Here is a 144,179-nt window from a genome sequence, read left to right as displayed (position 1 = left end):
GTGGCGTGTTGCGGATGTCAAGGCACCTGGACTGGCGCGCTGGGGCGGCCCGAGGTGGTGGGGGAGCGTTGCGTCAATGGTCGGGTGCTCTGCCAAGCGCTCTAGAGCGCGCAAGTGGCCGGCATCTGCAGCTTTTCCGCGCGCACTCGCGCGTCCACTTGTGTCTAGTCGCTGCAGGGGGAAGTAAACAATGTTGCAAGGGCATTGGATGCCTTGGTGAGCCAGTAGAGGAGAGGAGGGGTGGAGAGAGACTGAAAATGCTGTTGTCCAGAGGGGAAAAATGGTCTCTGCCCCCCTTAATCATTGCTCCTTGGGCAGCAAAGCATGCAGGAGGTAGAGGAGGAGCATGTGAGGCCGTGGGAAAAAGTTCAGCTCATGGAGATTAGTGGAAGTGGCGAAAACATGAGTTTTGAAATTCTGTCAGAAGGTGTTTGATGGTGGTTCGGGCTATCTAAGTTGCTCAATTTGCTTTGAAACATAACAGGAGTGAGAGGCATTACAAATTAGTAGTGCCCACCAATTTTGAGGTCAAATGGAGAAAGTGGCCAATGCAACTTTTATAAACCCTAGAAATGGGCAGAAACAATTTTGGCTGGATTTTATCATGCTATCTTGTTCTCCTTGATGCACAACTTGGTTTAGTGTCATAATTTGGGAATTTTAGCATGTCCACAAAATTTGAGATCAAAATGAGACAGTTGGCAATGTAGGGTTGCTCAAATTTTGTTGTGGACAGAAAAGGTTTTGAGGCACTTTGATCAAGTTATACTATTCTCCAACTTGTGTCACTTGGCCTAGGTGAATTATTAGACCATCTGAGCATGTTTACAAATTTTGAGATCATTTGGACATGTTTGGTAGTGCAAAGTTCTTCAAACTTGGAAAAGGACAGAAATGGTTTTGAGAGGGTTTGGTGGGGCTATATTGTTCTCCATGACATGATACTTTGTAGGATCCTCAAGTAGGTCCTTTTGCACATGATAGAATTTTACTGTATTTAATGGAGAATATTTTCTTCATAAACATTTCAAAAGCTTGAAATGTACAGAAATAGTTTTTGAGGGATTTGACCAATAATTTGAACATGACCATCTGTTAACTCTTATATATGGACAATATATGTCCACTGAGCTTCCCTAAATTTTCTCAAATATTTTTGAAACATTAAAATAATTTTAACCTATTAAAGACCATTTCTGGCCTTAAAGAAAAGCCTTTAAATAAAATAGGAAAATAACTTTTAAAATTATATTTTTGTGGTTTATGGGAGCCCTATACCTGATAGGTTTCAAATATACTTTTTGAAAGATTTTTCACACCCTTAATTAAGTACTTGTAGTTCAAGTCTCAATTCAGGGGTTTTTGGAAAACCTAATTTAGAAAATTCTTTTTGGCCAAAATATTTTTGCAAGAAATTGTTTTTGTGTCCTACATACATGGTATGATCATTGGGCAAGGATTTGGATCAAGGAGAAGGAGTATAAGAGTTGGAGGATTTATTTGATTTTTAGAGCACTTGCAACCAACACAAAAAAATCAAATCACGCAAAGACCTAAACACTCAAGAGTTTTTGAAAAACCACACTTTATCATGATTTATTAGCTTAAGTGTTGTGGCATGAAAATCAGGGTGTGACAGACCTACCCCCTTAGAATAATCTCGTCCCCGAGATTCCCAAACTAGGCACGGAAAGGATCTGTTCGATGGTGAAACCGAACCCCGAAAACGCCCGTGTACGAGGAGCAGCGAGGAAATAGATGAGTTGTTGAAAAATTGGAAAGACTGCCCACTGTTGGGAAAGAAGCAAAAGGCGCCAGAGCCGGGAAAGAAGCGAAAGGCACCAGAGCCGCTGCTGAAGGTATGGAAAACGAGGTCTATTTTCTGGGACTTGCCGTACTGGAAGATCCACCGTGTGCCTCACAGCCTTGATGTCATGCATATCATGAAGAACGTGTGCGAGAGTCTGCTTGGTACCCTGCTCAACATGCCAGAGAGGACCAAAGATGGGCCGAAAGCAAGGGCAGACTTGAAATCAATGGGCATCAAGCAGGAGCTTCACGCTAATGATGATAATGATGATGATGATGATGATGAGGCGAAGCAGGACACAGAAAGTCGTCGCAAAGGCAAAAAGGCAAAGAAGACCGGAAATGACTACCCTCCCGCGTGCTTCACTCTAAGTCAGGAGGAGATCGAGCAGTTTTTCACCTGCCTCCTAGGAGTAAAACTTCCTTACGGTTACGCGGGGAAGATAAGCAGATACCTAGACCCAGCGAAGCAGAAGTTCAGCGTGATGAAGTCTCACGACTGTCACGTGCTGATGACGCAGATACTTCTAGTTGCAATCCGTGGGATCATGGACGCGCACGTCCGTGAAACGCTATTTGGCCTATGCAACTTTTTCGATGTCATCTCTCGGAAGTCGATTGGCGTGAGGCAACTCAGAAGGCTACAGGAAGAGATCGTGGTGATACTATGCGAGATTGAGATGTACTTCCCGCCCGCATTCTTCGACGTTATGGTGCATCTGCTGGTCCATATCATGGAGGATATCATCCAACTCGGGCCGACGTTCCTGCACAGCATGATGCCGTTCGAAAGGATGAATGGTGTCATTAAAGGATACGTTCGCAACATGTCACGTCCAGAGGGAAGTATAGCCAGGGGCTTTCTGACCGAAGAGTGCATCTCCTACTGCACGAATTATCTAGGCATCGAGAACCCCGTTGGTCTGCCCGTCAACAGGCACCTCGGCAGGCTTGCTGGATGGGGTCACCATGAGGGTCGCCGCGAAATGCATGTCGACTTCGAGGGTCGACTGACCGACTTTGAAAGAGCAAACCTAGTCGCGCTACAACACATAGATGTGGTCGATCCTTGGGTGGTAGAGCACAAAACCTTTATTTAGAAGACGTACAATGACCGAGGCCAACAGAGCACGGACGGAGATATACTCAAAGAGCACAACTCATGTTTCACGCATTGGTTCAAGCAGAAGCTTCTGTCGTACCCTTTACATGAGGATTCTTCCGCGGAAGAACAACTCATATTCGCCTTGTCACAGGGCGCCGAGCACAACCTGATGACCTATGAGGCGTACGATATCAACGGCTACACATTCTACACCGAGGACAAGGACATGAAGAGCGATGGTTATCAGAACTCCGGGGTAACGATGGAATCCTACACCGGTAACGACAAGGACAGATACTACGGAAGGATCGAGGAGATCTGGGAGCTGAGCTACGCTGGAGAGAAGGTCCCGATGTTCCGTGTCAGATGGGCCAAGAGCGTCCTAAAAGAAGACCGGTATTTCACCACCATGGTTATACTCGAAGCCAAATCCAAGACCTCGGGCGCAAACGTCACCGCGAAAAATGAGCCATGGGTACTGGCTTCACAAGTGGACCAATGCTTCTTCATTACCGATCCGTCAAAGCCCAGTCGTGTTGTCGTGAGGAGAGGCAAAAGGAAGATCATCGGAATGGATGGAGTAGCCAATGAGCAAGACTTCGACAAGTACGGCGACCCGAAGATTGAACATGACGACAACGATGAAGTAGCAGCATACTGAAAGCACAAGTGCTCCCTAGGTGGTTTTGATAATTGATGACAACATATCTCTTGTTGGACTAACATTTCAATCTAGCATGTTTCAGATAAGTTCAACAATGGAGTGGCATGGCATGGATGTGAAAGTGGAACCCTCAAAATGCTAAGGACAAAGGATTTGCTCAAGCTCAAAAGGTCAAGACTCTTCATTTTATATTTTAGTGATCCAAGATCACATTGAGTCTTTAGGAAAAGCCAATACTATTAAGGAGGGATGAGGTGTTGCTTAATGAGCCTCTTGCTTCATGTGCTTAGTGATATGCTCCAAAACCCTCAGCTACTTTCCCACTTCCACATTTGACCTAAACCCTAAGCCAAACTCGGTCCTACCGATTTTTCCTATCCGGCGCCACCGAGTTTCACTTATCATAAGCCACTGCCAAACCCTAATCATTTCGGTCTCACCGATGGGATCTTGGTCTCATCAAGATGGGCTTGCAAACTCTTTGTTACCCATTGCAATATTCTCGGTCCCACCGAGATCTGCAATCGGTTCCACCGAGTTTGCTTGGCCAAATCTCAGTTTCACTTATTACCCAAATTGGTCCCACCGAGTTTGAGTAATCGGTCAAACCGAGTTTTGGATTTACCCTAACCCCAGCACATCGGTCCCACCGAGTTGATCCAGTCGGTCCCACCGAAATCTCTAACGGTCACTAGGTTTACATATTCGGTCAGACCGAGTTTATTGATTGGGTCCCACCAATATTGGAAAACCGTGTAACGGTTGGATTTTGTGTGGAGGCTATATATACCCCTCCACCTTCTTCTCATTCGAAGAGAGAGTCATCAGAACACACACACCATTCCAACTCATATGGTCTCAGAGAGAACCACCTACTCATGTGTTGAGACCAAGACATTCCATTCCTACCATATGAATCTTGATCTCTAGCCTTCCCAAGTTGCTTTCCACTCAAATCCTCTTTCAACCAAATCCAAATCCTATGAGAGAGAGTTGAGTGTTGGGGAGACTATCATTTGAAGCACAAGAGCAAGGAGTTCATTACCTACACACCATTTGTTACTTCTTGGAGAGTGGTGTCTCCTAGATTGGCTAGGTGTCACTTGGGAGCCTCCGACAAGATTGTGGAGTTGAACCAAGGAGTTTTTAAGGGCAAGGAGATCGCCTACTTCGTGAAGATCTACCGCTAGTGAGGCAAGTCCTGTGTGGGCGATGGCCATGGTGGGATAGACAAGGTTGCTTCTTCGTGGACCCTTTGTGGGTAGTTGCTTCTTCGTGGACCCTTCGTGGGTGGAGCCCTGTGTGGACTCACGCAACCGTTACCCTTGGGTGGAGCCCTGTGTGGACTCGCGCAACCGTTACCCTTCGTGGGTTGAAGTCTCCATCAACGTGGATGTAGGATAGCACCACCTATCCGAACCATGGGAAAAACATCCGTGTCTCCAATTGCGTTTGAATTCTCCAAACCCTTCTCTTTACATTCTCGCAAGTTGCATGATTTACATTCCGCTGCTCATATACTCTTTGCATGCTTGCTTGATATGTATTGTGTGTGTTGAAATTGTGCCTAAACTCCACTTAAACCGAAAAAGCTTAAAAATTGCAACTTGAGCATTATGTGTCTAATCACCCCCCTCTAGACACATCTACTTCTAGATCCTACAAGTGGTATCAGAGCTTTGGTCTCCATTGCCTTGGTTTAATCACCATTGGAGGAAGATGGATGTGTCTACATTAGGGAGTCTTAGGCATAGAGTGCCTATTCTTGATGGAGAGTACTTTCATGAGTGGAAAAATGAGATGCTTGTAATCTTCAATCAATATCATTTGAACAAGTACATTGCTAGCCCTTGTGCACCTCATATTGATCCCTTGCATCCTACCCTAGATGAAGATATTGACATGATTCGCAATCTTAGAACTATTGAGCTCATCATTAGAGGATTGCCCAAAAATTTGATTGCTAGTTTGCCTACTCAAAATTGCGCCTATACTATATGGAAATTTCTTGAGGAACGGTTTCCCAATCATTCCTTGAAAACTTTGGATGAAATTCTCCATAAATCTATTGCCTTGAGTAATATGAACTCTAGTGATACTAGTTTTGGTAAATGTCTTCTTGAACTTGCCAATCTTAAGCATGCTAAAGGAGATGTTGGAATCATTAATGATATCATATTCAAAGCTATAAGAATTCATAAAAGTAACCACTTTGATCATTTATCTAATGAATTACCCTCTCTAGGAAATGACGAGTCACAAGATCATGATGAACATGAATATTATGATGAGGATGATAGTGACTTCGATCTTGATGATGCAATGAGACATTTTGGTCTTATGGCAAATCTTCGGGGATATGAATCAGGAGGAAAGGAATGGGTTCTTGATAGTGGATGTACTGATCATATGACCGGAGATGAAGAGATGTTTCGTGAGCTTGCTGAAAATGACGGCCCTCGAAAATATGTCACCTTTGGTGATAATTCAAAGGGTAAAGTGGTTGGCCTTGGTAAGGTGGCCATCTCACATGATAGTTCCATTCAAAATGTCATGCTCGTTGAATCTCTTGGCTACAACTTACTTTCAGTATCTAGACTTGCTGATTTCGGTTTGAATGTCCTATTTACTGAGGTAGATTGCCAAGTATTTCGTCGAGATAATCATAAAATGGTCTTTACGGGTATGCGTAGAGGTGATCTTTACATTGTCGATTTCTCTAAAAAGGCACAACCTAAAACTTGCTTTGTTGCTAAATCCTCAAAAGGTTGGTTGTGGCATAGACGACTAGGTCACGTTGGCATGAGAAACCTTGACAAGCTTATTAAAGGAAATCATATCCTTGGAGTTAACGATGTCATATTTGATAAGGATAGACTTTGGAGTGCTTTTCAAGCAGGTAAACAGGTTGGAGGAAGACATCCCGTGAAGAACATCATGACCACAAGGAGGCCACTCGAGCTACTTCACATGGATCTTTTTGGTCCCAATGCCTACAAGAGTCTCGGTGGAAATTCTTTTGGTCTAGTTATAGTTGATGACTTTTCAAGATTCACATGGGTGTTCTTTCTTAATGACAAGTCGCAGGTCCAGAAAATCTTCAAAAACTTCGCTAGGAAAGCCCAAAATCAGTTTGATGTGAAGATCAAGAAGGTTCGGAGTGACAACGGAACGGAATTCAAGAACGCAAATGTGGACACCTTTCTTGATGAAGAAGGGATTTCACATGAGTTCTCGGCTACGTACACAGCTCAACAAAATGGAGTTGTTGAGAGGAAGAACCGGACGCTCATCGAAATGGCAAGAACGATGCTTGATGAATACAAGACGCCAAAGAACTTTTGGGCAGAAGCGGTTGAGACAGCTTGTCACGCAACAAATCGCTTATATCTTCACAAGCTACTCGGCAAGACGGCATACGAGCTCCTCACCGGTAACAAGCCTCAAGTTGGATACTTTCGAGTATTCGGCTCAAAGTGCTACATTCTTGATAAGCATCGTCGTTCAAACTTTGCTCCTAAATCTCATGAAGGTTTTCAACTTGGTTATGGCTCAAACTCTCACACTTACCGTGTCTACAACAATTTCACCCGAAAGGTTGAAGAGACGGTAGATGTGAAGTTTGATGAATCTAATGGCTCGCATGTAGAGCTATTGCCAATTGATGTAGGAGACAAAGACTCTTCAGAAGCAATTCAAGACTTGTCCATTGGCAAAATTCGCCCAACGGAGGTGAAGGAGAGTACTTCATCCGTCCAAGTGGAAGCTTCTACTTCACGACAAGGTGAACCAAGAATCGACACGGAAGCATCCACAAGTGGGACACATCAAGATGAAGAAAACGAGGAAATAAGTCAAGACGAACATCAACAACCTCCTTCTCCACCACGACAAGAGAACGGCGACGTCAACAATGAAGAAGGCCAAGAAGAAGAACAAGATGAAGAAGATGTTCAACAAAGACCCAAGCAAAAGATCTCACGAGTTCGAGCAAGAATTGCCAAAGATCATCCCGTCGAGCAAATCCTCAATGATATACAAACCGGGAGAATCACTCGCTCAAAAACTCGTTTAGCTAACTTTTGTGAAAATTATTCATTCATCTCTAGCATTGAACCAATGAAGGTTGAAGATGCACTGGAAGATCCGGATTGGATAAACGCTATGCATGAAGAGCTACATAATTTTGAGAGAAACCAAGTTTGGACATTGGTTGAGAAGCCCGACAACAACCACAACATCATTGGTACCAAATGGGTGTTTCGCAACAAGCAAAATGAAGATGGACAAGTGGTTCGCAACAAAGCACGTCTCGTCGCCCAAGGGTACACACAAGTTGAAGGTATGGACTATGGTGAGACGTATGCTTCCGTTGCTAGACTTGAGTCCATTCGCATCTTACTTGCCTATGCTAATCACCATAATATCACCCTGTACCAAATGGACATTAAAAGTGCTTTTCTAAATGGTGAAACAGAGGAGGAAGTTTATGTCAAACAACCTCCCGGCTTTTTCAATCCTAAGAAACCAACTCATGTTTACAAACTTCACAAAGCTATTTATGGTCTTAAACAAGCTCCTAGAGCATGGTATAAATGCTTGACCCAATTCCTTACTACAAGTGGTTTTGAAATTGGTAAAATTGATTCTACTCTTTTTACTAAAAGGGTTAATGGAGAACTATTTGTATGCCAAATTTATGTTGATGATATCATATTTGGTTCAACTAACCCTCTCTTTAGTGAAAATTTTGGAAAGCTAATGTCAGAGAAGTTTGAGATGTCTATGATGAGTGAACTCAAATTCTTTCTTGGGTTGCAAATCAAGCAAACTAAGGAAGGTACATTTGTCTCTCAAACAAAGTACACCAAGGACTTATTCAAGAAGTTCAATATGCAAGAATGCAAAGGTATGTCTACACCCATGCCTACTAGTGGACATAATGATTTGACCAAAGATGGTGAACCTGTTGATCAAAAGGTTTATCGCTCTATGATTGGTTCATTGTTATACCTATGTGCTTCACGTCCCGAAATTATGCTAAGTGTGTGCATGTGTGCAAGATATTAAGCTGCTCCTAAAGATTGTCATCTTAAGGCTGTGAAAAGGATAGTGAGATATTTAATCCATACACCAAATTTTGGCATTTGGTATCCTAAGAGGTCTTCTTTTGATCTTGTTGGCTATTCTGACTCGGATTATGCCGGAGACAAGGTTGATAGAAAGTCCACTTCGGGTACTTGTCAATTTCTTGGTAGATCTCTTGTGTCTTGGTCTTCCAAGAAACAAAACTCGGTATCCTTATCCACCGCCGAAGCGGAATACATTGCCGCTGGTTCATGTTGCGCTCAATTACTTTGGATGACCCAAACTCTTAAAGATTATGGGTTTTATGTGAAACATGTTCCACTTCTTTGTGATAATGAAAGTGCTATCAAAATTGGTCATAATCCTGTACAACATTCTCGGACTAAGCATATTGAAGTTCGTCATCATTTCATTCGAGATCATGTTGCTAAGGGTGACATCAATCTTAAGCATGTTCGCACCGACAAGCAATTAGCGGATATATTCACTAAACCACTTGATGAGAAAGTGTTTTGCAGGTTGAGAGGAGAATTGAACATCATTGATGCTTCGAACTTGGAGTAGAAACTCCATTGGATACATGCAAGACATGAGCTTATGACTAATCCATGATATATCTTTTATGATAACTATCTTATGTCTTGGATATATTTGCACCTTGCATGTTGTCTAACCCATGTAGGTGCTTGGTTGAATCTAATTCCATGAGATTGCGACTCACTCATATCCTGAGCGATCTCTACATCACCAAGACTCTACACAATAGTGGTTGAAGACAAGGAAGCACAAAACCATGAAACATATCCTTCGACAAACTCCAAGAACTAACCCATGTAGGTAGATGAACTCAAACTCCAAGTGGTGCTCCCAACTCTTGATGAACTACATCAACCTTGAGCACCCACACAAGTTCAACTACATGAGCAAGAACCACATCACCACCCAAGGTATGTTATTCCATCTTAGAGAAGCTTTACTCCAAGACATGAGTCAAAGCAACTCAACAAGATGTGAATACATCAAGATGCTTAAACGAAAAATGGTAACCCCATTTTGAGCTTAAACGATGAGTATGACCTATGATCAAGTGTTCTAACTTGACTCCTAAGTCAATATACTCTAACATAGGTGACTATGTCACCGCCCAATTCTAGATGAAGTTCTCTTGTGCTCCTTTCTGAGTTATTGCATTTGTCCCTTGCATATTTGTTTCTTTCTTTTTCAATTAAAAAAAACTTCATCTAGAAACCATTTACCCTTTTCTTTTTGATTTTTGTTCTGCATATTTCTGCATCAAATTCCTCGCAAATCTTTCAGCTAATTCATTGCAAATCTTTGTGAGATCTTACTTGACTAGTGAGCTTAGGTGACAAGTGTTTTTCTCTGTGATGAACTCGGTTTCACTGAATAGCCATTTTCGATCCAACCGAATCCCTTCGGTACTACCGAAACATGCCACTCGGTGCCACCAATTTCGCAACAGGAAAAACAGTTTTCCACATATTCTATATTTCTTCTGATCCAGCTCCACTCAATGAATCTTGTCCTCTACAAGCATCATGGTTTTATTCCCTGCTTTGTACTGAATCTCAAGGACCAAACCTATTCGACGGATTCCAGGAACAACCTTCTTGGAAATTGATGTCAAAGGGGGAGAGAGAGATCACATAAAAGCTTATCATCAGGGAGAGAGAGATCACATCAAAAGCTTATCACCTAAGGGGGAGAGAATACTCAAGGATTCCATATATTAAGGGGGAGAAAGAAATCTCCAAGGGGGAGAGAATACTCAAGGATCCCAGATGCTTGATGTTCAAGAGGAAAGATGCCACATGTTCTTTTTGGGGGATGCCATATGATGGAAAATAGACCAGGGGCCATAGGTTTCACTGGAGGCTTCTCTCAAGATAGAAAATATTACGGTGGGTGAACAAATTACTGTCGAGCAATTGATAGAAAAGCGCATAATTATGATGATATCTAAGGCGATGATCATGAATATAGGATCATGTCTATATCAAGTAGACGGACTCCTGCCTGCCTAGTATTACTCCACACATCGACCGCGATCCAGAATGCATCTAGAGTGTTAAGTTCATAAGAACAGAGTAACTCTTTAAGCAAGATGACATTATGTAGAGGAATTAACTCAAGCAATATGATTAAAACCGCATCTTGTTATCCTCGATGGCAACAATACAAAACATGTCGATTCCGCTTTGTCACTAGGATCGAGCACCGCACGATTGAACCCAAAGGTAAGCACTTCTCCCATTGCAAGAAAAACGAATCTAGTTGGCCAAACCAAATCGATAGTTCGAAGAGACTTGCGAAGATATCAAATCATGCATATAAGAATTCAGAGGATATTCAAATAATATTCATAGATAAGCTGATGATAAATCCACAATTCATCGGGTCTCGGCAAACACACTGCAAAAGAGTATTTCATTGGATAGATCTCCAAGAACATCGAGGGAACATGGTATTGAGAATCAAAGAGAGAGAATAAGCCATCTAGCTACTAGCTATGGACCCGTAGGTCTGAGGTAAACTACTCACGCTTCATCGAAGAGGCAATGATATTTATGTAGAAGCCCTCCGTGATGGAATCCCCCTTCGGCAGGACACCGAAAAAGGCCCCTAGATGGGATCTCACGGGTACAGAAGGTTGCGGCAGTGGAAAAGTGTTTTCATGGCTCTCCTCGTAGGTTTGGAATATTTGAGAATATATAGGCGGAAGAAATAGGTCGGTGGAGTCACGAGGGGCACATAAGGGTGGGGGCACACCCTACCCCCTGGGCAGGCCCTCCATCCTTTTGTATGCCTCATGGCTTCCCTGACGTGCACTCCAAGTCCTCTGGATGTCTTCTGTTCCAAGAAAAATCATCGCGAAAGTTTCATTCTGTTTGGACTCCGTTTGGTATTCCTTTTCTACGAAACTCTAAAACAGGGGAAAAACAGAAACTGGCACTGGGCTCTAGGTTAATAGGTTAGTCCCAAAAATCATATAAAATAGCATATTAATGCATATAAAACATCCAAAACAGATAATATAATAGCGTGGAACAATAAAAAATAACAGATACGTTGGAGACGTCTCAAGTGTGCAAACGCAATTGGAGACACGCAGATTTTTGGCATGGTTCCGATAAGTCCTGCTATCGTACATCCAGGTTGGTGGAGACTTCAACCCATGAAGGGTAACGGTTGCACGAGTCCATGGAGGGCTCCACCCACGAAGAAGCAACCTTGTCTATCCCACCATGGACATCGCCTACGAAGGACTTGCCTCACTTGGGTAGATCTTCACGATGTAGGCGATCTCCTTTCCCTTACAAACTCCTTGGTTCAACTCCACAATCTTGTCAGAGGCTCCCAAGTGACACCTAACTAATCTAGGAGACACCACTCTCCAAAAGGTAATAGATGGTGTGATGATGATGAACTCCTTGCTCTTGTGCTTCAAATGATATATAGTCTCCGCAACACTCAACTCTCTCTCACAGATTTGGCTATGGTGGAAATATGATTTGAGTGGAAAGCAACTTGGGGAAGGCTAGAGATCAAGATCCTTGTGGTTGGATTGGAATGTCTTGGTCTCAACACATGAGTAGGTGGTTCTCTCTCAAAAAATGAGTAGTGGAAGTGTAGGCACATTCTGATGGCTCTCTCTTGAATAGAGAAGAGGGTGGAGGGGTATATATAGCCTCCACACAAAATCTAACCGTTACACACATTTGACCCAACTCGGTCAGACCGAATAGGTGAACTCGGTGAGACCGATTCAGTTCAAAATGTGAACGTTAGGATTCTCGGTGGGACCGACATGATCAACTCGGTGGGACCGATGCGCTAGGGTAAGGGCAAAACCTCATCTCGGTGTGACCGATTGCATGAACTTGGTGAGACCGATTTCGGCAATGAGCAAACAAAGAATTGTTCAGGCAAACTTGGTGGGACCGATCGCTCATTTCGGTAAGACCAAAATAATTACAACATGCAATAGAGAGTTTGCAAGGCCATCTCGATAAGGCCGAGATCCCGATCGGTGAGACCAAACTGATTAGGGTTTCTGGCAGTAGCTATTTCGAAGGAACTCGGTGGCGCCAGATGGATCAAATCAGTGGGGCCGAGTTTCACTTTAGGTTTTCGACATATTTGGAATCGATAAAGTGGTGAGGGCTTCAGAGCATATCACTAATCACTTTAAGAAAGTAGACCATTAAGCAACACCTCATCCCCTTTTAATAGTATTGGCTTTTCCTATGAACTCAATGTGATCTTGGATCACTAAAATAGAAATGCAGAGTCTTGAGCTTTTGCCAATATTTGTCCTTAGCCTCTTGAAGGGGTTCCACATCCTCTTGTCCATGCCACGCCATTGTTGAACTTTCTGAAATATACTAGATGAAAATATTAGTCCAACAAGAGAAATGTTGACATTAATTACCAAAATCACCCAGGGAGCACTTGTGCTTTCAATCTCCCCCTATCTGGTAATTGATGACAACATACATCAAAGCTTGAGATAAAGATATGAAGAGTAACAAGTAAAGTTTTGGAAGGACATGTAGCATGCATAGGCTCCCCTACATGTATGCAATGATGTAAAGATGAAAATGAGAGCATGTGAATGCATAAGCATGACAAAGCAAGCAATGAGTTACATGTATGTTGGCTATATGCATCAGAGTAGCTGATGTACATAAAATAAGTGTACCTTCATGTTCACGAGTCCTTTTGCAAACAATATGTACATTGGCAAGAGATCATCATGTACATGAGTGTGATGCATATACTTACCTTGTGGTCTTGATCTGGCTTTGGAAGAGATGAACTTGAGAAAACAAGGTTAGATAACACAAGGACACTACTAAGTAAAGCAAGTTCAGAAGAACCACAAGACTACCAAGACTAGGATGACATGTGGTGAGTGAGTACTGAGTACTCTATTTGGATATAGATAGGTCCCCAAAGATTATTGATATGCAATGAATTCCAAGATTTTCTCCCCTTAGAAATGAACTCTTTCTCCCCCTGAATCTGATACTGGATAATGGGAGAAGGCAGGGTAAGAGAAAATTAGAACAAAGGAAAATCAGAGCAAAGAAATCATAACATACACTGACATGTCTTTCCCCTCTTAAAGACTTGTGACTTATCTCCTCTATTGTTAATAAGCATCTGGAGAAGCTAAGATGTGCTTATCTGTCCCATATGATAAGCTTTGTTTTGCTCTCTCTCCCCCTTTGACATCAATTTCCAAGAAGGGATCTTCTGGGGCATGAGTCAAATAGGTTTGTTTCTTGAGTCACATTACAAAGCAGCATGTAGTTTAAGATGCGAGTAGTGGATAAGAATCATCGAGTGGAGCTGGAGAGGAAATGACATTTGTAATGGCACAAAAAATCTTAGTAGTGAAATCGGTAACAATGATCCATTTTCATCAGAGACACCGAGTGTGGAGTGTCATGGATGATGCATATTGGTCAGACCGGGTTCGTCCTTGTCGGTTGTACCGATGAACAGTCTAAAAGGTATTGTTGTAGTTCGGTCTAGCCGATAGGCATGTATCGGTGAGGCCAATTTCAATACAAAGGAAAAAATTTGTCACCTCAGCTCATTTGGCAATTAAGATCTCACAAGGATTTCCAAGGAATTAACTGAAGGATTTGCAATGAATTAGATGCAGAGAATGCAGAGAAAAAGAAATGAAATCTAGATGAAGTTTTTTGATAAGGGGAATAAGCAAGAAACATATGCAAGATCACAAAGAAACACTAGAGAACTTCATCTAGAATTGGTCGGCCACAATGTCACCTATGTTAGAGTATATTGACTGAGGAGTCAAGTGATAACACTTGATCGTAGATCATACTCATCGTTTAAGCTCAAAATGGGGTTACCATTTTTCATTTAAGCATATTTTATGTATTCACATCTTGTTGAGTTACTTTGACCCATGTCTTGGGGTAAATCTTCTCTATGATGGAATAACATACCTTAGGTGGTTGTGTTGATCTTGATCATGTAGTCGAACTTGTGGTGGATGCTCAAGGTTGATGTAGTTCATCAAGAGTTGGGAGCACCACTTGTAGTTTGAGTTCATCTTCCTACATGGGTTAGACATGCAAGGCAGAGCATTTGTGTATCAAAATGATAGTCATGATACTCGATACCAAATGAAATTTGATATATAGAAATTGTCAAAGGATATGTTGAGTGAATTCATGCTTCCTTGTCTTCAACAACCATATTGTAGAGACTTGGTCATGTAGAGATTGCTCAAGATATGAGTTTTTTGCAATCTGATAGATTTGGGCTCATCCAAGTACCTACAAGGGTTAGATAACATGCAAGGGTACAAGTATAGATCCAAGACATAAGATTATCATCATAAGAGAAATATCAAGGATTGGTCAAATAGCTCATGCCTTGCATGTATCAAAATGGAGTTTCTACTCCAAGTTTGAGGCATCAATGATATTCAATTCACCTCTCAAATGGCAAAACACTTTCTCATCAAGCGTTTTGGTGAATATATACACCAATTGCTTATCGCTACGAACATGCTTAAGATTGATGTCACCTTTAGCAACATGATCTTGAATGAAATGATGATGAACTTCAATATGCTTAGTTTGAGAATGTTGCAAGGGATTGTGAGCAATCTTAATGGCACTTTCATTATCACAAAGCAATGGAACATGTTTCACATAAATCCCATAATCCTTCAGAGTTTGGGTCATCCAAAGTAATTTTGCACAACATGAACCGGTGGCAATGTATTCCGCTTCGGCGGTAGAAAAGGATGCTGAGTTCTGTTTCTTGAAGGACCAAGACACAAGAGATCTACCAAGAAATTGAGAGGTGCCCGAAGTGGACTTTCTATCAACCTTGTCACTGGCATAGTCTGAGTCGGAGTAGCCAACAATATCAAAAGAGGACCTCTTAGTATACCAAATGCCAAAGTTTGGTGTATGAATTGAATATCTCACTATCCTTTTCACGGCCTTAAGATGAAATTCTTTAGGGGCTGCCTCATATCGTGCACACATGCACACACTTAGCATAATATCGGGACGGGAGGCACATAGATATAACAATGATCCAATCATAGAGCGGTAAACATTTTGGTCAACCGGTTTGCCATCCTTACTCAAGTCAATATGTCCACTAGTAGGCATGGGTGTTTTCATACCTTTGCTTTCTTGCATGTTGAACTTCTTGAACAAGTCATTGGTATACTTTGTTTTGGAAACAAAGGTACCCTCCTTCATTTGCTTGATTTGAAAACCAAGGAAGAATTTGAGTTCACTCATCATAGATATCTCAAACTTCTCCGACACTAGCCTTTGAAACTTTTCACTGAAATGAAGGTTAGTCGAACCAAATATGATGTCATCCACATAAATTTGGCACACAAATAATTCACAATTAACCCTTTTAGTAAAAAGGTGTAGAATCAATTTTTCCAATCTCAAAGCCGTTTTCAATAAGGAACTTGGTCAAGCATTTATACCATGCTCTAGGAGCTTGTTTAAGACCGTAAAGAGCTTTGTGAAGTTTTTAAACATGATTAGGTTTCTTGGGATTAACGAAGCCGGGAGGTTGTTTAACATAAACTTCCTCCGCAATTTCACCATATAGAAAAGCACTTTTAATGTCCATATGGTACAAAGTGATATCATGGTGATTGGCATAAGCAAGTAAGATGCATATGGACTCAGTCTAGCAATGGGGGAATATGTCTCACCATAGTCCATACCTTCGACTTGAGTGTAGCCTTGGGCGACGAGACGGGCCTTGTTGCGTACAACTTGTCCATCTTCATCTTTCTTATTCCGAAACACCCATTTTGTTCCAATGACATTTTGGTTATTGTCTAGCTTTTCTACCAATGTCCATAGTTGGTTCCTCTCGAAATTGTGTAGCTCTTCATGCATGGCGTTCACCCAATCCGGATCATCAAGAGCTTCTTGAACCTTCATAGGTTCAATACTAGAAATGAATGAATAATGTTCACAAAAGATAGACAAACGAGTTTTAGAGCGAGTGATTCTCCTAGTTTGAATATCATCAAAGATTTGTTCGACGGGATGATCTCTTGAAACTCTTGCTCTAACTCATGAGAGCTTTTGTTTGGGTCGGGGTGGAACATCCTCATGATCATCTTGTTCTTACTCTTTGCCTTCTTCATTGTTGTTGGTGTTGTTGTCTTGTGAAGGTGGGGAAGGAGGTTGATGAGGTTCATCTTGTTGTACTTCCTCATTTCCTTCATCTTGGCGTGTTCCACTTGTGGATGCCTCCAAGTCAACTTGTGGTTCACCTTGTCGTGAAGTTGAAGCTTCCACTTGAACGGAGGAGCTACTCTCCTTCACCTCCGTTGGGCGAATCTTGCCAATAGACAAGTCTCGAATTGCTTCCGAAGGGTCTTTGACTCCTACATCAATTGGCAATTGCTCTACTTGCGAGCCGTTAGATTCATCAAGCTTCACATCTACCGTCTCTTCAACCTTTCGGATGAAATTGTTGTAGACACGGTATGTGTGAGAGTTTGAGCCATAACAATGTAGGAAACCTTCATGAGATTTATGAGCAAATTTTGAACGATGATGCTTATCAGGAATGTAGCACTTTGAGCTAAATACTCAAAAGTATCCAACTTGGGGTTTGTTACCCGTGAGAAACTTGTATGTCGTCTTGCCGAAAAGCTTGTGAAGATATAAACAATTTGTTGCATGACAAGCTGTCTCAACCGCTTCTGCCCAAAAGTGTTTTGGCGTCTTGTATTCATCTAGCATCGTTCTTGCCATCTCAGTAAGTGTCCAGTTCTTCCTCTCAACACCTACATTTTGTTGAGGTGTGTACGTGAAAGCACAAGTGCTCCCTAGGTGGTTTTGATAATTGATGACAACATATCTCTTGTTGGACTAACATTTCGATCTAGCATGTTTCAGATAAGTTCAACAATGGAGTGGCATGGATGTGAAAGTGGAACCCTCAAAATGCTAAGGACAAAGGATTGGCTCAAGCTCAAAAGCTCAAGACTCTTCATTTTATATTTTAGTGATCCAAGATCACATTGAGTCTTTAGGAAAAGCCAATACTATCAAGGAGGGATGAGGTGTTGCTTAATGAGCCTCTTGCTTCATGTGCTTAGTGATATGCTCCAAAACCCTCAACTACTTTCCCATATCCACATTTGACCTAAACCCTAAGCCAAACTCGGTCCTACCGATTCTTCCTATCCGGCGCCACCGAGTTTCACTTGTCATTAGCCACTGCCAAACCCTAGCAATTCGGTCCTACCGATAGGGATCTCGGTCTCACGGAGATGGGGTTGCAAACTCTCTGTTTCCCTTTCATAACTTTTCAGTCTCACCGAAAGAGCGAATCGGTCCCACCGAGATTGCAATGTAAACTCAGTGTTTCCCCTTTGTAACTTTTCGGTCTCACCGAGTTCCACTCGGTCCCACCGAAAGAGAAAATCGGTCCCACCGAGTTTGCCTGACCAACTCTCTGTTTAGCTAATTACCAAATTCGGTCTCACCGAGTTTGTGTAATCGGTCTCACCAAGATTACGTTATGCCCAAACCCTAACCATATCGGTCCTACTGAGTTGCATGTCAGTCCCACCGAAAATCTCTAACGGTCACTAGGTTTACATTTTCGGTCCGACCGAGTTTATTGATTCGGTCCCACCGAGATTGGAAAACTGTGTGTAACGGTTGGATTTTGTGTGGAGGCTATATATACCCCTCCACCTCCTTCTCATTCGATGAGAGAGCCATCAGAACGCACACACCATTCGAACTCATATGTTCTGAGAGAGAACCACCTACTCATGTGTTGAGACCAAGACATTCCATTCCTACCATACGAATCTTGATCTCTAGCCTTCCCAAGTTTCTTTCCACTAAATCCAAATCCTATGAGAGAGAGTTGAGTGTTGGGGAGACTATCATCTGAAGCACAAGAGCAAGGAGTTCATTACCTACACACCATTTGTTACTTCTTGGAGAGTGGTGTCTCCTAGATTGGCTAGGTGTCCCTTGGGAGCCTCCGACAAGATTGTGGAGTTGAACCAAGGAGTTTGTAAGGGCAAGGAGATCGCCTACTTCGTGAAGATCTACCGCTAGTGAGGCAAGTCCTGTGTGGGCGATGGCCATGGTGGGATAGACAAGGCTGCTTCTTCGTGGACCCTTTGTGGGTGGTTGCTTCTTCGTGGACCCTTCGTGGGTGGAGCCCTGTGTGGACTCGCGCAACCATTACCCTTGGGTGGAGCCCTGTGTGGACTCGCGCAACCGTTACCCTTCGTGGGTTGAAGTCTCCATCAACATGGATGTAGGATAGCACCACCTATCCGAACCACGGGAAAAACATCCGTGTCTCCAATTGCGTTTGAATTCTCCAAACCCTTCCCTTTACATTCTTGCAAGTTGCATGCTTTACATTCCGCTGCTCATATACTCTTTGCATGCTTGCTTGATACGTATTGTGTGTGCTGAAATTGTGCCTAAACTCCACTTAAACCGAAAAAGTTTAAAAATTGCAACTTTAGCACTAAGTGTCTAATCACCCCCCTCTAGACACATCTACTTCTAGATCCTACAAGTGGTATCAGAGCTTTGGTCTCCATTGCCTTGGGTTAATCACCATTGGAGGAAGATGGATGTGTCTACATTAGGGAGTCTTAGACATAGAGTGCCTATTCTTGATGGAGAGTATTTTCATGAGTGGAAAAATGAGATGCTTGTAACCTTCAATCAATATCATTTGAACAAGTATATTGCTAGCCCTTGTGCACCTCATATTGATCCTTTGCATCCTACCCTAGATGAAGATATTGACATGATTCGCAATCTTAGAACTATTGAGCTCATCATTAGAGGATTGCCCAAAAATTTGATTGCTAGTTTGCCTACTCACAATTGTGCCTATACCATATGGAAATTTCTTGAGGAACGATTTCTCGATTATTCCTTGAAAACTTTGGATGAAATTCTCCATAAATCTATTGCCTTGAGTAAGATGAACTCTGGTGATCCTAGTTTTGGTAAATGTCTTTTTGAACTTGCCAATCTTAAGCATGCTAAAGGAGATGTTGGAATCATTAATGATATCATATTCAAAGCTATAAGAATTCATAAAAGTGACCACTTTGATAATCATTTATCTAATGAATTACCCTCTCTAGGAAATGATGAGTCACAAGATCATGATGAACATGAATATTATTATGATGATGATGATGATGATGATGATAGTGACTTCGATCTTGATGATGCAATGACACACTTTGGTCTTATGGCAAATCTTCGGGGATATGAATCAGGAGGAAAGGAATGGGTTCTTGATAGTGGATGTACTAATCATATGACCGGAGATGAAGAGATGTTTCGTGAGCTTGCTGAAAATGACGGCCCTCGAAAATATGTCACCTTTGGTGATAATTCAAAGGGTAAAGTGGTTGGCCTTGGTAAGGTGGCCATCTCACATGATAGTTCCATTCAAAATGTCATGCTCGTTGAATCTCTTGGCTACAACTTACTTTCAGTATCTAGACTTGCTGATTTCGGTTTGAATGTCCTATTTACTGAGGTAGACTGCCAAGTATTTCGTCGAGACAATCATAAAATGGTCGTTACGGGTATGCGTAGAGGTGATCTTTACATTGTCGATTTCTCTAAAAAGGCACAACCTAAAACTTGCTTTGTTGCTAAATCCTCAAAAGGTTGGTTGTGGCATAGACGACTAGGTCACGTTGGCATGAGAAACCTTGACAAGCTTATTAAAGGAAATCATATCCTTGGAGTTAACGATGTCATATTTGATAAGGATAGACTTTGCAGTGCTTGTCAAGCAGGTAAACAGGTTGGAGGAAGACATCCCGTGAGGAACATCATGACCACAAGGAGGCCACTCGAGCTACTTCACATGGATCTTTTTGGTCCCAACGCCTACAAGAGTCTCGGTGGAAATTCTTTTGGTCTAGTTATAGTTGATGACTTTTCAAGATTTACGTGGGTGTTCTTTCTTAATGACAAGTCGCAGGTCCAGAAGATCTTCAGAAACTTCGCTAGGAAGGCCCAAAATCAGTTTGATGTGAAGATCAAGAAGGTTCGGAGTGACAACGGAACAGAGTTCAAGAACGCAAATGTGGACACCTTTCTTGACGAAGAAGGGATTTCACACGAGTTCTCGGCTACGTACACACCTCAACAAAATGGAGTTGTTGAGAGGAAGAACCGGACGCTCATCGAAATGGCAAGAACGATGCTTGATGAATACAAGACGCCAAAGCACTTTTGGGCAGAAGCGGTTGAGACAGCTTGTCACGCAACAAATCGCTTGTATCTTCACAAGCTACTCGGCAAGACGGCATACGAGCTCCTCACCGGTAACAAGCCTCAAGTTGGATACTTTCGAGTATTCGGCTCAAAGTGCTACATTCTTGATAAGCATCATCGTTCAAAGTTTGCTCCTAAATCTCATGAAGGTTTTCTACTTGGTTATGGCTCAAACTCTCACACTTACCATGTCTACAACAATTTCACCCGAAAGGTTGAAGAGACGGTAGATGTGAAGTTTGATGAATCTAATGGCTCGCAAGTAGAACAATTGCCAATTGATGTAGGAGACAAAGACCCTTCAGAAGCAATTCAAGACTTGTTCATTGGCAAAATTCGTCCAACGGAGGTGAAGGAGAGTACTTCATCCGTCCAAGTGGAAGCTTCTACTTCACGACAAGGTGAACCAAGAATCGACACAGAAGCATCCACAAGTGGGACACACCAAGATGAAGAAAACGAGGAAGTACGTCAAGATGAACATCAACAACCTCCTTCTCCACCACGACAAGAGAACGACGACGTCAACAATGAAGAAGGCCAAGAAGAAGAACAAGATGAAGAAGATGTTCAACGAAGACCCAAGCAAAAGCTCTCACGAGTTCGAGCAAGAATTGCCAAAGATCATCCCGTCGAGCAAATCCTCAATGATATACAAACCGGGAGAATCACTCGCTCAAAAACTCGTTTAGCTAACTTTTGTGAAAACTATTCATTCATCTCTAGCATTGAATCTATGAAGGTTGAAGAAGCATTGGAAGATCCGGATTGGATAAACGCTATGCATGAAGAGCTACATAATTTTGAGAGAAACCAAGTTTGGACATTGGTCGAGAAGCCCGACAACAACCACAACATCATTGGTACCAAATGGGTGTTCCGCAACAAGCAAGATGAAGATGGACAAGTGGTTCGCAACAAAGCACGTCTCGTCGCCCAAGGGTACACACAAGTCGAAGGTATGGACTATGGTGAGACATATGCTCCCGTTGCTAGACTTGAGTCCATTCGCATCTTACTTGCCTATGCTAATCACCATAATATCACCTTGTATCAAATGGACATTAAAAGTGCTTTTCTAAATGGTGAAATAGAGGAGGAAGTCTATGTCAAACAACCTCCCGGCTTTATCAATCCTAAGAAACCAAATCATGTTTACAAACTTCACAAAGCTCTTTATGGTCTTAAACAAGCTCCTAGAGCATGGTATAAATGCTTGACCAAGTTCCTTACTACAAGTGGTTTTGAAATTGGTAAAATTGATTCTACTCTTTTCACTAAAAGGGTTAATGGAGAACTATTTGTATGCCAAATTTATGTTGATGATATCATATTTGGTTCAACTAACCCTCTCTTTAGTGAAAAGTTTGGAAAGCTAATGTCAGAGAAGTTTGAGATGTCTATGATGAGTGAACTCAAATTCTTTCTCGGGTTGCAAATCAAGCAAACTAAGGAAGGTACATTTGTCTCTCAAACAAAGTACACCAAGGACTTATTCAAGAAGTTCAATATGCAAGAATGCAAAGGTATGTCTACACCCATGCCTACTAGTGGACATAATGATTTGACCAAAGATGGTGAACCGGTTGATCAAAAGGTTTATCGCTCTATGATTGGTTCATTGTTATACCTATGTGCTTCACGTCCCGATATCATGCTAAGTGTGTGCATGTGTGCAAGATATCAAGCTGCTCCTAAAGATTGTCATCTTAAGGCTGTGAAAAGGATAGTGAGATACTTAATCCATACACCAAATTTTGGCATTTGGTATCCTAAGAGGTCTTCTTTCGATCTTGTTGGCTATTCCGACTCGGATTATGTCGGAGACAAGGTTGATAGAAAGTCCACTTCGGGTACTTGTCAATTTCTTGGTAGATCTCTTGTGTCTTGGTCTTCCAAGAAACAAAACTCGGTATCCTTATCCACCGCTGAAGCGGAATACATTGCCGCTGGTTCATGTTGTGCTCAATTACTTTGGATGACCCAAACTCTTAAAGATTATGGGATTTATGTGAAACATGTTCCACTGCTTTGTGACAATGGAAGTGCTATCAAAATTGGTCATAATCCTGTACAGCATTCTCGAACTAAGCATATTGAAGTTCGTCATCATTTCATTCGAGATCATGTTGCTAAGGGTGACATCAATCTTAAGCATGTTCGCACCGACAAGCAATTAGCGGATATATTCACTAAACCACTTGATGAGAAAGTGTTTTGCAGGTTGAGAGGAGAATTGAACATCATTGATGCTTCGAACTTGGAGTAGAAACTCCATTGGATACATGCAAGACATGAGCTTATGACTAATCCATGATATATCTCTTATGATAACTATCTTATGTCTCGGATATATTTGCACCTTGCATGTTGCCTAACCCATGTAGGTGCTTGGTTGAATCTAATTCCATGATATTGCGACTCACTCATATCTTGAGCAATCTCTACATCACCAAGACTCTGCACAATAGTGGTTGAAGACAAGGAAGCACAAAACTACTCAAACATATCCTTTGACAAATTCTATGTTAAACTTCATGATTGTCATTTTTGGATACACAAGTGCTCTTCCTTGCAAGAACTAACCCATGTAGGTAGATGAACTCAAACTCCAAGTGGTGCTCCCAACTCTTGATGAACTACATCGACCTTGAGCACCCACACAAGTTCAACTACATGAGCAAGAACCACATCACCACCCAAGCTATGTTATTCCATCTTAGAGAAGCTTTACTCCAAGACATGAGTCAAAGCAACTCAACAAGATGTGAATACATCAAGATGCTTAAACGAAAAATGGTAACCCCATTTTGAGCTTAAACAATGAGTATGACCTATGATCAAGTGTTCTTACTTGACTCCTAAGTCAATATACTCTAACATAGGTGACTATGTCACCGCCCAATTCTAGATGAAGTTATCTTGTGTTCTTTTCTGAGTTATTGCATTTGTCCCGTGCATATTTGTTTCCTTCTCTTTCACACAAAAAAACCTTCATCTAGAAACTTTCACTCTTTTCTTTTTGGTTTTTGTTCTGCATATTTCTGCATCAAATTCCCTGCTTTGTACTGAATCTCAAGGACCAAACCTATTCGACGGATTCCAGGAACAACCTTCTTGGAAATTGATGTCAAAGGGGGAGAGAGAGATCACATCAAAAGCTTATCACCTAAGGGGGAGAGAATACTCAAAGATTCCATATATTAAGGGGGAGAAACAAATCTCCAAGGGGGAGAGAATACTCAAGGATCCCAGATGCTTGATGTTCAAGAGGAAAGATGCCACATGTCTTTTTGGGGGAAAGACATGTTCATAATATGAAATTTAGTTCTATTCATATCCATCAGCTCTGATTTTCGGTTTCCTATCTTCTCCCAATATCCCATGTAATATTCAGGGGGAGCAATACATGTTGAATTCAATATGGTACCTTGTACTCACTCTCTACATGTCATCCCAATCTTGGTATTCTTGTGGTTTCTTTTGTTTTCTCTGGCTAGTGGACGTACCTGTGTTATCTAACCTTGTTTGTGCTGGTTCATTCCATCCTAAGCCAACTCAAGACCACAAGGTAAGTATATGCATCAAAATCATGAGTATGAGGAGCTCTGGCTTATGTACATACTGTTTGCAAGAAGGACTCATGAGCATGAAGGTATTTTCCTTGATAATCTTTTGCTCTGATGCATATGGCCAAGATACTTGTAACACTTTGCCTACTCTGTCATGATTATGCTCTCACATGCCTCTCTATTTCATATTTACATGAGTGCATACATGTAGGTTACATGTCCTTCCAAAGCTTTACTTGTTATTCTTTATATCTTTATCTAAAGCTTTGATGTATGTTGCCATCAATTACCAAAAAGGGGGATATTGAAAGCACAAGTGCTCCCTAGGCGGTTTTGATCATTGATGACAACATATCTCTTGTTGGACTAACATTTCAATCTAGCATGTTTCAGATAAATTCAACAATGGAGTGGCATGGCATGGATGTGAAAGTGGAACCCTCAAAATGCTAAGGACAAAGGATTGGCTCAAGCTCAAAAGGTCAAGACTCTTCATTTTATATTTTAGTGATCCAAGATCACATTGAGTCTTTAGGAAAAGCCAATACTATTAAGGAGGGATGAGGTGTTGCTTAATGAGCCTCTTGCTTCATGTGCTTAGTGATATGCTCCAAAACCCTCAGCTACTTTCCCACTTCCACATTTGACCTAAACCCTAAGCCAAACTCGGTCCTTCCAATTTTTCCTATCCGGCGCCACCGAGTTTCACTTGTCATAAGCCACTGCCAAACCCTAATCATTTTGGTCTCACCGATGGGATCTCGGTGTCACCGAGATGGGCTTGCAAACTCTCTGTTACCCATTGCAATATTCTCGGTCCCACCGAGATCTGCAATCGGTTCCACCAAGTTTGCTTGGCCAAATCTCAGTTTCACTTATTACCCAAATCGGTCCCACCGAGTTTGAGTAATCGGTCAAACCGAGTTTTGGATTTACCCTAACCCCAGCACATCGGTCCCACCGAGTTGATCCAGTCGGTCCCACCGAAATCTCTAACGGTCACTAGGTTTACATTTTCGGCCAGACCGAGTTTATTGATTCGGTCCCACTGAGATTGGAAAACTGTGTAACGGTTGGATTTTGTGTGGAGGCTATATATACCCCTCCACCTTCTTCTCATTCGAAGAGAGAGTCATCAGAACACACACACCATTCCAACTCATATGTTCTGAGAGAGAACCACCTACTCATGTGTTGAGACCAAGACATTCCATTCCTACCATATGAATCTTGATCTCTAGCCTTCCCAAGTTGCTTTCCACTCAAATCCTCTTTCAACCAAATCCAAATCCTACGAGAGAGAGTTGAGTGTTGGCGAGACTATCATTTGAAGCACAAGAGCAAGGAGTTCATTACCTACACACCATTTGTTACTTCTTGGAGAGTGGTGTCTCCTAGATTGGCTAGGTGTCACTTGGGAGCCTCCGACAAGATTGTGGAGTTGAACCAAGGAGTTTGTAAGGGCAAGGAGATCGCCTACTTCGTGAAGATCTACCGCTAGTGAGGCAAGTCCTGTGTGGGCGATGGCCATGGTGGGATAGACAAGGTTGCTTCTTCGTGGACCCTTTGTGGGTGGTTGCTTCTTCGTGGACCCTTCGTGGGTGGAGCCCTGTGTGGACTCGCGCAACCGTTACCCTTGGGTGGAGCCCTGTGTGGACTCGCGCAACCGTTACCCTTCGTGGGTTGAAGTCTCCATCAACGTGGATGTAGGATAGCACCACCTATCTGAACCACGGGAAAAACATCCATGTCTCCAATTGCGTTTGAATTCTCCAAACCCTTCTCTTTACATTCTCGCAAGTTGCATGCTTTACATTCCACTGCTCATATACTCTTTGCATGCTTGCTTGATATGTATTGTGTGTGTTGAAATTGTGCCTAAACTCCACTTAAACCAAAAAAGCTTAAAAATTGCAACTTGAGCATTATGTGTCTAATCACCCCCCTCTAGACACATCTACTTCTAGATCCTACACATACACCACAAGAAGAAGCAGGACCACCCTACCTAAAGGACGTCCGTTCCACAGAAGAACTCCATTTGCGAAAAAGAAGGGCAAGAAGATTGTGAACAGATAGCTAGCTAAGATCGATTGTATTTAAATTGTAGCCTTCATTTCTCGGGCACTTTTTGATATCATGAATATTTTTGTATTCAATATGAAAAAATATTTCTCGGGCCTACAAAAGATCGATTGTATTCAATATGAAAAAATATTGAATATTCATGAGGACACTCGATCTCGATCCCCCTCCCTCTCGATAGCTATCCCCCTCGCCAGATCCCCCTCGCCACCGAGCACCCCTCGCACCCCCCCCCCGCTCCACCGCCGCCGATGACCCCCCGCACCCTCCCCCGCTCCACCGCCGCCGACGACCCACCGCACCCTCCCCCGCTCCACCGCCGCCGACGACCCACCGCACCCTCCCCCGCTCCACCACTGCCGTCGACACCCCGCACCTTCCCCCGGCCCGCTCCACCGCCGCCGCCGACACCCGCACCCTCCCCCACTTTTTGAAAATATTTTTAAATTACATGTTTGATGATATTTTGAAATAAGAAATTTGATGATATCTTCAAATAACAAATTTGATGATATTTTCAATTAAAAATAAAAAACAAATTTGATGATATTTTCAAAAAAAAATTGATGATATTTGATGATATCTTCTGTTCTAGTCCTCATGAAACTAAAAAATTTGATAAAAAAACAAATTATTAGATGCAACAAGAAATAATGAAAAAAATGTTACTGATGGCGCACCAGAGGAGGGTGCGCCATTGCTGTCAGAAAAAAAAAGTTACTAATGGCGTACCAGAGGAGGGTGCGCCATTGCTATTAGAAAAAAACTTACTTATGGCGCACTGCTAGGTGGTGCGCCATTGCTATACCTCCCCCGACTAAAATCTCGGCCCCAATCCCCGGCCGATCCCATCTCACATCTCTCAGCCCCTGCGCGCCGCTGCCCCGACGACCCATGACGCCGCCGCCCCTACGTGCACCGCCGCCCCCGTGCCCCCGCGCCCCCACCACTGCAGCTCCTCCTCCGCTCACCGGACAGCAAGCCGCCGCGGCCCCCAACCATCCCGCCACCGCTGACCGCACGGGGTGCAGGACGACGACCGCCGCCGCCCGTAAGCCCCCTCCTCCTCCGCCCGTCCTCCTCCGCCCGTAAGCTCCCTCCCCCTAGACTGACTCGACTCCCCTGGCCTTTGCACGCAGTTCACCGTCCCGGATCTCTGACTGCATCACCTCCCGCAGCGGCAACATCCACAGCGTCGACGTCTTCGTCCCCGACGACGCCCCCGTCTTCTACGCCCGCAGGTACCCCATCCAACTCACCCCCGCCTCCATTTCCCACCTCTCCCTCTCTGCTCCTCCCTCCTTGCTCTCTCCCTCTCTGCTCGATCCCCTCTCTTCTCTGTCTCCGCCTTCTGTTCTTGCCTGTGAGGTGTTTGATTGAATGCCAATTCAAACGATTGATGCAGCCACGTCCACTGGAGCACCACGACCGTGTCTGTGACCTTGTCTCTGCTCCGCCGCCGTCTACGACCTCGTCTGCGACCGCGTCCATCGAGGTGAGTTCTAGTCTGAAACTCTCAATGCTCAATCTGGAAGCATCATGGATTCATTCTTCTTCAAACCTTGTTTATTTCTTTCTGCTTGAATGAATGGAGTACAATACAAGTTCAGGAACAAGGGACATTTTTTGCAATTGTGAACTCTCAATGCTCAAGTCTGGAAGTGTTTACAAATTCATAGAGTTCACATGACTACTGGTCAAATACTCTAGTGTATTTACTGTAAATCTAGTCTGAAACTAGTAGAGTTCTTGGTGATTTGCAAATTCAGTTTAAATAAAAATTTGGTACATGACTACTAATCATGTATGAAAGATGTTGCTACTGGATGAGCACAAGAACTAATCAATAGATTTTGATGTACTCCTGATCATGTATGCATTCTTGTATTCTAGTCCACCCCACACAAAATTCAGAGAAATGCATGCAGAAGCTAGATCAGTACCAGCTAGCTAGCTAGCTAGTAGTAGTACTACTGCTACTATTCTTTCCTTTCTTTTTCTCTCTGCTCATAATTTTTTTCAGGATTTATCTTTTCATACGATGATATACTAATAATTATAAAGAAAATCTTGGACCTCCATGGATTCAAGTGTTAGCTAGCTAGATGATAAGAGGGATGCATGAGAAGCTAGCTACACTGCCATGAACTTTGTTTTCCTTTTGACAAACACTCTTGTTAACATCAGGAATTAAAAATGCAACATAGAACAAGATATATAGATAGCTGAAACAAAGAGGTGTGCTTTGAAAGAAAAAAATGTGCACCTGCAAGTGAGACTTGACATGTGCCAAGCTAGTAAACAAAATCTGTATATGTACATACTCTCATAAGGTTCTAAGAGATTTTATTACAAGCTTGATGTTCCTTGTCGTTGACTTATCACTATTAAACAGAGACCTCTGAGCAGATACTCTGCATGTATGCACACAAACAATAATCCTATAGACAAAAACATGCCATGAGCCATACAGTATAACTTCCATGATGCATAGGCTATATTTGCCATGGGAGATGGCAATTTTGTTAGATCATGATCCAGAGATTAAAAAAATGCATGGACTATAATTTCCTGGCATGATCCATAGAATAAAAATGTAGAATAAAAAATGCCATGATCCATACACTATAATTTTCATGATGCATAGACTATATTTGCCATGGCCCGGTGCAAAAGAAATTTGCCATGTTGCAAAAAGAAAAGAAATTTGCCATGGTGCATATAGTAAAAACAATGCCATGATCTGTAAAATACATTTGTCATTCTTTCTGTGTTTGTATAGACTTGCTAAACTATTGATGATTTTTTGTTGGGAGACATATTATATCTGGAATGGAAGCTCACATAAGTTGAGATGATTTTTGTCCATATGAAAGCAGAGGACCATATGGTCTGTGGCTGGGTTTTGTCTCCGACCATTGTGTCGTGATGAATTTGCAGGTACCCCGAGAGGCCCTTGAGTTTGCCGGAATGTCGATTAACTTCCGTTCCAGTAAATTCAGGTACTCCATATGTCCTATTTTCAGCAAAGGTGATGCTGAAATTTTCCGTGAATTTTAGCATGACTTTGCTAAAAATAGGACATATGGGGTACTTGCGACTAATGCATGGGCCGGGGTATCTTAGTACTTAGTTAAGTAGGATCAACTGCCCCGCCATTCTTCCTGCATTAAACCATAGGTGGCAATAGAGCCAAGTGATCAATGCCAATTGATTAGGCCCAACCTAGGGTGCCTCGGCATCGATAAACCCTAAATGATGAAAACTTAACTTGGCTGCCCCGGATGCCTCGGTGTCGATGAGAACCTAAACGATGTACGCTTAGGCTTTTAGGGTGCCTCGGCGTCGACAAACCCTAAATGATGAAAGCTTAGGATTTTAGGGTGCCTCGGTGTCGACAAACCCTAAATGATGAGACCATGATCTTGTTCCTTGACAATAACCAACTTTTTGACCAAACTTTTTTCCTATTTAGAGCGAAACATGGCCCACAACGATGGGGCCGGTGGTTCGGGTGGCAAGAAATTCTGGGAGCTGTCCCAGGAGATGGAGGAACAACCTCACCACTATGAGGACGCCACGGAAGACACCGATCCTGATTACACAACCCCTAGTGGCGTCAGGGATGACACCACTGATGGTGCCGCTGAGGATGCCACCACTGATGATGGCGGCGCACACACAGATGGCAGCCAACCGAAGAAGCAAAGGAAGGATCGGCGCCCGAATGCGCTCCGCACCCTCAAGGAGGAATTCACTCAAGTGGACTCTGACGGGAATCCAACGGAGCCCAAACATATAGTCAAGGGGTACTCGCTTCAGCTCGGGTGCATTCTCCGGAGCACCTTCTCGATCAACACCGAGAACCTTAGGCATAAGGACCGAGGGAATTTGCGCAACCTCCTCTTCACGAAGCTGCACGAACGATACAAGTTCCCCGACGAATTTGAAAACACACGCCTCTCAGGGAATAAAGTGAACAGTGCCGCCCTCATGAAGATGAGCACGGCCCTGTCTACTTGGAAAAGCGTGGTGAAGAGAATGATTGATAAAGGTGATAGTTATGAGAAGATCAAGGCGAAATATCCTTTGATGAGCGAAGATGAGTACAAGGAGTTCAAGATCAAGTGCGAGAGCAGTGCAACCTCCGAATCAAGTCAGTGGGGGAAAGAAATGCGGGAGTTGAACTTAGGGGAACACAAACTCGGTCCCAGCGGTTACAGAGTGGCGGAGCCTATATGAGACAAGGAGGACGCGGAGCGTGCCGAGCAAGGCCTACCGCCCCTCTTCGAGAAATACAGCGGTGACAAGCAGACCAGGAACTATGTCAGGGCCCGGTACAAGGAGGACCCGATAACAAAGGAGCTTACCACGGATCCGAAGACCAGGGCGCTTGAGCTTCTTCTGGTAAGGAATACACCCCTGCGTAATTAGCTCCATATGGTTGCACTCTAATTAATCCCCAATATTTCTAAATGGTTCACGTTCCTTTCGTAGGACACTGAAAGCAGTAGCGCGGGGTCGTCTAAGAGCTCCCCTTTCAACACCCCTTTAAATAGGGCGTTGAACGTAATGAAAAACAAGGATAAGCTCACTAAGCTGACATCAGCTGGTCGTGTGGCCGGCAAAGGCTTGTCCACAAAATGGGGGTCATACTATACCGCTGGTGTGCGGAAGGAGAAAAAGACCCGCTCGGAAAGCCAGACGCGCGAGGTTGAAGAACTCAAGGCACAAGTGGCGCGGATTCCGGAGCTTGTCCAAGAGCAAGTGCAACAACAGCTTGGAACGACAGCTTGATTCATGGGCTGACGACGTGGATTGCGGGCGGCCAATAGGGGCCTCCCCCGATTCCCAGCTTCACGGCCAGCAACTCGCACAGCGCGGAGGCGGCGCCATTGGTATCTCCGGCGGTGGCGCCATTGGTGTCTCCGGCGGAGGCGGTATTCGTGTCTCCGACGCCGGCACGGGCATTGGAGATTAATGCACCCAGGTGTACGCCGGCCGGCACCTCGCCAGCAAGCGCCCCCTCCGTCAGTTGCACGCCCGTCGTTGGCGGTGCCTCGACATTAGCCGAGCTCGACGGCATCACGGTAACCAAGCCTCTCGGCCGATGACTTCATCTCCTTGCCTTTGACTGGGCATCCCTGACGCCCTGTACATGTTTTCGCAGGGCACCGCCGACGTTCCTTGCACTCTTCTGCATTTTGTGGGCGCCGAGTTGGTCGATGTTGCCAAGGGCAGAATCATTCAACCGGGCAACCCCATGTTCCACGGTAATCCGATGCCACCCACAATGTATAGGGTTGAAGTGGTTCGGGTGCTGCCAGGCTGCGACGAGCTGTTACCTCCGATTTGACCCGCTGGGGCCGACGAAGAAGATGAGATGACCCTCAGCACCTGCGTAAACTGGCCCCTGCTTTGGCCGAAGAGCCTGATTCGTTTGGGGGCGGGGGACACCACCCCACAAACAAGACCGCCAGTCGTGCCGGCACCAAGCCATGGCAAGAATGCTGCAACGCTACCGGACCTGCCGGACATCCCTATGGCACAGGATCCGGACAGCCCTATGGCACAGGATCCGGACGGCGACGACAATGACGACGGTACATTTACCAAAGTTGATAAGTACTTTTCCAAACATGGGTACGCTGACGAGTTCTACGGGCCTCTTTCTCAAGAACCCAACCAAGACGACCGCGATCTAGCTGGTACGGCGAAGAAATCCAATTGCAACAGGCGTCATCTGGCGTTCAGTTCTCAGGACATGCCTCCAGCTCCCGCCTTCACCGAGCCTCAGATAGCTGAGGTGCGAAATATTATCAGCCCCAACACGCTCAAGAAGGTGGTCTGTGAGCAGAACTCGGTCCCATTACAGGAGATCAAGAAGAAGGGACAGAAACGAAAGACTAACAAGGGCGCCGGTGCGAGCCAGCCGGCACCGAGTTCGATCCGTGCCCAAGACGGGCCACCTTCACCTAAGGATATCTCGAGGAGGGTGCATGTGGCGGCTAGGGCGATGCTACCGCCAAATATGCTGAATGCTGCAATCGGTGCTATGCGGAGTCTGCATAACAGTGTTCTTTCTTTGGAGAAGCAGCGTCTCAGAGAGAAGGATGTGGCATACCCGGTTTTTGTGGCCAAGGTGCCAGAGGGCAAGGGCATTGTGGATGGCGACATCGGGGGTATGATCGTCCTGCGGTTTGATGACATCTTTGCTTTGTTTAACCTTCATCCGCTGCACTACACCTTCGTTCGGCTGTTTTCGCAGAGTATGGAGATGCGGATCATTAGAGACAAGACCCCGGACATCGTGATAGTCGACCCCTTCTACATGCGTGCCAAGCACTTGAGCAGCACTGGGGACCGCCATGTTGCGAGTTCACACCTCGAAGGCGTCATTCTGGCAAACCCAGATAAGTATAACTTCCTTGTGGCTTACTTTCCCGAGTAAGTCATCCCTTAACCTCCCCGATTTCTTAGATTTCGATCGTTCTTTTTTTTCTAACATTCCATGTTCTATGCAGTGACACACATTGCACACTCATCCTCTTAAGCCCGAAATATTCCATGGCCACGTATTTAGAGCCGAACCGTAACTCCAAGATAGACTACACAAATGTCAAGAAAGTTCTTGATGATGTTCTCCCCGCCTACGCCAAATCTGGAGGCACCTTCACCAGGGCAGTTCGTAAGTACGGCAAGCACATGTTCTCACACAATACGAAGTTTTGCTGCGTCAAAAAGCCGCCTGGCGGTCAGAAGGATGCCTACTACGCCCTCCATCACATGCGGGCGATCGTAAGGGACCATCATCAACTTCTGCTACCAGATAATCTCAAAGATTGGGCCGCGAGCTTGTCGGCAGTCCAGGACGCGGACCTCAGACAAGAATTCTTTCGCATCCAGTCGGAGTTTGCGGACATCATCCATCAAGATGTCCTTCATACCTCGGGGCAGTTCTTCCTCAGATATCAACCGTCCAACAGTGAGATAGATGAAATGCTACAAATGCAGGGTGACAACGACCGCGATTTCATGACCATCACGACAGACGGCGGCTTCATCCACGTTCCTGTCTGATGAGTCGAGTCGAAAGTAGTGATGTGTAGTTCTGAAACATTGATTGGCTCATGTTGTAATTATACTTTAATGAATTCGTATGTCTCTTTGGTTTGGACAGTCGTTCAACTTAGATGTAATCGATGCTATTTATTAGTAGGACCATGAATCGTGCTATTAATGTCTTGCTTTTCTCTTCCGATCCTTTTGTTGCATACTTACATATTGCTTATGTATTGTCTGTTGTTTGGCTTGTGCATAGAGATGCCGTCGTATGTCGTGTACAAGGGTAAGGTTCCCGGAGTCTACGACGACTGGGAGGAGTGTCGGAGACAGGTTCACCGTTTCAGCGGTAATAGTTACAAAGGGTACACCACTAGGGCGGAGGCCGAATCTAGATACGCCCGCTATCTAGCGGGAGAGAGGAGGGAGCGTTGGAGGAACCGGATGAAGACCAGTTTGATCGCGATGATGCTCATCGTGATGACCAAAACTCTCTTCTATGCGATGGTAGTTTAGATGATAGATATCGACTTGTAATGTGAAGACAAACTCGATACTCGCGGTCTTGAGACTTGTAATGTTTTATCTTTGTTCGGTCTTTTGAATTCGGAGACTAATATGATGAATTGTATTCGGAGACTAATCTTCTATTGTATTCGATGAATCTGATGTTGCTGTGTGCTGCTGTCTATATTCTGTCTAATAATATATTTTATATTCTGTCTAATAATATATTTTGTAACCTGCGCAAAAATCAGAAAAGGAAAAAACAAAAAAACCAAATATTCATACTAATGGCGCATCACCACCAGGTGCGCCATTAGTATGCCAAAGGATACTAATGGCGCATCAATAGAGAATGCGCCATTAGTATGACAAAGCCATGCTTACATATGGCCCCCCGGGAGGCACACTAATGGCGCATGCTGTTACATACTAATGGCGCACTAGTTGGTGCGCCATTAGTATACCAGATACTAATAGCGCACCTGTGGTGCGCCATTAGTAAAATATACTAGTGGCGTGCTACTAATGGCGCACTGGTAATGCGCCATTAGTAGGCAAAACCAGTGCGCCATTAGTAGGCCTTTTCCTAGTAGTGTAGGGTGTGAGTGAACGTTTATCATCTTATCCTTGAGCACAATTCATGAGATGCCAATTTTTCTATCTAGTCCTCCAAACAGATCAACTTATACCACCGAAAGTACCAACTCGTGTAGGTCAGCTCCAATCATTACTCATGCTATTCTTATCCTCAGGACCCCCGAGAGGAGGTCTAACAGAATTATACATGTCTACGATCCCCAAAATCATATGTATGGCTACCCCTAAGAATCCATGGGTAGGGCATACAAGCTTCTGAGCTTGAGTTGAACATGACAATTCAAGTGCTCATCCTATTCTCCCAAGGTCTAAGATAAAGCATCTCTATCCTAAGGAAACACGTCATAAGCCACTCCAAAACCTTGTTTCCTTCCTATGAATCAACCGCAACCACCCATTAACTTCCATTAATCACTACAAAATCCATTAATTCTATAAATCCAATGTCTATGGTGTTCCACATGATCTCCTAAAGTCCCTATAATCCCCAAATACTTGAAAGGGCTACCTTAATGTAGTTAGTCCACCAATTTCCATTATCATGGTCAAGTAAACTCCAAGGTCAAGCTTATATAGATCCCTAAATCAACACCGACAATTAATCCATTTTCCTAGTTTATTGTCCTCCAAGAAACATGGTATCATGATTGAGATCACCAGTCTAAATCCAATTTACTCCGAACCATGTAGACTCACTTCAGCATCTATACTCCACTAGGATCACCTATTTAAATCCAGATATCGTGTTCAACGAGAATTCCTACATGTTTCCCTCAAGTTATTATCGTAATGTCAGCTATCTCCTATCAATGTCCCTTGGCTAAGTCTAATCCTTATGCTTCCAAGAATTTGAGCTTGCGACCATAATTGTCCTACTAAATCCAATTTACTCAGGGGTAATGAAAGCTATAGTAATCTATAATCATGATCCCTCCAAGTTCATCTACCAACATGAAAGCCTTATAATCCACCAAAGAGTCTGAGATAATTCCTCAGAGTCATTGATATAAACTCATCAAGTCATTTGTACTCTATTCCTATATCCTCAAACTGGTCTTCCCTATGGCATCGTCAGTTCTGGTGCTATATTAGGATGATAATGTGCTTGTTCACTATGTCCACTAGTTCCATAATGAACCCGGTGGGAAGCAAGGGTTACTGAGGCTGCACTAGTTCCCTTGCAATTTGTAGGTTAAGCACATGGTTCAGAATTTGAGCTAGGGTATCTCGTGAAGTCTCAAAGGGTCTAGGGATGGGTTTCTCGTCCGGAGGGTTAAACATAACTCTACAGGGTTGCACCTAGTCAAGGAGGCGGTAGCAAAAAGTCTTCATTGCTAGTTGGTTGCCGAGGTAGAATCCTTGGTGTATCTTGTCTTTCCGGTCTTCAGTTGAGGAGAGAGATGAGAGGGAAAATAGCATAGAGGAGGGGAAAGCCAAAAGGGGGATCTATAGTGCAAGTGCAAACAAACAGGTGCAAAATGGGCCAAATCAAAGAAACAAGGTAAGGAAGGTGATATAGTCACGTACTTGTTGCCTAGGGAAAAAGTGCGACCTATATCAAAACACAAACAAATAAAAACAAGCAACACACAACCATGGTTCTATTCGAACCATCATACAGACTCGACTGCGCATAGGGGGTACACGACCCATCCTACCCTAGTGGTTCTCGGATTCAGTATTCGTTCTTTGCTCCATGCCTCGTGCAGTCTTATGGGTTTTCCTCAGGTGTTGCTACGTCTCTTGTAGTTGTTCGATGAAACAATCCGGGTTGAGCCTGGAGATTATTCAACAATTTATCGCCTGTTGAAGTGATGGGGTGAAGGTGGCTCCTCATAGAAGGCATTGACTCGGTCTTCTGTTGTCTTCTTAATCATGATGATCCCTTTTTGTCTTCTAAGGCATCGATGGTACCAAGTTGGTAATCCTTTATGAAATGACATTAACAAGGCATAGTATAGGTCCAACATGTCGGTTACGTTGATGACAACATTGACACCAAGAGCGGGGGATGAGGAGAACTATTTTCCTACTCACTATAGTGAGGCAGACCAAATGGCAAGGTTCTGATCCACCGGTGGTTGCCGATACAACAATGGTAAGGACATGATTGCTCTATTAGCGATGTATATCATGATCCTACATATCTTACACCCTGATCGTCATAGGACCAGGTTGCATCATCCTGGGGCAAATTCAAAGGTGTCACCATCTTCCGAGTCTTGGTTTCCTCAACCATTGAGAAGGCATTTTCCATATTGTCGTCGTGTCACCAAGCTTGTGTTCAGAAGGTGTGGGTGAATGGCTGGCAAGACGTCTTCTTCTCAATTACCCACGAGGATTACCGGGAATCCAATGGCCAGGGGCTTAAAGGTACTAGCGACCATTTGCTAAAGTTTTGAAGGGGAAGAGACCAATAAGGAAAATATATCTTAGTTTCTGAAAACCTCATAAGAGAAGAGAAGTGTAGATAGTTTTTTTGAAAATTAGTAATAGTTTTGAAAATAGTTTTAACCTAACTAACGACCATGCTAACTAAGGCTTCCTACAATCAGGATGGCTCTGATACCAGCTCTGTGGGGACCCCAAGTCATAAGTCGTGATCACCGAATGCACGTGTACAGTGATCCCAGAGATCAATGCTCACTGAACACACAGAAGCTGAATAACAAGAGTCTTACATCCATACATACCGTCTTACATAAATTATGACCGTTATGGTCGAGTCTTGAGTATAACTTCGTAGCGGAAATCTTCGTCGATAACTTGGACCCATGCCATCTGCCTTAACCCTACAGGCATTCTGACTGGGAAGCGTCCTAGCCCGCATGTTTGTCACCGAAGTATTCTTCATCATATCATGTTCTTTCATGCCTGGCCAATAAAATAACCAGTGGCAAGCCAATGAGTACTTTGAATGTACTCGCAAGCAACCCAAGGGGGATAACATAATAATTATGCAAGGCTCTATTGCTATTTTGGCATTTTTGTGGAAAGCTAGTTTTTCTCATGCAAGTATGATCATCATTTATCAAGGACATGAATGTGTCTACAACAAGCATCAGGAGGTTACAGACATCAACATCGATAAAGAGTTATGAACAACTCATGCTCATGCTCACCGTGACTTTCTCACGAATCACGTCAACAGATTTACCAAACCGTGTTGTTTTCCAGAAACTTAGGGACATACTCTAAGCAGCACCATCCAACTATCCTTGACCGTGGACACGGCTATTCGAATAGTTTTACACTCGGCAAAGGTTGCACACTTTACCCTCAAGATCCGAGAAACTTCCGTGTCATCCACGACCCGCGGTACCTCAAGTACCCGGGGTAAGCACCCGATCACTATATTTCCCTAAACGACACTAACATAGAGCCCACTCGATTGGTAGTAACCCCCGTGCCCAACATTTCTCATCTTAAAATTGTGGAGCCTCGCTCCCATATTCATCACATACCACAAGCACGGGGTACCCTGTGAAAACAGTCATGGCCTCCCTACCTGGCACGACCCCGTCTCGAGATAGCGCAACAACAACTCTCCCGTCAGAAGTAATGTGGGCTCCAAGCTAGTATCGGCCTAGGTAATCAATAATGCCCTTTCCCATATAAGGGTAGAGTGGTTGCGCATGTAAGGTTGGGACAGTCGACAAATCATAAATCTAATCCGTTTCTGTAAACAACACTTTCACCAAGCCTCGGTACACTACCTCTCCACCAAGTAGTCACCTAATTCATCATCATATCCCAAGGGCATTAGTAGCTCCCATTGGGTTATATGCAAGTATGTCATCCACACTTGTTTCTTTCCATGCATAACCCTGACAACTTTTTGTGTAGCCAACTACTATAGCATATTTCTACAATCCATTAGCACAACTCTAAACAAGGATAGAGTCATGAACAATGCAAGTATCAACGGGTATGCAACAGAGGCAAGCCTAGCAAGGTTGCCATTCAAGAACCATCATGCAATCGTTGAAACAGTGAAAATGTTCTCATGATATAAAAGGGTTCAAAATGGTTAAAGGGCTGCTTGCCTGGTTCTTCAGAGTCTTCAAGTCTTCTGGTTCATCTCCGAGTATTTCGTGTACTTTGTCAAATAATGTAGGAAACAATCATAGTAAGCAACACAACAAGGCAGAAAAATAAAAGTGCTCTAAAAATATCAATTTGACTTTTCTAGGACATCTCTGGTTATATGAAAAATAACCAGAGTGGTTTCATTAGGATTGGCTCAGTGGATATTTCTGAACATTTCAATATGATGGAATCAAGGGATTTGTGAATTTGCGAGAAGTGTACAGAATCATTATTTTGAAAAATGAGCAAAGGCACCCATTGAACAAAGAATGATTTTAGAAGAATCTAGGAGTTGGTTTCACTGGATTTGGAGTTCAAATGATTTTCCTATGAATTTACAAAGTTGACAAATATGAAGAAATGGTTCATTATTTTGTGTGGCACAGAAAGTATTGAGAAAAATGTTGATAAACTAAGTTATGAACTTAGAAGCATCTAGGAATTTTAATCATGGCATTTAGATCAAATTTGAGCCCTATGTGATTTTCTAAAGTTTATGACAGAAATGGAAAAATGGGGTTTGTTAATTATTTGTGAAAGAAATATTTCTGGACAAATGTGCAAATTGCACCATCTGATAGATCATGAATTTAAACTACTAGAAATTTGAATCATCAAATTTGGAGTTCATTTGAATTGTTTATGGATTTTTTGAAACTCGCTGGAAAAGAAAAAGGAAAGGAAATGGGTTTTACCCTTATCTTGCGCGCTGGATGGGAGTTAGCAGCGGGCCGGCCCAGCTACTCGGCCGCACGCGAGTGGCTGGGCGACGTCGAAGGCGTACCAGTGGGATTCCGCCTTCGTTGTGGGGGAAACAGGTTTCACCTAGCCAGTCTGCACCTAAATGGGCAGGGCCGGCCCACCGGGTCACTGACGAGCGGGGCCCGGTGCTCAGGCTGTCTCCTACCTCCCGCCCGAATAGAGCAAATGCAGGCGAGGCGAGGTCAAGTGGGCGCTGGTGTTCTCCCCGGTGGTACCGGCCACCACCGGCGACGCCCGGCCTACCGGTGTGATCAGGAGAGTGTGCCGCATCCTCCGAGGTGCGCCACAATCGCAGGGGTGGCCAGACGCGAGCGCATCATCGGCCGTGGCGGGCAAGGCCGGCGGTGGTAATGAAACTTGACGGCACGACCACGGGGAGGAGAGGGAGAAGCGCGGGAGGGAAGGAGGAGGAGCGGTGGGTGCGAATTTGGGCGGAGGCCAACGGCAAGGTTCCCGGCCATGGTGGTGGATGGAGGGTACGTGAGGAAGAATGGGTCAGACTGGGTGGTGTTCGGGAGAGAGAGGGACCAAATGGAGCAGCAAGGAGGGCCTGTAACGGCCTTAAGTAGCCGACCCGTGGCTCACCGTGGACGCGGCGCACGGGTGTCCGCGGCAACGGCTCGGGCGACCAGGAGAGAGAGCGAGGGTTTGTCTGTGGTTCTCGTGGCGGTGGAGTAGGGCGCCAGGAAGAGAGAGAGAGAGCGGGGCGAGCTCCGGGTGGAGCCACGAGCTCGCACGCGCATTGGCGGGCTTAGGCGGCTCTGGGCACGTGCAGCACGGGCAGGACAGAGAGGGAAAGGAGGGGGCCAGCGTGGTGGTGTGTTGCGGACGTCGAGGCACCTCGACTGCGCGCTGGGGTGGCCCAAGGTGGTGGGGGAGCGCAGCATCAACAGTCGGGTGCTCTGCCAGGCGCTCTAGAGCGCGCTAGTGGCCGGCATCCGCGGCTTTTCCGCGCGTCCACTTGTGTCTAGTGGCTGCAGGGGAAGTAAACAATGTGGCAAGGGCATTGGATACCTTGGTGAGCCAGTAGAGGAGACGATGTGCGGAGAGAGAGTGAAAATGCTGCTGTCCAGAGAAGAAAAATGAGTCTCTGCCCCCCCTTAATCATTGCTCCTTGGGCAGCAAAGCATGTAGGAGGTAGAGGAGGAGCAGGTGAGGCCATGGGAAAAAGTTCAGCTCATGGAGATTAGTGGAAGTGGCCAAAACATTAGTTTTGAAATTCTGCCAGAAGTTGTTTGATGGTGGCTTGGGCTATCTAAGTTGCTCAATTTGCTTGAAACTAAACAGGAGTGAGAGGCATTACAAATTAGTAGTGCCCGCCAATTTTGAGGTCAAATGGAGAAAGTGGCCAATGCAACATTTATAAACACTAGAAATGGGCAGAAACAGTTTTGGCTGGATTTTATCATGCTACCTTGTTCTCCTTGATGCACCACTTGGTGTAGTGTCATAATTTTGGAATTTGAGCATGTCCACAAAATTTCAGATCAAAAGGAGACACTTGGCAATGTAGAGTTGCTGAAATTTGGTTGTGGACAGAAAAGGTTTTGAGGCACTTTGATCAAGTTATACTATTCTCCAACTTGTGTCACTAGGCCTAGGTGAATTACTAGACCATCTGAGCACGTGTACAAATTTTGAGATCATTTGGACATGTTTGGTAGTGCAAAGTTGTTCAAACTTGGAAAAGGACAGAAATGGTTTTGAGAGGGTTTGGTGGGGCTATATTGTTCTCCATGACATGAGACTTTGTAGGATCCTCAAGTAGGTCATTTTGGACATGATATTATTTTTCCTATATTTAATGGATAATATTTTCTTTGTAAACATTTCAAAAGCTTGAAATGTACAGAAATAGGTTTTGAGGGATTTGACCAATAATTTGAACATGACCATGTGTTGAAACTCATATATATGGACAATATATGTCCACTGAGCTTCCCTAAATTTTCTCAAATATTTTTGAAACATTGAAATAATTTTAACCTATTAATGACCCTTTCTGGCCTTAAGGAAAAGCCTTTAAATAAAATAGGAAAATAAATTTTAAAATTATATTTTTGTGGTTTATGGGAGCCCTATAACTAATAGGTTTCACATATACTTTTTGAAAGATTTTTCACACCCTTAATTAAGTACTTGTAGTTCAAGTCTTAATTCAGGGGTTTTTCGAAAACCTAATTTAGAAAATTCTTTTTGGCCAAAATATTTTTGCAACAAATTGTTTTTGTGTCCTACACAAATGGCATGATCATTGGGCAAGGTTTTGGATCAAGGAGAAGGAGTATAAGAGTTGGAGGCTTTATTTGATTTTAGAGCACTTGCAACCAACACACACAAAATCAAATCACACAAAGACCTAAACACTCAAAAGTTTTTGACAAACCACAGTTTATCATGATTTATTAGCTTAAGTGTTGTGGCATGAAAATCAGGGTGTGACAACACTAGGGCAAGACAAGAAGGAAATCCCAGACAACAATCTGGGTCGCTACTGTCTCTACTCATCGATGGATCGCCGGGCGACGACATCCTCCAGCTCCTTCAATTCCTCACGACTTTGCTTTAAAGAAGCCACAGATTCCTCCACCTGCTTCTCACACTTGATCTAGAGCTTTCTCAAGTCACCCATCAGCTCCTCAACGACCGATGTCAACATCATCCCCAGGGCACTGCTCTGCTCCTGTAGCATCTTCAAGTCGATAGCCTACTCCTCCTTCTTGGCGAGCGCCTTGAGTATATTCGCATATTCATCCATGAGTTGCTCGACGAGGCCAGTCGCCTTGTCAACCAAGGCATCGCTGATCTCGAGCAGCTTCGTCAATCCGTCTACCAGCTCCTGCTGCTTAACGAGCCCAGCGAGAATGTTGTCGTCGGTGGCCAAGGACTTCAGCAATGCCATCTCTTCACGATCGCCGACATGGAGAGTGTGCTTGTGAGAGCCGTCGCGTGCCCGTGATATCTCGTTCGAGGGCTCCGCGACGCCGCGGGACATCTCTACTGTGGCTGCCACTTTGTGGCAGGACCTCTCTAGTGCTTCCGCGGCCTTGGTCTTTGCTGCCTGGTTATATGTCCACCCGAAACTCCTCCTACCGGTCATGGCAGAATGACTTGATAGGAAAGACAAGTTTTGTGGGTGATGAGGAGAGGAACTGTGAAGTAATTTTCGAGTGGGTAGTTTTTATAGCCTGGTGCTAAGTGTGAACACATATTAGTTTGATAGGTGTGCCAGATTTGCAATTACTTACTGCGTTGTAATCTGTAATGTGACGAGAAAAAACTCAAAAATTATTGATGGTTCTGGGCCTACAAAGCCCATTTCTATTGTTCTGGCTCATCGCAAATAGTTCTTTTGGAACAACTGTATGCCACACATTGGAAGCCCAAAACATGGGCCCACATCCTCGGATGTACGTGTACGTGTCTGCCCACTATCACACATGGTCTAGATATCACCAACGTGTCCTATGGATGCGTCGTCGCGTCTCGCACGGGGTGCCAGAAGGTTAACCACGTGGTTGCTCGCCGTTGAGGAGGCCGCAGCATGCTCTGCTCGCGTCCGTCTGCATGTTTTGCTCGCCATTGAGACGACCGCGGGGCGCTCCGCTCTGGCATCCCTGCGCGCGCTCTGCTCGTTGTTGAGGCAAATGTACAATGGTAACGGTTAATAATTGTCTTACATATTCAGGATAATTTAAAATGCCACTAGCGGCGAGGCCCAAAACACTCACGACCTACATATGCATACAATTATAATAAAATATAGGCTAAAAGGCTAAGCCAGCGGCCTTCCAACGATGGTCTTCTCGGACTGCATGATCAGCATAGCACCCTTGCGGTCGTTCATTCCAAGTGTCCCGACCCGCGTTCGCCTACGGAGCAGCTGGCATTCGGAGGCACTTGAGGTTGTTGGGCCTCTTCCAGAAGAGCTTGACAGCATGCAATCGCGCGCATGATATCTCCATGGAACCGCTCCATTTCCATGTCTTCGACCTGGTAGCAAACTCAGTCTATCACCTTCATCCTCAAGATATCACGTTGGTGATGTTCTACTTCATCGGGGACGTAAACTCTGCCAAGGATGCGCTCGATCCTGGCGACCACATCATCGGGATCGAGGTTGACATGGCCGCTGCGAGCAATTATGAAGTCGCAGGCTGCCTATGTCCTAACTGAATGGTAGAGGTCATTTGCCCATTCCTCGCGGGGCATCGGGCTCTCAATGAGCACTGGTCAAGGCGGCTCTTCGGGTTGGTCGTCGATCATTGCGCCGAGCAGCTCTGGATCTTTTGCACGATGGATGGGAAACTACTTAGCACACTACAATATCTCGATTGTTCACCCAAGGACTATCACGCCGATAACATTACCGATCGGCCATGGTGCCTAAGCCCTTATTGTGTTCTGGAGCTTATTCATTCTGCCTTTTATGATGATTTATACTCTCACAAGCTTAATTGTAACTATTGGCGTATAATCTCATGGCTCAAAATCGTAGTTGTTGAATGTATTAAAATCTATAAGATCTGGAGTTTGCACTATATTTCATCCAGCGGTATTCCCAGTAACTGAATGTTAAGAGCACTAACGATCCCAGGTTATACATTCAGTTACTGGGAAATGCTTTTATCTTGCAGGCCAGTTTTACATTTACTTTTTCAATAACGAGACGACCATGAGCAGTGTATCAAGGTCTTTTATCAATACTAACATTGTATTAAGATTAGTAAAAGAAACATTGATAGCGACATACCTTAACTCGACTGATGCTTTAACTGCTGCCTCTCTAAGCCATGATTAGCCATGGAGATACTCAAGTTCCAAAGCCACAAGTGAGACCATCCTTCTAAGATCCGTTCATCCCAGTTCATTAATTTGTTTGAAATATATATTTATATTCCAAAATTTCTCAATCTCCAGCAGGCCTCTAGGTTATCAGATGGAATCCGGTTAAATTTTCCTCTAGACTTAGTTGAAAGTATTCCTTTGTCGCTGAATTTTTCCTACAGTTTATATATAGTAGACTCACATGATTACCTGATGACTCGTTCACGCAAGAACTATTGTTAATTTTTTCCTTTTCTACAATGATGGTCGTAGCCCTTTGATTCTACAAGCCGCAAAGGAGCAAAGTATAGAAAATATGTCCATTGTTGTTGAATTGGTGGGATTGTCACCAAGTTAGTGTTGCAGATTGTTTCTATTTTAGAGAAAGAAGCCAAATCATGTTATTCATTGTAAATCTTTAAAAACTTGTTTATTGTCACTGTTATATCTGTTATAAACTTTTGTTCGTGATGTGCTACTTGTCAATCTTGGTTTGCCCTTCCATTTCAAGTTTGCCCTTAAATTCCAGCAGACCAACAAGTCCTTGTTTCTTCAATTGGTTCTCGTTTCATGTTTGCACTTCTATTATAGTACAATATTTCATAAACATTTTGTTGGGCATTGTTTGTCCAGTTCCCTTCAAAAAAGAAGAGATGGCTATAGAGAGTGGATCCTTCTAACATAACATAAGCAAAGGAGCGGGAACTATACATGCCTCACTGAAGAGATGAAAAATGTTGTGCAAGGCATTGTTTGTTAAGCTCCTTTAGAAAATGAAGGAATTATTGTCCATCTGACCTATAAAGGGATGTTGAAGGACAAAATGCTATGGATTCAGAGGAGTGGGAGGGCACAGTCTACCAACAGTGAAAGGACAAATCGTGGCCTTAATTCCAAAGTTCCAGCTAACATAGCAGAATTGCATAGAGAGAATGCCTGCATTTTGAAAACTCTATTACATAGTTTGAGGCTATGTTTCTTTCAATTTACATTATTAAAAGTATCCTTATTATTTCCAAATTGTCAATTATTTTCAAATAGCTCTTGGTTTGAAATGGGACCTTGCGCCATCGGGTGCAACAGGTAATGTTATCATACATCTTATTATTGACAGCAAGCCTTCATTGGTTTTTATTAAGGACCCTCAGGTTAAATTTGTTACCACATGGATTTCCTTTTCAACGCCCACATGTATTCAGCTAATCCCTGCGCCATATGTCCTTGCAAAATGAAACTATTTTCATCGACAACATGGCTTTAGCGGGTCTCTGTGCCATTTGGCGCAACTGGTCAACTAGTAGTTTATAAATCATAGAGAAGTTGGAATACAGTAGGTTTAACACCAATATAAATAACGAATGAGTTCATTACAGTACCTTGAAGTGGTGTTTTGTTTTCTTTCGCTAACGGAGCTCACGAGATTTTCTACTTTAAGTTTTGTGTTGTGAAGTTTTCAAATTTTGGGTAAAAGATTTGACGGATTATGGAACATGGAGTGGAAAGAGCCTAAGCTTCGGGATGCCCATGGATCCCCAAGATAATCTAAGGACACCTAAAAGCCAAAGCTTGGGGATGCCCCGGAAGGCATCTCCACTTTCGTCTACTTCCATCAGTAACTTTACTTGAAGCTATATTTTTATTTACCACATGATATGTGTTTTGCTTGGAGCGTCTTATATTATTTGAGTCTTTATTTTTTAGTTTTCCACAATCATCCTTGCTGTACACACCTTTTGAGAGAGACACACATGATTCAGAAATTGTTAGAATACTCTATGTGCTTCACTTATATCTTTTGAGTTATATAGTTTTTTCTCTAGTGCTTCACTTATATCTTTTAGAGCACGTCGGTGGATTTGTTTTATAGAAACTATCGTTCTCTCATGCTTCACTTAGATTATTTTGAGAGTCCTACAAAACAGCATGGTAATTTGCTTTAATTATGTTATGCATTCCAGATTAATAAATTTTTTCTTATGAGTGTGTTGAATACTATGAGAAGTTTGATACTTGATAATTGTTTTGAGGTATGGAGATGGTGATATTAGAGTCATGCTAGTTGAGTAGTTGTGAATTTGAGAAATACTTGTGTTAAAGTTTGTGATTCCCGTAATGGCGCACCACTCCCACGGTGCGCCATTACTATTTTTAAAAAAATATTAAAAAAAATTGAAAACAAATACTAGTGGCGCACCGTGGATGTGGTGCGCCATTACTAGTCAAACTAGTAATGGTGCACTATCCTTTAGTGTGCCATTACTAGTTTTGAAAAAAATTGAAAAAAAATTTGATTTTTTTTTATTAATGGCGCTCCATGTATGTGGTGCGCCATTACTAGTTAAACTAGTAATGGCGCACCACACCCACGGTGCGCCATTACTAGTTTTGAAAAAAAATCTTTTTACTAATGGCGCACCGTGGATGTGGTGCGCCATTAGTATATAGTAGTGGCGCACCACATGTCTGGTGCGCCATTAGTGTCAATTTCATCTATAGCCCTTTTCCTAGAGTGGGTGAACCGTTGATACGTCTCCGTCGTATCTATAATTTTTGATTGTTCCATGCCAATATTCTACAACTTTCATATACTTTTGGCAACTTTTTATACTATTTTTGGGACTAACATATTGATCCAGTGCCCAGTGCCAGTTCCTCTTTGTTGCATGTTTTTTGTTTCGCGGAAAACCCATAACAAACGGAGTCCAAATGGAATAAAAACTGACAGAGATTTATTTTGGAATATTTATGAATTTTGGGAAGTGGAATCATCGCAAGACGGTGCCCGAGGGGGGCACGAGGTAGGGGGCGCGCCCCAGGGTGTTAGGCGCGCCCATGACCCTCGTGGCCACCCCATAAGGCGGTTGGAGCCCTTCTTTCGCCGCAAGAAAGCTAATATCCGGATAGAGATCGTGTTAAAATTTCAGCCCAATCGGAGTTACGGATCTCCGGGAATATAAGAAACGGTGAAAGGGAAGAATCTGGGAACTGAGAAACAGAGAGAGAGACAGAGAGATAGATCCATTCTCGGAGGGGCTCTCGCCCCTCCCGTGCCATGGAGGCCATGGACCAGAGGGGAAACCCTTCTCCCATCTAGGGAGGAGGTCAAGGAAGAAGAAGAAGAAGGAGGGGGGCTCTCTCCCCCTCGCTTCCGGTGGCACCGGAGTGCCACCAGGGGCCATCATCATCACCGCAATCTACACCAACACCTCCGCCATCTTCACCAACATCTCCATCACCTTCCCCCCACTATCTACAGCGGTCCACTCTACCGCAACCCGCTGTACCCTCTTCTTGAACATGGTGCTTTATGCTTCATATTATTATCCAATGATGTGTTGCCATCCTATGATGTCTGAGTAGATTTTTTGTTGTCCTATCGGTGGTTGATGAATTGCTATGATTGATTTAATTTGCTTGTGGTTATGTTGCTGTCCTTTGGTGCCCGTCATATGATTGCGCGCGTGGATCACACCCTAGGGTTAGTTGTATGTTGATAGGACTATGTATTGGAGGGCAAGAGTGACAGAAGCTTCAACCTAGCATAGAAATTTATGCATACGGGATTGAAGGGGGACCAATATATCTTAATGCTATGGTTGGGTTTTACCTTAATGAAAATTAGTAGTTGCGGATGCTTGCTAATAGTTCCAATCATAAGTGCATAGAATTCCATGTAAGGGATGACATGCTAGCAGTGGCCTCTCCCACATAATACTTGCTATCGGTCTAGTAAATTAGTCAATTGCTTAAGGGACAATTTCGCAACTCCTACCACCACTTTTCCACACTCGCTATATTTACTTTAGTTTCTTCTTTACCTTAACAGCCCCTACTTTTCATTTACATAATCTTTATTTGCAAACCTATCCAACAACGCCTACAAAGTACTTCTAGTTTCATACTTGTTCTAGGTAAAGCGAACGTCAAGCGTGCGTAGAGTTGTATCGGTGGTCGATAGAACTTGAGGCAATATTTGTTCTACCTTTAGCTCCTCACTGGGTTCGACACTCTTACTTATCGAAAATTGTTGTGATCCCCTATACTTGTGGGTTATCAAGACCTTTTTCTAGCACCGTTGCCGGGGAGCAATAGCGTGGGGTGAATATTCTCGTGTGCGCTTGTTTGCTTTATCACTAAGTAATTTTTATCTGCTGTTGTTAGTTGTTTCCTATCTTCAGTTATGGGTAGGAAACGCAAAATACCAAAAAAAATAAGTTGTACCTACTGAACCAATGGTTGAAGAACCAATCAAAATCTATCACCCTGTTGAAGCTTATTACTTGGATCATCTTCGATCCCTATGTGCTCGTGCTGAAACTCCAACTAGTTTAGTTGAGGGCAAATCCTTAGATGAGCATGATTGTTATGTGCGACACCGTATATCTGAAAAAGGGAAACTATTATGGGGTCAAATTCAACGTTGGCAATGCTATGCTTGGAATTTATGTGAAATATATGATTTTACTTGTTGTTCTGAAAACCCTAAGAAACACATTCCCTACCAATGTGAGTTTATTGATAATGGAATCTTATCTTCTTATGCTAAAGGTGTTTATAGTTGCTATGATGTTCAACAAATTGAAGAATTTGTTTCTTTTGTGGGTGCTTAAGAAATTGCTTATTTGATTGAAAAATATGATGCTACTTTTCACAAATCTGAAAATTTTGCTATACTTAAATATTGCTATGATAATTATGCTTCTAATACCTATGTTAAACAATATATTGAGGAATACTTCACTGTCCAAGAAGAGAATAATATTTTGCAGGAGTCTATGGAAGAAGAAATTGATGACACTGTGAGCTCATTGGATGAAAAACATGATGAGGAGAGCGAAGAACAAAAGGAGGAAGAGCGGATTGATCACCCGTGCCCACCTTCTAATGAGAGTAACTCTTCAACTTATACATTGTTTAATTCCCCTTCGTGCCTACCGAAGGATGATTGCTATGATGACTGTTATGATCCCTATGATTCTTTTGAAATATCCCTTTTTGATGATGCTTGCTATGCTTATGGGCAAGATGCCAATATGAATTATGCTTATGGAGATGAACTTGCTATAGTTCCTTATGTTAAACATGAAATTGTTGCTATCGCACCCACGCATGATAGTCCTATTATCTTTTTGAATTCCCCCGATTATACTATATCGGAGAAGTTTGCACTTATTAAGGATTATATTGATGGGTTGCCTTTTACCATTGCACATGATGATTTCGATAAATATAATATGCATGTGCTTGCTGCTACTACTTGCAATTATTATGCGAGAGGAACTATATCTCCACCTCTCTATGTTTTCAACATGATAAAATTGCAAGAAACTGTTTATACTATGCATTGGCCTTTACTAGGTGTGCATGAATTGTTCTTTTATGACATGCCGGTGCATAGGAAGAGAGTTAGACTTTGTCATTGCTTGATATATGTTTCTTTGTGCTCACTACTAAATTACAAATCTTTGTTAATTAAAATTGGCTTTGATATACATTGGGATCCGGGTGAATTCACTACTTGAGCACTATATGCCTAGCTTAATGGCTTTAAAGAAAGCGCTGCCAGGGAGACAACCCGGAAGTTTTAGAGAGTCATTTATTTCTGTTGAGTGCTTTCATATAGTTTAAAAACAACAAAAATAAAGAGGGGAACCCAAAACTTTTCAAAAAGGAAAGTGAAAGTGAGAAAGACAAGCACTGTTGAAGTGGGAGAGCTCCTTGAACTTTGTGCATGCTCACGGAAACTTTGTGAATCTTGATTACAGAAACTTTTCAACAAAAATAATTATCCCCTTATACAATTCCATTGTTTTATAAAAATATTGTGCCAAGGTTTGCCTTTAGGATGTTTACGATGCTTGTTGGTTTGTGCAGTGCAGGACAGAAACTTTGGCTGTAGTGCATGAATTTTAATTTTTTACTGGAACATAAAATGGTTCTGATTCTTTTTGCACTGTCTTTCTGTACAAACTTTTTATTTTTCATAATTTTGGCAGAATTTTTCAAGTATCAGAAGTATGGTGAATGTTCAGATTGCTACAGACTGTTCTGTTCTAGACACATTCTGTTTTTGATGCATAGTTTGCTTGTTTTAATGAAACTATCAATTTATATCAGTGGATTAAGCCATGAAAAAGTTATACTACAGTAGAAGCAATGCAAAAACAAAATATGAATTGGTTTGCAACAGTACTTATAGTGGTGATTTGCTTTATTATACTAACGGATCTTACCGAGTTTTCTGTTGAAGTTTTGTGTGGATGAAGTGTTCGATGATTTAGAAGGTTTCGATGTGAGAAGAAGGAAGAGAGGCAAGAGCTCAAGCTTGGGGATGCCCGAGGCACCCCAAGTAAATATTCAAGGAGACTCAAGCGTCTAAGCTTGGGGATGCTGGGGAGGCATCTCCTCTTTCTTCAACAAGTATCGGTATGTTTTCGGATTCGTTTCGTTCATGCGATATGTGCAATCTTGGAGCGTCTTTTGCATTTAGTTTTTATTTTTATTTTATGCACCATGCTGGTATGAGATAGTCCTTGGTTGATTTATAGAATGCTCTTTGCACTTCACTTATATATTTTGAGTATGGCTTTATAGAATGCTTCATGTGCTTCACTTATATCATTTGAAGTTTGGATTGCATGTTTCTCTTTACATAGACAACCGCCATTTGTAGAATGCTCTTTTGCTTCACTTATATTTGTTAGAGCACGGGCATATCTTTTGTAGAAAGAATTAAACTCTCTTGCTTCACTTATATTTGTTTAGAGAGATGACAGGAATTGGTCATTCACATGGTTAGTCACAAAATCCTACATAAAACTTGTAGATCACTGAATATGATATGTTTGATTCCTTGCAATAGTTTTGCGATATAAAGATGGTGATATTAGAGTCATGCTAGTGGGTAGTTGTGGATTGTAGAAATACTTGTGTTGAGGTTTGTGATTCCCATAGCATGCACGTATGGTGAACCGTTATGTAACGAAGTCGGTGCATGATTTATTTATTGATTGTCTTCCTTATGAGTGGCGGTCGGGGACGAGTGATAGTATTTTCCTACCAATCTATCCCCTAGGAGCATGCGCATAGTACTTTGTTTCGATGACTAATAGATTTTTGCAATAAGTATGTGAGTTCTTTATGACTAATGTTGCGTCCATGGATTATACGCACTCTCACCGTTCCACCGTTGCTAGCCTCTCTAGTACCGCGCAACTTTCCCCGGTACCATAAACCCACCATATACCTTCCTCAAAACAGCCACCATACCTACCTATCATGGCATTTCCATAGCCATTCCGAGATATATTGCCATGCAACTTCCATCATCATCATCATATACATGACTTGAGCATTTATTGTCATATTGCTTTGCATGATCGTAAGATAGCTAGCATGATGTTTCATGGCTTGTCCGTTTTTTGATGTCATTGCTACGCTAGATCATCGCACATCCCGGTACACCACCGGAGGCAATCATATATAGTCATATCTTTGTTCTAGATATCGAGTTGTAATATTAAGTTGTAGGCAAATAAAAGTGTGATGATCATCATTATTAGAGCATTGCCCCAGTGAGGAAAGGATGATGGAGACTATGATTCCCCCATAAGTCGGGATGAGACTCCGGACTTTACAAAAAAAAGAGGCCAAAGAAGTCCAAATAAAAAAAGAGGCCAAAGAAGCCCACCAAAAATAAAAAAAATAAAAAACAAAAAAATGAGAGAAAAAGAGAGAAGGGGCAGTGCTACTATCCTTTTTCCACACTTGTGCTTCAAAGTAGCACCATGTTCTTCATATAGAGTGTCTCTTGAGTTATCACTTTCATATACTAGTGGGAACTTTAATTATAGAACATGGCTTGTATATTCCAACGATGGGCTTCCTCAAATGCCCAAGGTCTTCATGGGCAAGCAAGTTGGATGCACACCCACTTAGTTTCAGTTTGAGCTTTCATATACTTATAGCTCTAGTGCATCCTTTGCATGGCAATCCCTACTCACTCACATTGATATCTATTGATGGGCATCTCCATAGCCCGTTGATACGTCTAGTTGATGTGAGACTATCTTCTCCTTTTTGTCTTCTCCACCATCATATTCTATTCCACCTATAGTGCTATGTCCATGGCTCACGCTCATGTATTGCGTGAAAGTTGAAAATGTTTGAGAACGTCAAAAGTATGAAACAATTGCTTGGCTTGTCATCAGGGTTGTGCATGATGTGACTATTTTGTGTGGTGAAGATGGAGCATAGCCAGACTATATGATTTTGTAGGGATAACTTTCTTTGGACATGTTATTTTGAAAAGACATGATTGCTTTATTAGTGGTCTAGAAGTATTTGTGTTTTTATGTCAAATGATAGACTATTGCCTTGAATCATTCGTATCTTAATATTCATGCCATGATTATATTACATGATCAAGATTATGCTAGGTAGCATTCCACATCAAAATTTATCTTTTTTATCATTTACCTACTCGAGGATAAGCAGGAATTAAGCTTGGGGATGCTGATACGTCTCCGTCGTATCTATAATTTTTGATTGTTCCATGCCAATATTCTACAACTTTCATATATTTTTGGCAACTTTTTATACTATTTTTGGGACTAACATATTGATCCAGTGCCTAGTGCCAGTTCCTGTTTGTTGCATGTTTTTTGTTTCGCAGAAAACCCATACCAAACGGAATAAAAATTGATGGAGATTTCTTTTGGAATATTTATGAATTTTGGGAAATAGAATCATCGCGAGACGGTGCCCGAGGGGGGCACGAGGTAGGGCGGCGCGCCCCAGGGTGTCAGGCGCGCCCCTGACCCTCGTGGCCACCCCGTAAGGCGGTTGGAGCCCTTCTTTCGCCGCAAGAAAGCTAATATCCGGATAGAGATCGTGTTAAAATTTCAGCCCAATCAGAGTTACGGATCTCCGGGAATATAAGAAATGGTGAAAGGTAAGAATCTGGGAACGCAGAAACAGAGAGAGACAGAGAGATAGATCCAATCTCGGAGGGGCTCTTGCCCCTCCCGTGCCATGGAGGCCATGGACCAGAGGGGAAACCCTACTCCCATCTAGGGACAAGGTCAAGTAAGAAGAAGAAGAAGGAAGGGGGCTCTCTCCCCCTCCCTTCTGGTGGCACCGGAGTGCCACCGGGGGCCATCATCATCACCGCGATCTACACCAACACCTCCGCCATATTCACCAACATCTCTATCACCTTCCCCCCTCCATCTACAGCGGTCCACTCACCCGCAACCCACTGTACCCTCTGCTTGAACATGGTGCTTTATGCTTCATATTATTATCTAATGATGTGTTGCCATCCTATGATGTCTGAGTAGATTTTTCTTTGTCCTAATGGTGGTTGATGAATTGCTATGATTGATTTAATTTGCTTGTGGTTATGTTGCTGTCCTTTGGTTCCCATCATATGATTGCGCGCGTGGATCACACCATAGGGTTAGTTGTATGTTGATAGGACTATGTATTGGAGGGCAAGAGTGACATAAGCTTCAACCTAGCATAGAAATTGATGCATACGGGATTGAAGGGGGACCAATACATCTTAATGCTATGGTTGGGTTTTACCTTAATGAACATTAGTAGTTGCGGATGCTTGCTAATAGTTCCAATCATAAGTGCATAGAATTCCAAGTAAGGGGTGACATGCTAGCAGTGGCCTCTCCCACATAATACTTGTTATCGGTCTAGTAAAGTAGTCAATTACTTAAGGGACAATTTCGCAACTCCTACCACCACTTTTCCACACTCGCTATATTTACTTTAGTTGCTTCTTTACCTTAACAGCCCGTACTTTTCATTTACGTAATCTTTATTATCCTGCAAACCGATTCAACAACACCTACAAAGTACTTCTAGTTTCATACTTGTTCTAGGTAAAGCGAACGTAAAGCGTGCGTAGATTTGTATCGGTGGTCGATAGAACTTGAGGGAATATTTGTTCTACCTTTAGCTCCTCGTTGGGTTCGACACTCTTACTTATCGAAAACTGTTGCGATCCCCTATACTTGTGGGTTATCAACTGTTATGTGATGAAGTCGGAGCATGATTTATTTATTGATTGTCTTCCTTATGAGCGGCGGTCGGGGACGAGCGATGGTCTTTTCCTACCAATCTATCCCCCTAGGAGCATGCGCGTAATACTTTGCTTTGATAACTTGTAGATTTTTGCAATAAGTATATGAGTTCTTTATGACTAAAGTTGAGTCCATGGATCATATGCACTTTTCTTCCTTACACCATTGCTAGCCTCTCTAATACCACGCACCTTTCGCCGGTATCATACACCCACCATATACTTTCCTCAAAACGGCCACCATACCTACCTATCATGGCATTTCCATAGCCATTCCGAGATATATTGCCATGCAACTTTCCATCATTCCGTTTACTATGACACGCTCCATCATTGTCATATTGCTTTGCATGATCATGTAGTTGACATTGTATTTGTGGCAAAGCCACCATTCATAATTCTTTCATACATGTCACTCTTGATTCATTGCATATCCCGGTACACCGCCTGAGGCATTCACGTAGAGTCATATTTTGTTCTAAGTATTGAGTTGTAATTGTTGAGTTGTATGTAAATAAAAGTGTGATGATCATCATTTTTAGAGCATTGTCCCAAGTGAGGAAAGGATGATGGAGACTATGATTCCCCCACAAGTCGGGATGAGACTCCGGACGAAAAAAGAGGCCATAAAAATGCCCAAATAAAAAAATATGAGAGAAAAAGAGAGAAGGGACAATGCTACTATCCTTTTACCACACTTGTGCTTCAAGGTAGCACCATGATCTTCATAATAGAGAGTCTGCTATGTTATCACTTTCATATACTAGTGGGAATTTCTCATTATAGAACTTGGCTTGTATATTCCAATGATGGGCTTCCTCAAAATGCCCTAGGTCTTCGTGACCAAGCAAGTTGGATGCACACCCAATTAGTTCCTTTTGTTGAGCTTTCATATACCTATAGCTCTAGTGCATCCGTTGCATGGCAATCCCTACTCACTCACATTGACATCTATTGATGGGAATCTCCATAGTCCGTTGATACGCCTACTTGATGTGAGACTATCTTTCCCCTTTTTTGTCTCCTCCACAACCACCATTCTATTCCACCTAAAGTGCTATGTCCATGGCTCACGCTCATGTATTGCGTGAAGATTGAAAAAGTTTGAGAACACCAAAAGTATGAAACAATTGCTTGGCTTGTCATCGGGGTTGTGCATGATTTAAATACTTTGTGTGGTGAAGATAGAGCATATCCAGACTATATGATTTTGTAGGGATAACTTTCTTTGGCCATGTTATTTTGAAGAGACGTAATTGCTTAGTTAGTAAGCTTGAAGTATTATTATTTCTATGTCAATATTGAACTATTGTCTTGAATCTTTTGGATCTGAATATTCATACCACAATTAAGAAGAATTATATTGAAATTATGCCAAGTAGCATTCCATATCAAAAATTCTGTTTTTATCATTTACCTACTCGAGGATGAGCATGAATTAAGCTTGGGGCTGCTTGATACTTCTCCAATGTATCTATAATTTTTGACTTTTACATGCTATATTATATTCTGTTTTGGACATTATTGGGCTTTATTATACACTTTTATATTATTTTTGGGACTAACCTATTAACGGGAGGCCCAGCCCAGAATTGCTGTTCTTTTGCCTATTTTAGGGTTTCGTAGAAAAAGAATATCAAATGGAGTCCAAACAGAATGAAACCTTCGGAAACGTGATTTTCGGAACGAACATGATCCAGAGGACTTGGACCCTACGTCAAGTAATCAATGAGGAAGGCACGAGGTAGGGGGGCGCACCTACCCCCCAAGGCGCGCCCTCCACCCTCGTGGGCCCCCTGTTGCTCCACCGACGTACTCCTTCCTCCTATATATACCTACATACCCCCAAACTACCAGATATGGAGCCAAAACCATAATTCCACCACCGTAACTTTCTGTATCCACGAGATCCCATGTTGGGACCTTTTGCGGAGCTCCGCCGGAGGGGGCATCGATCACGGAGGGCTTTTACATCAACACGATAGCCCTTCCGATGAAGTGTGAGTAGTTTACCTCAGACCTACGTGTCCATAGTTCTTAGCTAGATGGCTTCTTCTCTCTTTTTGGATCTCAATACAAAGTTCTCCCCCTCTCTTGTGGAGATCTATTCGATGTAATCTTCTTTTGCTGTGTGTTTGTTGAGACCGATGAATTGTGGGTTTATGATCAAGTTTATCTATGAACAATATTTAAATCTTCTCTCAATTCTTTTATGTATGATTGGTTATCTTTGTAAGTCTCTTCAAATTATCAGTTTGGTTTGGCCTACTAGATTGATCTTTCTTGCAATAGGAGAAGTGCTTAGCTTTGGGTTCAATCTTGTGGTGTCCTTTCCCAGTGACAGTAGGGGCAGCAAGGCACGTATTGTATTGTTGCCATCGAGGATAAAAGATGGGGTTTATATCATATTGCATGAGTTTATCCCTCTACATCATGTCATCTTGCTTAAAGAGTTACTCTGTTCTCTTGAACTTAATACTCTAGATGCATGCTAGATAGCGGTCGATGTGTGGAGTAATAGTAGTAGATGCAGGCAGGAATCGGTCTACTTGTCTTGGACGTGATGCCTATATACATGATCATACCTAGATATTCTCATAACTATGCTCAAATCTGTCAATTGCTCAACAGTAATTTGTTCACCCACCGTAAATACTTATGCTCTTGAGAGAAGCCACTAGTGAAACCTATGGCCCCCGGGTCTATCTTCCATCATATTAATCTTCCAATACTTAGTTATTTCCTTTGCCAATTATTTTACTTGCATCTTTTATTTCTCTTTACCATAAAAATACCAAAAATATCATATCTATCAGATCTCACTCTCGTAAGTGACCGTGTAGGGATTGACAACCCCTTATCGCGTTGGTTGAGAGGATTTATTTGTTTGTGTAGGTGCGAGGGACTCGTGCGCGGCCTCCTACTGGATTGATACCTTGGCTATCAAAAACTGAGGGAAATACTTACGCTACTTTGCTGCATCACCCTTTCCTCTTCAAGGGAAAACCAACGCAATGCTCAAGAGGTAGCAGAGGACGAGGAGCGCGACCTAGAGGTAGCCCCCGAGGAGATGGGGGAGACCTTCGCCTTGCGCAAGGCCGACATCCTCCGCCTCCTGCCTGACAACGATGGCGAGGACGATATCCTCCCGGAGCAGGGGGACCCGCCCGTGGTTCAGATGAAGAGTAGGTCAGCACTGCTTTCCTGGGACGATGCTCCTGCCTGACCGTCGCCTGGATCTGCTTCTCGCCCAGCTGCTGCCCTGCTTCCGCTCCCGGAGCTGGCACGCCTGCGCCTCGGGTCGCGAAGCTCTCCGGGTTCAAGCTCCTGAAGCGGAGGGACTATGCCATGGTGGACCAGTAAGTGTTCTCGTCTTGCCTTGTTCTTGCTTCTGATGCTTGCTTCTGATTCTTCTTCTTCGTTGTGCAAATAGGCCTGCGACAAAGAGGAGAAGGGAGGGCGACGTGGTACCGCTTGAACCCATGTCGCATCCTGCGGCCTCACCCCTCTCCATGAGTGAAGGTGGAGACGACGCTTGTGCTTTTTCAGCCCGATCATTCTCGCGAGGCTGGGTGGAGTATCCTCGGGAGAAGTCGGCCCCCGAGGCCCCGCTGGTACCGGAGGTGCCAATGTCCGGCTCAGGTGCTGGGGTCCTAGAGGCTCAGGCGCCTCCTCCCTCCCAGGCCATGGTGACGACGACGCCTCTTCCTACTCCTTCTACCGTGTTGTTGACCCGAGGTTCCTCCGCTTCTCCTGATGTAACGCCCGGGTAATCAAGCTATAGTAATTCCACACAAATGGTGCCATGTCACCATGGTTACTATTGCTAAACTACCGTTAGTTCAAAACCGATTCAAACATAAATTTTAAATAAAGTTAAATAATGAAAGTTTTTTAAAAAATTAAAACAAAAATGTTCGGGCAATGCCAAAATTGGCACAAGTAATTATAGTAAAGAAAACACAAATATATAAAATGCTTAAATGCCCTAAGTTGAATTAAATCAGTAAACGAAAAGGAATAAAACAGAAAAACAAAAGACTAAAAAAAGTAAAGAGGAGAAACCCCCCTGGGCTTCAGCCCAGCTGGCCACAGGCCCAACCGGGCCACCAGGCCCAGCCGGCCCCCACCCTCACCCCTTATCCACTCACCACCCCCACCCACTCCACCGACACACCCCACTTCCCCCTCTCCTCGAAATATCTCCCCCTCTTCCCGATTGGATCGGGATTGAGGAGGGAGATCGCCGCGACGCCCGACCCCGCCGCCCGACGCCGCCTCACCGGAGCTCGATGCGCTCCCCCGCCGGCCTGCTTCTCCTCCCCACCGTCGCTTGTCTCCGTCCTCCTACTCGCCCCCTGTTGCCCCGATCCCTACAAGCCTCCCCATGAGCTTCCCCCTCCTCCACTCTTCCTCACGCTCATGCCATGGTTCCTCCCCGCGGCTCCGCTATTGCCGCCGTGGCCTCGCCGCGCCCGGCGTGCCCACGCGCGCGCGCCTGCGGGCCCGCACTACCTGACCTCGCGCTACTCGCGCCCACGTCGACCAACTGCCGCCGCCGCTGGCTTGTGTCACAGCCGCTGCGCCCGCCATGTGCCCCGTGTGCTCCAGGTCCGCCCGAGACCGCGCCACCCTCCCCTCCTGCTCGCCGCTGCCCGTTTCGCCGCACCGGCGCCACTCGCGCCCGCCTTTGTCCGTTGTGCCGCGCCGCCCAAACGCATCGCCCTGCTCAGCCCGTTGTCGGCTGGCCCCGCCGCATGCGCTTCTCGTCCCCCTTGCAAACCGCGCCCCTTTCCGCCCACCGCCCCACGCCGGCGCTGTCGCGCCGCGGCCGCCCAGCCGGTGGCCTTGCCCCAATTCACACCCCAGCGTGCGACCCGGCCACCACTCGCCCCGGCCTCCCCCGACGCGTCGCAGACCACGCGCCCGACGCCGACACCCCAGAGCACACGTGCCCGTGCGTGTTCGGGCGGGCACCCACGCCTGAACCCGCTAGGCCTCCTCTGGGCCTATAGCAGTGGGGCCCCATCCCCAGAACGAAAATGATAAAAAAGGAGTTTAAAAAATAAATAAATAAATAAATAAATAATTACTTAATGAATCTTGATTAGATTAACCTAATTAATCTGTTAACTAAACCAATTAATTAGGTTAGTTAGTTGCCAGTCAATGACATGTGGGCCCCCTGTCCAGTTTGACCAGTCAAACTGTTGACTGGGTTGACCTAGTCCATGACAGGTGGGCCCTGTTTGACCCTGTTGACCAGTCAACAGTTGACTGGTCAAATGCTGACTGGACCTCCTGTCAGGACCGGTTTTCGAATAAAACATTTATTGAAAAACCGACCATTATATCAGACCAGTATAGAAGAATCCTCCTTACTGGTAGACAAATCCTTGATACAGAGAATCCAGAAGTACTAAATATTATACAAGGCTGAGCTGAGGCTGCTCAATAATTTTACTACAAGCATGCCGATATTATACATAAAGGCGGATATGACACAAAGGGGTATGGTGGCATAACTACTGACTCGTAATAAAAGTGGTGGTGGATATGTCACAGTGAAGTGGGTGACATGACTCCAAAATCTTACAGCTCATCAAGCGCCGGAGTGAGGCTTGATGATTTTATTAGGGTAGTGGAAGTGTATATAATACAAGTGACCAACTCCAGAATCGCACGGGACTGACTGGGACTCCTCTAGGTGTCGAACACGCTATCGTACTCTTCATCCATAAGGTCGCCTTCGTCAACATCTGGCCAAATCAACAAGCTAGGTGAGTACTTTGAATGTACTCGCAAGACAGTTTGGACATAAGATATAACAAATGCATACATGATGCACATGAGCAGATTAGTAATGCACACTCGGGTAATACATTTGCATTGCACAATAAATGAGAGGAAGTCAAGCGGTAGTCCCGAAATCCCAATAAAATAGCTGAAGACCGATCGGTTGTCTGAAGCGACGCCTCGAAAGGAAAAATGAATTAACATGCCGCAATCGGGCGTCGGGGCAACACCACATAAAGGGCTTATATTGAAACGTAAATGACAGTGCATGCCACAGTCTGACGTCTAAGCAACATCTTGAAAAGGGCTTATAATGAAAGTAAATAACAAGGATGCCACAGTCGGACGTCTAAGCGACATCACATAAAGGGCTTATATCAGAGGTAAATAACATGAATGCCACAGTCGGACGTCTGAGTGACCTCACATAAAGGGCTTATATCGCAAGTAAATAACAAGAATGCCACGGTCGGACGTCTGAGCGACATCACATAAAGGGCTTATATCGAAAGTAAATAACTAGAATGCCACAGTCGTACGTCTGAGCGACATCACATAAAGGGCTTATATCGAAAGTAAATAACAAGAATGCCACAGTCGGACGTCTGAGCGACATCACACAAAGAGCTTATATTTCGTCATTCGAATTCAAGTAGCTCATGAAAGTAACATCATCCCCAAGGGATACTCGGTATATAAAAAATAAACTGGTTAGTCATCCATAGGAATAACATTCGGCCGGGTTTACAATCCATGCTTATTCTCCGGAGACTGCCACTGAGACTGACACTCAGACTGATACTGAGACTGACACTAATATGTTGATCAAAGTCCTTGACCACGGATATGGTTAGTCGACTAGTTTTCACTCTGCAGAGTTTGTACTCTTTACCAACAGCCAACGGATTTCAGTAGTCACAAAGGACTAGTTCCGTTTACGGTATTTAAGAAGAAACACATCTAACTAGTACACACCCATTCCACATTCCGCTGCCAGGAAACACCCTAGGCAACGTTCAAGAAAAACTCTGAGACGGGGAGGCTACAACCTCGAATAGCATGGGATCAAATTTATATTTGCGCGCTCTAAGGGGTGCCCCCCTCTCGGTCCCAACCGGAAACACCCATGCCCCCTAACGACGGGCTTTAATCCAGGGCCATGGAACCCTCATCACAGCCCCTCTATTTGGTGTGTACAAGGAAAGAGGTTTGCAACTGACTAGACAGCACTCTTTGCAGAAGACATGTGGCAGCATGAAAAGGGGACGAACGGGACATGACTTCATCCACGTTAATACTGGAGTTACACGGTTCACATAAGACTGGCATGCTTCAACAATACCAGCTTACAACCTATCATGCCACCACATGATCAGGTTATATCACCATCATATGAACACATCAAATTTCAAAGTTCACTTGTAGCTTGCCTTGCATTTAATATAACATTCACAATTGCTTATATAAACATGCCATGAGAAAACTACTCAAGCGAACATGCAAAACACTCATCATATCAAAGGTTCAAACATGCTTTCCTGGTTCAGAGTAGTCGGAGTCTAGCTCGGCGAAGTTGGCGGCTCCGTCACCTCCTTCGGTATCTACGGTATAAAAGAAATCGGATACTAACGTAAATACCGTGCGTGCATAAAAATTGTTCCAAATATTTTTCAAATAGATATGATAAAAAACTAGATAGAAAAATAAAGATGATAGAAAAAGAATCAACTCAAAATCATCTTTTGTTTAAAAGTTATAAGGGTTTTAGTTCAGGGACTAATCTGTAATGAAACAGAAACAATCCAGGGGCTAGTTTAGAAAAACAGAAAACGTTTCGATTGGAAATATGCCAACCCAAAGGGAACACGTACTTTGCCCGAAGGCGCTTTCAGAAAACGGTTTGAATAAGAGAGGAGAGGCTGACGAGGGGGTCCCACCCGTCAGGTTTAAAAGTTTAAAATAGAGCACACCGGCGCCCGAGGATTGTGGTGGTCGCCGGCGTCGATCCACGATGGCGTAGGGGGAACGGAAAGTACCTATGGACTCACGGAGCTCTCCCGCGTCTGTGGGTGGTGGAGTTGGTCGTCGGCAAGCACCACGTCGACGGCGGCCTCCACTCCGGTGGACGGTGGTTCGGGCGGTGATGGATCCCACCGATGAGGGCTGTAGACGCCAAATTGAGGCTCGGGTTAGAAGAGGTAGTGGACTAGGAGGTTGCTGACAAGGTTTGGGAGGCGGGGGTGCCCTCACTAGAGAGAATCTTGCCGGAGCCCGAAGCGGATTGGGGCTGCCGGAGACGGGGAAGAAGGCTCTCCCGAGGCCCTCTGATGAGCGTGGCGAGGTTCTGAGGCGAGGAGGGGAGGTGCTGGGTCGAGAACGAGCTCAGGGCCTCAATTTCTAGCCGGCCCGAGGCGGTTGCCGAGAATGTGATTTCTCCGGTGAGCGATTACGGCGAGGCAGAGGTCGGGCTGTAGGTTTAGGTGATTGGGCAGCTTCAGATTGGTCCACTGGCCCTATTCAACGGCTAACCTAGTCGGATTTGGCCTGCTCCTGTGGTTTCGACGGAACGGAGCTCAAGGGCTCGTCGGCGGCAGAGAGCGCGCTCTGCGCCTCTCAGGCCACGGCGACGGTTCTGCAGCGCGTCCAAAGAAGAGGACGGCCACGCGGAGGCTCAGGGTGGTGTGGGCGGTGCTGGATGGCGCCGTTCCATGCCAAGCTTCTCAGGCGGCCGCATCAAACATTGTTGTCGCCGATCACGGAGGCGATGTACCCCTGCCAGCTCACCGCCGACGCTCGCACCCGTCCAGACGACCGTGCGGCGTGATGGATAAGAAGGAGGAACAGGGAGCATGGCGCCATGGCAGTTACTGGCGAGATCGATGTGAGGCTTTGAAGAAAACGACACTGACGACTGAAACTGAAACACTGAACTCTGAAATTGAACAGCAACAGTGCACACCAGTTGTTCGACGAAATATTTTAGGCACGTGGAAAATTTTTCTTGAGCTGAAACTTGGTGAGGTGATATCTTGATGCACCTGGAGACTGCCTAAATTATCTCAGAATTTTAGGAAAAGAAAAAGAATGAATTTCACCAAAAATGGCAAATCTGGTCCAAATTTGTAGCAAGCAAATTTTGAAAAATTTGAACTGTGGACTAGCAGATCTAGATGGATCTAGGTTGAGGGTACTAAGGACTAGCCAGAGGAGTTTATTTGGAATCAAAACTCAATGGCAATCTTGTAGTTCCTTTGTAAACCACCAAAGTCCAAATAAATGACAGAAAATGATTTTGAGGTTAAAACAAATAGAAATAAAAACATGGGGAAGTTGAAGCTTGCTGAACTTGATGCTTGGCTAAACCCAAAGTAGGGAGGGGGGTTTTGGAAGAAAATTTTCCATATAGGCCATGGCAAGAGAGAAATTTTTGAATGGGGAAGAATAAATCCATAATTTATAGGAATTATTTTTAATAAAAAGGAGTTGGAAAAACCTTCCAAGATTAATTGTGTTGAGCCAACACAAGATGAAAAACTCGTAAGACCAAAGATCAAGATTGGGAAGAACCCACAAAAAGAAAAAATACTTGTCACAAATGAGAATTTTGAGAAGGATAGTCTTCTTTAAAAAAAATTAAATAACCTCCTTCCAACTTAATAAAGAATTTGATAAAACCAAATCAAATTTTTTTGGAGTGTTACAACACCTACCCCCTTAGGAAAAATCTCATCCCCGAGATTTCAGCTGATCCTCAAATAGGTGTGGGTACTCTGTTCGGACAAAATCCTCTCTCTCCCATGTTGCTTCATCCTCGGTGTGATTGCTCCGCTGAACCTTGAGAAACTTAATTGTTTTCTGACGGGTCCTCCTTTCGGACTCCTCCAATAGTTCTATTGGACGTTCCATGTAGGTGAGGTCTGGTTGCATGTCAATGTTCTCGTGAGATACATGCTTTTCTAGGTTCCTTACACATTTCCTCAATTGTGAGACGTGGAACACGTCGTGGACGTCTGACAGTTTTTCGGGTAGGTCTAGCTGGTAGGCCACTGTGCCTCTTCGTGCAATCACACAGAAGGGTCCAATAAACCGTGGTGCTAGCTTTCCTTTAACCTTGAATCGTTGCAGGCCCCTCATAGCAGATACTTGTAGATACACATATTCAACGGGTTCAAAGATGACTTCACGATGTTTTTGATCGTAATAACTCTTTTGTCGGCTCTGGGCTGTCTTAAGTCGATCCCTGATTATTCTAACTTTCTCCTAAGCTTCCTTGAGCATGTCTGGGCCGAAGATACGACTGTCTCCTGTTTCTGACCAATTTAATGGGGTACAGCATCTTCACCCGTACAATGCTTCAAAAGGTGCCATTTGTAGACTGGTTTGGTAACTATTGTTGTATGCGAACTCGGCATACGACAAGCTCTCTTCCCAACTGGTTCCATAGGTGAGAACACATGTTGTTAGCATGTCCTCTAGAATTTGGTTCACACGTTTAGTTTTCCCTCAAGTCTGGGGGGTGGTATGCTGTACTGAATACTAGTTGAGTTCCCAGAGCTTGTTGTAAATGATCCCAAAATCTAGAGACGAATTGAGTCCCTCTGTCGGATATTATAGTCTTTGTAATTCCATGCAGACAAACTATACGGGAGAGATAAAGTTTGGCAAGCTTCTGAGTGGTGTGAGTTGTCTTTACTGGGATGAAATGTGCCACCTTGGTTAATCTATCTATGATGACCCATATGGCATCATTTCCGTGTCGTGACCAAGGTAGTCCGACAATAAAATCCATTCCAATCTCATCCCATTTCCACTCAGGTATCCTGTTTGGCTGTAATAGTCCTGCTGGTTTTTGGTGCTCCGCCTTAATGCGCTGACATGAATCACAACATGCAATGAATGTGGCTATATACCTCTTCATACCATGCTACCAAAAAATTTCCTGAATGTCCTTGTACATTTTGGTTCCTCCAGGGTGGATTGAATATGGAGCGGTGTGGCCTTCGGCTAGAATTTGCTGTTTGAGGTCCTCTTTATTTGGTACGCAAAGTCTGTCTCCGTACCATAATATTCCCTTGTTGTCTATGACGAATTCTGAGGCCTTGCCCAGACTCACTTTTCTTTTTATGCCTTCGATGCTGGGGTGTCCATGCTGAGCCTTCTTAATCTGTTCCATTAGGGTGGGCTGTATTTCCAAATTTGACACATTACCTTTAGTGACCATCACCAAGTTGAGTTTAGCGAACTCCTGCTGAAATTCAGGTCTCAAGTTCTGTAGACTGTCGTTCCCCGAGCTGGGGTTTCGACTAAGAGCATCTGCCACTACATTCGCCTTTCCTGGATGGTAGTGAATGCCAACGTCATAATCTTTCACTAATTCTAACCAGCGCCGTTGTCGTAAATTGAGTTCTGGTTGTGTGAAAATATTTTTGAGGCTTTTATGGTCCGTATATATTTCACAGCGATTTCCAAGCAAAAAGTGCCTCCACTCCTTGAGTGCATGAATGACTGCTACTAATTCCAAGTCATGAGTAGGATAATTTTCTTCATGCTTTCGTAGTTGCCGGGAAGCGTATGCGACTACTTTGCCTTCTTGCATTAGTACGCATCCGAGGCCCTTCCGGGATGCATCACAATATACTTCAAAACTTCTGTGTATGTCTGGTACAACCAATACTGGTGCTGTTGTTAATTTCCTTTTGAGTTCTTGGAATCTTTTCTCGCAAGCTTCAGTCCATACAAATTTCTTATCCTTCTTGAGTAACTGCGTCATTGGTTTTGCTAGGGTGGAGAACCCCTCAATAACCCTTCGGTAATATCCAGCCATCCCCAGGAAACTTCATACATCTGTCATGTTGGCTGGTGGTTTCCAGCCAAGTACGGCCTTGACTTTTTCTGGGTGCACGGCAACACCTTCTTGGGTCAATACGTGGCCTAGAAAACCAACCTATCTTAACCAAAATTCGCATTTGCTGAATTTGGCGTATAATTGATGCTTCCTTAATTCTCCCAGTACAATTCTGAGATGTTCAGCATGTTCTTCAGGTGTCTTAGAGTATACCAGACTATCAGCAATGAACACCACCACAAATTTATCCATAAATTTCATAAACACTTTGTTCATGAGGTGGAAAAAATATGCGGGGGCATTTGTCAGTCCAAACGGCATTACTGTAAATTCATATAATCCGTATCTGGAGGTGAATGCTGTCTTAGGGATTTCTTTTGTCTGTACTTTTACTTGATGATACCCCAACCTTAAATCAATTTTTTAGAAAACCTTGGCTTGTGCGAGTTGGTCAAATAAATCATTTATCCGTAGCATCGGATATTTGTTCTTGATGGTGACCATGTTGAGTGCTCGATAGTCTATACATAATCTCAATGTCCCATCCTTTTTCTTGACAAATAATACTGGTGAACCCCAAGGTGAGGAGTTGGCCCGTATAAATCCTTTGTCCAGTAATTCTTTTATTTGCTTCTTTAATTCTACCAACTCGGAGGGTGCCATTCTATAGGGTTTCTTGTAAATGGGGGTGGTTCCAGGTGCTAGTTCAATGATGAACTCTATTTCCCGGTCTGGTGGCATGCCTGGTAGTTTTTCGGGAAATACGCCAGGGAACTAACACACCACTGGAACTTTTCTTAACTCCGAAATGTCCACCTTGTTCAACCTTGGTTGCCGTGATATTGGTCTTTCTTGAGCTGCAACTTTTATCGTCTTCCTGTGATGATGAGTAAGAATTACAATCCGATTGAAGCAGTCGATAAATCCCTTGTTGGTGGTTAACTAGTCCATTCCTAGGATAACATCCAGTCCCTTATTTTCCAATACAATGAGGTTTGCCTGAAACATTAGTCCCTCAATCTCAATAACCACACCTTGGCAGTAACTCTGAGTGATTTGCTTAATCCCTGGGGACTTGATGGTCATGGATTTTTCCAAGGGAAGTATCTAAAAATCATGTTGCAAAGCAAATTTCTTTGAAATGAACGAGTGAGAAGCTCCAGAATCAAACAAAACCGTGGCAGCTATTGTGTTGATAGGGAACGTACCGAGTACGATATCCGGGGCATTCTGTGCTTCCTCCTTGGTCACTTGGTTCAAGTGACCCTTCCTGTGATTGTTATTGGGGTTGAAGTTGTTACGCTTGGGTGTTGAATTATTTCCACTGTTGTTCGGCTTGGGGGACGAGTTTCTTGGCTTTGGGCACTGTTTGGCATAGTGTCCTTCCTCTCCACAGGCGTAGCAAGTAACACCTGGGCGATATGTGAAATCCTTGTCTCTTGCATGAAAATTTTTGTTCAGACGTGTAACAATGGTTGTGGATTTGTTCGCTCCAATTTTTTGAAAATCAGTCTTGTACCGATTGTTGCGAGCATGAGTAGTTTTGTCCCTTTTGCGATTGCGAAAATCCCCCAAGATGCGGCGCTCATTTTCCAATGTAATAGCTTTGTCCACAAGTGTTTGAAATCTGGAAAGGTGTGTATGACCAGCTGGCATTTAAGTGCTGGTGCCAGACCGTCCAGAAATTATTCCATCTTCTTATTTTCAGTCATATGCTCTTCGTTGGCATAATGAGATAATTGAGTAAACTGACTATTGTACTCAGTCAGTGTCATGCCTCTCTGCTTGAGGTCGTCAAATTCCCTTTTCTTGATCTTCATAATGCTTCTGGGAATGTGTGCCCCACGAAAACCTTCTTTAAATTCTTCCCAGGAGATGTTATTTTCATTGGGGTGCATTTGTAGGAAATTTTCCCACCATGATGCAGCTGCTCCAGTGAGGTAGTGAGGTGCATAAAGTACCTTGTCACGGTCCGAACATTGTGCAATAATTAACTTCCTTTCAATGTCTCGAAGCCAATCATCAGCCTCAAGAGGTCTATCAGTGTGAGAGAACGTTGGGGGATGTGTCTTTTATAGTTCCAACAATTTGGAATGCTGCTGATATGGTTCACGGTGATTTCCCATATTGATAACATGGTTCATCATTTCTTGATGCTGCTGCTGGCTTTGCTCATAAAAGGCGGCATATTTGAGAAAATGCTGCTTCACTGCCTTGCTGACTTGACTGCCCCTGTGTGAAATTGTTACTGGTCTGGGTAACATAATTTTCCTCCGGCGGACTTGGCATGGAACGAGTCCAGGGACGAGGCATTTTCCACTCTGGGGTATTTTTTTGCAGAATTCATGAGAAAAACTGAGTGGCAAAAATAAATAATTTTACAAAGGCGGAAATTTTAAGAACTCCAATTTTTTTAAGAAAATACTTGATTGCGCATGGAGAAGGACCACTCAGTACATATCTTACACGCAAGCCGTAATCATACAATACATCACTCAGGATGTGCGTACACATTGATGACATGTTATTTAGGCTAGTGCACTTCTCCGAGTTCCTACATGATGCGCACACAAACTAGTCCTCACCAAACCTATATACATATAAACATATCATACAAGCTTGTACATCACACGGCTGCTTTGCGCACTTAGTAGGAGATGGTAAAAACTTCCCTTGGCATGCCGAGGGTAAGACCCAGTGATGCTGGAGACTCAACCTCCTCCTCACTACTAGGCTCCAAGGGCGAGGTACTGGGTTGAGGAGCTAGTGCGGGCGCGGCAGGTGGTGCAGCCCTGACTGGAGTAGGAGCAATGACTTGGTCAAACTCTTTAGTGGTAGGCAGGCGGCGAGTGGTGGCTAAGATGGCAGGTGTATAGGATGCTGAGGACGAGACGTAAGTCAGTGGTGGTGCTGTATGGAGGAGCTCCCTCCTGTTGGCGGAACAGCCTTGAACAAAGTCCATACGAGCAGCCACAAAGTCGTCCACGAGGTTATCAAAAGCTGCCTCAAGAGCCTTGAGATACTCAACCAACATTTCAATCGCCTCACCTCTCTCCCCCCTAGTGCAAGCGAATGCATAGTGACAAGTGTATGGCACGTGGCATGGGAGGTAGCGGTAGCGACGAGTCTTCATCGAAGGGAGGGCATCCTGGAGGTGTGCTATCGCCTCACGGGCAGCCATCTTCATGGCATGCCTCTCCGTAGGCATGGCCCTTCCCACAAATCGGAAGCGGCGTGACTCAGAACGTCCACCCTTGAATTACACCGCGGCCTGGTGCATAGACACGCTGTCGCTGATCTTGTGCTGGTAGAGTGTGAACTTCGGAGGAGTCGATGGCCCGATCGTGGCCTTGGTGATGGAGACGAGAAGCTTGATAAACCCCTCAGGTACATTGGCGAACAGCTGTGACTCACAGTCGCTGCCAGGCATCTACAAAGGTAGACAAAAATTCCAGATAGTCAATTCATAAATTTATGATGACTAACAGAAAATTGCTACAATTGCAAAGTGTTAAAATAGCACTTATTATGCTAATAACCAATTAGCGATCGCACCTAGTGGCTTCCTACAGTCAGCCTGGCTCTGATACCTAGGTTGTCAGCACCGGTTTTCCAATAAAACATTTATTGACAAACCGACCATTATATCAGACCGATATAGAAGATCCAGAAGTACTAAATATTATACAAGGTTGAGCTGAGGCTGCTCAAAAATTTTATTACAAGCATGCCGATATTATACATAAAGGCGGATGTGACACAAAGGGGTATGGTGGCATAACTACTGACTCGTAATAAAAGTGGTGGTGGATATGTCACAGTGAAGTGGGTGACATGACTCCAAAATCTTACAGCTCATGAAGCGTCGGAGTGAGGCTTGATGATTTTATTAGGGTAGCGGAAGAATATATAATACAAGTGACCAACTCCAGGATCGCACGGGGCTGACTGGGACTCCTCTAGGCGTCGGACTCGCTATCGCACTCTTCATCCATAAGGTCGCCTTCATCAACATCTGGCCAAATCAACAAGCCAGGTGAGTACTTTGAATGTACTCGCAAGACAGTTTGGACATAAGATATGACAAATGCAAACATGATGCACATGAGCAGATTAGTAATGCACACTCGGGTAATACATTTCCACTTCACAATAATTGAGAGGAAGTCAGGCGGTAGTCCTCCCGAAATCACAATAAAATAGCGAAAGACCGATCGGGTGTCTGAAGTGACGCCTCGAAAGGAAAAATGAATTAACATGCCGCAATTGGGCGTCAGGGCGACACCACATAAAGGGCTTATATTGAAATGTAAATGACAGTGCGTGCCACAGTCAGACGTCTAAGCGACATCTCGAAAAGGGCTTATAATGAAAGTAAATAACAAGGATGCCACAGTCGGACATCTGAGCGACATCACATAAAGGGCTTATATCAGAGGTAAATAACATGAATGCCACAGTCGGACGTCTGAGCGACCTCACATAAAGGGATTATATCGCAAGTAAATAATAAGAATGCCACAGTCGGACGTCTGAGCGACATCACATAAAGGGCTTATATCGAAAGTAAATAACAAGAATGCCACAGTCGGACATCTAAGTGACATCACATAAAGGGCTTATATCGAAAGTAAATAACAAGAATGCCACAGTCGGACGTCTCAGCGACATCACATAAAGGGCTTATATTTCGTCATTCGAATTCAAGTAGCTCATGAAAGTAACATTATCCCCAAGGGATACTCGGTACATAAAAAAATAAACTGGTTAGTCCATCCATAGGAATAACATTCAGCCAGGTTTACCATCCATGCTTATTCTCCGGAGACTATCATTGAGACTGACACTGAGACTGATACTGAGATTGACGCTAATATGTTGATCAAAGTCCTTGACCACGGATATGGTTACTCGAATAGTTTTGACTCTGCAGAGTTTGCACTCTTTACCCACAGCCAACGGATTTCAGTAGTCACAAAGGACTAGTTCTGTTTATGGTATTTTAGAAGAAACACATCTAACCAGTACACACCCATTCCACATTCCGCTGCCAGGAATCACCCTAGGCAACGTTCAAGAAAAACTCTGAGACGGGGAGGCTACAACCTCGAATAGCATGTGACCAAATTTATATTCGCGCGCTCTAAGGGGTGCCCCCCTCTCGGTCCAAACCGGAAACACCCATGCCCCCTGACGATGGGCTTCAATCCAGGGACATGGAACCCTCATCACGGCCCCTCTATTTGGTGTGTACAAGGAAAGAGGTTTGCAACTGACTAGACCGCACTCTTTGTAGAAGACATGTGGCAGCACGAAAAGGGGACGAACGGGACATGACTTGATCCACGTTAATACTAGAGTTACACAGTTGACATAAGACTGGCATGCTTTAACCATACCAGCTTACAACCTATCATGCCACCACATGATCAGGTTATATCACCATCATATGAACACATCAAATTTCGAAGTTCACTTGTAGCTTGCCTTGCATGCAATATAACATTCACAATTGCTTATATAAACATGCCATGAGAAAACTACTCAAGCAAACATGCAAAACACTAATGATATGAAAGGTTCAAACATGCTTGCCTGGTTCGGAGTAGTCGGAGTCTAGCTCGGCGAAGTTGGCGGCTCCGTCACCTCGTTCGGTATCTACGGTATAAAAGAAATCGGATACTAACGTAAATACCATGCATGCATAAAAATTGTTCCAAACATTTATCAAATAAATAATATAAAAAACTAGATAGAAAAATAAAGATGACAGAAAAAGAATCAACTCAAAATCATCTTTCATTTAAAAGTTAGAAGGGTTTTAGTCCAGGGACTAATCTGTGATGAAACAGAAACTATCCAAGGGCTAGTTTAGAAAAACAGAAAACGCTTCGGTTGGAAATATGCCAACCCAAAGGGAACATGTACTTTGACCGAAGGCTCTTTCAGAAAACGGTTCAAATAAGAGAGGAGAGGCTGACGAGGGGGTCCCACCCGTCAGGTTTAAAAGTTTAAAACAGAGCACACCGACGCCCGAGGATCGCGGTGGTCGCCAGCGTCGATCCACGGCGAGGTAGGGGGAATGGAAAGTACCTATGGACTCACGGAGCTCTCTTGTGTCTGTGGGTGGTGGAGTTGGTCGTCGGCGAGCACCACGTCGACGACGGCCTCCACTCCGGCGGATGGTGGTTCGGGCGGTGATGGATCCCACCGAGGAGGGCTGCAGACGCCAAATTGAGGCTCGGGTTAGAAGAGGTAGTGGACTAGGAGGTTGCTGACAAGGTTTGGGAGGCGGCGGTGCCCTCACCAGAGAGAATCTTGCCGGAGCCCGAAGCGGATCGGGGCAGCCGGAGTCGGGGAAGAAGGCTCTCCCGAGGCCCTCTAATGAGTGTGGTGAGGTTCTGAGGTGAGGAGGGGAGGTGCTGGGTCGAGAACGAGCTCGGGGCCTCTATTTATAGCCGGCCCGATGCGGTTGCCGAGATCAGGATTTCTCCGGCAAGCGATTACGGCAAGGTAGAGGTCGGGTTGTAGGTTTAGGTGATTGGGCAGCTTCGGATTGGTCCACTGGCCCTATTCAACAGCTAACCTGGTCGAATTTGGCCTGCTCCCATGGTTTCGACGGAACAAAGCTCACGGGCTCGTCGGCGGCAGAGAGCGTGCTCTGTGCCTCTCAGGCCACGGCGACGGTTCTACAGCGCGTCCAGAGAAGAAGATGGCCATGCGGAGGTTCACAGTGGTGTGGGCGGTGCTGGACGGCGCCGTTCCACGCCAAGCCTCTCTGGCGGCCGCAGCGAACATTGTTGTCACCACTCACAGAGGCGATGTACCCCTGCTAGCTCACCGCCGATGCTCGCACCCGTCCAGACGACTGTGCGGCGCGATGGATAAGAAGGAGGAACAGGGAGCATGGCGCCATGGCAATTACTACCAAGATCGACATGAGGCTCTGAAGAAAATGATACTGACGACTGAAACTGAAACACTGAACCCTGAAATTGAACAGCAACAGTGCACACCAGCTGTTCGTCGAAATGTTTTAGGCACATGGAAAAATTTTCTTGAGCTGAAACTTGGTGAGGTGATCTCTTGATGCACCTGGAGACTGCCTAAATTATCTCAGAATTTTAGGAAAAGAAAAAGAATGAATTTAGCCAAAAATGGCAAATCTGGTCCAAACTTGCAGCAAGCAAATTTTGAAAAATTTGAACTATGGACTAGCAGATCTAGATGGATCTAGGTTGAGGGTACTAAGGACTAGCCAGAGGAGTTTATTTGGAATCAAAACTCAATGGCAATCTGGTAGTTCCTTTGTAAACCACCAAAGTCCAAATAAATGACAGAAAATGATTTTGAGGTTAAAACAAATAGAAATAAAAATCTAGGGGAAGTTGAAACTTGCTGGACTTGATGCTTGGCTAAACCCAAAGTAGGGAGGTGGGTTTTGGAATAAAATTTTCCATATATGCCATGGCAAGAGAGAAATTTTTGAATGGGGATGAATAAATCCATAAATTATAGGAATTCTTTTTAATAAAAAGGAGTTGGAAAAACCTTCCAAGATTATTTGTGTTGAGCCAACACAAGATGAAAAACCCTTAAGACCAAAGATCAAGATTGGGAAGAACCCACAAAAAAATACTTGTCACAAATGAGAATTTTGAGAAGGAGAGTCTCTTAAAAAAAATTAAATAACCTCCTTCCAACTAAATAAAGAATTTGATAAAACCAAATCAAAATTTTTTGGAGTGTTACACCCCCCCTTGACCCCACCTGCCAGCCACACATACATTCTGTTGGATACAATTCTGTGTACCCATAGCAATTTAAGATTTAATTTTTGGATTAAAACAATTTAGAAAATGACTTAAAACTTTTAAAACTAATATTAAATAAATCGTAGCTCGGATGGAAAAAACTTTGTACATGAAAGTTGCTCAGAACGACGAGACGAATCCGGATACACAGCACATTCGTCCGCCACGCATCCCTAGCATAGCGAACACGCAACTTTCCCCCTCCGGTTCATCTGTCCGAAAGTGCGAATCACCGGGGATATTTTCCCTGATGTTTCCCCCCATCACCGGTACCACCTCATACCGCGTTAGGGCACACCTAGCTTCACGCTTTGTCATGTCATGCATCGTCATGCATTTGTTTGCTTAATATTTATTGTTTCTTCCCCCTCTTCTCTCGCTAGACACCGAGACCGACTCCGCTGCTACCCAGTACGACTACGCTGTTGAAGACCCCTCTCTCTTGCCAGAGCAACCAGGCAAGCCCCCCCCTTGATCACCAGATATCGCCTATTCTTCTCTCTACTTCTTGCATTAGAGTAGTGTAGCATGTTACTGCTTTCCGTTAATCCTATCCTGATGCATAGCCTGTCCTTGCTACTACTGTTGTTAGTTTTACCTGCAATCCTAATGCTTAGTATAGGATGCTAGTTTATCATCAGTGACCCTACATTCTTGTCCGTCTGCCATGCTATACTATCGGGCCATAATCACTCGGGAGGTGATCACGGGTATATACTATATACTTTCTACATGATACATGTGATGACTAAAGTCAGGTTGGCTCGAGGAGTACCCGCGGTTGATTCATGAATTGGGGGCTGGTAGGACATACTTTCCCGACGGCCCTCTGTGTGGATCTTTGTGGCGAAGCGACAGGGCAGGTTGAGACCACCTAGGAGAGAGGTGAGCCTGGCCCTGGTCGGCATCCGCGGTTATTTCAAGATAACATGTTTAGCGAGATCGTCGTATTTGATCTGAGTCTGGCCACTGGCCTATACGCACTAACCAACTACGCGGGAACAATTATGGGCACTCGACGTCGTGGTATCAGCCGAATCCTTTGTGACGTCAGCGACTGAGCGGCGCACACCAGATTGGACTGGAACGCCTGCTCTTGTATTAGGGAGGCTAGGTCTACTTCCGGCTGCTCACGCAACGTGCAGGTGTGCAATGGGCGATGGGCCCAGACCCCTGCGCCATAGGATTTCGACCGCCGTGCTGACCTCTCTATTGTACCTAGGTAGGGCTGTGACATGTTGATCTTCCGAGGCCGGGCATGACCTAGAAAAGTGTGTCCGGACAAAGGGGATCGTGCGTGTTGGGAAATGTGGTGCACCCCTGCAGGGAAGTTAATCTATTCGAATAGCCGTGATCTTCGATAACAGGACGACTTGGAGTTGCACCTTGACCTTATGACAACTAGCACCGGATACTTAATAAAACACACCCTGCCAAGTGCCAGGTACAACCAGTGATCGCTCTCTCACAGGGCGACAAGGGGAGGTTCATCAGTTAGGATTATGCTACACGATGTTACTTGGTGAACCTACCATCTACTCTCTTCTTCTGCTGCAAGATGGAGGTTACCAGCAGCGTAGTCTTCGATAGGACAAGCTATCCCCCTCTTATTCCGGCATTCTGCAGTTCAGTCCACATATGATACCCTTATTCCATTTGATACCAATGCATACATATGTAGTGTAGCTCCTTGCTTGCGAGTACTATGGATGAGTACTCATGGTTGCTTTGCTCCCTCTTTTCCCCCTTTCTATACCCGATTGCAGCGACCAGACGTTGGAGCCCAGGAGCCAGACGCCACCATCAACAATGACTACTACTACTCGGGAGGTGCCTACTACTACGTGCAGCCCGCTGACGAGGACCAGGAGTAGTTTAGGAGGATCCCAGGTAGGAGTTCTGCGCCTCTTTCGATCTGAATCCCAGTTTGTGCTAGCCTTCTTAAGGCAAACTTGTTGAACTTATGTCTGTACTCAGATATTGTTGCTTCCGCTGACTCATCTATGATCGAGCTCTTGTATTCGAGCTCTCGAGGCCCCTGGCTTGTAATATGATGCTTGTATGACTTATTTTATTTGTAGAGTTGTGTTGTGATATCTTCCCGTGAGTCCCTGATCTTGATCGTACACGTTTGCATGTATGATTAGTGTACGATTGAATCGGGGGCATCACAAGTTGGTATCAGTGACGACTGCCTATAGGAATCCCCCTTCCACACTCCTTGGCCAGAGTTGAGTCTAGACATTACAAAAACTTTTACTAACATGGCTGTGTTCTGGGCCCACGTCGCCATCTGGGTGGTATTAGGATCTTTTACTCCTCGATCCTTACTGTGAGACTCTGGACTCTCTTCTATTCGGGTTCAATGATTTTACTAACTCTAACATTAGGATCCCGTGACCACGTTAACCCCAAAGTTGGATAAGCCCTAGTTATTGTTTAGAGTAGTATTTGAACATTATCCACATTGTCATTTGACTCCTGTGAAAACATCTTTGTTTTCAGATGGAACCCACGAGACAGGTCGTGTGCCACACGATGGCCATTGGTGCCTCAGGATCACCTGCTGTGTTGGTTGAGATGATGACCTATCTGGGTTATTGCTGGCATCCTGAGTACACTGTCTACGAGGAGTACCAGGAATTTAACCATGAGCAGTACCGTGCCATCGTCCACCTCTACTCTCGGGAGTATGACTCCACTATCGTGCTGCACACTGCTCATGGTGTTGGAGTGACTATCGACACGGCGCTCCACGATGCTGCTTATGCTGCTCTGACACGTCTTCGTGGAGAGTACCGGGAGTTGGACACCTCCCCCTTCAGGCACATTGCTATCGCACCCGATGTTGGTGCGGAGGGATACTACACTGCTGCCTACTCCACTGTCACCCGAGAGCCCTTCTACCATCAGAACCTGGTTCTGCATGCCGATGGGCTGGATAGAGCTAACCGAGCTCTTCGCCACGAGTTGTACACCACCCGTCAGCACCTGTACCGTGCTCTGATGCTGTTGCACCCCTCTGTCCAATCTGGTGATCTGTCGCGTTCTGTGATCTACCCTGCCAGGACCGTGATGCCCCATGGTGTCGGCTGGCCAGATGTGGGAGGCTATTCTCCCGCACTTGGTCCTCTCCTACCACCTACGCATCAGGTTCCGCACCAGAGTATCTGCGGACCCTAGGCTACTCGCATGGAGGCCTTCCCTTCGCGTCACTGCCAGTTGTCAGACTACACCTACCTCCATAGTTCCTCCTAGGACTGATGTAGGCTTGCTTGTTAGTGTTAGATGCATTCGCCGTGAGCCAGCGTGCCGCCTATGATGTTCTTAGTCTGTGTACTGAACTCTGTGTACCGAACTCTATGCATGATCTCTTTTGTAAGCTATGCCAACTGCTAAGTAGTATCTATCGTGTTCCTTTCATTATGCATGTTTTATCATGAATGATTCTTGTCCTTGCAATTTGTCAATGCTGAACTACTCCTGTTATATATTAGCAGGATGGTTAGACCAGGTGGTCGTGGTCGTGGTGACCCTCCCCCAGCCCTGCCCGAGTACATGGCTGGGATGATGCAGCAGTTTGAGCTGAATCGCCAGTTCATGGAGAATATTATGGCTCAGTTTCCTCGCCCCAATATGAACCAGCAGCCAACCCAAGTGACTCAGCAGGATAGTATGCGCCTCAATCCAACCGTGTACGGCAGCTCAACTCAGCCTCTGGATGCTGATGACTGGCTCCGTGACATCACCTATGAGATGGGGTCGGCTGATGTAGCCCCTTCCAGCTATGTCACCTTTGCCTCCTTCTTCCTGAAAGGACCCGCTGCTCAATGGTGGGACAGCCACAGGCGTACTTTGCCAGTTGGAACAGTCATCACCTGGCCAGACTTCCAAGCTGCTTTCCATGCTCGCTTCAATCCTCAGGGAGTCATGGACCGTAAGAAGCGCGAGTTCCGCAGCCTCAACTAAGGCAACAAAACTGTGGAAGCTTATAAACAGGATTTTCTGGACTTGTCCCGCTATGCTGAAGAAGACATTGCAACTGATGCACGCAGACAGGAGAAGTTCTGTGATGGCCTTCAAGCTGATATCAAGCTCTCACTTCTAGTGCATGACTTTGCCGATTTCGCCACCTTGGTGAACAAGGCCATCAATGTCGAAACTGGTGTGCAGGAACACCAGAGCTCTCACAGGCGCAACCGTGACACGGGCTCATCTTTGGGCCCGTCTTCTCAGAAGCGTAGGATATGGATTCCCAACAGCATGTATCAGCCAACTGCACCTGCTCCAAGGCAGTCCTATGCTACACCGCGTTTGCCTCCCCCACCAACTAGGCAGGCAAGACTTCCAGCTCCACCACCCCAAGCTCCTGTTCCCACTCCCAATAATGGTCTCTGCTACAAGTGTGGTCAGCCAGGTCACCGTGCCAGAGACTGCAATCAGAATCAGAATCAGAATCAACTAGCCCTTCCCGCAGCTGGCCGTGGAAACAACCAGCCTCGCAACAACAATGCCACGTCTTATGGTCATGTTCATGCCAACCACGTTGATATTAATGAAGCCCAAGACCAACCTGCTACTGTGATGGGTACACTCCTCGTAAATTCAGTACCTGCATCTGTTTTATTCGATTCAGGAGCATCGCATTCATTCATGTCAGAAGATTTTGCATACAAGCACGGCGTTAAATGTGAGGAGATGAACACTTCGGTAGTGGTAAAAACCCCCATGGGACAATGTCAAACCTCATTGGTTGGCACCGATGTCCCCGTGGAAATCGAAGGGTTGGAATTCTATGCCTCTCCCATTATCCTGAAGTCGTCTAACATCGACCTCATTCTGGGGATGGATTGGTTGAAAGCGCATACTGCTTCCATAGTTTGGGCCACTAAGATCGTCCATCTGCTACATCCTTCTGACAAAATAGTTACTTACCAGGCTCATCTAGTTCAGAACACCGAGGCACTGCTTTATGCCTTGAATGCGTTGAACGCTGCACCACTCGAGGGCATTGAAAACATTCCCTTCGTTCGTGAATTCCAAGACGTCTTTCCGGAAGAACTTCTAGGGATTCCCCCTGCTAGAGCTATCGAATTCATCATCGACTTGAAACCAGGCACCACCCCTATAGCCAAACGACCCTACAAGATGTCGCCGCATGAACTCATTGAGCTTAAGGAGGAAATCGACAAATCTCTTGTCAAAGGTTTCATTCTCCCTAGTTGCTCTCCTTGGGGAGCACCTTCTCTCTTTGTTAAGAAGAAGGATGAGACGAACCGATTAGTCCAAGACTACCGTCCTATAAACCAAGCTACCATTCAGAATAAATATCCTCTTCCTCGGATCAATGATCTTTATGATCAACTGGCTGGCTCATCAGTGTTCTCCAAACTCGACTTGAGGTTGGGTTACCACCAGATTCGTGTTCGTGAAGAGGATGTCCCAAAAACCGCCTTCGTAACTCGGTATGGGTCATACAAGTACACTGTCATGTCATTCAGCTTAACGAATGCTCCAGCCACTTTCTCTCGTCTAATGAACTACATATTCATGGATTACCTCGACAAGTTCGTCGTGGTTTATCTGGATGATATCCTAGTATTTTCCAAGAACAAAGAAGAACATGCTAAACATCTTCGTCTTGTGCTGGAAAAGCTTCGAGAGCATCAACTGTATGCTAAGTATTCCAAGTGTGAATTCTGGCTCCCAAAGTAACCTATCTTGGGCATGTCATCTCCAAGGATGGTATTGCCGTCAACCCTGAACAAGTTCAGGCTATTCTTGATTGGACTCCTCCGAAGAATGTCAGGCAAGTCCGAAGTTTTCGCGGTCTCGCCAGCTATTGCCGTCGATTCATCGAGAACTTCTCCAAGATTGCCAGGCCTCTGACTAATCTGTTGCATAAGGGTGTCAAGTTTGAATGGACAGACAAGTGTCAGGAAAGTTTCTAGGTGATCAAAGACAAGTTGACTTCTGCCCCAGTGCTTGCTCCACCTGATACTAAGGACTTCGTCATTTACTGCAACGCTTCCCGTCAAGGATTAGGCTATGTCCTAATGCAAGAGCGTAGAGTGATTGCTTATGCCTCATGTCAATTGCGCCCTCATGAAGAAAACTACCCAGTTCATGACCTCGAGCTTGCTACTGTCATTCATGCACTGAAGCAGTGGCGACATTACCTTCTCGGTAATCGTTGCGAGATCTTCGCCGACCACCAAAGTCTAAAGTATCTGTTTACTCAGCCAGATCTGAACCTCCGTCAGCAAATATGGATGGAGACTGTTGCAGACTTTGACGTGGGTATATCCTATACCCCCGGCAATGCTAATGTAATGGCTGATGCCTTGAGCTGCAAGTCTTACTGCAACCACCTCCAAGTTCACAAAGTTCAGCCCTCGCTTGTCGAAGAATTTATAAAGATGAACCTTCATATTGTTCCTCCTGGAGCACATGCCCCCTCCCCCAGAGGTTCAGAATATGAATCTTCATGTTGTTACTAAGGGTTCTCTAAATACCCTGGCTGTCGTACCAGATCTCGTAGATGGTATAAAGACTATTCAAGGTTATGACTCTGAAGTCCATAAGATTAAACGCCATCTAGCAGAAGGAAAGCCCTCATTCTTCACTATCGCCGATGATGGCGCCTTGTACTTCAAAGGCCGCCTAGTGGTACCACATTCGAGGAAAAACCTGGATCAGACTAAAAAGGTTATGAAAGAATCTTATGATACGCCTTTGTCTATTCATCCCGGTAGTACAAAGATGTACCAGGACATCCGATAGAGATTCTGGTGGTCTAATATGAAGCAGGACATTGCTCGTTATGTTGTTGAGTGTGACGTTTGCCATCGTATCAAAGCTGAACATCAAAGGCCTGCTGGAACTCTGCAACCTATCTCTATTCCTGAATGGAAATGGGACCATGTTGAAATGGATTTCGTCACTGGATTTCCCAAATCGTAGAAAGGTAATGATGCTATTCTTGTTGTCATTGACCGGCTTTCTAAAGTTGCACATTTTTTGGCGGTCAAAGAAACAATCACTGCTAGTCAGCTTGCAACTCTCTACATGTCCAGAATTGTTTCACTTCATGGTATTCCACTGGTTATCAGTTCAGACCGTGGTAGCTTATTCACTTCAAGATTATGGGCAAGTTTCCAAGAAGCTATGGGAACTCATCTGTCGTTCAGTACCGCGTTTCATCCTTAGTCGCAAGGTCAAGTTGAACATGTCAATCAAGTTCTCGAAGACATGCTTCGAGCTTGTGTAATTTCCTTCGGCAAGAAATGGGAGGAATCTCTTCCATATGCAGAGTTCTCTTATAATAATAGCTATCAAGCTAGTCTGAAGATGTCCCCCTTCGAAGTGTTATATGGACGAAAGTGTCGGACCCCGTTGAACTGGTCAGAAACTGGTGAACGTCCAGTCTTCGATCCGGATATTATCCAACAAGCCCAGGAACAAGTCCGCATTATTCACGAGAATCTCAAGACTGCATAGTCACGTCAGAAAAGTCAGTATGACCGTCATCACCAAGACATGGTCTATCAACCTGGCGAAAAGGCTTATCTTCGAGTTACACCAATGAAGGGTTCTCACCGCTTCGGGGTCAAGGGCAAGCTAGCCCCTCTCTATATCGGTCCCTTCACTATTCTCGAAAGTCGTGGAAAAGTAGCATATCAACTGGAGCTTCCACCGAACCTTTCTCAGGTTCACGATGTGTTCCATGTGTCACAACTCCGCCGTTGCTTCAAGGACCCAATCCGAGCAGTGGATCATGAAGTGCTCGAATTGCAACAGGACCTCTCCTATAAAGAGCATCCGGTCCGCATTCTGGACCAAGCTGAACGCCGCACACGTCAGAAGGCGATCAAGTTCCTCAAAGTCCAGTGGTCGCATCACTCTGAAGATGAAGCCACTTGGGAACGCGAGGACCGCCTGTGTGATGAATACCCCGCACTGTTTCCTTCTACCTCCTAAATCTCGAGACGAGATTTCTTGTAGTGGAGGAGTTTTGTAACGCCCGGGTAATCAAGCTACAATAATTCCACGCAAATGGTGCCACGTCACCACGGTTACTATTGCTAAACTACCGTTAGTTCAAAACCAATTCAAATTCAAATTTAAAATAAAGTTAAATAATGAAAGTTTTAATAAAATTAAAACAAAAAATATTCAGGCAATGCCAAAATTGGCATAAGTAATTATAGTAAAGAAAACACAAATTTATAAAATGCTTAAATGCCCTAAGTTGAATTAAATCAGTAAAAGAAAATAAATAAAAGAAAAGGAATAAAATAGAAAAACAAAAGATTAAAAAAAAGAGGAGAAACCCCCCTGGGCTTCGGCCCAGCTGGCCACAGGCCCAACTGGGCCACCAGGCCCAGCCCGCCCCCACCCTCACCCCTTATCCACTCACCACCCCATCCACTCCACCGACACACCCCACTTCCCCCCTCTCCCTGAAATATCTCCCCCCTCCCCAATTGGATCGGGATCGAGGAGGGAGATCGCCACGATGCCCGACCCCGCCGCCCGACGCCGCCTCACCGGAGCTCGACGCGCTCCCCCGCCAGCTTGCTTCTCCTCCCCACCGTTTCTCGTCTCCATCCTCCTCCTCGCCCCCTGTTGCCCCGATCCCTACAAGCCTCCCCGTGAGCTTCCCCCTCCTCCTCTCTTCCTCGCGCGCACGCGCTCATGCCATGGTTCCTCCCTGCGGCTCTGCTATTGCCGCCATGGCCTCGCCGCGCCTGGCGTGCCCTCGCGCGCGTGCCCGCGCGCCCGCACTACCTGACCTCACGCTTCTCACGCCCGCGTCGACCAACCGCTGCCGCAACTGGCTTGTGTCGCAGCCGCTATGCCCGCCCCGTGCCCTGTGTGCTCCAGGTCCGCCCGAGACCGCGCCGCCCTCCCCTCCTGCTCGCCGCTGCCCATTTCGCTGCACCGGCCCCACTCGCTCCCGCCTTTCCCCGTCGCGCCGCACCGCCCGACCGCATCGCCCTGCTCGGCCAGCTGTCGGCTGGCCCCCCGCGCGTGCTTCTCCTCCCCCCCACAAACCACGCCTCGTTCCACTCACCGCCCCACGCCGGCGCTGTCGCGCCGCGGCCGCCCAGCCGGTGGCCTCGCCCCACTTCAGACCCCCCCGCCCCCTCGCGCGATCCGGCCACCGCTCGCCTCGGCCTCCCCCGACACGCCGCAGACCATGCGCCCGACGCCGGCACCCTAGAGCCTATGACAGTGGGGCCCCACCCCCAGAACGAAAATGATAAAAAAAGGAGTTTAAAAATAATAATAAATCAATCAATCAATAAAATAATTAATTACTTAATTAAACAATTAATTAACTTAATTAATCTTGATTATATTAACCTAATTAACTTAACCTATTTAATCTGTTAATTAGACCAATTAATTAGGTTAGTTAGTTGCCAATCAATGACATGTGGCCCCCCTGTCCAGTTTGACCAGTCAAGCTGTTGATTGGGTTGACCCAGTCCATGACAGGTGGGCCCTGTTTCACCCTGTTGACCAGTCAACAGTTGACTGGTCAAATGCTGACTGGACCCCCCCCCCTTGACCCCACCTACCAGCCACACATACATTCTGTTGGGTACAATTCTGTGTACCCATAGCAATTTAAGATTTAATTTTCGGATTAAAACAATTTAGAAAATGATTTAAAACTTTTAAAATTAATATAAAATAAACTGTAGCTCGGATGGAAAAACTTTGTACATGAAAGTTGCTCAGAACAACGAGACGAATCCGAATACGCAGCCCGTTCGTCCGCTACGCATCCCTTGCATAGCGAACACGCAACTTCCCCCCTTCGGTTCATCTGTCCGAACGTGCGAAACACCGGGGATATTTTCCCGGACGTTTCCCCCCTTCACCGGTACCACCTCATACCGCATTAGGGCACACCTAGCTTCACACTTTGTCATGTCATGCATGGTCATGCATCTGTTTGCTTAATATTTATTGTTTCTTCCCCCTCTTCTCTCGCTAGACACCGAGACCGACGCCGCTGCTACCCAGTACGACTACGGTGTTGACGACCCCTCTCTCTTGCCAGAGCAACTAGGCAAGCCCACCTTTGATCACCAGATATCACCTATTCTTCTCTCTACTTCTTGCATTAGAGTAGTGTAGCATGTTTCTGCTTTTCGTTAATCCTATCCTGATGCATAGCCTGTCCTTGCTACTACTGTTGTTACCTTTACCTGCAATCCTAATGCTTAGTATAGGATGCTAGTTTATCATCAGTGGCCCTACATTCTTGTCCATCTGGCATGCTATACTATCGGGCCGTAATCACTCGGGAGGTGATCACGGGTATATACTATATACTTTATACATGATACATGTGATGAATAAAGTCGGATTGTCTCGAGGAGTACCCGCGGTTGATTCATGAATTGGGGGCTGGAAGGACATACTTTCCCGACGGCCCTCTGTGTGGATCTTTGTGGCGAAGCGACAGGGCAGGTTGAGACCACCTAGGAGAGAGGTGGGCCTGGCCCTGGTCGGCGTTCGCGGTTATATCAAGATAACATGTTTAACGAGATATTGGTATTTGATTTGAGTCTGGCCACTGGCCTATACGCACTAACCAACTACGCGGGAACAGTTATGGGCACTCGACATCATGGTATCAGCCGAAGCCTTCGTGACATCAGCGACTGAGCGGCGTGCGCCGGATTGGACTGGAACACCTGATCTTGTATTAGGGAGGCTAGGTCTGCTTCCGCCCGCTCACCCAACGTGCAGGTGTGCAATGGGCGATGGGCCCAAACCCCTGCGCCATAGGATTTAGACCGGCGTGCTGACCTCTCTGTTGTGCCTAGGTGGGGCTGCGACGTGTTGATCTTCCGAGGCCGGGCATGACCCAGAAAAGTGTGTCCGGACAAAGGGGATCGAGCGTGTTGGGAAATGTGGTGCACCCCTGCAGGGAAGTTAATCTATTCGAATAGCCGTGATCTTCGGTAATAGGACGACTTGGAGTTGTACCTTGACCTTATGACAACTAGGACCGGATACTTAATAAAACACACCCTTCCAAGTGCCAGATACAACCGGTGATCACTCTCTCATAGGGCGACGAGGGGAGGATGATTGGTTAGGATTATGCTACACGATGTTACTTGGTGAACCTACCATCTACTCTCTTATTCTGCTGTAAGATGGAGGTTACCAGAAGCGTAGTCTTTGATAGGACTAGCTATCCCCCTCTTATTCCGGCATTCTGCAGTTCAGTCCACATATGATACCCTTATTCCATTTGATACCAATGCATACATATGTAGTGTAGCTCCTTGCTTGCGAGTACTATGGATGAGTACTCACGGTTGCTTTGCTCCCTCTTTCCCCCCTTTCTATACCCGATTGCTGCGACCAGACGTTGGAGCCCAGGAGCCAGACGCCACCGTCAATGATGACTACTACTACTCGGGAGGTGCCTACTACTACGTGCAGCCCACTGACGACGACCAAGAGTAGTTTAGGAGGAACCCAGGCAGGAGGCCTGCGCCTCTTTCGATCTGTATCCCAGTTTGTGATAGCCTTCTTAAGGCAAACTTGTGGAACTTATGTCTGTACTCAGATATTGTTGCTTCCACTGACTCGTCTACGATCGAGCTCTTGCATTCGAGCCCTCGAGGCCCCTGGCTTGTAATATGATGCTTGTATGACTTATTTTTTTTGTAGAGTTGTGTTGTGATATCTTCCCATGAGTCCTTGATCTTGATCGTACACGTTTTTGTCTATGATTAGTGTATGATTGAATCGGGGGCGTCACACCTGACGTCCTGGAGCGGGCCTTTTTTGAGATGGCCCGGCTGCGGGAAGATCTTCAGGGCGCCGAACCCCTCCTGGCGGCTGGGCGCCTGGAGCCGGTCTCTGGCTGGCTTCATACCTACGTGTCTGTTCGAGCGGTGCTGAGCCAGGCCGCAGCGACCTTCGAGGGGGAGAATCGAACTGCCGCTCAGGCTACAACTGGTCGTGAGGTGGCGCTGAAGGACGTCGAGGCCACCCAAGGATGCTGCCAGGTGCTGGAGGCCGAGTTGAAGGCCCTGCGTGAAGAGCATGCTGAAGATGCTCGTGGCCGTCAGGCAGAGAAAGAGAGGATGAAGGCCCAGGAGGACGCCATCAAGGGTCGCGACGCCGAGCTGGAGCAGTTGGCGCAGGAACAGGCCCCTAAACGCGGCCGGCTGGAGGAGTTGGAGCAAATGGTGCAGGCGGAGAAAGCCGAACTTGACACCAAGGTGAAGGTTCTGGCTGAGGACCGCGTGGCCTTCGCGCTCCTCGAGAAGTGGTCTCTCAAGTCTCTAAAGACACTTTATGAGAAGGGTTTGGAGAAGCTGTTGGCCACCGATGAGGACATCCCCGCCCAGTTGCTTCCCTATTTGGTTGAGGCACTTGAGGAAGCCGTGAGCGGCATCGGCCGCATGGCGGAGGAAGAGGCTCGCGTCCTTTCTTCAGCCGCGCTGACGCGCGTCTTCAGCCACCTCCATCTTCGCGATCCTGTCGCCCGCCTTGACGAGTTGCTGGAGCCTATGGACGACGAGCGCTACGCGGCCGCCGCCGCAGCCGTGAAGGGTCACGTGGAGGCCCTGATGCAGAAGTTCTGCGCCTTCGCCCCCGCGCCTTCGACCGGTGGTACAGGTGAAGGCGACGCCAACCAGGAGGGGGCGCCTCTTGCGGGCGCCGGCGGTGTCCAAGGATGACTGGCTTGTGGCTCCTTTCCTGTTGAAACTCCTGCAGCATGTAGCGTGCCTCGTGGAGCGTTTAAACTTGTGTTTGATATTCGGAGAACACTATGTCTTGTAATATTTGCTTTGAGATTTTGCGTTTTCCTTCCCATTTGCTTTACGTTCTACGTCGGCAGAGCCTGACCCCGCGCATACCTCAGGCGCCATTGGGCCGACCGGATCACCAGGATGGACCAAGGAGTGAGGGGCTACGTGGTCAGTTAGGCTCCTGAGTCGCGATGCTCAAGAGTCCCCCTTGACGCGCAAACAGCTTGTGGAAAGGAGATGCAAGGGTAGGTCTAGTGTTGTACGTCAGCAAGGCCCGACCCCACGCATACCTCAACCGCCATTGGGCCGATCAGATCACCAGGACGGACCAAGGAGTGAGGGGCTACGTGGTCAGTTAGGCTCCTGAGTCGTGATGCTCAGGAGTCCTCCTTGACGTTCAAACGACCTTCGTACCTTAGCTCCGCTTGGGAGGGCGCGCGACGACCAGGTCTGAGGGACCTAGTAGGGTGGCGTACGCTTAGGTGTGACCCGAGCGCAGCCCCCGTGCCCAGCCCCCTCACGGGACTCTCCCGAGGGGAGGTGTTGCGATGAGGCCGGACACCGAGCCCGGAGGCTCCCTGAGGTTTGTGCGGCCATGAGGCCGCCCTCAGTTGTTTATCACCAGGACGGACCATGGCGCTTCCGCACTTGCACGGGCATAGCCTCTCCTAGGCAGTGTCGACTGCCAGCGCACAGCATGGTGCTTCCACTGGTACGTGGGAGGGTGTGACGCCCGGGTAATTAAGCTACAGTAATCCTCACTAATGATGCCACGTCACCTCTGTCACTGTACTTAATCTCGGGTTAAATCAAAACGGTTTCGAAATTCAATTCAAAATTATGATGGTAATAAAAGTTTTCAAAAAAATTAATCAAACTAAAATGTTCGGGGGTTGTCAAATATTACAAGGTTAGTTATGGTGGGGTGCACACATTTTTATAAAGTGTCTGAATATTTTAAAATGAAATAAGAAAAAAGAGAAAATACAAAAGAGAAAAACTAAAACCTAAGCTAACAGGAAAAAAAAAAGAGGGAACCCCCCTCCCACGGCCCACTGGCCCAACTGGTCGGCCAGCCCGCCAGGCCCACCCGGCCACCCCCCACTCTCTCCATAACCCCCTGGAGGCCGAAACCTAACCCGTAACCCCCCACCGACACCTACCACTCCCCCTCCCCTCGTCTGGATCTGGATCGGGGGATCCCGATCCCCTCGCCCCACTTCCCCGCGCGCCCGCCGCCGCCTGGAACCGCCTGACGCCGCCCGGAACCCCGTCCCCGGACCCCCCCCCCTCGCCGGCCTGCATCCTCCTCGCCGGACCGTCCCCATCTCTCCACCCCGAGCCCCATTGCCCCGATCCCTACACCCCTCGGTGAGCCCCGCCGCCGCGCTAGTCTCTGCCGCCCCCCTGCTACTCTGCCACTGCCGCGCGACCTCGCCTACGCCGTGGCCGCTGGCGCCGCCTCTCCTCCTCTCTGCCCTCTACACGCGCCGTCAGTGAGCCCTGCTGGCTCACGCCCACGGCGGCCTCGCCTCACGCCCGAACTACCTCGCCGCCGTCGAGCTCGTGGCGCTCGACTCCGGCCACCACAGCCTCCGCAGTCACCCCCATTCGCTCCGCCGTCGTCTTGCCGTTCGAATGCGACCGGTCCCGCCCATTTTGGTGGCCTGCAGACGAAACCCGCCACTCACCCGAGCCCCGACGTCCGCCTCTCTCCTCGCCCGCGACAGCTCCGGCGACCTCGGGACGAACCACCACCACCACTAGATGCGCGTCTTCGCGCTTGTTCGAACGGGCCCAGGCACGCGCGGATCCGTGCCCTGAGCACAAATTCTGGCGAACTCCGGCGGGTCGGCGCCGTGCTTTTGGTCGCCGGCGGCGAGAGCCGGCCCTGCTGACCTGGCACCGCGGGTCCCACCACCTGGGCCACTGACTGGTGGGCCAAGGGCCCCCCTGTTGACCTGTTGACTGGGTCAACTGCTGACTGGGCCGCCCCTATCTCACTAACCTATAGGCCCCACTTCAATAAACAAAATAAAATAAAAATGAATTAATAAAATTAATAATTAATTAGTTAATTAATTAGTGAACTAATTAAGTTAATTAATCTTGTTTAACTAATCTAATTAAGTAGATAGTTTAATTAAACCCTAGTTAGACTAATCAGTCAATGACGAATGGGACCCACAAGTCAGGTTGACCAGGTCAACTGCTGACGTCATGCTGACGTCATGATGATGTCAGCAAACACTATTCTGGATAATGTTGATTTAATTAATTAAATAAATCCTAAAAATGATTTAAATCTTTAGAAAATCATATATTTTAATCCGTAATTCGGATGAAAATATTTTATACATGAAAGTTGCTCAGAACGACGAGACGAATTCGGATACGCAGTCCGTTCGTCCGCCACACACCCCTAACCTATCGAACCCACAACTTTCCCCCTCCGGCTCCTTTGCCCGAAATCACGAAACACCGGGAATACTTTCCCGGATGTTTCCCCCCTTAACCGGTACCACCTCATACCACGTTAGGGCACGCCTAGCATCGTTACTTGTCATGTCATGCTTCACTATGCATATGCTTGCATTATATTTATTGTTTCTTCCCCCTCTTCTCTCTCTAGACACCGAGACCGACGCCGCTGCTACCCCGTACGACTACGGTGTTGACGACCCCTCTCTCTTGCCAGAGCAACCAGGCAAGCCCCCCCTTTGATCACCAGATATCGCCTACTCTTCTCTATACTGCTTGCATTAGCGTAGTGTAGCATGTTACTGCTTACAGTTAATCCTATACTGCTGCATAGCCTGTCCTTGCTACTACTGTTGCTGCCTTTACCTGCTATCCTACTGCTTAGTATAGGATGCTAGTGTTCCATCAGTGGCCCTACACTCTTGTCCGTCTGCCATGCTATACTACTGGGCCGTGATCACTTCGGGAGGTGATCACGGGCATATACTATATATTCTACTTTGATACATTACCTGTGATACTGTTCGGACATGGGGGCTGAAGGGGCAGGTGGCTCCATCCCGGTAGAGGTGGGCCTGGGTTCCCGACGGCCCCCGACTGTTACTTTGTGGCGGAGCGACAGGGCAGGTTCAGACCACCTAGGAGAGAGGTGGGCCTGGCCCTGTTCGGCGTTCGTGGATACTTAACACGCTTAACGAGATCTGGGTATTTGATCTGAGTCTGGCTATTTGGTCTATACGCACTAACCATCTACGTGGGAGTAGTTATGGGTATCCCGGCGTCGTGGTATCAGCCGAAGCCTTCTTGACGTCAGCGACGGAGCGGCGCGCGCTGGATTGGACTGGAACACCACTAGGCTAGGTCTGCTTCCGGCCGCCCACGCAAGGTGCAGGTGTGCTAAGGGCGATGGGCCCAGACCCCTGGGCGCTTAGGTTTAGACCGGCGTGCTGACCTCTCTGTTGGTCTAGGTGGGGCTGCGACGTGTTGATCTTCCGAGGCCGGGCATGACCCAGGAAAGTGTGTCCGGCCAAATGGGATCGAGCGTGTTGGGGTATGTGGTGCACCCCTGCAGGGAAGTTAATCTATTCGAATAGCCGTGATCTTCGGTAACAGGACGACTTGGAGTTGTACCTTGACCTTATGACAACTAGAACCGGATACTTAATAAAACACACCCTTCCAAGTGCCAGATACAACCGGTGGTCGCTCTCTCACAGGGCGACGAGGGGAGGATCATCGGTTAGGATTATGCTATACGATGCTGCTTGGAGGACTTCAGTCTACTCTCTTCTACATGCTGCAAGACGGAGGCTGCCAGAAGCGTAGTCTTCGAAAGGACTAGCTATCCCCCTCTTATTCCGGCTTTCTGCAGTCCAGCCCACATATAATAGCCTTATTCCAGTTGATACCAATGCATACATATGTAGTGTAGCTCCTTGCTTGCGAGTACTTTGGATGAGTACTCACGGTTGCTTTCTCCCCCTTTTCCCCCCTTTCCTTTCTTCCTGGTTGTCGCAACCAGATGTTGGAGCCCAGGAGCCAGACGCCACCGTCGACGACGACTCCTACTACACCGGAGGTGCCTACTACTACGTGATGCCCGCTGGCGACGACCAGGAGTAGTTAGGAGGATCCCAGGCAGGAGGCCTGCGCCTCTTTCGATCTGTATCCCAGTTTGTGCTAGCCTTCTTAAGGCAAACTTGTTTAACTTATGTCTGTACTCAGATATTGTTGCTTCCGCTGACTCGTCTATGATCGAGCTCTTGTATTCGAGCCCTCGAGGCCCCTGGCTTGTAATATGATGCTTGTATGACTTATTTTAATTGTAGAGTTGTGTTGTGATATCTTCCCGTGAGTCCTTGATCTTGATCGTACACATTTGCGTGCATGATTAGTGTACGATTGAATCGGGGGCGTGACAAGTTGGTATCAGAGCCGACTGCCTGTAGGAATCCCCCTTCCACACTCCTTGGCCGAAGTCGAGTCTAGACATTGTATAAACTTTTACTAACTTGGCTGTGTGCCTTACGGGCCCACGTCGCCATCGGGTGGTACTAGTATCTTTTACTCCTCGACCTTTACTCTGGGACTCTGAACTCTCTTCTACTCGGGTTAAACGAATTTACTAACTCTGACACTAGGATCCCGTTACGGCATTCACCCCAAAGTTGGATAAGCCCTAGTTATTCTTTAGAATTGTATTTGAACATTATCCACATTGTCATTTGACTCCTGTGAAAACATCTGTGTTTTCAGATGGAACCCACGAGGCAGGTCGTGCGCCACACGACGGCCATTGGTGCCTCAGGGTCACCTGCTGTGTTGGTTGAGATGATGACCTATCTGGGTTATCGCTGGCACCCTGAGTACACCGTCTATGAGGAGTATCAGGACTTCAACCAGGAGCAGTACCGTGCCATCGTCCACCTCTACTCTCGGGAGTATGACTCCACTACCGTGCTGCACACTGCTCATGGTGTTGGAGTGACTATCGATATGGCGGTCCACGATGCTGCTTATGCTGCTCTGACACGTCTTCGTGGAGAGTATCAGGAGTTGGACACCTCCCCCTTCAGGCACATTGCTATCGCATCCGATGTTGGTGCGGAGGGTTACTACACTGCTGCCTACTCCACTGTCACCCGAGAGCCATTCTACCATCAGAACCTGGTTCTGCATGCTGATGGGCTGGATCGAGCTAACCGAGCTCTTCGCCACGAGTTGTACACCACCCGTCAGCACCTCTACCGTGCTCTGACGATGTTGCACCCCTTCGTCGGATCTGGGGAGCTGTCGCGTTCTGCTATCTACCCAGCCAGGACCGTGATGCCCCAGGGCGTCGGCTGGCCAGATGTGGGAGGCTACTCTCCTGCATTGGGCCCTCTCCTGCCACCTGCGCGTCGGGTTCCGCACCAGAGTATCCGCGGACCCCAGGCTACTCGCGTGGAGGTCTTCCCTTCGCGTCACTGCCAGCTGTCGGGCTACACCTACCTCCGCAGTACCGCATGGGACTGACGTAGACTTGCTTATTAGTGTTAGATGCATTCGCCGCGAGCCTGCGTGCCGCCTATGATGTCTTAGTCTATGTACTGAACACTGTGTAACGAACTCTATGCATGATCTCTTTTGTAAGATATGCCGACTACTATGTGGTATCTATCGTGCTGCTTTCGTTGTGCATGTTTCATCATGAATGATTCTTGTTTTTACAATTCCTCAATGCTGAACTACCCCTGTTAAATATTAGCAGGATGGTTAGACCAGGTGGTCGTGGTCGTGGTGGAAACGCCCCACCACCGCCTGAGTACATGGCTGGTATGATCCAACAGCTTGAGATGAATCGCCAGTTCATGGAGAATATGATGGCTCAGTTTCCTCGCCCCAATATGAACCAGCAGCCAACCCCAGTAACTCTGCAGGATTTCATGCGCCTGAACCCAACTGTGTACCGCAGCTCAACTCAGCCTCTGGATGCTGATGACTGGCTCCGTGACATCACCTATGAGATGGAGTCTGCTGATGTAGCCCCTGCCAGCTATGTCACCTTTGCTTCCTTCTTCCTGAAGGGACCCGCAGCTCAATGGTGGGACAGCCACAGGCGTACACTGCCAGCTGGAACAATCATCACCTGGCCAGACTTCCAAGCTGCCTTCCGTGCTCGCTTCATTCCTCAGGGAGTTATGGACCGGAAGAAGCGTGAGTTCCGCAACCTCACCCAAGGCAACAAGACTGTGGAAGCTTATCAGCGGGAGTTTCTGGACTTGTCCCGCTATGCTGAAGAGGACATTGCAACTGATGCACGCAGACAGGAGAAGTTCCGGGATGGCCTTCAAGCTGACATCAAACTCGCACTTCTAGTGCATGATTTTGCTGATTTCGCCACTATGGTGAACAAAGCCATCAATGTCGAAACTGGTCTGCAGGAATACCAGAGCTCTCACAGGCGCAACCGTGACACGGGCTCATCTTCGGGCCCGTCCTCGCAGAAGCGCAAGATATGGATTCCCAATAGCTTGTACCAGCCGGATGCACCTACCCCAAGGCAGACCTACGCTGCACCTCGTCTGCCTACTCCTCCGACTAGGCGGCCAAGACTCCCAGCTCCACCACCACAAGCTCCTGTTCCCACTCCCAATAATGGATTGTGCTTCAGGTGTGGGCAACCAGGGCATCGTGCTAGGGAATGCAACCAGAACCCGAATCAACTGGCCCTTCCAGCAACTGGCCGTGGAAGCAACCAGCTCCGTAGCAACAATGCCAAGTCTTATGGTCGTGTTCATGCCAACCACGTTGATCTGAGCGAAGCTCAAGACCAGCCTGCTACTGTGATGGGTACCCTCCTCGTAAATTCAGTACCAGCATCCGTTTTATTTGATACAGGTGCATCGCATTCATTCATGTCAGAAGGTTTTGCATGCTTGCATGACATTAAATGTGAGAACATGGATGCTTCACTATTAGTACACACCCCTGCGGGCCAATGTCGAACCTCCATGATTTGCAACGACGTCCCTGTAGAAATCGAAGGACTGGAATTCCTTGTCTCTCCCATCGTACTGAAGTCCTGTAGCATTGATCTCATTCTGGGAATGAATTGGTTAAAAGCGCATACTGCTTCTATAGTTTGCGCCACTAAGGTCGTCCATTTGCTACACCCTTCTGATGAAATAATAGCTTATCAAGCTCGTCTAGTTCAGAACGCCGAGGCACGACTTTATGCCTTGAATGCGTTGAACGCTGCACCACTCGAGGGCATTGAAAACGTTCTCGTCGTTCGTGAATTCCAAGATGTATTCCCAGAAGAACTTCCAGGGATTCCCCCTGCTAGAGCTGTCGAATTAATCATCGACTTGAAACCCGGCACTACCCCTATAGCTAAACGACCCTACAAGATGCCGCCGCATGAACTCCTTGAGCTTAAGGAGGAAATCGACAAATCTCTTGTCAAAGGTTTCATTCGCCCAAGTTGCTCTCCTTGGGGAGCACCTTCTCTCTTTGTTAGGAAGAAGGATGGGACAAACCGATTGGTCCAAGACTACCGTCCTATAAACCAAGCTACCATTCAGAATAAATACCCTCTTCCTCGGATCAATGATCTTTATGATCAACTGGCTGGTTCATCAGTGTTCTCCAAACTTGACTTGAGGTTGGGTTACCACCAGATCCGTGTTCGTGAAGAGGACATCCCAAAAACCGCCTTCGTGACTCAGTATGGGTCATATGAGTACACCGTCATGTCATTCGGCTTAACGAATGCTCCCACCACCTTCTCTCGTCTGATGAATTATATATTCATGGATTACCTTGACAAGTTCGTCGTGGTTTATTTGGACGATATCCTTGTATTTTCCAAGAACGAGGAAGAACATGCCGGACATCTGCGTCTTGTGCTAGAGAAGCTTCGAGAACATCAGCTGTATGCTAAGTATTCCAAGTGTGAATTCTGGCTTCCCGAAGTAACCTATCTTGGGCATGTCATCTCCAAAGATGGTATTGCCGTCAACCCTGAACGAGTTCAGGCTATTCTCGATTGGACTCCTCCGAAGAATGTGAAGCAAGTCCGAAGTTTTCTCGGCCTCGCCAGCTATTGCCGTCGATTCGTCGGGAACTTCTCCAAGATTGCCAGGCCTCTGACTAATTTGTTGCATAAGGGTGTCAAGTTCGACTGGACAGACAAGTGTCAGGAAAGTTTCCAGGCGCTCAAAGACAAGTTGACTTCTGCCCCCGTGCTTGCACCACCTGATACTAAGAAGGACTTCGTCATTTACTGCGACGCTTCCCGCCAAGGATTAGGCTGTGTCCTAATGCAGGAGCGCAGAGTGATTGCTTATGCCTCTCGTCAACTGCGCCCTCATGAAGAAAACTACCCAGTTCACGACCTCGAGCTTGCTGCTGTCATTCATGCACTGAAGCAGTGGCGACATTACCTTCTCGGTAATCGTTGCGAGATCTTCACCGACCATCAAAGTCTGAAGTATCTGTTTACTCAGCCAGATTTGAACCTACGCCAGCAAGGATGGATGGAGACTGTTGCAGACTTTGACGTGGATATATCATATACCCCCGGCAAGGCTAATGTGATGGCTGATGCCTTGAGCCGCAAGTCTTACTGCAACCACCTCCAGGTTCATAAAGTTCAGCCCTCGCTTACCGAAGAATTTAGAAGGCTGAACCTTCATATTGTTCCTCCGGGATCACTCGCTCCCCCTCCCGAAGGTTTTCCCAAACGGAACCTCCATGTTGTTTCCAAGGGTTCTCTCAATACCCTGGTTGCGAAACCAGATCTTGTGGACACCATCAAATGGATACAGAAATGTGACGATGAAGTCCTCAAGATTAAGCGCGACCTCAAAAGAGGAAAGCCCTCATTCTTCACGATCGCCGACGATGGCGCCTTGTATTTCAAAGGCCGCTTAGTGGTACCATGTTCGAAGAAAAACCTAGATAAGACTAAAAGGGTTATGCAAGAAGCTCATGATACGCCTCTGTCCATCCATCCTGGTAGTACAAAGATGTATCAGGATATTCGTCAAAGATTCTGGTGGTCTAATATGAAGCGGGACATTGCTCGTTATGTTGCTGAGTGTGACGTTTGTCGCCGAATCAAAGAAGAGCATCAAAGGCCTGCTGGAACTCTGCAACCTATCTCTATTCCTGAATGGAAATGGGACCATGCTGAAATGGACTTCGTCACTGGATTTCCCAAATCGCAGAAAGGTAATGATGCTATTCTTGTCGTCATTGACCGGCTTTCCAAAGTTGCCCATTTCCTGGCGGTCAAAGAGACAATCACTGCTAGTCAGCTTGCTACTCTCTACGTGGCTAGAATTGTTTCACTTCACGGTATCCCACTGGTTATCAGTTCAGACCGTGGCAGCTTATTCACTTCAAGATTTTGGGCGAGTTTCCAAGAAGCTATGGGGACTCATCTGTCGTTCAGTACTGCGTTCCATCCTCAGTCGCAAGGACAGGTTGAACGTGTCAACCAAGTTCTCGAAGACATGCTTCGAGCTTGTGTAATCTCATTCGGCAAGAAATGGGAGGAATCTCTTCCATATGCCGAGTTCTCTTATAATAATAGCTATCAAGCTAGTCTAAAGATGTCCCCCTTCGAAGTGCTATATGGACGAAAGTGTCGGACCCCTCTGAACTGGTCAGAAACTGGGGAACGTCCACTCTTTGGTCCGGATATTATCCAACAGGCCGAAGAACAAGTTCGCATTATTCGCGAGAATCTCAAGACTGCTCAGTCACGTCAGAAAAGTCAGTATGACCGTCATCACCAAGACATGGTCTATCAACCTGGCGAAAAGGCTTATCTTCGAGTTACCCCAATGAAGGGTGCTCACCGCTTCGGGATCAAGGGCAAGCTAGCTCCTCGCTATATCGGTCCTTTCACTATTCTCGAAAGGCGTGGTAAAGTGGCATATCAACTGGAGCTTCCGCCGAACCTTTCTCAGGTTCATGATGTGTTCCACGTGTCACAACTCCGACGCTGCTTCAAGGACCCAATCCAAGCAGTGGATCATGAAGTGCTCGAATTGCAGCAGGACCTCTCCTATAAAGAGCATCCGGTCCGCATTCTCGACCAAGCTGAACGCCGCACACGTCAGAAGGCGATCAAGTTCCTCAAAGTCCAGTGGTCGAACCACTCTGAAGACGAAGCCACCTGGGAACGCGAGGATCGTCTGCGTGATGAATACCCCGCACTCTTTCCTTCTACCTCCTAAATCTCGGGACGAGATTTCTTGTAGTGGAGGAGAATTGTGACGCCCGGGTAATTAAGCTACAGTAATCCTCACTAATGATGCCACGTCACCTCTGTCACTGTACTTAATCTCGGGTTAAATCAAAACGGTTTCGAAATTCAATTCAAAATTATGATGGTAATAAAATTTTTCAAAAAAATTAATCAAACTAAAATGTTCGGGGGTTGTCAAATATTACAAGGTTAGTTATGGTGGGGTGCACACATTTTTATAAAGTGTCTGAATATTTTAAAATGAAATAAGACAAAAGAGAAAATACAAAAGAGAAAAACTAAAACCTAAGCTAACAGGAAAAAAAAAAGAGGGAACCCCCCTCCCACGGCCCACTGGCCCAACTGGTCGGCCAGCCCGCCAGGCCCACCCGGCCACCCCCACTCTCTCCATAACCCCCTGGAGGCCGAAACCTAACCCGTAACCCCCCACCGACACCTACCACTCCCCCTCCCCTCGTCTGGATCTGGATCGGGGGATCCCGATCCCCTCGCCCCACTTCCCCGCGCGCCCGCCGCCGCCTGGAACCGCCTGACGCCGCCCGGAACCCCGTCCCCGGACCCCCCCCCTCGCCGGCCTGCATCCTCCTCGCCGGACCGTCCCCATCTCTCCACCCCGAGCCCCATTGCCCCGATCCCTACACCCCTCGGTGAGCCCCGCCGCCGCGCTAGTCTCTGCCGCCCCCCTGCTACTCTGCCGCTGCCGCGCGACCTCGCCTACGCCGTGGCCGCTGGCGCCGCCTCTCCTCCTCTCTGCCCTCTACACGCGCCGTCAGTGAGCCCTGCTGGCTCGCGCCCACGGCGGCCTCGCCTCACGCCCGAACCACCTCGCCGCCGTCGAGCCCGTGGCGCTCGACTCCGTCCACCACAGCCTCCGCAGTCGCCCCCATTCGCTCCGCCGTCGTCTTGCCGTTCGAATGCGACCGGTCCCGCCCATTTTGGTGGCCTGCAGACGAAACCCGCCACTCACTCGAGCCCCGACGTCCGCCTCTCTCCTCGCCGGCGACAGCTCCGGCGACCTCGGGACGAACCACCACCACCACTAGATGCGCGTCTTCGCGCTTGTTCGAACGGGCCCAGGCACGCGCGGATCCGTGCCCTGAGCACAAATTCTGGCGAACTCCGGCGGGTCGGCGCCGTGCTTTTGGTCACCGGCGGCGAGAGCCGGCCCTGCTGACCTGGCACCGCGGGTCCCACCACCTGGGCCACTGACTGGTGGGCCAAGGGCCCCCCTGTTGACCTGTTGACTGGGTCAACTGCTGACTGGGCCGCCCCTATCTCACTGACCTATAGGCCCCACTTCAATAAACAAAATAAAATAAAAATGAATTAATAAAATTAATAATTAATTAGTTAATTAATTAGTGAACTAATTAAGTTAATTAATCTTGTTTAACTAATCTAATTAAGTAGATAGTTTAATTAAACCCTAGTTAGACTAATCAGTCAATGACGAATGGGACCCACAAGTCAGGTTGACCAGGTCAACCGCTGACGTCATGCTGACGTCATGATGATGTCAGCAAACACTATTCTGGATAATGTTGATTTAATTAATTAAATAAATCCTAAAAATGATTTAAATCTTTAGAAAATCATATATTTTAATCCGTAATTCGGATGAAAATATTTTATACATGAAAGTTGCTCAGAACGACGAGACGAATTCGGATACGCAGTCCGTTCGTCCGCCACACACCCCTAACCTATCGAACCCACAACTTTCCCCCTCCGGCTCCTTTGCCCGAAATCACGAAACACCGGGAATACTTTCCCGGATGTTTCCCCCCTTAACCGGTACCACCTCATACCACGTTAGGGCACGCCTAGCATCGTTACTTGTCATGTCATGCTTCACTATGCATATGCTTGCATTATATTTATTGTTTCTTCCCCCTCTTCTCTCTCTAGACACCGAGACCGACGCCGCTGCTACCCCGTACGACTACGGTGTTGACGACCCCTCTCTCTTGCCAGAGCAACCAGGCAAGCCCCCCCTTTGATCACCAGATATCGCCTACTCTTCTCTATACTGCTTGCATTAGCGTAGTGTAGCATGTTACTGCTTACAGTTAATCCTATACTGCTGCATAGCCTGTCCTTGCTACTACTGTTGCTGCCTTTACCTGCTATCCTACTGCTTAGTATAGGATGCTAGTGTTCCATCAGTGGCCCTACACTCTTGTCCGTCTGCCATGCTATACTACTGGGCCGTGATCACTTCGGGAGGTGATCACGGGCATATACTATATATTCTACTTTGATACATTACCTGTGATACTGTTCGGACATGGGGGCTGAAGGGGCAGGTGGCTCCATCCCGGTAGAGGTGGGCCTGGGTTCCCGACGGCCCCCGACTGTTACTTTGTGGCGGAGCGACAGGGCAGGTTCAGACCACCTAGGAGAGAGGTGGGCCTGGCCCTGTTCGGCGTTCGTGGATACTTAACACGCTTAACGAGATCTGGGTATTTGATCTGAGTCTGGCTATTTGGTCTATATGCACTAACCATCTACGTGGGAGTAGTTATGGGTATCCCGGCGTCGTGGTATCAGCCGAAGCCTTCTTGACGTCAGCGACGGAGCGGCGCGCGCTGGATTGGACTGGAACGCCACTAGGCTAGGTCTGCTTCCGGCCGCCCACGCAAGGTGCAGGTGTGCTAAGGGCGATGGGCCCAGACCCCTGGGCGCTTAGGTTTAGACCGGCCTGCTGACCTCTCTGTTGGTCTAGGTGGGGCTGCGACGTGTTGATCTTCCGAGGCCGGGCATGACCCAGGAAAGTGTGTCCGGCCAAATGGGATCGAGCGTGTTGGGGTATGTGGTGCACCCCTGCAGGGAAGTTAATCTATTCGAATAGCCGTGATCTTCGGTAACAGGACGACTTGGAGTTGTACCTTGACCTTATGACAACTAGAACCGGATACTTAATAAAACACACCCTTCCAAGTGCCAGATACAACCGGTGGTCGCTCTCTCACAGGGCGACGAGGGGAGGATCATCGGTTAGGATTATGCTATACGATGCTGCTTGGAGGACTTCAGTCTACTCTCTTCTACATGCTGCAAGACGGAGGCTGCCAGAAGCGTAGTCTTCGAAAGGACTAGCTATCCCCCTCTTATTCCGGCTTTCTGCAGTCCAGCCCACATATAATAGCCTTATTCCAGTTGATACCAATGCATACATATGTAGTGTAGCTCCTTGCTTGCGAGTACTTTGGATGAGTACTCACGGTTGCTTTCTCCCCCTTTTCCCCCCTTTCCTTTCTTCCTGGTTGTCGCAACCAGATGTTGGAGCCCAGGAGCCAGACGCCACCGTCGACGACGACTCCTACTACACCGGAGGTGCCTACTACTACGTGATGCCCGCTGGCGACGACCAGGAGTAGTTAGGAGGATCCCAGGCAGGAGGCCTGCGCCTCTTTCGATCTGTATCCCAGTTTGTGCTAGCCTTCTTAAGGCAAACTTGTTTAACTTATGTCTGTACTCAGATATTGTTGCTTCCGCTGACTCGTCTATGATCGAGCTCTTGTATTCGAGCCCTCGAGGCCCCTGGCTTGTAATATGATGCTTGTATGACTTATTTTAATTGTAGAGTTGTGTTGTGATATCTTCCCGTGAGTCCTTGATCTTGATCGTACACATTTGCGTGCATGATTAGTGTACGGTCAAATCGGGGGCGTCACAGAGGGGGCTCCCTCTGAGTGGAGCTCCCAGGGCGTGTACAGCCCCGCCCCGCCCTGACACGTGGCTTGCACGGTAGGGCTGGAGGAGGTGTATCTTCGCACTCGTGAGCCAGCGCGGGACTCACGAGGCCCTACCTCAAGGAGGGTTGCGCCTGGTCTTGATTCTTGATGGCTGTGGCGTTCCTGCGAGATGGTTAGACAACATGCGTCAAAAGGATTTCCTAAGGCTATCGCACGAGAAGGCCAAGCACCAACGACCCCAGGAGGTGACGTGAACGGGGTCGGCCCGCCAAATAGAGCTCAACCATTGGATTTATCGATGCTGCAGGGACGGGCCCGAGCACAGACGCCGTGCCTAGCCTTCTTATGCGAAGGATCCCGACGAAAGACAATCGGCGCGCGGCTCCCTTGGTGGGTCACAATCAAGCATGTGATAGCCATATATAGATTATGCACGAGAAGCAAACTGGCTCAGGTAAACGCTGGAACAATACATGCCACTGGGTTGGACCCGAGCGGCCTGGGGTTAATGCTGCCCGTGGGGCGCTCCCAGCAGAGTGAACTGAAGATGCAAGCAGATACATGCCGCAGGGACGGACCCATGTGTCCTGGGAATGATGCAGCCCAAGGGGCACTCCTAGCTAAATGGACTTGGAGAGATGTCACCTAGTTGGCTGCTGAAGGGGTGTTGGGGTAGCTGAAGACACATAGCGAAGAACTCGCCCCTCATGAGCCGTCGAGGCCCTGAGCGTCGGGAGGCTCTGGAGGCTCGGGCCCCCCAGAGGACCGCCTCCATCTCCGCCAGGACTGCGTGATGCCTGTCCTCCTGACCCGCCATGACGCTCTGCGGGTTGCGCTGGAAGGCAGTAGCCACGCTCGACAAGCCGAACGACATGCGAACGTAGTTGTGATGTGGACCCTCGCAGCGTCCAACACGTGAAGGCCAAAGGCGCTCCTGAGATGCGGCCCAGTTGAGCCCTGGGATGTCGATGCAGACACGCAGCTCACCAACCTCGCCTAGGTGGGGAGCAACGCCAGGTGGGCGGTGGTCGCCGTGTATTGCTCTTGCTTCCTGAAGCTCCTGAGATGCCTTGTCAATGAACTCTTGACCGCCAGGCACTCTTCGCCTGGCACCCTCCTGGGGGAAATGTGTCGCGAAGCACGCCTCCATGTGGTGCCCGAGCGCCTCCCTCATGATGCTGGCCAGGTCTGAGGCCCTCCAGAAGAGAGCTCCCGAGCCCTGCCCGAGGACGGCGCCGGGCGCGCCTCCCTATGCGAGGGAGAGAGGCGCCCCAGGCGCGGTCGTAGATCCTGAAGTGGTGCCGCCGGAGGTGCCTCTCCCTTGAGGCCCGGTGTGGAGCAGCTACTTCCTCTTCTTGGGGTTGGCCTCAGGAGGGTACTACACTGGATTGCTGTCGGGGTCTTCGAGTGATGCATCTTGGAAGGTGTGCTTGAGGGAGCACACCGCGTCTCTTTCTTCGCAGGGGATGATGATGATTCCGCCGCTTCCGGGCATCTTGAGGATGTTGTAGCCATGGTGGGCGACTGCCATGAATTTGGCCAGCGCTGGGTACCCGAGGATGGCATTGTACGGCAGACATATGTGGTAGTTGTCGCGCTGACCGAAGGTGACAGGAAGGCGAACGTGCCCTATCGGGGTGGTAGAGCCATCGGTCACTCCTGAGAAAGGCTTGGTAGGCTCGAGCTGATCGTATGGCACTTGAAGGCTGTCGAAGGTCTCGATGGACAGGACATTGAGCCCTGCACCGCTGTCGATGAGGGTCTTGGTGACTTGGACATTGCTGATGACGAGTGAACAGAGCATCGGGAGAACGCCAGCCATTGCCACGCACTTGAGCTGGTCTGCCGAGCTAAAGATGATGGCGTACTTGGACCATCTGAGCGGGCGTGTGGCATAAATCCTGGGGAGGACTGCGTTCACCTCACGACTAAACGGCTTGAAGACTCGTTGAGAGGCTGGGGCTTGAGCTCCGCCCAAGATGCAGGCGATAGCTCGCGGCTCTTGGAAGCCCCCAGCCCCCTCGTCCTGTTAATGGTCGTCGTTCCTTCTTGGCAGCGGCAGTGGAGGGAGACCAGGGTTGCCCTGAGGACGGTCCTCACGAGGTTGGTCCCTCCAGGCACCCTCACGAGGCTGGTCCTACCAACGATCCTCGCGAGGCTGGTCGTGCCACTCTTGGCGGGGCCCATGGTCGTCCCAACGTCCTCCACCACGTCCACCACCTTGAACATAGCCCCGGTTGCTGCGCTCGGGGCATCAACCGAAGCGTCCATCTCGATTGGCCCTAGGCTCTTGACTGTCATTAGTGTTGTGCGTGCGCATGTTGTGGAAGGCGCAGAACATGCGGCTGCCTTTGGACGACTCGGGAAGTTCTCGGCCGCGCTTGGTGTCTGGTTCCGCCGCGAGCACGACCACTCCTTTGCACTTCATGTCTTTGGCCTTGGCCTTCTTCTCCTCTGGATCCGCAATAGGGAGCTCGAGGAGGGAGAGACGACCCTCCTTAGCTCTTGCACACTCGGTCGTGATGTTGAATAGCTCCAAGGTCGTGCACAACTCTTCATGGATGGCGAGCTCCTCCTTCATCTTGACATCGCTGACGCCGTTGGAGAACGCTGAGATGATGGCCTCGCCCGTTACCTTGGGGATCTTGATTCACGCGTTGTTGAAGCGTTGGATGTATTTCTGCAGGGTTTCTCCTAGTTGTTGCTTGATGCGGCCTAGGTCACCCGCGACCGGGGGGCGGTCGCGAGTGCCCTAGAAGTTGGCGCTGAAGCGGTCGCACATCTCGTCCTAGGAGGAGATCGAGCCTGGGGGCAGGTTCAGGAGCCATGAGTGGGCGCCGTCCTTGAGAGCCTTGGGAAACTACTTCTCCATGACCTTTTTGTAGATGTTGGCCGCTTCGATGCTTAGCTCGTAGAGCTACAGAAACTCCGCAGGGTCAGGGGTACCGTCATAGCGAGGAGGCAGATCCGGCTTGAACTTGTCCGGCCAAACAACGCTACGCAACTCAGGAGTGAAGGCGCAGCAGCCCGCCGTGGCCACTGTGGCCCGTCATGGAGGCAGATCTTGGTCGTGGTGCCCCTGCGCCGCCACGGCACGCGGCGCATGGCCCTGTTGCAACAAAAAATCCTGGCGCAGCAGAGCTGGGAGTGGTGGAGCATTTCCTTGTGGATGGGGAATCTCTTGGCAGCTTCTTTCTTCGTGCCCGGGCACGTGGCGCGGTGGGTCGCGCTGCCAGGCTGCGCACCTTGGAGCGAGGTCACCGTCTTGACATGCGGGAGGCTGACGTGCTCCCTGAGCCGCACGCCTCGGCACAAGGGTGCCATCTTGTTGCGAAGGAGGCGGGGGCGCTCCGTGAGCCACATCGCCCGCAGCTGGGGGCGGGTGAGGCAGCGAGATGGACGGTGCAGGAGATCCTCCCGCGGCGCTGACGAGCTCGGCGATGCGGTCCAGCCAGTCCTCATAGAGGTCATCAACTGGACGGTAGCGCAGGAGCTCACGCGCCATGAGTAGCGCGGCCTGCACATCCGTGGGTGCACGGTGAGTGTGAGACGACGAGCCGGCCGGAGTCAGCGATGGGGTGGCGGTGTTGCCGTCATGGCGCACAAAGGGATGCAACGAAGAGGCTTGCTGCTCGTTTGCCGCCGGACCGGTGACGGCGTTAGCAGCGGGTGACGGAGAACAATGGGGAGTCCCGCCTAATGGGGCCATCTGAGCGACACGGGCGGCGAGAGCGGCCCGGCACTCCGCGCGAGCCCGGCGAGCGTCGGCCATGAGCTTGGTGGAGTGACGAAGTGTGGATCGACAAAGAAGAAGGCTTCGGCGCACCCCTACCTGGCACGCCAAATGTCGGATTTCGGGTTCCGGCAAAACCCTTGAGGTTGGGACACTAAGGTGCGCATGAAGATCTCCCCCTCTCTATCTCGCACACTCAATGATCTCACAGCCTAGCTTGACGAACCCAATGAACACGAGACACACAAGATTTATACTGGTTCGGGACACCGTTGTGGTGTAAAACCCTACTCTAGTGTGGTGTGGTGGATTGCCTCTTGGGCTATGGATGAACAGTTACAACGGAAGAACAGCCTCCTGAGGAGAGGTGTTCTTGTGCTTGGTGAGCTTGTGTGCTTTAGGGTGATCTGGATCCTCTCCCTTCCGTTATGGTGGTGGCTATTCCTATTTATAGAGGCCCTGGTCCTCTTCCAAAATATTGAGTGGGAAGGGATCCCACAATGGCCAAATTCAAAGGGATACAACTAGTAGAAGTTATCCTGACAAAAGTAGTCTTCGCCTGCCAAAGGCTCTGGTCGTGACGTCGTCTTGGGCTTCACGGTGACCTCCGTCCTGCCGTGCTGCTGGTGTTGGTCTTGTTGCACTGATGTGGAAACCTTTTCCTGATGCCTCGGGACTCCTTGCCTGCGCTTGCCCCTTTAGCACCAAAGAGGAAATGAGGACACTGTGTGCTGGCGTCCGCCTGGTCTTGATCGTCACGGCTTGCGTCATTGGAACCTGGCGAGGTTTGCCTTGCCTTGATCTCTCCGCCCTTCGCGAGCCAGCCTGGTGAGGCTGCCCCTGAGGAGGTCCTGCATCGTCCGCCTCACGAGGCTTGGTTCCTCGCGAGGGTCTTGGGTGTTGGTGGTGAAGATGGGCCGTACGGGGCTGCTGGATGAGCCACGCTGCGGGCCGCAGGCAGGCAAGTCTGGGGACCCCCGTTCCCAGAATGCCGACAGTGCTATTTGATAAAGTTATAAAAAAAAGAAAAAGAAGAAAGGGTAGTAAGCTAAGGCCGTAAAATTTGGTTCGCAAACTATTTCCACTATAATTTCATTAGTGCATTAAAGCGCATTTATACAAGTAGTGCAATAAGCAGAAGGCTATTTAATATGCCTTAACCAAGGGAGAGCTGCATGTGGGTCTTGAAAACAGGTAAAGGGATCGTTAAAGAAACCACCTAAAAATTCCCGGGTACGTCCATGATTCTTGTCGTCTTGGTGTATTTATCCTTCGAAAAGGACCAATGGTCAGGCCGTTAGGGAAGTCCTGTGGAAAAGAACCTGAAAAGGAGAAAGAAGAAAAAGTGAAAGTACGTGTGTGCGAGGGTGGTCAAGCCGTATTGTGCATCACAAGATAGTTATGCCTCCATCCATGTCCATGGTATTTTGAGTGCATAGTTATGTACGTGCGGTACAATTGCCGCCACTTCGTCGGGACTGGGACGGAGGCCGAATTTCTAGTCAAGCTCTTGACAAGCCGAGCTGTCCAGCTGCAGAATAGTCCAGATTCTCTTGACAGTGTCCGGGAGCTCGGCCGCAGAATTAAGGTTCTACTTGAAAAGGCCGCTCTGTACTTCTGCTGCTAAGGCAGCGGTGTGCTCCTTGGTACGGAGGGAGCGTTACGCGTTTCCGTTAACTGTTATGACGCCGCGTGGTCCAGGCATCTTAAGCTTGAGATAAGCGTAGTGTGGCACCGTGTTGAATCAACCAAATGCCGTTCATCCAAGTAGTGCGTGATAGCCACTGCGAAAGGGGACGATATCGAAGATTAACTCCTCGCTTCGGAAGTTGTCCAGAGATCTGAAGACAACCTCTAATGTGATTGAGCCCGTACAGCGGGCCTCTACACCTGGTATGACTCCTTTAAAGGTAGTCTTTGTGGGCTTGATCCATGATTGATTAATGCCCATTTTGCGCACTGTATCCTAATAGAGCAGGTTGAGGCTGCTGCCACCGTCCATCAGGACTTGCGTCAGGTGGAACCCATCAATTATTGGGTCCAGGACCAGTGCGGCTGAACCACCGTGACGAATACTGGTCGGATGATCTCGATGATCGAAAGTGATTAGGCATGGCGACTGTGGATTAAATTTTGGGGCGACTGTCTCTATCGCTTAGAAGTCCCTGAGCGCGCGCTTGCGCTCCCTCTTGGGGATGTGGGTGGCATATATCATGTTCACCATTTTGACCTGATGGGGAAACTTCTTCCGTCCCCCTGTGTTCGGTGGCCGGGGCTTCTCATCGTCGTCCTCGCTTTGTGATCCCTTCTCCTAGCTTTCGGCATTTAAATTGTGGCCTATTTAAAAACCCAACAATCTCTGTTGGTATGATTGGGTGGTTTGTCTGGGGTGCCATGGATCTGGCACGGACGATCGAGTATGCGATCCAAGCTGGATGAGCCCGAATTGTTCTTTTTGTACGGCTTCTTCCGCTGACCGGACTTAGAGCCACTGAATCCAGCATTAACCGCCGTATCATCGGTGTTGTCATTGTTGTTTCAACGCTTGTGTCTGTTGCGTCAGGACTTGTCGTTGCTATTTCTGGCTTCAGAGGTGCCGGCGTTGCTTGCATTGTTTTTGCTACAGGCCAGCCAACTATCTTCACCCGCACAAAAGCGGGTCATGAGTGCCGTGAGGGCTGCCATGGACTTCGGCTTTTCATGGCCGAGGTGGTGGGCGAGCCATTCATCGTGGATGCTGTGTTTAAAGGCCGCTAGGGCTTCGGCATCCAGACAGTCGACGATCTGGTTCTTTTTAGTTAGGAACCTAGTCCAAAATTTCCTGGCCGACTCTCCAGGCTATTGAACTATATGGCTTAAGTCATCGGCATCTGGTGACCGGACATATGTACCTTGGAAGTTGTCGCGGAAGGCGTCTTCCAAATCCTCCCAGCCGCCAATAGAGTTTTCGGGCAGCCTTTTTAACCAGTGCCGAGCTGGCCCTTTGAGTTTTAACGGGAGGTATTTGATGGCGTGGAGGTCATCTCCGCGAGCCATATGGACATGGAGAAGAAAATCCTCAATCCACACCGCGGGATCAGTTGTTCCATCGTATGATTCAATATTCACGGGTTTAAACCCTTCTGGGAATTCATGCTCCATTACTTCGTCAGTGAAGCAAAGAGGGTGTGCGGTGCCTCTATATCAGGCCACATCGCAACGTAGCTCTGATGGAGTCCATCTGCAGTTTTCGGCCCGCGCATGACTAGGCTTGTCACGTCCGAATAGATAGCCGTCGTCACGTGTCGGGGCACGTCCTAGTGATCCGTAGATCGATCTGGTATGTCCTGCTCTATTGTCCAGGTCCTGCCGAAAGTCATATGTATAACCACAGCCTGATTTATCTGTGCCTTTACGATGAGGAGGGGCCTGCTGGTGTTCAGCTTGAGTTGCCGTTTTATCCCGACCACATGCCGGTCGGTCAGCCGCGTTGCACGATGATATGGTACCGGCTCTGGTGCCTTGTCGTCGAACTGAGGTAGCAATTTGCGCTTCGGTTGCTTTTGGCTCAGTGCTTGAGGCCGTATTCTTCGGCTTCTAGGACATTGGTCCATCTATCATTGAGTAGATCTTGGTCAGCTTGAAGCTGCTGCTCTTTCTTTTTCAAGTTCCTTGCAGTGGCTATTAGCTGGTGCTTAAAGCGCTCCTGCTCGAGAGGTTCCTCAGGTACGATAAAATACTCGTTGCCGAGGCTCACCGCATCCTTGGAGAGCGGGAGATAACTACTCTCCTCCGAGTCTTCGTTTATGGCCTGTTCATTAGGGCTAACTTGCCCATCTTCTCAATCGTCGTGTTCGACAGTTCGTTCGTCGGGATCTTCTCTGTCTTCGGCACCGTCCGGAGTGTTATCGTCTCCCGTGCCAGTGTTGCTGTCTTTTTCACGGCGTGACTTAGAGCGGCGCCGCTGACGCCGATGTTTTGGTTGTATCGCAGTAGGTTCGTCCTCAACTAGATCTTCTTTGTCATCATCGTTAGTCTTTTAGGTGTATCCACCATGTACACATCGTAAGAAGAGGTGGTCGTCCAGCGTCCGGTAAACGGCGGGTCTTGGCTCTGCTCCTCATCGGCATCGTTGTCCATACCTAAAAGTGCGTTATATCGACTAGAGGGGGGTGAATAGGTGATTTTTATGAATTCTTCACTGAGGAATTTCAGGGTGAGGAAATTCCTGAGTGAAGAACTACTTGCAGCCGAATAAGTACTCAGAAGTAAACAAAATAGAGCATGAGCATGGTCTTCATGATGAAATGAAAACAAGCACAGAGTATAGAAATCATGAACATAGGATAAAACAGGATAAGACAAACAGACTGAAGAAATTGAACTGAGGAAGTAGAGAAAGTTTTCAGTCAAAGTCTTCAAAGAAATATGAACAAGCACACAACACAGAAATGAGGAAATGGAAGGGTTGAGGAAATGGAACCAGGTAACTTGGTGAGGACAATGATTTGGTAGACCAGTTCCAACTGCTGTGACAGTTGTACATCTGGTTAGGGCGGCTAGGTATTTAAACCCGAGGACACACAGTCCCGGACACCCAATCCTGAACACGCAGCTCAGGACACTCAGTACTCACTGTATTCCCCTTGAGCTAAGGTCACACAGACCTCTCCCAATCACTCGTGGTATGTCTTCAGGTGACTTCCAAACCTTCACAGACTCAGTCACTCGGCGATCCACAATTTCCTCTTGGATGCTCTAGACCATGATGCCTAACCGTTTGGAAGATGCACAGTCTTCAAAGGCAACAAGCATCGAATCCACGCAGGATCAATCTCTTCAGTGATGCTCAATCACTTGGTGTTTGTAGGTGTTTGGATTTGGGTTTTCCTCACTTGATGATTTTCACTCAATGTCCTCAGAGGATGGGATGCTCTCAAATGACAAGTGTCAGTTTGTCTCGGAGCAGCCAAACAACTAGTGGTTGTAGGGGGCGGCTATTTATATCCTAGGGAGCAGCCCGACATGATAATACATAAATGCCCTTCAATGATATGACCGTTAGGTGGGTAGATATTTTGGGACACCTGGCGCATAGCACAACAACAGTTTGAATTTTGAGTATCAAATTCCTCAGGGCTATCATTTTCCTCACTATGTAGGCAATCCGCACTCGCGAATTCCTAACTCCTCAGTCATATCAAATTCCTTAGAGACCAGAAGAGCTTCGTCTCTGTCACTGAAGAAATTGACTGAACCGTATGAGATTTCCAATGGCTTCACTCAAAGGGATTGGTAGGTGTAGGATTTTGAGTTGAGCATCACTTGGAAATTTTTCCTTAGTATTTCCTTGACCCCCTTTAACAGTACGGTGTTTCCTATGACTCAAGAAAGATAAAAAGAAACTACGAAAACAAAAGTCTTCATCCTTCATGTTCCTCGAATGAATACCAAATCTTCAGGATTACACCAATTTCTTGACTTTCAAAGTCTTCATAAATCCAACGTCTTCTGTCGAAGAACTTCATTTTTAGGGGTCGACTTTCTCTGTAAATATCAAACTCCTCATATACTTATAGACCTGTGTACACTCTCAAACGCATCAGTCCCTTAACCTATAAGTCTTCAATACACCAAAATCACTAAGGGGCACTTGATGCACTTACAATCTCCCACTTTTTTGTGATTGATGACAATATAGGTTAAGTTTTCAACGGGGATAAACATATGAAGTGTAAATACTGAAATTGAGGAATTTGATTGCAAGATATAGAAGAACTCCCCCTGAAGATGTGCATAGTGAGGAATTTTCTTTTGAAGCAATGCACACTTTGAAGAGTAGAATCATGGAGATCTCCCCCTATATCTTGTAATTCATACACGCATTTAACATATAATATGAAGAATTTGAAATGCATGATGAAATATGGTGACTGATGTAATTCAGCATGCATGCATTAACATTAATGAGGAACAAGTGATAACCAACAAGTATAGGGGATCGCAACAGTTTTCGAGGGTAAAGTATTCAACCCAAATTTATTGATTTGACACAAGGGGAGCCAAAAGAATACTCTCAAGTATTAGCAGCTGAGTTGTCAATTCAACCACACCTGGAAACTTAATATCTGCAGCAAAGTATTTAGTAGCAAAGTAATATGATAGTAGTGGTAATGGTAGCAAAAGGTAACAGTAGTAAAAGTAATGTTTTGGTATTTTGTAGTGATGATAGCAATAGCAACGGGAAAGTAAATAAGCGGAGAACAATATATGGAAAGCTCGTAGGCAATGGATCAGTGATGTAGAATTATGCCGAATGCAGTTCATCATGTAACAGTCATAACCTAGGGTGACACAGAACTAGCTCCAGTTCATTGATATAATGTAGGCATGTATTCCGAACATACTCATACGTGCTTATGGAAAAGAACTTGCATGACATATTTTGTCCTACCCTCCCGTGGCAGCGGGGTCCTTATGGAAACTAAGGGATATTATGGACTCCTTTTAATGGAGTACTGGAACAAAGCATTAACACATAGTGAATACATGAACTCCTCAAACTATGGTCATCACCGGTAAGTATCCCGATTATTCTCACTTCGGGGTTAACGGATCATAACACATAATAGGTGACTATAGACTTGCAAGATAGGATCAAGAACACTCATATATTGATGAAAACATAATATTTTCATATCTGAAATCATGGCACTCGGGCCCTAGTGACAAGCATTAAGCATAGCAAAGTCATAGCAACATCAATCTCAGAACATAGTGGACACTAGGGATCAAACCCTAACAAAACTAACTCGATTACATGATAGATCCCATCCAACCCATCACTATCTAGCATGCCTATGATGGAATTACTCACGCACGGCGGTGAGCATCATGAAGTTGGTGATGGATGATGGTTGATGATGACGATGGCGATAGATTCCCCACTCTAGAGCCCCGAACGGACTCCAGATCAGCCCTCCCGAGAGGTTTTAGGGCTTGGCGACGGCTCTGTATCGTAAAACGCGATGATTTCTTCTCTTTGATTTTTTTTCTCATCGAAACTGAATATATGGAGGTGGAGTTGGAGTCGGAAACACAACAGGGGCCCATGAGGTAGGAGGCGCACCCCCCACCCTTGTGGCAAGGTGGTGGGCCCCCTGGCCTCCATCTTTTGCAGGTATTTTTCTTATTTTCTGAAAAGTCGCTCCGTGAAGTTTCGGGTCATTCCCAGAACGTTTGCTCCTGCACATAAATAACACCATGGTAATTCTGCTGAAAACAACGTCAGTCTAGGTTAGTTCCATTCAAATCATGCAAGTTAGAGTCCAAAACAAGGGCAAATGTGTTTGGAAAAGTAGATACGTTGGAGACATATCAACTCCCCCAAGCTTAAACCCTTTCTTGTCCTCAAGCAATTCAGTTGACAAACTGAAAGTGATAAAGAAAAACTTTTACAAACTCTGTTTGCTCTTGTTGTTGTAAATATGTAAAGCCAGCATTCAAGTTTTCAGCAAAGATTATAACTAACCACATTCACAATGACGCATAGGTCTCAAGTTTACTCGTATCAATAGCATAATCAACTAGCGAGCCATAATAATAAATCTCGGATGACAACACTTTCTCAAAACAATCATAATATGATATAACAGGATGGTATCTCGCTAGCCCTTTCTGAGACCGCAAAACATAAATGCAGAGCACCTTTAAAGACCAAGGACTGACTAGACATTGTAATTCATGGTAAAAGAGATCCAGTCAAGTCATACTCAATGTAAACTAACAGTAATGAATGCAAATGACAGCGGTGCTCTCCAACTGGTGCTTTTTAATAAGAGGATGATGACTCAGCATAAAAGTAAATAGATAGGCCCTTCGCAGAGGGAAGCAGGGATTTGTAGAGGTGCAGGAGCTCGGTTTTGAAACAGAGGTAAATAATATTTTGAGCGGTATAATTTCATTGTAAACATAACAACCAAGAGATGGCGATATCTTCCATGTTACACACATTATAGGCGGTTCCCAAACAGAATGGTAAAGTTTATACTCCCCCTTCCACCAACAAGCATCAATCCATGGCTTGCTCGAAACAACGAGTGCCTCCAACTAACAAGAGTCCCAGGGGGAGTTTTGTTTGCAATTATTTTGATTTAGTTTGCATAAAGCATGGGACTGGGCATCCCGGTGACCAGCCGTTTATCTCCTGAGTGAGGAGCGGAGTCCACTCCTCTTGAGAATAACCCGCCTAACATGGAAGATACAGATAGCCCTAGTTGATACATGAGCTATTCGAGCATACAAAACAGGATATTTATTTGTAGGTTTAGAGTTTGGCACATACAAATTTACTTGGAACGGTAGGTAGATACCGTATATAGGTAGGTATAGTGGACTCATGTGGAATAACTTTGGGGTTTAAGGGATTGGATGCACAAGCAGTATTCCCGCTTAGTACAAGTGAAGGCTAGCAAAATACTGGGAAGCGACCAGCTAGAGAGCGACAACTGTCATGAACATGCATTAAAATTAATCAACACCGAATGCCAGCATGAGTAGGATATAATCCACCATGAACATAAATATCGTGAAGGCTATGTTGATTTTGTTTCAACTACATGCATGAACATGCGCCAAGTCAAGTCACTTTAATCATTCACAGGAGGATACCACCCTATCATACCACATCATAACTATCTCAATAGCATGTTGGCACACAAGGTAAACCATTATAACTCATAGCTAATCAAGCATGGCACAAGAAACTATGATCTCTAGTTGTCATTGCAAACATGTTTATTCATAATAGGATGAATCAGGAAAGATGAACTAATCATATTTACAAAAACAAAAGAGGTCGAGTTCATACCAGCTTTTCTAATCCCAATAAGTTCATCATATAATCATCATTATTGCCTTTCACTTGCACGACCGAATAGTGTGAATAATAATAATAGTGCACGTGCATTGGACTAAGCTAGAATCTGCAAGCATTCAATAAACAGGAGAAGACAAGGCAATATGGGCTCTTTTGTCAGATCAACAATAATGCATATAAGAGCCACTTCAACAATTTAATCATGGTCTTCTCCTATCGACCCCAAAGAAAAGAAAAGAAATAAAACTATTTACACAGGAAAGCTCCCAACAAGCAAAAGAAGAACAAGAAATATTTTCGGGTTTTCTTTTTAATTACTACTACAAGCATGGAATGTAAACTAATTAAAAGCTACAACTAATTTTTTTGGTTTTTCTTAAGGTTTATTAAACACACAAGAAGAAAGCATAAAAAGGAAATTAAACTAGCATGGATGATACAATGAAAAAGTATGAGCACCCACACCTAGCAATGAGTGTGTGAACATAAATGTAGTGTTGGTGGGAAATACGTACTCACCCAAGATTAGGCTTATGGCCTAAGTTGGTCTATGGCCATGGCTGGCCTGGTGGATATCCATAATAATAGTTGGGGTCGTACTGCGATGAAGAAGAAGAAGGCTTCGATTGCCACTGGCTGACAATCACCTCCGGATCCCACTGGTAATTAGACTGTCGTGAGGGATCAAATTGTGGTTCCGACTCCTCGGCTGGTGCAGGGTTCTGGTTGGCTTGAATAGCCTTCAACGGAACAAGGTACGTGTCTGAAAATAGATCAAACAAAGAAGGAGCAGGCAGGGTAATAGTCACAGGGTGATGTTGATTAAAGAACAATTGATATTTAAGCTCTCCTGCCCTATTCTTAACAATAAAATCATGTGCTACCATACTTTTATAATCTAGATAAACATGGGGCAGCACCTTTTCTTCCTTCTCAAAATGCCTAATAGGTATGTTAAAATGTGCAGCTAGGCGTGAAGCATAGATGCCTCCAAAGATGGGGCCCTTGGTACGGTTTAGGCTTAACTGTTGGGCAATAATACCACCCATACGAAAGGTGTTATCACTTTATAAACCATGGAGCAGAATAATAATATCAGGGATACTAAGGTTTCCACAATTTCCGCGACCAATTAAGCAACGACTAGCAAATAATGCAAAATAACGTAAAACAGGAAAATGTATGCTAGTGATTCGTGCATCGGGAACCTTCCTTGTTTTCCCTACAGTGATAGTATCAATAAACCCCTCCACATCATCGCGATGTGGTTCTTCTGTCTTGCCCTCAAAAGGGACTAAACAAATCCGACAGAAATCATAAAGTGACATCTCCTTATGCTCATCATATAAATGAAACTCCACCGTAGGTGCCGAGTTCCTAGAATGGAAATGAAAGTTTTGCACAAAGGTATTTGTGAGTAGGAGATATTGATCGCATTGGTTGTGGAGGAAAGCGGTGAGGCCTGCATTCCTAGCCATTTCATGAAAATCTTCATAGATACCGGCTGCTCTCAAGAAATCATTAGAAGGCCATTCACACGCCCGAATCTCTGCGGTGTGCGGCAAATTATACTTAGGCTTTGGTGCCTTTTCCTTCGATCTTTGGCTCAATGAGCCCCTCAATATTCTCCTCATCATTTTCTAAAAAATTCTGAAATTTTTAGTAACTTCAAAATAAAAGTAAACCGAACTCAATAATATTGATAGCAACTACTCCTACAAGTGCCTAGGGCCTATATCATGCATCAAAAGTACTTTTGACCATATAAATTTTACATGCAAGCTCAAGAACAGGGTCACCTAAGCAGAAAAAATTTGCAATGAATAAAGCACTAGAACAAAAACTAATTGGACCGATGGAGGAGTCACATACCAAGGAACAATCTCCCCAAGCAGTTTTGTGAGAGGTGCTTTGAGCAAGGAGATCGAAAATGGCAACAAAGAGAGCTAGAACTCGTGCTTGAACTGGATATTCGTGTTTGGGGGAGGAAGATGAAGTGTGTGGGTGCAGGAATAAGTGGAGGAGGGCCACCGTCGGTCCACGAGGCAGGGGGCGCGCCCAGGGGGGTAGGGTGCGCCCTCCACCCTCGTGGGCAGGTGGTTGACCCCCCTGCTGTGTTCTCAGTGCCAAATATTCTCAAATATTCTAGAAAAAATCATATTTAAATTTCAGGGCATTTGGAGAACTTTTATTTTTGAGGTATTTTTATATTGCACGGATAATTAGATAACAGACAGAAAAATATTTATTTTCATTTTATTTAATATAAGTAACAGAAAGTAAAAGTGGGGTACAGAAGATTGTGCCTTCTAGTTTCATCCGTCTCATGATCATCAAAAGGAATCCTCTAACAAGGTTGATCAAGTCTTGTTAACGAACTCATTCCGAATAACATGGAACCGAAGAAATTTCGAATAACACTATGTTACCTCAACAAGGATATGCACATCCCCAATAATAAGAATATCATATTTCTTCTTGACAGTAGGGAGAGGAAATTCAACACCTCCAAATATAATCGATGGAATTTTTCCAATAGAATTGATACTATGAACTTGAGGTTGTTTCCTCGGAAAGTGTACCGTGTGCTCATTACCATTAACATGAAAAGTGACATTGCCTTTAGTGCAATCAATAACAGCCCCTGCAGTATTCAAAAAGGGTCTTCCAAGAATAATAGACATACTATCATCCTCGGGAATATCAAGAATAACAAAGTCCATTAAAATGGTAACGTATCCAACTACAACAGGCACATCCTCACAAATACCGACAGGTATAGCAGTTGATTTATCAGCCATTTGCAAAGATACTTCAGTAGGTGTCAACTTATTCAAATCAAGTCTATGATATAAAGAGAGAGGCATAACACTAACACCGGCTCCAAGGTCACATAAAGTAGTTTTAACATAATTTCTTTTAATGGAGCATGGTATAGTTGGTACATCGGGATCTCCAAGTTTCTTTGGTATTCCACCCTTAAAAGTATAATTAGAAAGCATGGTGGAAATTTCAGCTTCCGGTATCTTTCTTTTATTTGTAATGATATCTTTCATATACTTAGCATAAGGATTGGTTTTGAGCATATCAGTTAATCGCATACGCAAAAATATAGGTCTAATCATTTCAGCAAAGCGCTCAAAATCCTCATCATCCTTTTTTTGGATGGTTTGGGAGGAAAAGGCATGGGTTTCTGAACCCAAGGCTCTCTTTCTTTACCATGTTTCCTAGCAACAAAGTCTTCCTTATCATAACGTTGATTCTTTGATTGTGGGTTATGAAGATCAACAACAGGTTCAATTTCTATATCATTATCATTACTAGGTTGAGCATCATCATGAACATTATTATTAGCATTATCACTAGTTTCAGGTTGATTACTAGATTGAGTTTCAGCATCAGAAATAGAAATATCATTTGGATTGTCAGGTGTTTCAACAATAGGATCACTAGAAGCATGCAAAGTCCTATCATTTTTCTTTTTCTTCCTTTTAGAAGAACTAGGTACATCTATATTATTTCTCTTAGAATCTTGCTCAATTCTCTTAGGATGGCCTTCAGGATACAAAGGTTCCTGAGTCATTCTACCAGTTCTAGTAGCCACTCTAACAGCATAATCATTATCTTTACTATTCAATTCATTGAGCAAATCATTTTGATCTTTAAGTACTTGTTCTACTTGAGTGGTAACCATAGAAGCATGTTTACTAATAAGTTTAAGTTCACCTTTAACATTAGCCATATAATCACCCAAGTGTTCAAGCATATTTGAATTGTATTTCAATTGTTTACCAAAATAAGCACTAAGTCTTCTTGCTTAACCATAAATTTATCAAACTCATCTAAGCATGGGCTAGCAAACTTAGTAAATGGGATTTCAGCTTTATCATATCTATAGAGAGAATTTACCTTTACTACCTATGTCGGGTTATCAAGACCATGAGTTTCTTCAATAGGTAATGGATTAAGATTATATGTTTCTTCAACAGGCGGTAAATTAAGACCATGTATTTCTTCAATAGGAGGTAAATTCTTAACATCTTCAGCTTTAATACCTTTTTCTTTCATAGATTTCTTTGCCTCTTGCATATCTTCAGGACTGAGAAATAGAATACCCCTCTTCTTCGGAGTTGGTTTAGGAATAGGCTCCGGAGGTGTCCAATTATTTTTGTTTGTCAACATATTGTTCAATAAAATTTCAGCTTCATCCGGTGTTCTTTCCCTGAAAACAGAACCAGCACAACTATCCAAGTAATCTCTGGAGGCGTCGGTTAGTCCATTATAAAAGATATCAAGTATTTCATTTTTCTTAAGAGGGTGATCAGGCAAAGCATTAAGTAATTGGAGAAGCCTCCCCCAAGCTTGTGGGAGACTCTCTTCTTCAATTTGCATAAAATTATATATATCCCTCAAAACAGCTTGTTTCTTATGAGCAGGGAAATATTTAGCAGAGAAGTAATAAATCATATCCTGGGGACTACGCACACAACCAGGATCAAGAGAATTAAACCATATCTTAGCATCACCATTTAATGAGAACGGAAATATTTTGAGGATGTAAAGTAACGAGTTCTCTCATCTTTAGTGAATAGGGTGGCTGTATCATTTAATTTAGTAAGATGTGCCACAACAGTTTCAGATTCATAACCATGAAAAGGATCAGATTCAACTAAAGTAATTATATCAGGATCAACAGAGAATTCATAATCCTTAGATAGGTGAAGTAGCAAAAGCAGGGTCAGGTTTCATTCTAGCACTGAGAGATTGCTTACTCCATTTAGCTAATAACCTTTTGAGTTCATTTCTATTTTCGCAAGCTAAGATAGCGAAAGAAGCTTCTTGATCAAAAACATAACCCTTAGGAATAACAAGTGATTCTTCATCATAACTTTCATCAGTATCATCATATTCAATATTTTCAATTTCTCTAGCCCTAGCAATTTGTTCATCAAGGAAATCACTAAGTGGCACAGTAGTATCAGGCATAGAGGTAGTTTCATCATAAGTGTCATGCATAGCAGAAGTGGCATCATCAATAACATGCGACATATCAGAACGAATAGCAGAAGCAGGCGTAGGTGTCGCAAACTTACTCATAACAGAAGGTGAATCAAGTGCAGAGCTAGATGGCAGTTCCTTACCTCCCCTCGTAGTTGAGGGATAGATCTTGGTTTTTGGATCTCTTAAGTTCTTTATAATGATAAGAAGATATATATCCCAAGTGACTCAAAGAATAGAGCTATGCTCCCCGGCAACGGCGCCAGAAAATAATCTTGATAACCCACAAGTATAGGGGATTGCAATAGTTTTTGAGTGTAAAGTATTCAACCCAAATTTATTGATTCAACACAAGGGGAGCCAAAGAATACTCTCAAGTATTAGCAGCTGAGTTGTCAATTCAACCACACCTGGAAACTTAATATCTGCAGCAAAGTATTTAGTAGCAAAGTAATATGATAGTAGTGGTAACGGTAGCAAAAGGTAACAGTAGTAAAAGTAATGTTTTTGGTATTTTGTAGTGATGATAGCAATAGCAACGGGAAAGTAAATAAGCGGAGAACAATATATGGAAAGCTCGTAGGCAATGGATCAGTGATGGAGAATTATGCCGAATGCGGTTCCTCATGTAACAGTCATAACCTAGGGTAACACAGAACTAGTTCCAGTTCATTGATATAATGTAGGCATGTATTCCGAAGATAGTCATACGTGCTTATGGAAAAGAACTTGCATGACATCTTTTGTCCTACCCTCCCGTGGCAGCGGGGTCCTTACGGAAACTAAGGGATATTAATGCCTCCTTTTAATAGAGTACCGGAACAAAGCATTAACACATAGTGAATACACAAACTCCTCAAACTACGGTCATCACCGGTAAGTATCCCGATTATTGTCACTTCGGGGTTAACGGATCATAACACATAATAGGTGACTATAGACTTGCAAGATAGGATCAAGAACACTCATATATTAATGAAAACATAATAAGTTCAGAACTGAAATCATGGCACTCGGGCCCTAGTGACAAGCATTAAGCATAGCAAAGTCATAGCAACATCAATCTCAGAACATAGTGGACACTAGGGATCAAACCCTAACAAAACTAACTCGATTACATGATAGATGCCATCCAACCCATCACCCTCCAGCAAGCCTACGATGGAATTACTCACGCACGGCGGTGAGCATCATGAAATTGGTGATGGAGGATGGTTGATGATGACGATGGCGACAGATTCCTCTCTCCGGAGCCCCGAACGGACTCCAGATCAGCCCTCCCGTGATGTTTTAGGGATTGGCGTCGGCTCCGTATCGTAAAACGTGATGATTTCTTCTCTCTGATTTTTTCTCATCGAAACTCAATATATGGAGGTGGAGTTGGAGTCGGAAACGCAACAGGGGGCCCACGAGGTAGGGGCCTGCCATAGGGGGGCAGGCGCGCGCCCCACCCTCGTGGCAAGGTGGTGGGCCCTCTGGCCTCCATCTTTTGCAGGTATTTTTCTTATTTTATGAAAAGTCGCTCTGTGAAGTTTCGGGTCATTCCGAGAACGTTTGCTCCTGCACATAAATAACACCATGGTAATTCTGCTGAAAACAGCATCAGTCTGGGTTAGTTCCATTCAAATCATGCAAGTTAGAGTCCAAAACAAGGGCAAAAGTGTTTGGAAAAGTAGATACGTTGGAGACGTATCAATAAGCATGCAAAAAAACTCAGCAAAAGTATCAGACCACCATAGAGTTTAAGTTTACAACTCGATCCAACAAAGTCTTCAAAAGAACGAGAGTTGTAACTTAGAAAAAAACGCCCATATAGGTGGACCCGCTTGAAGACTAACTCAAATTTCTCCCCCTTTGTCATCGAATGACCAAAAGGATCGAAAATGAGGACTAACGCCCCTGAAGAATATCAAGTTGATGGAGGAGCGCCAGTGTTGTTGGGGTTGTTTGTCATTGTAGGGCATGCCGCAGTGTCGTCCAAGTCTTCATACTTGTCAGTGTCACGGGATGAAGAATATGAGCTGGCACCAAGGAAGGAACTTTGACCTTCTTGAATTTCTTCGGTGGAGGTGCAGACCAGTCAAAGTTCTCCCTGAGACCCATTTGTATCAGATCTTCTTCACCCTACAGATGTGATAAGACATCCCAGGTGCGACCAAAAACTTCGTGGTGGTAGTAATGGTTTTTCTTCACTGCATTATGTGTAGCAGTCATGTTGTGAATAATAGAACCAAACTGACGCTTAACCCATTTATGGTTGCGATCCACCCTGGGAGCTATGGCTTGAGGATTTGACTTGGATGCATTTGCAGCAGAGTCATGAGTGGCAAAGTCATCATTGGTGGAATAAGATGCAGCTTTGCGAAACTGACCATCCAATGGATGAATGCCTTCATCAATGACAATAGGTGCCTTCCCCTTTTCATAAGTTGAGGTATAAGTCTTCTTGAGGACTTCAATCGGGGGCAGGTAGCTGAGGTGATTCTGAAAATCAGCATTGTAGTTGAGTGAAGACCTTGTTCTGAGGAATCTCATAATCCAAGGAGCATAAGGCTTCAACTCAAATGGAGAGAGTGCAACATTTTCCAGAATCCTCATGAAGAAATCATAGTAATTGATAGGAATGCTATGAATGATGTTGAATAGTAGATTCTTCATGATGCCAACTATTTCCTCTTCAGATGAGTAATGGCCTTTGATAGGACTTACTATTCTCGTCAGAATTCGATAGACTGTTCTGGGCACATAGAGTAAGTCCTTCACAAGGAATTTGGTCCTTGGGGTTTGGCCGGGCTTCAGAGGCTTCATTAGAACTTGCATGTAATGAGTAGTGAGTTCAGGTTCTTGGTACAGGCAACGATCTCCTTCATTGGGTGGACTGATGGGCAGGGCGTGAAGTAATTTATAGGCCGGTGCCTTATAATGAGTGTTATCGGTCATCCAGTCAAAGACCCAGGTGTTGATATCTTCAGGATCACCTGTGATGTGCAGTGTCGCATAGAACTGAAGAATAAGCTCTTCATTCCAATCAACAATGTCAGAGCAAAAATTGAGGAGGCCTGCGTCATGAAGCACACCAAGTACAAGAGAGAAACAAGGCAATGATTCCATATCCACGTGAGGAATATGCTCATGGTAGAAGATTTTGTCCTTGCTGAAAAGCAGTGAAGAATAGATGTTGGCCTGGCTGGCAGTCCCGAAACGCTTCCTCCTTAGACGAGTATAGTCATAAGGATTGTAATCAGTGAAGTCATCCAGCCTTGAATTTTTGCTTCTTCGAGATGGGACCCTTTGGCTTGGGGTGAGGAGTGTCAGTCAATTGCATCACAACCTTAGGGATCTCGATCTTAGGTTCTGTAGGCTGAGGAATTTCAGGTTCTTCTTCAGTGGCAGCCTGGGACTTCACTTCTTCATTTACATATGCTTCAGCACTAGTGGCTGGAATCTCTTATTGGACAGATGGTGTGGCACAAGGTTCTTCAGATCCCAGTTGTACTTCAGTAGGGACAGGGGACTAAGGAATTTGTTGTAGTGGTGTGAACAGAGGAGAATAGGGATGCCGACTTTCCCAAAGTCGTCATTCAACACTGGAGTGGTGCATCCAATGTCCACATCTTCTTCATTCATTTCTTCAACGCCGGCCTCTTCAGTAGTGAACTGAGGCATGGGCGATGAGATTATTGGGGTTGAAGGGATTTCATCCACTTCAATTTCTTCATCCAACTTCTCTGATGAAGCAGCAGAAGGAATGTCATCATCTGATCTACTTGGGATCACGTATTCTTCATCAAAAGGAACAAGGTCCTTTGATGGCATGGAAGAGGCAGGAACAACATCAACTGGATTGTCATAGGAACATGTTAGTGGCTTCATTTTCTTAGGAGCTGAAGAATCTGATGCAGTTGATGCCTTCCTTTTCTTAACAGCTGCATGCTCTACAGCCTTGGTCTTCTTCACATCTGATGCAGATGGAAGGATAGGAGTTGGTGTAGGCGCAGGAGGAGCATAGGATTTTGGTCCAAGATCTTCAGGCACAACTGATGCAGTTGCTCTGACTTCTTCATTTTCTTCAGGCACAACACTAGTGGTTGCCCTGGCAATTTCTTCAGCGACTGGAATGCAACCATCAGCCCTGGAATTAGCATTTTCTTCAGCAACCTGAGTGTCATCAGCGGTGCTGGCATTTTCTTCAGTAGGCTAAGCAGATGCTATAGCCTGAGGAATTTCTTGTTGCGTTTGTGCTGCAACAGTGGAGGTGAAGTTGTCAGCAAGTCTCACAAAACGAACCTTGCCTCCCAGCCAATCAGCGCGGTATGCGTCAAATTCATCACTGAGTTTCTTGATCTCATATTGAATAGTGACAAGTTCTTCAGTTGTCATAGAGACAACGTTTTTCTTTAGGAAGCGCTCATTTTTGTACTGCGCTTTCTTGATCTACCTGGCCTTTTCAAATTTCCATTTCTCTTCCTGAATGAAGTGAGTCAACATATGACTTTGGCCAGGAGTCTACTTGAAATCAGGCATGGGAGTATTCGGGTACTTGTGCCAGAGATCAATGTAATCAAGGATCCACTTTGGATCCAAACGCAGAGGCACACTTGTGCCATTGGCTCCAGCAGCCCTGACTTGCCTGTGCCTGATGATTTCAGCAAGTTCTTCATCATCAGCTTCATCTTCATCAGACGGCACTCGAAAAGCGACCTGCTTCTTTTGAGGACTTGGTCGAGAACCTCGTCCAGCAGTTGACTTGGTCTTCATCAGAGTGGGGCCAGTCGAAGAATGCAGTGGAGCTGAAGAACTTGCATAGGCACCTGAGGCAATAGAGATGCCTGTTGTCCTTTGGCACGACGCAAGATGCGCATGTGCAGGTGTAACACCCACAATGCGGTTATATCTCCCATGTGTCGGGGCATGACTTAGAGGCATAGCCGCATGGTAGGCTTGTCGCAAGAGGGGTAATCTTCACACATCCCATGTACTGAATAAGAAAGGGATAATCAGTTGGCTTACAATTGCCACTTCACACAAATACAAGTTAAGCATACATCATCCAGAATACAATCAAGGTCCGATACGGAGCCAAAATAAAAGAAGACAACCCCAAATGCTAGATCCCCGATCGTCCCAACTGGGCACAACTACTGATCAACCAGAAAAGACACAAAACAACGATCAAGATCTTCATCGAGCTCCCACTTGAGCTGGGTTGTGACACCTGCACTGGTATCATCGGCACCTGCAACTGTATGGAAGTATCTGTGAGCCACGAGGACTCAGCAATCTCACACCCGCGAGATCAAGACTATTTAAGCTTATGGGTAGGAAAGGGTAGTGAGGTGGAGCTGCAGCAAGCACTAGCATATATGGTGGCTAACATACGCAAAATAAGAGCGAGAAGAGAAGCAACGCACGGTCGAGAAACTATAAGTGATCAAGAAGTGATCCTGAAACTACTTATGTTCAAGCATAACACAAGAACCCTGTTCACTTGCCGAACTCCGCTGAGAAGAGACCATCACGGCTACACATGCGGTTGACTCATTTTAATTAAGTTAAGTGTCAAGTTCTCTACACCCGGATATTAACAAATTCCCATTTGCCCATAACCGCAGGCATGGCTCTCGAAAGTTTATACCCTGCGGGGGTGTCCCAACTTAGCCCATCACAAGCTCTCACGGTCAACAAAGGATATTCCTTCTCCCAGGAAGACCCGATCAGACTCGGAGTCTCGGTTAGAAGACATTTCGACAATGGTAAAACAAGACCAGCAAAGCCGCCCGAATGTACCGACAAATCCCGATAGGAGCTGCACATATCTCGTTCTCAGCGCACACCGGATTGTCCAAACTTCCGGCAGGCCAACCCAGAGTTTCCCCTGGTAGCCACCAGCGACTGACAGGTTGGACCAACACTAACAGGAGCACTGGCTCGGGGGTTTAAAATAAAGATGACCCTTGAGTCTGCAGAACTCAAGGGAAAAAGACTTAAGTGGCAAATGTTAAAACCAAGTTTGGGCCTCGCTGGAGGAGTTTTATTCAAAGCAAACTGTCAAGGGGTTCCCATAACACCCAACTGCGTAAGGAACGCAAAATCAAGGAACATAACACCGGTATGACAGAAACTAGGGTAGCAATAGTGGAACAAAACACCGGGCATAAGGACGATCCTTCCACCCTTTACCAAGTATATAGATGCAATAATTAAATAAGAGATATAGTGATATCCCAACATATCCATGTTCCAACATGGAACAAACTACATCTTCACCTGCAACTAGAAACGCTATAAGAGGGGCTGAGCAAAAGCGGTAACTTAGCCAAACAACAGTTTGGTAGGATGGTTGAAAAAGGTTAGAGGCTATCATGGCAATTTGGGAGGCTTGATAAACAAGTGGTAGGTAGCGCGACATAGCGATAGAGCGAACAACTAGCAAGCAAAGATAGAAGTGATTTCAAGGGTATGGTCATCTTGCCTGAGATCCCGCAAGGAAGAAGAACGATTCCATGAAGAAGACAAACGGACATAGTCGAACGGATCCTCACAAACGTGACGTTACCGGAACTAACAAGAAGAAGCAACACCGGAAAGGGGCAAACAACATGGTAAACAACCATCACATAAACATGGCATGATGCACAACCAAGGATGATGCATGTCCGGTTTAAATATGCATGGCATGGAAAAGTGCACAAACAAAACTACAAGTTAAGTGGAGCCCAATATGCAACGAGTTGCATATTGACGGAACACCATATCAATTATTTAGTTCACTCTTGGTTAGGTACTCAACAAAATTAAATGTTGGTTAACATGGCAAGAGGTGAAACGTAAGTAAAATACACAGTTAGTCATTTTAAATGAGGCCGGAAACATCAAACAACAATTTCGGTAATCCTCATGTGCATTAACAATTTAATGCAACAACAATTATAACCATTTTTAAATGTTGTTATCATGATGTAGATGACATATGCAAGTTTTATGAAAATGTTGATAAGAGCATTATATGAAGCATTTGTCATCGTGGCGGAGACGAAAGGGGTGCCACGGCAATGACAACGGAAATGGTGCCATGGCAACGACAACGGAAATGGTGCCACGGCAACATTCCGGTTCCGGTAACTCGATTGAGATGTCGGGGAATAAGAAAAAGCGACGAGAGCGTGTCATGCAAGGATGGTGGGGTGATCCCTGAAACCGGGTTCCCATGGGTTAGCGGCAAACGAGGAGGACCAAGCAAGCAACGATTCGACCATGGTGCAAACATGGGCATCTTATACAATACATCACATGCATACGGTCCACGGGCATCGTTTCGGCGGTTATACCTTCCCAAAAGTTCAATTACGGAGTGGTTCGAGTTCGTCGAGGGAAGTAGAGGAAGTAGTCGTTCACGGGTCATCGAGGGAAGTAGTGGTTCATGTCTGTAGATGTTTGGGGTCATGACACGGAACTTGACGTCCACGGGGTCTTCAGCGATGGTAGTGGTACATGTTCCGTAGATGTTTGGGTGGCGGTAGTGTTACACGTTTTGAAGGGGAAGTAGAGGTTCATGTTTTGTAGTCGTTCAATGTTGCCGATAGTTGTACACAGTCGTTGTTGGACTTGACCGATCCGATGACTTCGGGGTTCACCATTGAATTTGACGAAACCCCCGACGACGGAAAGGTACGCGTCGGCGGTAGTCGTTCGGGCGGCGAGCGTCGTCGAACTTCGCGGGTGTCGTGTAGTCGTACACTTCGATGGTAGTCATTCACGTTCGTATTGGTACTTGGCACCATTGTGTCTCGAGTGCTTGATGGTTCTGGTCGGGACAACAAAACGTAGTCGACTGTGAAGATGTTTCGGTGCGGAACTTGGCAAACCAAAACAAGGCAGCACCAGGCGGTCATGGCGGCCAACAAAGGGGTCGGGGTGACAACGACGATGAACAGGGGTGCGACACCATGGCGGGGAGGCGGCATTCCCGTATCATTTGTCACAGGAAAACTACGGCAGCAGCAGGGCCTCCCAGGAGTAAAGGGCGTGGTCGATGGCAAGAACGAGGATGAGGCGACAGGGAGGCATAGGTTCAAAGGAGGGAGGCGTCCATGGCACACGAGGGCCTGGCTTCCTAGTGGTACTCCGGCGAAGACGGCCAGAGCGGCGTTGGTCGACGGGCGCGACGCAGCTGGAGGGCGCCACGGCGCGCGCGAGAATAGGGTAGCAGAGAGGCGCGGAGGCGCTGGAGGAGGGCGCCGGCAGCGGAGACGCTCCAGGGCGGCGGCTTGGTCACGAGGTCGGGCTGCAGCTGCTCGCGTTGCTCGGGCGCGGGCGGAACCAATAGCCAGGAGGAGAAAGGGAGCAGGGATGCGCGACTTGGGAAGGCAGGCGGTGCTTGCAGGGGAAATCGAGAGCGAGGTCAAGTGAGGGGACGCGGGCAGCGCAGGAGGAGAACGAAGGGAGAGTGGGGATCAAGTAGAAGGAAATGTGGGGGAGGCGGTGCTGAGGAGGGAGATGGGGATCGAGGGAGAGGAGAGGCGGCAAGGGTTTCGGGCTAGGATTGGCCATAGGTGTGGCTGGGCTTCGGCCTTGGGTCGGCGCGGGAGGTAGGGAGGCCCAAGTGGCCGGCTGGGCTTCTCTCTTCCCCCTCTTAAAACTACTTTGACAGAAAACAATAGAGAGAAAGGACAAAAGGAAGAGGGGATTAGGGAACGAATTTGAGCATGCTGGTAATTTTCTTGGATTCACAAAAATATGCTTGGTCCGAGAAAATTAGAAAAGGCCAGATCGAACGATAAGAATTCAAACTCATTTGAATTTAATTCAAATGGGTTTGAACTAGGACGAGGTTTTTGGAGTATCCAAAAATGTTAAGAATTTTGGTAGAGCTTCGGAAAATGGTAAAAGAATTATTGGCAAGGCTAGAGAGTCAAAACTTGAAGAAGAAAAGGCCAAGGGATTTAATATGCAAGTGGGTTTATGGGTGATTCCAAAACAATGCAATATTTTATAATATCTCCCTAAATATCGGGAGGGTATGTTTTAAAGAGAAACCACCATGTGAATTCCTTCAATTTAAATGGATCGAAGATCCATACAGTTTATTTAGTTGAGTTGGAAAGATTAAAGACATGATGACATGATGCAATGCACATGATGCAATGATGAATGCAACAAGCAAAAACAAATCACACAACGAATCTCGGAAACCCTGGAAGGCATCTGATGCTCCGGTCTTGGGGCGTCACAACACTCCACCACTACGAGAGGATCTCGTCCTGAGATCTAGGATGGCACCGGGGAAAACGGAAGAGGAAGGGGAAGAGGTAAAACTAAGTTGCTTCTTTGACAAATGAGTGAAACCAAAGAACCTTGAGAGGTTGGAAACTTGAAAGAAAGAATACAACGGTGATGAACGAAGTTGAAAACACTTCGTTAGAAAAGAGGAACAAGGAGAATTACGAGAACCTTGTAGGTTGAAAGACATAAGAAAAGGGGTGCAATGGATAAAAAGTACATGCAAGCACTCTGGTTGAAACGAGATGTACAAGGAACGACAAAGATCAATTATGACAACACTCCGGTTAAAAAAAGATAGAGAAGGAAAAAGAATGATATAATTTGGGCAACATTCCGACTGTAAATGGAAGGAATTAAACATGAACTTGACAATATGAGAGGATACTTGATGAAATCAACAACACACTGCCTCTGAAACTATCGAAAGAATGGCACAAGGGTTAAGAAAGATTTCAGACAACACTCCGGTTGAGAAGGGAGGCAAAACTTGATAAGATGGCAGAACTTGAATGAAGGACACGACACTCCGGTTGAATGTATAAGCAAAAGAAAGAACATGATCTTCACAAAAATGGGATGATGGGTGAAGAGAGCAACATCAGAATGCCTCCACCAGAACGAAAGAATAGAAGTTGGATCATTGGAAAGGAAAGAATTTAGAAGAAAATGACAACTCCTGCCACAAATGAGCTTGGAAGGCACCCTTCCAAGAAGGTTATAACGGAGTTGTTGGAAAACCAACCACGAAACAAATAAGCTTGTAGTGGGCTTATGGAAAACGTCTCAAAATTATGAGGTGAAATTCTGCCACTAACGAAAGCAATAGATTGGATTGAGGTCAACAAGGAGACGAGAAACTTATTTCACTGGGAGGATAAATGAAGAACTTGGGTCATTTGTGAGCACCATAGATAGCAACAATCCTTAGGGAAGGCTTTAGGTGAAATATAACCCAAGATAATTCCAATGAAGAGATTGGTGGATTTAAAATATCTCATTCTTGACAACATGTGAATCATGAAGCACGAACTCAAATTGTCAAGAATGACATAACACCACCTCAAAAGATAAGATAGGAAGAACTGCACTTAGCAATGCAAGGTAAGGAATACTTGATCTCCTCAAAACAAACATGTGTTGAGCACCATGTTTATCTTTGAGTATAGTTTGGTGGATCTGAACTTCAAAAGAGATCTTGAAGAACAATTGAAGAATGAAAAGAATCCTTGACGAACCACCTTGTAGAAAACTCTCGAATAACTCCGGGTGGATAAAAAGAAGGTCGGAAGGAAAGGAAGCTTGAAAAAGAATAAGATGAATCCTTGCATTGATTAGATGGAGCTTCGCGATGAGATAAAGCAGAAAAACATGGAACTCCGGAAAAGAAAGATGAACAAATGAGATCAAGAGTCTTGATGAACCTCTGGAATAAGGAATTAATCACTTGGATGAAACAATAATAAGAATTACATTATGCTTATCCTTCACCAATTTAAATTGATGACAAGCAACGGATTTGGCATACTACTTATTCTCATAGAAAGTATTAAAGAGAGTTATAGCTTAAACTTGGGAAAGGTCCTCAACGATCCGCCGATAGGATTTGGAAAGAACGAATGAATTGATACAATAAAAACGGAAGAGGAATGTTGGACGAACCACCGTAAGAATTGAAACTGAACGTAGCAAGAAGGGACGAATCACCTGGAAGAATTAGAAAAGAAACGAAGATGCTTGAGTGAATTAAGATACAAGTGAACAAAGAGATCCCGAGCTGATTAGAGAATACTTGAACGATGCACCGGTAATATTGGGGAACAAGAGCTTAAAGCTGGCATGAATAATTGTGAGATGACGGGCCCTAGAGAATCAAACTGAAAAGACTCCTGAATTACTCCGGATGGGTAAGAAAAGAATTAATGACAAACAGAATAATTTGAGAGGATAGCGTGAAGCTAGGCCCCTGAATCTTCAATAGAACAGACAAGATTTTGGAGAAATTCTTCTTTGGTCTCCAAAAGCTGAGAATGACGATGAGAAACACCACCATGAATTGTTGACGCACTCCGGAATAAAAAATAGAAAGGCTGAACCAACGATGAAAATAATTTGAAAAATGATCTTGGAGAAGGCATTTGAATGATGATAATTCATTCTTACGTCAAACTTGGAGAAGAATTTGAGAGTAATTCCGGGAAGATTAGAAGAGTCAGGTAAGATCCTGGAAAAAGACATGTGGGTTAGGTCCCACTCAAAAGGAAAACCATTGAACAAATTGAAAGATAGAATGAGCCGGTTGAATTAAATGGCTTGAATGAGATAACAATCTTGAAATAACTTGAACGGATCGAGAATGGAAACGTGAATCTTCTGAGATATCTTTGGCACTCCAGAACAATTGAATAGCGAGAAGTGGATGATTAAGAGGTGCACGGGCATGAGAAGACATTTGAAAACGAGGACAAGATATGATCGACAAAGCTTGACTTGAATTCACCGGAGAAGAAAGAGAACGAATGATGATGAACTTGAGGCTCCGTTAGTATCTTCCTGAGAATCACCGGATAAGAATATTGACGGAAAAGAATGAAGAGGCTTCCCATCAATAAGATGGATACTTGATTAAGACATATAATTACTTGAAGGAAAAAGGGTGGGTGGGCGGGAAAAATAAAGGCAACCTGGAGACGGATGAAACAAACACCGTTGACGAAAACTGAGATTGAATCTTGCGAATGGGAAAAATGATAGGATCATCTTGAAGAGAATCACACCGGTTGGAAAGAATTGACATGACAACCTCGATGATCAAGAATGATTGGTATTCACATAGAAGTATGAGAACACCACTTAGGGAAGGTATGGAATCAACACTTGACATTGAAGCAACTCGAATACCACAACTCAAAACAAAACAAAGGATTGGCTTGCAAAATAAGCCGAAACAAACATATGATAGATCCCATATCGTATCATGTGTCTGTTGGAAAGATATCCTATGATATACTTGAATTCCCACTTATAAACTCCCGAAACTTTCTGGTTATACAATGAGGTGTTGAGGATACAGGGGAAGCATAATATCTCACCCAAACTAACAATACCTACATCCAGCTGTATCCATCCTTCAACACATAACCAGGAAACCTTCGGAAATCGTTTACCTCAACCTTCGAAAAGCATCCATTATATGAATTATGGCAATACTCCCGAACTCCCGCCCTAGTACCGGGTGGCGTCGAGGTTATCTCACCAAGAACTTCATAAAAGAAATTTTCGATGTCGGTGAAACTCAGGTATTCCAGAACTGCAACGATAAAATTGTGACAACAACACCTCGGAGCTCAACTCCCCAGGACACTTCCACAACCCCTAAATGTCAGGAGGAACCAAGAACAATGTTCTCGTCACAAGACTATCGGAACGATTCCAAGATACCCGCCTGATCCTAAAAAAATTTCGTGAAATTTGAGAAGAGAAGAGTCAAAACTCCTACATCAGGAAGCCTCACCAGAGCGACGAAGGGATCGAGGAGTAAAAAGAATCCTACTCTCTGATATATCTAATCCTAAGACTCAAAACATTTTGTTCTAGACTCAACAACATCAGCGATTCAATCAAGCAAGGGGCTCCTATGTCGGGGAAGGCTCCGATACCAACTTGTAACACCCACAATGCGGCTATATCTCCCACGTGTCGGGGCATGACTTAGAGGCATAGCTGCATGGTAGGCTTGTTGCAAGAGGGGTAATCTTCACACATCCCATGTACTGAATAAGAAAGGGATAAAGAGTTGGCTTACAATCGCCACTACACACAAATACAAGTTAAGCATACATCATCCAGAATAAAATCAAGGTCCGACTACTGAACCAAAATAAAAGAAGACAACCCCAAATGCTAGATCCCCGATAGTCCCAACTAGGCACCACTACTGATCAACCAGAAAAGACACAAAACAATGATCAAGATCTTCATTGAGCTCCCACTTGAGTTGGGTTGCGTCACCTGCACTGGTATCATCGGCACCTGCAACTGTATGGAAGTATCTGTGAGCCACGAGGACTCAGCAATCTCACACCCGTGAGATCAAGACTATTTAAGCTTATGGGTAGTAAAGGGTAGTGAGGTGGAGCTGCAGTAAGCACTAGCATATATGGTGGCTAACATACGCAAATAAGAGCAAGAAGAGAACCAACGCATGGTACAGAAACTATAAGTGATCAAGAAGTGATCCTAAAACTACTTACATTCAAGCATAACACACGAACCGTGTTCACTTCCCGAACTCCGCCGAGATGAAACCATCATGGCTACACATGCGGTTGATTCATTTTAATTAAGTGAAGTGTCAAGTTCTCTACAACCGGATATTAACAAATTCCCATCTGCCCATAACCACGGGCATGGCTCTCAAAAGTTTATACCCTGCAGGGGTGTCCAAACTTAGCCCATCACAAGCTCTTACGGTCAACGAAGGATATTCCTTCTCCCAGGAAGACCTGATCAGACTTGGAATCCCGGTTACAAGACATTTCTACAATGGTAAAACAAGACCAGCAAAGCCGCCCGAATGTGCCGACAAATCCCGATAGGAGCTGCACATATGTTGTTCTCAGGGCACACCAGATTGTCCAAACTTCCGGTAGGCCAACCCAGAGTTGCCCCTGGTGGCCACCGGCGGCTGATAGGTTGGACCAACACGAACAGGAGCACTAGCCCGGGGGTTTAAAATAAAGATGACCCTTGTGTCTGCAGAACTCAAGGTAAAAAGGCTTAGGTGGCAAATGTTAAAACCGAGGTTGGGCCTTGCTGGAGGAGTTTTATTCAAAGCGAACTGTCAAGGGGTTCCCATAACACCCAACCGCGTAAGGAACGCAAAATCAAGGAACATAACACCGGTATGACGGAAACTAGGGCGGCAAGAGTGGAACAAAACACCAGACATAAGGCCGAGCCTTCCACCCTTTACCAAGTATATAGATGCATTAATTAAATAAGACATATAGTGATATCCCAACATATCCATGTTCCAACATGGAACAAACTTCATCTTCACCTGCAACTAGCAACACTATAAGAGGGGCTGAGCAAAAGTGGTAACTTAGCCAAACAACGTTTTGCTAGGATGGTTGAAAAAGGTTAGAGGCTATCATGGCAATTTGGGAGGCTTGATAAACAAGTGGTAGGTAGCGCGACATAGCGACAGAGCGAACAACTAGCAAGCAACGATAGAAGTGATTTCGAGGGTATGGTCATCTTGCCTAAGATCCCGTAAGGAAGAAGAACGAGTCCATGAAGAAGACAAATGGACATAGTCGAACGGATCCTCACAAATGCGATGTTACAGGAACTAACAAGAAGAAGCAACACCGGAAAGGAGCAAACAACATGGTAAACAACCATCACATAAACATGGCATGATACACAACCAAGAATGATGCATGTCCGGTTTAAATATGCATGGCATGGCAAAGTGCACAAACAAAACTACAAGTTAAGTGGAGCCCAATATGCAACGAGTTGCATATTGACGGAACACCACATCAATTATTTAGTTCACTCCCGGTTAGGTACTCAACAAAATTAAATGTTGGTTAACATGGCAAGAGGTGAATCATAAGTAAAATACACAGTTAGGCAGTTTATATGAGGCCGAAAACATCAAACATCAATTTATGTAATCCTCATGTGCATTAGCAATTTAATGCAACAACAATTATAACCATTTTTAAAAGTTGTTATCGTGATGCAGATGACATATGCAAGTTTATCCAAGTTTTATGAAAATGTTGGTAAGAGAATTATATGAAGCATTTGTCATCGTGGTGGAGACGAAAGGGGTGCCACAGCAACAACAACGGAAATGGTCCACGGCAACATTCCGGTTCCGGTAACTCGATTGAGATGCCGGGCAAAAGAAAAAGCGACGGGAGCATGTCATGCAAGGATGGTGGGGTGATCCTGGTAACCGGGTTTCCATGGGTTAGCGGCAAACGAGGAGGACCGAGCAAGCAGCGATTCGACCATTGTGCAAACATTGGCATCTCATACAATACATCACATGCATACGGTCCACGGGCATCCTTCCGGCGGTTATACCTTCCCAAAAGTGCAATTACGGAGTGGTTCAAGTTCGTCGAGGGAAGTAGAGGAAGTAGTAGTTCATGGGTCGTCGAGGGAAGTAGTGGCTCATGTCCATAGATGTTTGGGGTCACGACACGGAACTTGACGTCCACGGGGTCTTCAGCGGTGGTCGTGGTACATGTTCCATAGACGTTCGAGCGGCGGTAGTGGTACACGTTTTGAAGGGGAAGTAGAGGTTCATGTTTCGTAGTCGTTCGAGGTCGCCGATAGTTGTACACAGTCGTTGGTTGACTTGACGGATCCGATGACTTCGGGGTTCACCGTTGAACTTGACGAAACCCAGGGCGACAGATAGGTATGCGTCGGCGGTAGTCGTTCGGGCGGCGAGCGTCGTCAAACTTGGCAGGCGCTGTGTAGTCGTACACTTCGATGGTAGTCGTTCACGTTCGTATTGGTACTTGGCACCATTGTGTCTCGAGTGCTTGATGGTGTCAGTTGAGACAGCAAAACGTAGTCGACCGTGAAGATGTTTTGGTGCGGAACTTGGCGAACCAAAACAAGGCAGCACCAGGCGGTCTTGGTGGCCAACAAAGGGGTCGCGGTGACAACGACGATGAGCAGGGGCGCGGCACTATGGCGAGGAGGCGGCGTGCCCATTTCATTTGTCATGGGAAAACCATGGCAGCAGCAGGGCCTCCCAGGAGTCAAGGGCGCGGTCGATGGCAAGAGCGAGGACGAGGCGGCAGGGAGGCACATGTGCAAACGAGGGAGGCGGCCATGGCGCACAGGGGCCCGACTTCCTGGTGGTACTCCGACGAAGAAGGACGGAGCGGCAGTGGTCGACGGGCGCGACGCAGCTGGAGGGCGCCACGGCACGCGCGGGAACAGGGTAGCAGAGAGTCGCGGAGGCGCTTGGGGACGGCACTGGCAGCGGAGAAGCTCCGGGCGGCGGCTTGGTCGCGGGGTCGAGCTGCAGCTGCTCGCGTTGCTTCGGCGCGGGAAGAAACAACAGCGAGGAGGAGAAAGGGAGCAGGGGCGCACGACTGGGGAAGGCAGGCGGTGCTCGCAAGGGAAATCGAGAGCGAGGTCAAGTGAGGGGACACGGGCTCCTGGCGCTGGCTGCGGGGGCGTTGTGTGTGCCTCTGGCAGCGCAGGAGGAGAACAAAGGGTGAGTGGGGATCGAGCAGAAGGAAACGAGGGGGAGGCGGCGCTGAGGAGGGAGATGGGGATCGAGGGAGAGGAGAGGCAGCAAGGGTTTCGGGCTAGGGTTGGCCATAGGTGCGGCTGGGCTTTGTCCTTGGGCCGGCGCGGGAGGTAGGGAGGCCCAAGTGGCTGGCTGGGCTTCTCTCTTCCCCCTCTTAAAACTACTTTGACAGAAAACAATAGAGAGAAAGGAAAAAAGAAGAAGAGGGGTTTAGGGAAAGGATTTGAGCATGCGGGTAATTTTCTTAGATTCACAAAAATATGCTTGGTACGAGAAAATTAGAAAAGGCCAGATCGAACGATAAGAATTCAAACTCATTTGAATTTAATTCAAATGGATTTGAACTAGGACGAGGTTTTTGGAGTATCCAAAAATGTTGAGAATTTTTTGGTAGAGCTCCGGAAAATGGTAAAAGAATTATTGGCAAGGCTAGAGAGTCAAAACTTGAATAAGAAAATGCCAAGGGATTTAATATGCAAGTGGGTTCACGGGTGATTCCAAAACAATGGAATATTTTATAATATCTCCCTAAATACCAGGAGGGTATGTTTTAAAGAGAAACTACCATGTGAGTTCCCTCAATTTAAATGGATCGAAGATCCATACGGTTTATTTAGTTGAGTTGGAAAGATTAATGACATGATGACATGATGCAATGCACATGATGCAATGATGAATGCAACAAGGAAAAAATCACACAATGAATCTCGGAAACCCTGGAAGGCATCTAAAGCTCCGGTCTTCGGGCGTCATAGCGGAGGACTTTGAGGGAGGAGCTGAGGACTTTGGAGGAGCTGGTGTGGGTTGAGGAATTAGCCGTGAGGGCTTTGAAGAAACTGGTCGTGAGGGCATTGCTGAGGAACTTGGTCTTGAGGGCATTTGGGTAGAAGCACTTGGCTTATGAGCCGGGTTCTTTGGCATTGCCTTGTTGGGCTTACTTGAAGAGGCCTCAGCAGTGGCAGCAGCAACAGCAGCAGAGTCTTCATTGAATTTCATTTCCTCACTGCTTCCTTAGCTACTCTGGCAAGCTTGGCCTGGCGCTTGGCCCATTCATCAAGATAATCCTCAGCATGCTTGAGGCTGGTGGGATCAGCTTCTTGGCCAGGTGCTAAAGGAGGTCTTGGCAATGGAGGGTGAAGAGAGAATTTCTTCATATACTTGGGAGTGACATATCTGTATTTCCTCCATTCCCGTGCCCATCTCCTCTCTATCCTTTGGATGCGCACTTTGCGCTCATTCTTAGTTTCCTTCCCATGGGTGGCCGCATCAGGAGTGCAATAATCCTTGTATATGTCCTCAGTGATTTCAAACGTAGTGTTGACTTCTAGCTTCTTTCCTCCCTTCTGAGGTTTCTTGCCATCTGCCATTTTCTTCAGCTGAGGGTTTTTAACGATTGAGTTCTATGAAGAGGTATGCAACTTTTCTTCGAGGAACGCTGCAAATGAGTTAAGTTGATGAGAACCTAATGATTCAGCAGCGGACATGTGTACCTGTGAACAGAGTATAGGTGCGAATAATTTGGAGAGGTCATATGCGTTCTTAGAAGTTTTTGCCAAAAGAACAAGTTTGAGGAAATTGACCAGATGAGTCTTGACGAATTTCACTAAATGTTCTTTGACTTAGGTTCCAGAGTTGTACGGATTTGAAAATCCACACAATTGAGGAATCTTGAAGAAAAATGTTTCTTAGAGAAACAGATCAATAACAGATGATATGTGAGGTGTTTAGTGTGTGAAGAGTTGAGGAATAAACACCTTTTGAAGATTTGAAAAAAAAACATTAGAATCAACAAGGGCAGTAAAAGTAACTTTTAATTACCCTTGATGAAGAACACGACGAACTAGGAAGTGTAGATTTGAAGCTCGTCGGTTCAGATCTTCCACGCCCTAACTTGGTTGAGGAAGACAGCTACGGCGGTGGCGGAGTAAAGACATCCGCATCCGGTGTGAGTACGGCGGCGACGAGGTCGAGGCCGTGAAGCTCTTACTCAGCGGCGACGATGGAAGTAGCGGCGGTGCTAGGGTTGGGGAGCTCGAGCAAGGGAGTGAGGTCGAGCGGAGTAAAAGTGAAGTGAGGAAGGGAGAGGGGTATTTATAGCTGAAGGAAAAACCGCTCGCCCAAGGAAATACGACGAACATGCCCCTGACCTTTCTCATTCACTTGACATGTGTCACCCACGTATAGAGAGGTGGCGATCATGCGAGATCGTGGGAGAATAGATAAACACCGCATAGAATGCAGAACAGTTTGAGCGGCAAAGCCGAGATAAGATAGGTTTTAAAGTTCCGTTCGCAATTTGTTCAGCTGACAAGGACATAGTGAAGATTTGGAATGAGATTCAAATAGAACGCACATGAAGAATTTGTGAATAGACTGGGTTGAGTTTAGCATAGAGGGGGAAGGGTCCGATCACATTCACTTAGCAGAAAGAGCAACTAGAAGAAATAGCAATAAGGGAATGTTGTAGAGGACATAAACTCGTATATATAGTCAAAGAAGAAAAATGACAGAAATAGTGAAGACAATGCAAGTTGAAAACAACTGAGGAATTTCAAAGAACTGAGGAAAAACTCAATTGAATATTTTCAACATTTGGTGGTGGCGTGACCCACCGTATAAGAATGATCATTTCAGACACCGCGTACAATTATCGTAGGGTTCTGAGAATCAAATTCTTCGTTAATTTCTTCACACTTAGAGTGTTATTCTTCATTGATTGAAGAAATTTTTTTCTTCATGTGTTGCACATCCAAGTCATCAATTTTGCATAAGTGTTAGGATGAGTGTCCTTTTAAAGAACATTCGAAGATTCTAGGATATTTAGCTCACACCGCAACTTGCTAAATCTCTTCTCATCCAAGGGCTTAGTGAAGATATCGGCTAACTGTTCTTCAGTCTTCACATGCTCAATAGAGATGTCGCCCTTCAACACATGATCACGAAGAAAATGATGATGAATCTGAATGTGCTTTGTCTTCGAGTGCTAAACTGGGTTATGAGCAATCTTGATGGCACTCTCATTGTCACAGTAGACTGGCACATTCTTCACGTTGACGCCGTAGTCCTTGAGTGTTTGCTTCATCCATAGTAGTTGAGCACAGCAAGAACCAGCAGCAATGTACTCAGCTTTAGCAGTAGACAGTGATACGTAGTTCTGTTTCTTCAAGGACCAACAGACCAAGGATCATCCGAGGAAATGGCATGTGCCAGATGTTGACTTGCCGTCCACACGATCACCAACATAGTCAGTGTCTGAATATCCAATGAGATCAAAAGCCGAGCCCTTGGGGTACCATAATCCAACTGTTGGTGTGTGAGCTAGATATCGAAGAATATGCTTCACAGCCTTATGGTGTGATTCCTTCGGTGTAGCTTGAAATCGGGCACACATGTAAACACTAAGCATAATATCTAGCCTAGATGCACATAAGTACAATAAATAACCAATCATGGAGCGGTATACCTTTTGATCGAAGTCAATACCATTTTCATCAGTGCATAGATGACCATTTGTGGGCATAGGGATTTTGACTCATTTGCAATCTTGCATGCCAAATTTCCTCAGCACATCTTTGAGGTATTTCTCCTGAGATATGAATATGAAATTGCGCTGTTGATGAATCTGAAGAACTAAGAAGAATTTCAATTCCCCCATCATATACATTTGATATTCTTCACTCATCATATAGGCAAATTCATCACTGTAACATTGGTCTGTACAGCCAAAAATGATATCATCAACATAAATTTGGCATACAAACAATTCACCATCATAAGATTTAGTGAAAAGAGTTGGGTCTAGTGAACCGGGTTTGAAGCCTTTCTTCATGAGGAATTCCTTCGAAGTACCATACCACGCCCGTGGGGCCTGCTTGAGGCCATAGAGGGCCTTATTGAGTCTGAAGACTTTGTCAGGATGCTTTGGATCTTCAAAACCTGGGGGTTGAGCAACATATACTTCTTCCTCAAGCTTACCATTGAGGAATGCACTTTTCACGTCCATTTGATATAAGATGATATCATGATGGTTAGCATAAGCAAGTAATATGCGAATAGCTTCAAGTCTAGCAACAGGTGCAAAAGTTTCATCGAAATCAATTCCTTCAACCTGTGTGTAGCCTTGAGCTACAAGCAGTGCCTTATTCCTCACCACAAGGCCATTTTCATCTTGGTTGTTGCGGTTGATCCACTTTGTGTCGATGATATTGTGCTTGTGAGGACCTGGACGTTTGACCAGTTCTCAGATGTTGTGGAGCTCGAATTGATGTAATTCCTCTTGCATAGCTTGAATCCACTCAGGCTCCAGAAATGCTTCATCTACCTTAGTGGGCTTTGTGATAGAGACGAAAGCAAAGTGCCCACAAAAGTTAGATAAATGTGAAGCTCTTGAGCGTGTGAGAGGACCTGGAATGTTGATCTGTTGATGATTTTCTCAATTTGCACTTTTTTTGCAACGCGAGGATGAGCGGGTTGTCGTTGAGGAATTTGATCCAAAACCGGACCTGATAGCTTAACAACGACCCATTACGGTGGATGCCACATGTCGGTCACCCTTGACGAAAGCACTTCCATGACACGGCATTTATCGTCATGGAAGTGAACACTTCCTTTATGATAATTGTGGTAATGTCATGGAACACTTATACGACAGCACAGGTTGGACTATCTTGTCAGGACCCCGATTCCAAGCCACATCGATCTAGCCGGTAACACCTCATATCACTTTGCGGCCTCACGCACGGTATTCCACGGGTGCCGCCTTACCATGGCCCGGGACCGTTTGCGCCTTTTGGCTCACGTATATGATAGTGTCGCTAGCATCCATATGACAGAGAACCCGGGCCGACATGGCTAGTCGTGAACCCAACGCGGCACAGACCTATGGAGACAGGCATACATGAATCACATCGAGCATGTCGGTCATCAGCGAGTGATTCCGGGCTGTAGCACTGGGCAAACAGGACTCCAGGGAACCCGGGCTGTAGCAGGCTAGGCAGGACTCCGGAAGTCACCGCGTGACATTTCCCCGAAGCGACAGACATAGGAACAAAGTGAAACACATGCCGGCCAGTCAAGTGTCCTGAACAGTAGTGCTAGGCTAGCAGGACTCCGGTGAACCGGGCTGTAGCGGACTACTATGGCTCGAGGAACACTAGACTACATTTCCCCATAAGTGCTAGGCTAGCAGGACTCCGGTGAACCGGGCTGTAGCGGACTACTATGGCTCGAGGAACACTAGACTACATTTCCCCATAAGAAAGGCTGCCAAGGATAAACAACTAGATTGTCGGATCCCACTCATACCGAGCATTTCAATCATACACACAATATGCCCGATATGAGTACATACAACATGGCATCACAACAAAACTCAACAACTCAAGTACTTTATTTAAAGGCTCCAGAGAGCCATACATAACATGTTGATATAGATAGGGGTCACATGACCCGACACTCAAGTCATACAATCATACAAGCACAAGCGGAAGTAAATAGTCTGAGTACAGACACTAGAAAGAAAGAAGGCTTCTCGAAGCCTGTCTATCTACATAGGGCCCTCCATGGCCAGGATCACCACCTGGGTGGCTAGTCACTCGTCGACGTCAAGGTCTACGTAGAACCCGTCGGAGGGGGCGGTGTTGTCGTCTAAAAACAGTAATTAAGCAAACATGAGTACAAAGGTACTCATGTTGTCTTACATCAGAACCTAATATATATGCTCATTCTCAAGAAGGTGGTGGGGTTATTGCAGCAAGCCAGCTTTGACTCTTGGCTAAGCTATCCTACGGAACTCCACTAGTAAAATAGTTTTCGCACACGAGTCCACTACTCACCAACACAATACTCCACCGGGGATGCTCTCTCGTCATCCTACGTGAGGGCCATCCTCGGTACTCACACTTATCTTGAGACTTTTAATAGTATCCATTTAACTTGTCTATGAACTGTATAGGCAACCAAGTAGTCCTTTACCGCGGACGCAGCTATTCGAATAGTTTTATACCCTGCAGGGGTGTACTTCTTCATACACGCTTTCACCACTTACCGCAGTTTACACGACATGTACTCGGCAACCTTCAAGCGGAAGTCCAGCGAGGGTGTCGGCCACGGCCTACCTAAACACTTAAGTCTCTAGTCCAGGTTTATCGCCTATCCAGGTTCCATCCGCAGGGAGTCAGGCCGAGGTTTCCACATACGGCCCCAAACGATGTGAACAGGGTCCCGAGACACCAAATGGGCGCCCGGCATACCCGGCCACGTTGTATCTACCGCAACATAGCCCACCCCTAGGGTCAGCGCTACGCACGGCTGCCAACACATAACCTACAAACACCAGAAACTATTTGCAACTCCTGGACAGAGTACTAGGGTGATTAAGAAGCCGAGAGGGTCCATTGGTTTCGGGCCCAATGTACGGTAGTAAATGCATCTTAAATCACACATACAGATCTCAGTTCTTATGGACGGCCTCAATGAAACAACCCACCATGTACTCCTACATGGCCTCTCATCGATACCTTTACCAAAACATGTTCAACACATCCCTCATATTACCGACATAATCATATCACTCTAGCCCATCACCCAGATGAACCAGACCTGACACAACTCTAAGCATAGCAGGCATAGCAAGGTAGGAATCACATACATGGCTCAATCAACTCCTACACATGCTAGTGGGTTTCATCTAGTTACTGTGGCAATGACAGGTCATGCAGAGGATAAGGGTTCAGCTACCGTAGCACACAGCAGTTTGAATCGCGTTGTCTTAATGCAGTAAACAAGAGCAGAAGCGGGAACATGGGTTGTATCGGAATGATCAATGGGTTGCTTGCCTTTTGTAGAGGTAGTAGGGTACTGCCCTTCAGACGGATACTCGGGGTTATCCTCGGAGGCAGAACCTACCACGAAAGACACACTGAACATAATCAACACATGGCAATATGCAACAATATGATGCATGCTATGACATGGCAAGATCAAAGTGTTTTGGCCTAATGCAAGCTAAAACAGAAGGGTATGAACTCATTTGAATCAAAGATTCAAATATAGCTCATTAAACATGGCCTTATTAGTGCATTACCTTATTCTGATTAAACAGCAGGGTTAACTTGTTTTGTCATGCATGAAACCATTACAGATGGATAGATTGAATTTTTCTGATCATTTTTCATATATAAATCTTTGCATTTGGAGCTATGGTTGATTTTCTATGGTTTTTAGAAGTTTTGACTATTTTCTGGAATTTCCTATTAAAGAATAAAATCAGTAATTGATTTAATGCGTCAGCACTACGTCACTGTGAGGTCAGCGGGTCAAAGGCGCCAGCCCAGGTCAAACCTGACTGGTGGGCCCCTTCTGTCAGTCTCTCAGCTAACTAACAGAGTTAGTTAGTGTTTAGTTAGCACTAAACTAGGTTAGTTAGGCTCTGGGCCCACATGTCAGTGAGAGAGGGTTAGTTAACGACGTCATTAACCTCTAACAGAGTGATTAGCTCTAATTTAAACTAATCTGAATTAGTTAGGAGCCGGCCCCACCTATCAGTGTCTCAGGCGGAGTCAAACTGGGGTCAAACCCCTGGTCAGCGGGGTTAATCCCGCCGGCGAGGCCGAGACAGCGGAGAGCTTCGGAAATTAGCCACAGGCGACCAATTCGACCGTGGTTTGGTCCTACGCGTAGCTGGGGCTCGCGCGCATCTAGTGGGGCAAGTGGGAGGAGCTGGGGTGGAGCGAGCTCGCCGGAGTCGAGCTCGTGGTGGCGGCCGGAGCATGGCCGTTGGTGATTTTGCTGCTGCAGCAAGCTAGGGGGGAAACGGACGTGCTAGCGAGACGCTGCGAGGTGCGGGGAGTGCGTTAAGCACCCGGGCTTGACCAAAAGGCCACCGGAGTGACGCCAGCATCGAGCTCGCGCGGCGGCATGCTACGGTGAGCAAGGGGGCGGCGTCTACGGCGGGCAAACGAAGCAGAGAGGAGGGGGGATCGGTAGAGGAGCTCACGGCGGTTGCAGGAGGCGTCTCAGCGGGCTCGGGGGAGGTCGGACGTCGTCGGGGCGTTGCCGACGATCTCGGCGGACCGAGGAAGAAGAAGGCGTCGGGGAGGCGCTTGGAGGCGTCCGGCGTTGCGTGAGTCGACGGGGAGGCATAGACGATGGAGGCGGAGCTCATGGGCACGTCAGGGAGGCGAGGGGGTGGCTCTGGTGGCAACTAAAGCGAACGGCAGTGAGGATCGCGCTTGGCCATCGCGGGAGAGGGTGAGGGAGACGAGGGGGGAGAGAGGGGAGGATTGCAGGGAGGTGCTGGGCGTCTCCGTGGCGCTCGAATGGGGACGAGGAGGCAGCAGGAGGTGGAAGCAGGAGGTGGCCGCGGGAGCACGCGCCGGCGACACGCCTCTGCCTACTGGCAGAGGTGGGTGACGACTGGCCCAGGCCAGGTGAGCCGGCCAGCACAGGTAAGGCCCAGGTGGGCTTCTCCCTCTCTCTCTTTTTCTAATTTGTTTTCTTTTTCTATTTAACTGCAACTGTTGGGCTTTATTAAAAATACTAAAACGTTTCCAAAAATCCTGAAAATAATTGTGGGCTCTGTTTAGAATATTTCCAACAGCAAATATTTATTTCTAGAATTATTTGAGCATTTAAATTATTTTATAGCATTTAAATGCCCAAATTCAAATACTTATGATTTAATTCAATGACCTTTTGTTGACATAGAAAATTGTGCACCAATTTTGCCAGAGGTTCTAACCCAAGACAAAGAGGGTGAACTTTTTAGAAGGGCATTTCAGGTTCATTGAAAATAATTTTACTAAACCCTAGTTGTTTCCAAGGGGGTGTTGGGGGTTTATGCCTTCCCCATTTCAAATTTAAGAGGAATTTAAACATGATGCACACTCTAATGCTTGAACTAGCTATGGTGTGACATATCTTGATTTTGTCATAAAATCGTCATGGATGTACAGCATGACAGAAAACATGACCTACTGTGACAAACACGTATCATCACCGAAGTGTCTTTTTTTGTAGTGACAGAAATGAAATGACAAAGGCCCCGAATTTCGAGGGATGTCGTATTTATTATATTGATCATAAAAATATATACATCGATAGAGGTATGTACAATGGGGAGAGCTGGTGGCTCAAGTATAGTAAGGCCGAAGATGAGCAATGTTCCATGGCATGTTGTTCTCCTGCTCAGAGGTGTGTGATTTCTT

The sequence above is a fragment of the Triticum urartu genome, chromosome 6A (assembly GCF_056163025.1).
Source record: "Triticum urartu cultivar PI428250 chromosome 6A, HENAU_Tu73, whole genome shotgun sequence".
In the NCBI taxonomy this organism is placed as follows: Eukaryota; Viridiplantae; Streptophyta; class Magnoliopsida; order Poales; family Poaceae; genus Triticum; species Triticum urartu.
The sequence above is the reverse complement of the archived record's forward strand: the minus strand, read 5'-3'. Positions refer to the sequence as shown.